Source organism: Erigeron canadensis, chromosome 6, assembly GCF_010389155.1.
Source record: "Erigeron canadensis isolate Cc75 chromosome 6, C_canadensis_v1, whole genome shotgun sequence".
Lineage (NCBI taxonomy): Eukaryota > Viridiplantae > Streptophyta > Magnoliopsida > Asterales > Asteraceae > Erigeron > Erigeron canadensis.
In genome coordinates, this window is record NC_057766.1 from 31,663,771 (window position 1) to 31,807,949 (window position 144,179).

General features: G+C 33.7%; 11 protein-coding genes and 2 long non-coding RNA genes across 13 annotated transcripts in view; 9 read left to right on the top strand and 4 right to left on the bottom strand.

The window, feature by feature from the left end:
* Positions 1–1,056: 1,056 nt before the first annotated feature.
* LOC122603318 lies at positions 1,057–5,491 on the bottom strand. Its single transcript, XM_043775994.1, has 6 exons — positions 5,266–5,491; positions 3,796–4,438; positions 3,150–3,459; positions 2,681–2,762; positions 2,181–2,409; positions 1,057–1,358 (listed from the first exon to the last, which is right to left on the bottom strand). Exons 2-5 carry the CDS (start codon positions 4,382–4,384, stop codon positions 2,206–2,208), a joined length of 1,185 nt encoding a protein of 394 aa, XP_043631929.1. The 5' UTR covers positions 4,385–4,438; positions 5,266–5,491; the 3' UTR covers positions 1,057–1,358; positions 2,181–2,205.
* A 7,112-nt stretch (positions 5,492–12,603) lies between these two features.
* On the top strand, positions 12,604–13,388 carry LOC122602601. Its single transcript, XR_006324336.1, has 2 exons — positions 12,604–12,796; positions 13,089–13,388. It is a non-coding gene; the product is annotated as an uncharacterized LOC122602601 (long non-coding RNA).
* A 2,599-nt stretch (positions 13,389–15,987) lies between these two features.
* LOC122603183 (CLK4-associating serine/arginine rich protein) lies at positions 15,988–20,042 on the bottom strand. Its single transcript, XM_043775821.1, has 13 exons — positions 19,755–20,042; positions 18,950–18,988; positions 18,715–18,863; positions 18,463–18,538; positions 18,056–18,344; positions 17,861–17,970; positions 17,697–17,744; positions 17,414–17,614; positions 17,134–17,235; positions 16,912–17,042; positions 16,613–16,751; positions 16,399–16,527; positions 15,988–16,299 (listed from the first exon to the last, which is right to left on the bottom strand). The coding sequence occupies exons 1-13, from the start codon at positions 19,949–19,951 to the stop codon at positions 16,275–16,277; spliced, it is 1,635 nt and encodes a 544-aa protein (XP_043631756.1). The 5' UTR covers positions 19,952–20,042; the 3' UTR covers positions 15,988–16,274.
* A 4,972-nt stretch (positions 20,043–25,014) lies between these two features.
* Positions 25,015–26,452, top strand: LOC122605367. Its single transcript, XM_043778300.1, has 2 exons — positions 25,015–25,537; positions 25,989–26,452. Exons 1-2 carry the CDS (start codon positions 25,114–25,116, stop codon positions 26,090–26,092), a joined length of 528 nt encoding a protein of 175 aa, XP_043634235.1. The 5' UTR covers positions 25,015–25,113; the 3' UTR covers positions 26,093–26,452.
* Positions 26,453–36,833: 10,381 nt separating this feature from the next.
* On the top strand, positions 36,834–38,249 carry LOC122603307 (red chlorophyll catabolite reductase, chloroplastic). The gene is made up of 2 exons (XM_043775981.1): positions 36,834–37,185; positions 37,495–38,249. Exons 1-2 carry the CDS (start codon positions 36,859–36,861, stop codon positions 38,083–38,085), a joined length of 918 nt encoding a protein of 305 aa, XP_043631916.1. The 5' UTR covers positions 36,834–36,858; the 3' UTR covers positions 38,086–38,249.
* Positions 38,250–45,236: 6,987 nt separating this feature from the next.
* Positions 45,237–53,972, bottom strand: LOC122603718. The gene is made up of 8 exons (XM_043776503.1): positions 53,810–53,972; positions 48,732–53,609; positions 48,410–48,627; positions 48,164–48,308; positions 47,791–47,995; positions 47,402–47,701; positions 46,345–47,039; positions 45,237–46,263 (listed from the first exon to the last, which is right to left on the bottom strand). The coding sequence occupies exons 2-8, from the start codon at positions 53,463–53,465 to the stop codon at positions 45,565–45,567; spliced, it is 6,996 nt and encodes a 2,331-aa protein (XP_043632438.1). The 5' UTR covers positions 53,466–53,609; positions 53,810–53,972; the 3' UTR covers positions 45,237–45,564.
* A 6,657-nt stretch (positions 53,973–60,629) lies between these two features.
* On the top strand, positions 60,630–61,424 carry LOC122605511 (calmodulin-like protein 30). Its single transcript, XM_043778465.1, has one exon. The coding sequence runs from the start codon at positions 60,638–60,640 to the stop codon at positions 61,229–61,231; it is 594 nt and encodes a 197-aa protein (XP_043634400.1). The 5' UTR covers positions 60,630–60,637; the 3' UTR covers positions 61,232–61,424.
* Positions 61,425–69,762: 8,338 nt separating this feature from the next.
* LOC122606037 (cyclin-dependent kinase inhibitor 7-like) lies at positions 69,763–71,443 on the top strand. The gene is made up of 4 exons (XM_043779004.1): positions 69,763–70,228; positions 70,437–70,495; positions 70,851–71,057; positions 71,158–71,443. The coding sequence occupies exons 1-4, from the start codon at positions 69,857–69,859 to the stop codon at positions 71,234–71,236; spliced, it is 717 nt and encodes a 238-aa protein (XP_043634939.1). The 5' UTR covers positions 69,763–69,856; the 3' UTR covers positions 71,237–71,443.
* Positions 71,444–80,903: 9,460 nt separating this feature from the next.
* LOC122604701 lies at positions 80,904–82,397 on the top strand. Its single transcript, XM_043777571.1, has 6 exons — positions 80,904–81,084; positions 81,206–81,441; positions 81,540–81,764; positions 81,893–81,985; positions 82,074–82,178; positions 82,281–82,397. The coding sequence occupies exons 1-6, from the start codon at positions 80,904–80,906 to the stop codon at positions 82,395–82,397; spliced, it is 957 nt and encodes a 318-aa protein (XP_043633506.1).
* A 28,258-nt stretch (positions 82,398–110,655) lies between these two features.
* LOC122604702 lies at positions 110,656–112,679 on the top strand. The gene is made up of 6 exons (XM_043777572.1): positions 110,656–110,685; positions 110,867–111,102; positions 111,192–111,450; positions 111,969–112,148; positions 112,253–112,408; positions 112,496–112,679. Exons 1-6 carry the CDS (start codon positions 110,656–110,658, stop codon positions 112,661–112,663), a joined length of 1,029 nt encoding a protein of 342 aa, XP_043633507.1. The 3' UTR covers positions 112,664–112,679.
* An 8,738-nt stretch (positions 112,680–121,417) lies between these two features.
* LOC122606194 (uncharacterized oxidoreductase SA2266) lies at positions 121,418–126,490 on the top strand. The gene is made up of 4 exons (XM_043779154.1): positions 121,418–122,093; positions 122,424–122,517; positions 122,877–122,988; positions 126,162–126,490. Exons 1-4 carry the CDS (start codon positions 121,683–121,685, stop codon positions 126,331–126,333), a joined length of 789 nt encoding a protein of 262 aa, XP_043635089.1. The 5' UTR covers positions 121,418–121,682; the 3' UTR covers positions 126,334–126,490.
* Positions 126,491–139,741: 13,251 nt separating this feature from the next.
* LOC122603408 (CDPK-related protein kinase-like) lies at positions 139,742–143,557 on the top strand. The gene is made up of 11 exons (XM_043776099.1): positions 139,742–140,211; positions 140,668–140,798; positions 141,158–141,199; positions 141,272–141,380; positions 141,467–141,545; positions 141,685–141,981; positions 142,234–142,346; positions 142,448–142,555; positions 142,645–142,707; positions 142,794–142,961; positions 143,190–143,557. The coding sequence occupies exons 1-11, from the start codon at positions 139,768–139,770 to the stop codon at positions 143,328–143,330; spliced, it is 1,695 nt and encodes a 564-aa protein (XP_043632034.1). The 5' UTR covers positions 139,742–139,767; the 3' UTR covers positions 143,331–143,557.
* A 310-nt stretch (positions 143,558–143,867) lies between these two features.
* Positions 143,868–144,179, bottom strand: part of LOC122603409 — a 579-nt gene continuing 267 nt past the window's right edge. The window contains exon 2 of the long non-coding RNA XR_006324452.1: positions 143,868–144,052. This is a non-coding gene — a long non-coding RNA (uncharacterized LOC122603409). The remainder of the gene's footprint in view (positions 144,053–144,179) is intronic.

A 144,179-nucleotide genomic window follows, 5' to 3' on the forward strand; every position in this document is an offset into this window, starting at 1 on the left:
CCGCCCTCGAATTTAAAATTTCGTCGAAAGTATATCGAATAACATCTCTAATGAAAGAGCATGAAATTTTATAAACACTCATATAATTTTTATAATCTATCGATGTACGGTTTGTGAGATAAAAAATTTTGAACGAATTGGAAGAATAAATGATCTATGGATGAGAGAGAAAAAAAATGACTGGTTGAGATTTGATGAGAGAGAAATGGTGTTTGGTAATATATAATTGATAGAAGGGGCATTTTGGAAAAATAAATGTTGAATTGAAAGTTGAAACTCTATTTGCTTTATAATATAGTATATATAAATGTTGAATTAAAAGTTGAAAGTTGAAACCATATTTGTTTTATAATATAGTATAGATCATGTACATATTGTTGAAATTAAAAGTTGAAAGTTGAAACCATATTTGATTTATAATATAGGATAGATAAGATCATAATCAACTTGTGAGTTGTAACACATAAGTACATAACTCTGTAAATATAATTTTGATCCATAATTGGCCCACAATTGCATATTAGTTATTAAAAGTTTAAAACCATCCTGCCACATAGGTTTGGGTTCATGAGACAGATTACTGATCTTCTAAAAGCAACATATCAAAATATCATCCATTTCTTTGACACCAAGCCTCAAAAACAAACTTCTCCTTAGTTCTAGAAATCTTTGTGGGCTCGAGTAATTGGGTTGCTTTTCTAGATTGTCTATTGTATAAGTTCTTAATAATGGGCTTGGGTTTTTGATGTGGTGTGTATATGGATCGGTGAGCAACATTACCAGGAAACAACGGTGAAACGGTGAGTCGGTGAGCAACATTTACCTGGTCTATGATGCATCATTGAAATTTTGTTTTTCTTTGAAAAGGCTAGAAATATTGTACTTCACATTATATTATAAATTTATAATAGTTGAAATGTGGATCTAGATTATAATATGGGAATTATGTTCCAGATTCATGAGTATGTGTATTGTGTTACTTGCACAATGCTACAGGCACCTCAATTCATCTGTTTATAGCTTTTGAGGTGACATTTAAAACTTTTTGTGCAACGATTTACTGTAAAATCACTGAATTATAGCTGAGGATCATGTATCTACATTAGCACATCATGTACCTTTAACCTTGATTTACACATGTACTTACACGATAGTGCAATCCAGAGGTATCTGCACTTGACATACACGACTGTGCCTTGCAACCATATTCATAATTGGATCCAAAAATTGCATTAAGATGCTAGAAACATGCTTATAGTCCACCATTTTCATAATGAAACACAAGCATTACCAGTTTACAGCCATAGTTATCTACCTTTGTCACTTCTTGTCTCTGCAATTTTCCATTTGCAACATAACTACATAAACCAAAACAAAGCAAATACACATTTATACTTTCTGTAGGAACCAGCCTTTCCAAATAACCCAAATTTTTTTTGCTTATTCTTTTAGCAAAAGTTATCTAGAATTGAACGATAGATGAGAATATGAGATATCAGTGCTCTTACTTTGCCATAAGGGGCAAGGGTGTAGTCGGCAAGTTTTATTGGCAAAAAGGATCGGCTAGCATCGGCTCTTTGGCAAGCCTATATCACATGCATCTGCAAGTTTTGGCCGATGCTAGTGAACGTTGGGCAAGTGCCACGTGGCCATTTTGGCAGGAAAAGTGAACATTGGAGCACTTGTTAGTTTTTTTTTTTTTTTTTTTAACTTTTTTTTTTGCCAAGAATTGGCAAGTTTTGGCTTCATTTTGCAAAAACATGTGTCAACACCTCATTGGTTTAAAATTAGCCAAAAACTTGCCAAAGAGCCAATTTGTGGCACTACACCCTCAAGGATGGAACTTTTAAGGGACCAAAGGGAGTTCCAGTCCCTCCAAAAGTTTTGATTTTTGATACTAATTTTCTTATATATTCTTCAAAAATAATTTTCATAATATATTGTAGCCCCTGTAACAAAGCTAAATTTTATGTCCAATTGTGTTCCGCCCCTCCATAATAAGTGTTCAAGTTCGGTCATTGTAACACCCTTGTCCCTAATAACCTTTATCTTCAAGGTCAATACCAGTAAATTTCACCCCCAACTGTTTTCATCTATAAATATATATAGGTACACTTTCCAAAAAGTGTGCCAAAAATCAAGTCAAACAACATATAAAAGAGACAAACATCGAAGTTCACCTGATCGAAGGAAGATGATAGAGAATTAGGAGTGATGGGAAGAAAAGCAGTAGGTCAGGTTAATCTTTGGGTATCTGCGCAAGGACATGAACTTGTGGGTAGTTCTGGGCGCCTGACTTGCAGCATTTTCTGATATCGATTTTCTCATTTCTTGGGCTTTTATCTGTGCAATTCTGAGCTTCTTCATGATTTTGTCCATAGATGCTGATTTCTTCTTTTCCAGTTTCATCTATAAAAGAGATAACACATTTTTAAAGCAACCCGATTAAATAGTTCTCAGTTACAGATTTTACTTAACAATATCAACAAAAACGAAGGGAGAAATCAGAAACTGAAAGAATAAACACCCTTTCACCGGTGCAAGTCTTTTCTAGTTATTCAAGTCTCATGATACCAAAACTATATATACAATAGAAATAAGATGCCAGACCACCACCCACCCCCCCAAAAAAAAAAAAAAAAAAGGATTCAAGTGCCATTAGTTATCCTAGTGAACACACCTCAAGTTTTCGGATTGATGCCTCTGCTTTTGCATTTTGCAGGTTCTCCCAAGCAGCAATCCTTGCTTCCTCTTTCTGGAGCCTGCGACCCCACCACAAGGAAAATCAATCAGTCATGTCCTTGAAGATATATGAACATGTATAGATTCAAAAGTGAGTCAAACGCATTCCCTTTAAACTATACCAAAAAGGAATGTCACCAAATGAGCCAACTCACTATGACTTTCCAATATGGCTGCAGTTAAATACAGCTCCAGCTTCACTAATTAAATGTCACATTTGACTTAGGTAACTAGTTGCTTATTGACTTGCTAAACTTTTATAATTTAAGAGGACCGGCATGATATAAATTATCTTTTAGGAAGTCGATAAATGGTATAGATAAAGCATACATTCTGGAATATTGCAATGATGACCAGTTGTACATACAAAGTAGCAGAAAGTGTAAAGCTTAAACATGGAGACATACTTTGACGATTCCATGACCCCTTCAGTAGAATTCCATGTCAAAGCCAGGTCCTTGATCTCTGTTGACCGGTTCTTGTCCATTTTTTTCGCATTTCTTTTTGGTATCTTGATCATTGTTACTCTTTTGTCTACCTGAACATCCCTGACTTCCAATCTAGATGAATGAAGGCTGTTAGGCACCACTGGTGAAGGTATTGGCGGAGGAGAGGTAGACAGAAGTGGCCTTCCCTTTGGAGAAGTCACCGGACTGTCCACCGGGCTCATCTGGGTAGCCATATCACGTCGTGAGACAACACGACTAATGTTCTCATCTGTACAATAGTTTATAAATTAACCAACAAACATCTAATAAGTAACACCATACATTAAATAGGTATTACAAACCAGAAAAAGAAAAAGTGTGTTAAGACAAGAACATATGCAGTATAGAGAATAGTCTATCGAGTACCAAAGTTTACAAGGAACTAAACGATGTCTAAAAGATGGGAACATATTCAACTCTAAAACAAATACATCAACATCCCTATCAAATAGCATAAAAACCACCAAAATCAAGTAAATCCGCTAACCCAAATGCCATTTTGTAACAAGAAATGTGATATAATATTAGATTCTAAAAGAACGACCAAAGGGGGGAGAGATTATACCTTGTGAATCAGGATACGAAGATTCGATAAACAATTCTGAAGGAGCCAATCTATAATCATTGTTAGCACAAGCAGAATGTTCATCAATTCCACAACCATCTGGAAAAGAATATCCAGTAGGTACCAAAACACCCATTGTCAGTGGTGAACCTGCAGAAATAGTCTTTGTGCTCCCACCTTCAAGCAACGGGAAACCAGGCGAATAGCCTGAAAAGTACGAGTCCCCAGGACTCGGCCCCAATGGTCCACTTTTTGACTTGGGACGTCGCTGAGGAGGTGGCCCTAACATCTTATTAACTCCAGAACCAGACACAGGACTAGTAATCCACCTCTCTGCATCATCCCATTTCGAAGGCATTGTTCTCCCATTATTAAAAGGCATCAAAACATTAACACTAGTACGCCTATGCTTAATGTTACTTGACAACGGTACCCTTTCCGAGTACCAACCCTTTTGGAATCCTCTCCCTTGGTTGTTAAAGTTATCACCATAATCAGGAGTACCTGGGCTCGTGTATGCACCCGAATTACGAAAAGAATTTGAATCCTTATTCATCAATCTCGATTTTGGCGAATAGCATTCACTCATTGCATCAATACCTACTAAACCTTATGCCTATTTCAGAGAACACTAAAGAGAAATCTGCATTTTGAAACTGGCCAGGTTTAATTAAAACTATAAAAGTCCTCTATACTAATTTGTTCTCAAAGCCAATAGAATGCATATGGTATGAAATATCACACATAACTAGGTAGAAAGATACAAAGCATGCCAACTTGTTAAATGAATTCCTTGTGGTCACTACTTCTTAAGATACAGATACTTACAAGTACAAATCCAGACAAAAAGCCGAGGACCACGAAAAGTTAGACAACTGCTAAAATATGTGCTATTTAAAGGTAGAGTATCGTATCAGAACTAAATAAAGTTGAAAACCATCAAAATATCCTTTTAATGCCACATTTTACTTGTGACACATACGACGATAATGATTAAAATCATATGTAACGATTTAAAGGTAATTTTGTGGTTTTCGGCTTTATTTAGTTCTGTTACGAAACTCTACCACTAGTAACATGTGAACGAAGTTGATCACATACGAATTAACACGTAAATTTATAAAATCCACCACTATTTTACATTTTTTTTTTTACATGTGAACGGACTTGATCACCTGAATTAACACGTAATTCTATAGATTTTGCGTCACACAACAACATTTAGCCATACACACTATATTTTACACATATACTGAGTCACTTCACTGCATTATTAAATGTTACATATAATTATACGTATAATAATAATAATAATATATAATATAATGAAGTAGAATGTAAAAAACTAGATTCATTCACATCCAATAATTAACTTTAATCAAATAGGATGCAAAATATTTAAGATAAAAACACACACATAAATAGTAGAATGTGAGTAAAACAAAGATGATGAATAACTTTAATAATTACCTGAGAAGTGTTTTTACTGTTGCTTAGGGTAAGGAGTGGAGTGGTGGTTGGATTGGAAATTTGGAATAGAATGCAGAGAAAGTGTTTGACGAAATGCGTGACTGAATTGGAAAATGGTCAGGTATTGTAGTCGGATGATGCTAAAATCAGGGACCTGCTATGATAGATATAGGTAGATTATTATATATATAGGGAGTGGTATAGTAGTAGAATACTATTGTTGGTGTGTGTGTGTGAAAGAGATACGTACAGTATATAGAGATATAGGGGATATATATTGGAGCCAAAATCTGTCTTCTCATATTATGACATCATCCATGTGCCTCTTTCCCGTCCTTTTCTTTCATGCCAGTCTTCTTTTTCATCAATGTGTTCATATCATGTATTGATTACCAAATGAATAAAAAGAATGTATCTCACTAGTTTGTCAATTTTATCACATTAGTGTTACGTTTAGTCGTTTATGAGCATATTGCCCGCGCGCTGCGGCGGCTAAAAAGTGATGACAATATAAAAAGGAGGCGTTGGTGGAGAGCGAGGGAGACGGTGGAGAAGGAGGGCGGCGGCAGCGGGTGATAGAAAATCGATGAGAGTGTGTAATGATTAGAGAGAATGGGAAAGAAGGGTATATAAGGGTATTATGTTTGAGTAGGGGTATTTTAAGAAGAAAAAAAGTGTTGAATTTTAAGAAACCTAATATTCTTTATAATGGAGTATAGATATAGATATATATATACTAGATATTTTACCCCGCACGATGCGCGGCTAGTTAAAAAGGTTATTTTATGCATTAATAAATAGTTATTCTATAGGCTTATTATGCTGAAATTGATTATGTTATAGTTAATGGTTAATTCCTGGATTACTCTGGTCATCTTTTGTCTTTTCTGACATGTCGACATCACAATCACTAAACCTACTATAGTGATTATACACCAACATTTAACCTAAGATATTTTGATATCATCAACAAATCAAACGTAAATCGATAATGTAGCATAATATCTATATATTCATCAAACGAAATAATATGTACAAAGTAAAAAAACTAAGCATGTCAAAAATTTAGTCATATAAAATACACATAAATACAATACGAATAAGTAAAAAACTAATAAGATAAATAAGAGAAAATCACTATAGATTTTGCTTTCAGTTATGCTGAAAAGATGGAGAAAAAACCTTATGTAGTGACGGGAAAAAATAATCCTAAACACAATTAGGAAATCAAGTATTTTATCTCCTACAATCAAGAAATTCATTCGTAAAACTCAAAATAACTACTATTATCATTATAAAATAGACATTTTTTGTGGCTAGAATAACCAATTTTGGTTAAGGTTTCGGCCAAGAGAACGAAGGAGAAACAACAAAATTGTTTGGTCATGTATAACCTAATAATATTAGAAAAGGTAATAAAATATCATGGATTATGAGTCATTAATTATGAAGTGTTTATAATTAAAATAAAAAGGTTAAAAAATGTCATGCAAGGTTAGTCGTGATTTTTTATATATGTTTGATTTATATAAATATAAATTATATATATATATGTATTTTCTATATGCCATATTTAAAATATATGTATAATTATATTATATTATTTAATGAAAATCTATTAGTATGAAAAAAAATATGGAGGTGCCACGTAGGATAAATTTTATGTGGCATGTTTAGAGATAATTTTAATTTGAGGTGGATGACTTTAAAAAATCAGGATAACTATTGTTTTATTATGTGTATATATATATATATATATATCAAATTTCTAATTTACACATTATTTACGACAATACCTCGTAACTTTCTTTTTTTCTTATTATTATAATTTAATTTTGTTTATTAAATTAGAAAACTAACTAGATTTTAGACTCGTGTGAAATACACGGGTTTTATAACATCATTAATATAAAAATTAAGATATTTAAATGTAAATATTGAATGCTAAATCATATAAAGACTGGATGGTGTAGCAGAATTGCTTTTATACAAACTCTTCCAAAGAAGCAATATCTTAACCTTCATTACACAATTGACCGAGTTCTCATTGATGTTTTGCAAAAAATTTATTATCGTTAGCCATGGTTCTTACGAAAAATAAAAGTAGTAGTTGGTTTGTAGGTTTTCAATGATTTTACATATAGGGTTTGGTTTATATAAGAAAAAATCTGTATCATAAATATAATTTGATTACAATTCCTGATAACAATAATGATTAGCCTAATTATAGTCCGCTTACAATTACTAATAAAAACGATATTACAATTAATTTGATTATAATTAGATAAGACTAAAAAGTCTAATTTTATATAGACATTATTTTGTTATTATATAGACATTATACAACAAATTATTAATTATTTAAATTGGATAAAAATATAAATTAGTGTTGGAAAACTAAAAAGTCTAATTTTAATAATTTTGAAATTGGGTTAAATTGTTAATTGATGATAGAAAACCAAAAAGTGTAAGTTAATAAATTTTAAATTGGGTTAAAGTGTAAATTGGTGTTGGAAAATCAAAAAGTGTAAATTAATAATTTTTAAATTGGGTTAAAGTGTAAATTGGTGATGGAAAACCAAAAAGTGCAGATTAATTTAAACATGTGTTGATTTAATTATTTTTATGAAATTGAGGACTATGATTGGTTAATTGAGGTTAGATCAGTTGTTTTTAGTATATATTAAAAATAAAAATATCTTAATATAATTACATTAAATTTTATTTATTATTAATTAATTAGTTTTATATTTATATGATAAAACATATTATTGGATATATATTGGTTATTATTATATTGAATAAACATTAACTATTAGGATATATATTAACTATTATTATTTATTTATTATATTAAAATTATTGGATAAAAAGTGTAAATTTGTAATGAAAAACAAAAAAGTGTAAATTAAAGTCAAAATTGAAAATAAAAGTCAACATTAAGAAATCATAAGTTATTAGAGCAATAATTTTTAAATTGGGTTAAAGTGTAAATTGGTGATGAAAAACCAAAAAGTGTAGATTAATTTAGACATGTGTTGATTTAATTAATTTTGTGAAATTAAGGGCTATGATTGGTTAATTGAGGTTAGATTAGTTGTTTTTAGTATATATTAAGAATAAGAATCTTAATATAATTACATTAAATTTTATTTATTATAATTAATTAGTTAAATATTTACATGATAAAACATATTTTTTGATATATATTAGTTATTATTATATTGGATAAACATTAACTATTAGGATATATATTAACTATTATTATTTATTTATTATATTAAAAATATTGGGTAAAAAGTGTAAATTTGTTATGAAAAACAAAAAAGTGTAAATTAAAGTCAAAATTGAAAATAAAAATCAACATTAAGAAATCGAGAGTTGTGATTGGTCGATAAGTTATTAGAACAAATGTGTTTTAGTATAATAAAAGATGGTGAATATGTGAAAGGGACCCACTTATGCGTTGGTTAAGCAACGAAAGAACTAATTTTGTAAAGTGGCGAGCAACGAAAGAACTAATTTTGTAAAGTGGCGAGACGATGCTTAATTGCTTATGAAGTAAGTTTTTTACTAAAGTACCAAGCCTGTGTTGGGAGCACTCCAATGTAACTCTATATATAACTAAGAGAGGATAAATTTTTGTTAAGTGTCTCTTTTAATTGTTTGGCACATTGGATTTTTGATTAATTGTCATTTTTTCATTAAATTGTTATATTTTAGTTGCCATGTATTTAGCCATATCATCTAAATTAATCTAATCATCAATCCTAATAATTAATACAAATAAAAATACAATTAATATATTCTCCCATAAATATATTTCACTTCCGTTCAAGTTTAGTATACGATGATATCTATTTGATCCTTTTTTAATAATATTTTATATGAAATTTAGATAATGTGGATTGTGTATCTTTTATAAAATAGTTAAACATGATTTAAGATTTACCCATCACATGACTCAAAATTTACCATTTAATAAAAATAAAAGTACTATTAATTTACTTATTCATATATAAAATATATTAATATTAATCTACGATGTAACTGTTTTTAATAAGTAAATTTACATTAGAACACATTGTTGTTACAATTTTATAGTTAATACTTTAAGTTTGAAAGATACATTTATTTATTTTTTAGAGATTTTTATGACAATTTTTCACCATGCAACGCATGAGTTTAATCTAGTTTATGTATATATATATTAAAAAAAAAAAACTAGAAATGCTATAAAATCAAGTTTTTTTCGAAAATTAAATTTAACTCAAACTTGGAAGACAAGAATTAAGATTTTTGTTAATTGATTAATGGTCTTTGTTGGCTATAATGAGTGCGCTACAAGTATTGCTTCATATAACAAAAGGGAGTGATATTCGTATCACATGTTTTGATTAATTTACTACTCATGTGTCTTAGTAATTTGTACGGTGTGTTCAGAAAGATAGACGTATAGTAAATTTATCAAAATTTATGGTACGAATATCATTTCTCTATAACAAAACGTTGTGAGCAACTATACAATCTTTATAAGAAAATATTTTCGATAGAGTAGATGATGTGGGACTTGGATCTTATAAAATCATTTAATTAAAACTTGAATTTTAATTACTTAAAAAGATTTGATAACCAACAATTAAATAAAATGGTTATAGCCCTACTAGTATTTGAATATTTGTTGAGTAACATTTTGAAATATAATTTACATTATCAAAAATTGGTATATCAAGTTACTTTTTCTGTTTTCAAATTTTCCATATACTACTTTATTCAATATACAATCTTCGACAAAAACATGATCATCATTATATATGTCACTTGAAATGCTATACCACATTCTTTTTCCATGTTCATGATCAAAGCCGGCCTAATATATATGTTGGACCAAGCAGTGTCTTCAGGCCACCAAAAAGTAAAAGGCCTCAATATTTTTGAACTTTTATGATTAGATATAACTAGATTATAACCCCGCGTAATACGCGGGAAATATATACAAAACTAATAACATGTTAAATTGCGTAAAAATTGAACCACTTAAAAATCGTGAAGTTAAATTGATGGTCATTGAGATTCCAGTTAAGGGTGACTGGCTGATTATAAAATGGATACATCATCTATTAGACGTCTCGCTAAGTAATATTTATGTTTGATTGGATGTCTTTCATGCATCTGAATATGTTTGTATTGTCATTGTACTTGTGATTTAACGCTTTGCTCGAATTATTTACAAAATTTACTAACCAATTTAATTATCAATCTATACATCACATGTTGTGCTAATCTAATTTAAAGTTATGCATAATATCTTTACGAGTTTCATACAACTATTTTTTTGATACATAGTTGTGATAGCTTATTATAGATTTGGTATTTGTTTTATGTTTTTTTTTTTTCAGTTACTCATTAACTCAAAAATCGTTGAGTATTATTGAAAAGTTATATCACTCTAATTAAAATGAAAATTTTATTAAAAAAAAAATCAAAAATTGATTTTAAATATGAAAAATGATAAAAAAAAAAAAAATTAAAATATTAATTTCCATAATTATATCGTTAATAAACATTAATTATTAATTTCTACAAATTTATAACAATAATTATTTAATTTATTAAATTAAAATTAAACTAAAGAAGTTAAAAAAAGGTATATGACATCATCGTTTTAATCTAATGAATATAATTAAAAGTTGAATTTTATCCAAGGGTCAAAACTTCTCTATTTTGGAATTAAAGTTTCTCTTTTATATATATTTAGAGTTTAGTTTTGGGCTTATATTTGGATAAATCATTGCTTTTAATATTAATAAACACTCTTTCATCATACATCTAATTTTTGTTCTAGGCTTATAAATTATCTAATAAATTATAATTAAGCTTTTAGAGTATCATTCGTTTTTATTCCCAAGAAATCGAAAAGGTCTCTCGGCATGAAATTTAAAAGGTAACTTGCAGATATTCTATCTTTTTGATAATTTATTGTACCTACTAGTGATATCAAGTATCTTTGCCCATTTATAGACTTTTTCGTTTATTTTTGCCGGTTTCAAACTTTGCTAAAGAATGAGAGTTTTTGTTAAAGACATTCAAATAAAGGCCTTCAAAATTGATTTCGCTTAAGGTTACCGAAAAGATTAAGCCGGCCTTGTTCATGATTTTATGAAAAGAAACATATATGGATTGATTACCATTGCTAACTATCTAAAAGACTAAAATCATTATAAATCATAAAAAAACGAACTTTGTATATTATGTTAGTTTAAGCAAACACGTATATGAGACGAGGGTGTATGTTGTGCGCCAACATCAGCACATGGCGTGGGTAGGTGACCCATACTACACTTGTTATTATGTTATATGTTGACCACCGAAGGAATAATACAGTATACGTACGTTATTTAGATATATATTCTTTACCCATGCGTTGACTATGTAATCTATAGTAGTTTAATATATCAACCACATGTCCACATTACTACTACGGAGTTTAAACGAGCTAACCCGAGTTTGAGCTCACTTAAGTTAAGCTTGAGTTCGGTTTGTTTAATTTAGAAATTAAGCTCTATCTGTTTCAATTCTTATCAGTGGCCCGAGCTTGGTTTGTGTGGAGTCTTACAAGCTCGAGCTCAACTAGAGATCAACTCGTTTAGGAATTTGATTTAGCTAGCAGCGTACTGTAACGCCCCGATTTTTAAACGGTAATATTTTAACTATGATATTATATTTTATAGTTAGTAAGGATAAATGAGTCATTTCCTTATTAAAATGTTAGTGTGAAAATGAAATATTAGATAAAAAATAGGGTATAAAATATAACTAATAATACTAAATACCCTTAATTTAATTAAAATACAATTACATTAGAAACCTCCTGGAAGTTTATATGTGTGTGGGTCGTCGAGAGTTTTGCACCGCCAAAAAGAAAAAAAAAAAAAAAAAAAAACCAGGAGCAAGTGAAGATTTGATCTTTACTAGTTACTAATATATTTTTTCTTCCCATCATAAATAAATCTCTAATTCTTCAACAACAATAATAATAATATATCTTTGATTGATTTTGGGGGAAGTATGGAAGAATTTATTTAGGGTTCATCATAAAATAATTGGGGATTTCAAGTGTAGCTAGTATCTATAGTTAATTCAAGTGAAGGTAATGTTATTGATAATTGTTAATATTTATATGTTTATTATATGATGATAATAAAATTATTATCATCATTCTTTTAAGAAATTTTATGGAAACCCATATTATTATAATTGTTATTGTTGTTGTTTGGCTAACTAGAATTGAAATTGAGATTTGAGATGATAAAGAAATATTGTTAAATGATAGTATAGCAAAGTTGTCTTATGTCCTTGAGAATTTTATAAGAAAAGTGTATTATGTAGTTAGCCAAACACAACAATATATGTATGTTATGGGTTAGTTGGAAAGTTAAGTAAGCTATATAAGTAATCATGTATTTTGCAATTGTAATAGGTTTTGAGTTCGAGTTATCTTAAGGATTATTTGCAAGTTCTCGTTAATAAGGTGAGTACAAAGTATCTTTATGTAGGTAGTTAGACTACAAGAGTTGACGTTGTCCATTCTTGTAGGTAGTTAGACTACAAGAGTTGACTTTTGGTTTAAATTTTGTAGGTAGAGTTAATAGTAGCTATGGATCCATATGCTTGTTAATTGGCTAGTACAAGTAGTTCAAATAATATGATAAAGTGTTATGATTGTGCTAGTCTAAGATAATTGATATGATGATAACTTGCATAATTGTATTTTGTACTCACTAAGCAAAATTGCTTATCTTTTAGTTGTTTATATTTTATAGGTTCAAGTGGATCAAAGGATAAATCCAAGTTGGAGTAATTAGCTAGAGATTTTGAGGTGAAGGTAGTGTAATTTTGGTGATAGTTAATCCCTTTTGTGAACCAAGCTCTTGAACAAATGTTTGAAAGTGTTATTTTTTGTGTTGTGAAATGGTCAAATATAGTTTGTAAAGATGTAGTATGTAATATGTTTTAGTTATGATCATTTGACTAGTTTATATGATTAGTCAAATGATAGTTGGCATGTAAAATTATGTTTTAGTTATGTTTGGTAAGTTGGAGGTAAATTTTAGTTTGAAAAAGCTTGAGTTGGTCTTGTACAAGGATTTTTGAAAATTTTTTACAGGTTGGGTTGTTGAATTTACGATAAGGTCATGGCGAAATTTTTTTAAAATATAATAGAGTTTGTCGTTTTGTGTTTGAGTCGTTAAGGTCATGGCGGAATTTTTTACAGGTTGGGTTGTTGAATTTACGATAAGGTCATGGCGGATCCAGTTTTGAGTTAATTGTTACAAACATGGTTTGATTGTTAAAAGAATACTTAAGGTATTGACATGACACTGATATAGCTTACCAACTTGGTGTGGTAATATGACCATTAAAAATGCATTTAAAAAGGTGTATTCTCCCAGCACACCCCCGTTCTTTAAAAATAGGGTGGTCCATAATATTCTTTTTCCTGTACACACTGCCAAGTTTGTTTCCTTCTTTTTTTTTCCTATTAACTTCCCATTCATCTTTTATTTCCTCACTCCCCCCTTTATCTTTCAGTTCCCCACCCTATTTTCTCTTTTATGAAGATTCCAACATATTTAACCCAACACCGGCGAAGATTCCGATAGGCTTTTTTTGGAACAGATCAACGGCAACAATCATCACTTCTTATCCGATCTATGCCTTTTCTGACTAGATCGACTTTAGGGGGTGTTTGGTATGATGGAATGGAAAGGGGATAATGGGAATGTGATAAACTTCCCTTGTTTGTTTACAATGAATAAAGGGAATGAGAATGGAGAAAGAAGAATCAATTTCATTCTTTCCATTCTCTACAAATTGTAGAGAATGAGTGAGAATGGAAAAAATATATATATATATTTTTTGTTTTCAAGATGTTATATGTATTAAATTTTATTTTTTTATATATATCTATTCTCTATGGTTACCAAACAGCGGAATTCATTTCCTTTTTAAATCTTTCTTACAATTTTCATTCCCTATTACATTTTCATTCTCTATGATTCCTTCCTACCAAACACCCCATTAGATTTACGCCTTTTCCGATTAGATCGACGACAACAATCATCTCTGCCGAATCCACCATGGTTGTTGGCTGGACTTGAAGCTGGTGAATGACAGTAAGTAAGATAGTGGTACTCCGATGGATACGACGGCAGTGGTGATGGCCTCCAAACATGGAGTTTTTTTTTTCTTATTTTTTTGTTAGTCCCTTTTGTCCATTTTTCCTTTTAATAATCAACCACAGATGACATTAATACACCAATTGTGAATATGAAAAAAGTGATCCATGATAGAATAGCTTTATATGGGTTTGATTGATCAACGAAGATCTATAAAGTATTGTTGATTCTAGTGTGTCGATTATCCAATAGTTTGACTATGACTTTGGATTGTATTGTTTATTGTTGTTATTATTGATTTATTGTCGTTGGTGATTGTAATTAAGGTGTGGTGTGGTGAAAGGTTTGTTGAGAATGGATAGGGTGGAGGTGTGGTGAAAGGTCAAGTGTGTGATGTTTGAGATTTTGGTGGGGAAAAAAAAGTAATAATAAAAAAAGGTAAAATTCGATGAGTAAAATCTGTGGTGAAAGGTCATATGTATTGTGGTCTCCAACTCCAACCTATATGTTTATTTGAAGGGGGTACCCACTCAAATAAGCCCCTATTTAAAAATCGTACTAAGATTTGTGAAAGGCCAAAACATTTGCATGTCATTCACACGCGACCAAAACACCTGAAACTAAGTACTGTGAAAGGCCTACTTTCAATACAAATATCGAAATAAGATTTTTATTCTGCCAGTAGGACACCTTAATAAGTTGTACTAAACATTTTAAAGAAGTATTTTTCACATTACAAAAAATCGAATAATTAATAGCTATTTACATTTGAGAAATGGGAATATAAGGCCACCTAACACCTAAGCTTAGGTGTGAAACCACTCACATAGTAAATTTTTAATATTCGTTAAATGTTAAAATAAATCATATGGCCCCATGAATTTTATGGATTAAAATATAATATCATAGTGTTCTACATTTAAACTTAAAACCTGACAGTTATATCATGTATTTTTCTTTTTGGTTTAAACTGGCAGTTATATTTTTTGAAAACATATATATTTCTAATTAAAAAGAAGCGGACAAGTAAATAGCTGATCAGTGATGCCACAAAATTACTCCATAAACGAAATACAACATACTACCAGCAACAGATGTGGCATATGCAAAACAAGATTTCATACGATAAAGGGCCTGATCAAGCTATCCCATCATCCCATGAGGTCATGATACGAGCAGTTGGCATCTATATAAAAAAAAAAAAAAAAAGTCGATACCACCATCCCGTCAAGGCAGGTTTTATACAATTCATATGTCAAGGGGTAGGAAGGTTTTGCGCATTATGTTGGAGTTAAATTATATGCTCCCTTCGATTCCTATTCCTGGACTTATGGTATAAGTATCACTTCCCTCTATTTGTATGCCCCCAAGAAATCAAATAACTGAAATTAGTACTAAACCAAAAGCATATATTTCTCTAACTTCCTTTGGATTCTGATATTTTATATCTAAAATGTAGCAGGGTTCACATGGTAAGAATTTACCTCTAATTTTGAATGTTTGATTAGTCAATGAGAATCCCTAGTCTCACAAAGAGGTTCAATGAGCAAAACAGAATATGACAACATTATGTCGTGATTGTACATTCAACATTTTGCTTCCCAGCATAGCCTATATATTCTCGCCCGGCAATGAATCTATCTCGGATAAAACCACAGATTCTACTTTATATATAGAAATAGTGGCAACAATTCCAAATAAAATACATCCAGCGTAACAACATTAAGTCTGCTTGGGCAATAGACATGAAATACAATAGGCAAAAAGGAAAGGATCAACACCTGTCATCACTTATACAACATCCAAACCTGCTGCGACTTCTTTACCTTATTAGTACTTCGAGCGGCTTCTCACCCTGCAAAATCGGCTATAATTAGTTTTCCATTGACTTCAATTATATAATGCCTAAATGGTTATTTTCATTAATCACACAGAAGCAAAAAATAGTTTTTACCTTGGGGAGCGAGAGCGAGATATGGAACGAGAATGAGACCGGAGAGGAGTTACAGAACGGGACCGGGAGCGTGAACGATATCTTCTAGAACTTTTGCCCCTGCTTGGACTTCTACTGTGCCTATATCGTCTGAAAATACATAAACATCTTAGAACCACAAGCATGCATGAAAGACTCATTTACAGTCCATCGGCATCAAATAAAAATAGACCACCTTGGAGGTGAGCGGCTGAAACTCCTGCTTCGGCTTCGGTGCCTGCGTCTACTTAGTCTGCTGGTTTCTGCAAGTTTCTCAAGCCTCTGTCGCTCTTGTTCTCGTTTCTTAGCCATTTCAGCAGCAGTATCTTTTTTGACTGTGAAGACAAGATAATAACGGCAAATTTTAGCCTAGAACTGACAATAGCAGTATCTCCAAGTCCATAAATTTGCAGCACCATTTTGCTAGCAACACATGGTGTTAATTCAACTCTTGTGATAACGAAATCGACAAAAAAAATAAAATATGAAGTTTACTCTGCTTATTTAGTTGTTTGCTCATAATCCGCTTAAGTCGCTCCTGGGGTGTTTCTTTTTTCTCTCCCTGCTGTTTAGCAAGAATTCCGCTACCAGAAGGCTTACTTAACTTGGCTAATCCTGATGAAGATCTGTCAAGAGAACAAAGAACATAAGAATATTAGGTACTGTATGGTGCTTTTACAGCGACCAGAATAGAGCATAAACCGCAAACAGAAGTACCCCACGGGTGGTTTTGACAATTTGGCATTTCTTTCACTATCAACAGATACACCAGATGCGGGATCGATATGCAAGGCTTCAAGAATGTGACCAGATGACGGCCTGCAGCAAAAAACAGGCATTTGAGAGAAGCTATATCATTACCAAACCCGATGAGAAACTATGAGACTATGAAATTAAGTCCATCCAAGGAAAGTATGAGCTTATGAAAGCAAGCTTCCTCCTAAAACACAAAAATTCCCCTCAGGTAGCTATGCAATAATGAGAAGAGTGCTCCGACCGGTTCAATGCACCAACATGGGATGGAGGAGATGATGGAGGAGTATATCCGGCAAGCTTGGGTCCATCCGCATCTGTTGAGCCTCCAAATTCCGTTATGTATTCTATTTTGGGAGCCCTTGGATTACTCCGGGGATTATCATCAGAATGATCACGTCCATGGCGCCTTGATTGTGATGGAGAGTATGAGCGTGATCTGGATCTGTGGAGTCAAGGTGTAAGCAACTAAGCATTTGTTGTAAGCCTCTATAATTTGCTTTTACCCCTAATATTACAAATCTTACCTCCTAGAACGTGAATAAGCTTCGTACGTAGGACTTCGTCTGGACTCTCTGCACATATAAACTTATGGGTTACAATCAACAACCAATAAAATATGTATGGTTAACAACATTCTCTTGCATTAGAATCCCTCTTCTGGAATAAATTTACTGCTGAAAGTGTGTACCGGTATGGATCATGATGAAGCACTTGTCTTCCAGAAACACGTGCTGATTCTCTCTCCCTCTCTCTTTCAATTTGAGAAACCTTTCTTCTTTCTTTGCGACTCAGCTTCCTCTGCAGTTTCAGAATGAACAAGTTTAATAATGAAACTTGAGTGCTTCAAAAATGGATAACGTTCAGATGTAGCAAATGAACGTACAATTGCAGGATCTCCCTTCACCACTTCTTTTTGTCTCCTTTCCTCCTCTTTGGCCTTTTTATCCATGTATACAAGCCACCCATACCTCTTCACACCAAATTCCTTAGCAATTATATCCATTCCTTCATCATTGCTATCATCACTGTTAAAATCCTCTTCATCCTCGTCATCTTCATCATCGTCGTCGTCATCATCCGAATTTTGATTTTCATCTTTCACATTCCCATCGTATGAAAATCCAACTTGTGAGTACGGACCCTTAACTACTGGAGCTTGGACACTTTGAGACCTATCAAATTTACAGTTTGAATAAGAAAAATCTACCACTTACCGCTTTCTAGACATGTTGATAAAGGAAAAGCCCTAGTTAAAGATTTTCTAAATGTGCTTAAGGATGAAAGGCAAACCTGTCTAATCCAAGTAAAGCAGCACTTTTAGCCTCCATCTCTTGGTTAACATGCTGCAGACCTTCCTCGTCGCTAACTGTTAATAGACACAGTATCTTGTAAAATATGGATTGAAATAATACCACCTTACGGCAGCGACTCTAAAAAGATTGCCTGGTCATTCTTGCAGATTGCCATGTCACTAAGAGTACGACAACAATTTTTAAACTCAATAATTTAAAACATGATCATCAAACCAAAAGAAGTACCGACATCCTCTGCGTCGATGCTTAATTAAATCCCGGTAACGCTCAAAACTAACAAACTCTTCTAATTCTTCTTCTTCCTCTGTTTTCTCGACGACACGGAAGCGTCTAGAATCAGGATCTCTAATAAAATCAAGAAGAGCTCGGCCATCAAATCTACAAATAAGCATATTTAAAACCATCCTATAAGATAGATGCAAAATGTCAAAAATCCAATAAACATAAAATCATAAATACAGTACCTGTCAATCATGACGTCCTGCTTCCCGTTCCATGGGATCCTAGCACATAGCATAGTAACAACAATAGGTCAAGATATCAAGGTAAAGAGAAAGGTCATTTGGCAATGTAAAAAAGAGCATAATCAGTTCGATAAAAGACACTTTACATCCATATAAATTTCACAACAGTTTCAAGCCAAGATTGAATTTTTCCAATAAAAGCTAGTACAAATACCCATAACAATTAACCACCAAGGGTTATCAAACATTGTGTCAAGGATTGAGGAGGTCCAAGGTTCTACCCAGTTCAAGTTTATGTAGCAGTGGACTCCGACCTCATGTATTAGACTATTAGTCCGCCACAGTCCAGACACCACTACTACCAAAAAAAATACCCGTGAACAAAATTGAATCCGCCAGCGTTAACTATTACAGTAGTATTTAACCATAAGTTTAAGCATGCAAGTGCAATAATTCAGTGCTCACATATTTGCAAGCTAAAATAACAATACAGACTTATATAGTAACTTATAAGCATTTAGTTTACGTGGTTACGTTTATCGACTCTTAAATCCACTAAATCAATGACCATCGGATACACAACTAATTTAGAGCTGGAAACAAAATTAGGCCATCATAACACTCTAATTCCTCTATTTCCCCCTTTTTTTTAAATAAACTTCCTAAGGCTTTCTTTCAAGTTACAATATTCAATTCAATACATATAGATACAATAATAACTAACATCAACATTTATCAGTAAAGTCGCAAATAATAATAATAATAAATAATAAATTAAGAAAAATTAAAACTTGAAGGAACATACAAGCCTTGCTGATCTTCGGTCGCTTGATAAAGGCCATCGTCACGATAAACGCGGCACCGAGAGCCAGAAACTTGTATAGATTGCTGTGGATCACCACGCCGTTTTGCTAGATAAACAGCCCGCCGTTGTGCTCGTTTCCGAGCAGCGTCCATCATGTCATGGACCTTCCGTTCTGACCGACGTGCTTCGTGCCACATCGTTGCTGTGTCTATCTATCTATCGATCGGTTTGGTTGATTTGATGTATAAGTGTGTATCTATATCTATATCTGTATCTATTGAATGAAAACCTAATTTGCCTGAAAGATATTACGTAAGATGGATTTGCTAACGAGTCCTTATGGAACCGACAAGTGTACAAAGTTAGTCTATATTTTTATGAGAATGACTGAATGAGAATGGTTATTTTTTCGGTGAAAATGAAATTTTTTTTTTTTTTTAAGTAGTTAGCATTTGAAACACCATAATGATATCAAATTGGGCAGTATGTTACGCTCAAACCAGAATGACTCTCGAAAATCCCCTTAATAGTTCACTCCTACAAATGTAGAAAATAAGATTCGAATAATGGTTGATTTCCTCAAAGTCAATGATATTACCAATAACCCGAATGATTCATGTTTAGATTAAATTATTTTTTCATGTTAAGGAGTCTTATGCAAGTCTTGTGCTTAGTATAACCAATTAGTAATCAAAGTTAGGGGATAATATATATGTAGCAACGGCATAAAAAGTTTTTGCAATTGAAACAAATTCTTAATAACTAATATTCAAATTAACCTCTTAAAGTGTATATAACCGTCTCTTTCGTATTTATACGTCTAAAGTATAATAATTTAGATTAATAATCGTTATATCATTGGCCCTCACGGCCCCACAAAGTTGTCAAAGTACGCAACTTAGGCGACCTTTTGCGACTAATTTCTAATTGACAAGTGACAATAAATACGAGTATAATTTAACTTATGTATGCACTAGTCATGTCAGTCGCGTTTGAACATCAGGCATTCGTTCTAGATCTTTTTGATATGAATAAATATTTCATATTAAACGTCTATATATCTAAGACAAATATACAATGCTCTTCCAAGTTCCAACATTACATGTGACAATGGTTATTGAATAAAATATTTGTCTTACAGAACAGCTTCTACGATTCGACCTTCCTAGTTGTATACTCGTCATATCCTTATGACCTTGCAGATTACAAAAGATACACATTGTTTGATATTATACGTGGTAAGATATTGAATTTCATTAAGATAGGAGTAATTGTTTGTAAGCTGCTACTCTACTAGTTAATTTCCTTAAATAATTCTCGTAAGATTATTGTGCCACAATACATTCACCTTATGTGGATTTAAGGTCTCCTTCAACGGGAGTTTTTTTGGTTTCTCTCTAAATATATTATGATAAAAACGTTGGCATCAAAACTTAATAGGTTATTTTCTCCTAAAAATAGTTGTCCATTATTTTATGGTGAGAAAAAGTTGGAAATAAAAGATACGCTAAAGTGTGCTTCTCATTCTAGCTCAGTGGTTGAGCGCCAATTTTACATTTTGGGGGTCTCGAGTTCGAGACATGAGAAAGACATTTAAAGGATTTTCACAAATAAAGTTCTCCAGTGAAACAGATTTGAGTCCCGCAGAGGGGGCAGAGTTTTATCTCAATTAAATGTTGTGCCTTCGGACGGTTTAGTTGGGGGTTTCTCCTCCTACTATGTATTGAGGGTGAGGGACTCTCTAGCGCGGACGTGAATAAGACAACGTAAGCTAGATCCCATGTTGCGAGCAATTAATGAACCCTTACAAAAAAAAACAATGAAATAAAGTAATTGGTAAGTAACGACTCGTGAAACTAAATAGAATTTGTTAAATGTCAAATAAACCGAGTCATTCTAACATAAAAGGAAAAACTTATATGTGAAAAACATTATAATATCAAAAAAGTAGATGTTAGTTTCGTATATATACGAGGTGTATGGTATTGCGTTTACAAAAAAAAATTTGCATTTTCAAAATAGATTATTCTTTTTCAAAGCGCATGAAAAAACATGTATGTACATGTTTCTCCAAAACTGCGTTTTTCTAGCAGATAATCACTTTTTAATACAAACATTTTTTTAAATTATTTATGTTTTACAAACGTAATAACCAAATAATTATTTTAAATCTAATCCCAAACACCCTAAAAGTTAAAGCACAGTGTAGTAATATTGACAACATATATACTTTCAAAAACTAAATTGTATTTATTTCGATAGGAAAACTTGTTTTGATAAAAAATATATATATATACTAAAATTGATAGTAAATTTGAAGATCGATTAAATGCAAAATTGATAACTTATTTCTTAAAATCTTATTTAGTAACCATTAAAAGATAATGATCACTGTCATTAATGAAAATTAATGGAAAAAAAAATTAGTGACAAAAAATGACCACTCAAAATTTGGTATCTAACTACGATAATAATCAAATTTAAATTATTAATGACGAAATTTTGATCGTTGCAAAAAATTAATAACTAAATGTACCTCGTCCGTACTCAATATATTTCTTACATTCATAAACATTGCTATATTACTTTACATACAAGTCATTCTACATGTTATTTTATAAATATTGTACATCATATACATTCAATATATATATTTATAAAAGGGAAGTGATATTCGTATTACATGTTGTGATAAATTTACCAACCATGTGTTTTAGTAGCTTGTGCAATGTGTTCAAAAGCTTGTACTATGTTGTAAATTTATTAAAATACGTGGTACGAAAATTATTACCCTTTATAGAAACTCATCTATACTACCTATTAAAAAAGACATCTCCTTTGTTGAAAGTTAAATGAGGGAATGTTTAAAATGTCCTCTCGTATCTATACTATGTAATATTTCCTAACTCCCCTTAAAATAATTTCATTTATATTATCTCCTTAACTTTAAGGATTAAATTACATTATCAATCATTTATCTTTTTAAATATCTCCATCAACCCTTTAAATCAATTACTTTTATATCAATATCTACACCATTTGACGTCGTCTTCACCATCAACATTCGCTCCCACCACCATACCGTCAACATCACGATTGCCGCCGCATTGCACGGGTATAATGCTAGTTTAGTCATTACTTTTTGAATGCATAACATCAACATGTGTATAGGAGATCTTATCTCATATATACTAAAAGACAACTGACGTAACCTTTAATTGATCAATCACAATCCTCAATTTTTAAAAATTAATTAAATTAGCACATGGCTAAATTTGATCCTCATCCCATGCAAAGGTTGGAGGGCATTTTCTACCATTTAGGTAGAAACTGGAAGCAGCCTCTCTACTTAGGTAGAGGTAAGGTCTACCTACATCTTAACCTTCCTATACACCGTCGAGGTATTGGGGCTCAGAACCCGCGGAAGGCAGCACCGAGCAATTACTTACTTTTTCTAAATTAATTTATATTTTTTTATTTTTCATCACCAATTTATACTTTAACCCCAATTTAAAATAACTAAATTACATTTTTTGATTTTTCATCAACAATTTACACTTTCACCCAATTTAAAAATAACTAATTTACACTTATTGTTTTTCCATCACCAATTTACACTTAAAAATAATTATTTTACACTTTTTTAGTTTTTCATCACCAATTTATACTTTCACCCAATTTAAAAATAATTAATCTACACTTTCTGGTTTTTTTAGCATCAATTTACACTTAAGAATAATTAGTTTACACTTTTTGATTTTTTATCACCAATATATTTACACTTTAACCAAATTTTAAAAATAATTAATTTATATTTTTCGGTTTTATTGGTAATATAAAAGTATAATAAAATAGTGGACCAAGATATATGCAAAAACATACAAACACTCTAAAAAAATCCTACACAAACACTCTAACAAAATAATCATTAAAACTAATCTCCTTTCGTATATGCGGTAACGATTGTCTACATAAACCCAAGAAGGTACAAACTTATCTCAGTATCTTATCTAACTGTAATCAAACTAATTGTAATGTTTTTGTTGTTAGTAATTGTAATTGGACTATAATTAGGATAATAATTATTCCTATTAGTGATTGGAATCAAACTATATAGGATATACAAATTCTTATTATATAAACGAAACCTTACATATAAAATCACAACACACGAAATCATTGATAACCCACGAACCAACTACTACTTTTATTATTCTTAAGAACCATAATTTGGAAAACAAAATTACTTTTTTGCAAGATATCAATGATAACTCGGTTAATTAGGTAATCAATGTTAAGATATTGTTTTCTTCTAAGAGTTTGTATAAAAGAAAGCATACTACACCATCCAGACTTGATATGATTTACCATTTAGTATTTACATTTAAATATCTCAATTATTTAATTATATTTTTACATGTGGACATATGAGTATTTTTTTTTGTTTCATATATACTAATTCTTATATTGATAATATCATAAAATCTGTATATGTGATACGGGTCTAAAATTTAGTTAGGAGGTATAGGACATTTACAAGAAAAAAAAAAACAGTTTCATTTTCTACGTTTAATTATGAACGTTAATGAGTCAAACATTATAAATTTTCACACAATTCAATTACGTTTAAATTATTTTTGTTTTGCTTATGCTTATTACCAATCCCAAATTCACCACGCTTTCTAGAAATATCACTACTATATGTTTTACATCGAATCAAAGTTGGTCAATAAAATAAAACTTTGCTATTTACAATGCGTATGTATTAACTTATTCTTATTACGAGCATTACTTTTCAACGGTGAATTAGTTGGTAGATATTTCGATAATTTACGAAAGGAAAATGATAAATTTTCCTAACCAAATAGCCTAATAATCCTCCTAATACATTAAGAATGTGACATGTGGTATTCACCAATTTTCTTTCCTCATTTTGCCCCTTGATTTTTCCATGTGTTATCATCTCATGATTAGGATGATTATTAGGCTATTTGGTTAGAAAGATTAATAAAACGAATAAGTAGTATATATCGTCAAACCTACATAACTATTTCACTAATTTTTTTATTTTTTATTTTTTATTTTGAAAATTAACTATTCCACTAATTAGTCATCATTATAATTGTTTAGTGTTATGGACCCCTTAAAACTTCATATGGACCCAAATACATTTCATAATGACATCACCAACTTATTATTATAACATTACTTGGGACCATTTCAAACCTTGTCTTCCACTCCTTTTAATAGTCTCCCACTAACGCAAATTTTGCATTACATTAACCCGAAATTCCTCTCTTATATAATTATTCAAACCCAGCCCAAAAAACCGCCCACCCTATAACGGGCTTGGGCGGCCATGCCTCCACCTTACGCCACCACCACTCAACCACCATCTAACCGGCCTCTATCGTCGACAATCTACACACAAAAATCTTGGTCACCCGACTTGCATAGAGACGAAGAATGGGTAAAAAGAAAGGGAAGACACAATCATAGGAGGAGGACCAAAAGTGTTACTGACGAAGATATTGATGAACTTAAAGCTTGTATTGAACTTGGATTTGGTTTTGAACATTCTCCTAAATTAGATGATCGTTTGTCTGATACTTTGCCTGCCTTAGGATTTTACCATGCGGTTAATAAGCAATATTTTGACACGGTTTCTAAGTCGTCTTCAATGCCGTCTTCTTCTTCATCTTCAGTTTCTTCTTACTCGTATGCGGTATCTGAACCGGATTTATCTTCTCCAACTAGTAGTCCACATGCCATATTTAGCCACGGTAAATTCTTTTTATCTAATTCTATGTTACTTAATAGTTTGACACAACGATTTATATTGAGGAGTACTAGTATGGGCCTGTTTTTTTAGTTATCAAGTGTTGTACTTTAATTCATAAATAATGTTTGTATATATTAATTAAAAAAATAGTTAATTGACGGTTATTTTTATTTATTAAGTTAAAAAATTATTATAAGAAAAAAACTCTTATTTGTTAACGCTGGATGCCCAAAAAAAGTATAAGTTTGTATTATCAAATTTTAGTTACACCCTCAAAACGGCCCTGTTATAAATTTCGTCTAAATGACTTTGCTATAATTTTGTATAAAACATAATTTCTTAGTTTAGAGATAACTTCTTGTATTTGACGCCCACAAATTTTATAAGATATTATAAGCGGCCGTGTTTATATCTTTGTATGTGACTTTTTAATTTCATGATGATTTATTTAGGTGACAACCCACAAACTGTGAAAACAAGGTTAAGACAGTGGGCACAAATAGTCGCATGTTCAGTGCGACAATCATCGTCGTCATCATCATCATCGGCAAGTTGAAGACGAGAGCAAAAATATCTTGAAACACAATATATGATCGATAAATCAAACCCAGACATGGTTAGATACACATCATGTTAACTAAGCCAAACAAGACATGCCTATAGTTAGACTGATTGAGGTTGAGATTGATTGATCTAAAAATGATGATATGCCATGTTTCTATTTGGGTTTTTGGATGTGCCTAAACCACATGCCTTGTTATAACTTAATTTGATGTTTGGTAATAGACATTAATTTACATTTGCTAGCTTTCGGTTGTTTTGATTTTGTTTTTAACTCCTCCTTCTTCTTTTTTTTCTGTGTTGTAACTTGTAAGTGGCATCTGTACGACTTTATTTTAAGGGAATTTTGGTGATTTCTTGTCTCCCACAACTTTATGTAAACGCGTTAACTTTTATTGATGAGTATGATTATATGTTTTGCTTTGACACATGCATTTGGTGTCATTTGCTTTACTATGTTTTGATTTGGGTTCGAATATATCATGTAATTTATGACTGTACTCTATATACCAAGGCTGGTTTTATGCGAGGTTCAAATTAATGGAAACTAAAAAATCATCAAGAATTACATAGTTCATGACTTCATGTTATATTGCATGTAATGTTTTCATTCACATGTGAATATTATACGGATTCAAAAAAGAAGCATATATTATTTGATTTTTTCATTAATGTATTTCAAACCTTTTCTTATATGGTTCCTTTTAGTGCATATTCACGTGTGAATGAACATGTACATATGAATTCCTTTACGAATTTCGTGGAGTTATTGACGGACCTATAACAAAAAACCATCATGCTTACAAAAGAAAAATAGACCGTGTGTGTATTATTTTTTCTCTTTCACCTAATATATCTTTACAAGTATTTTTTACAAAAATTACAGTAAATTACGGGTGGTTTAATTTGAAGAGTTAATTATTTAAATGGTACATCATGTTTGCGCGATATTGCTGCTTTGATACATTTCCTTTCGATATTACACAGATCACACCCAACGTTTTCAAAACTTCACTCGGACCATACTGGAACCAAACATCGTTTGATGGCCGTTAAAACCTCCCACGTGACTTTGCAAGTGAGGGGTAAAAATGTATTTCCGCGTTTCTTAATTACATAGATGGTACCTGACGTTTGCACCATATTGCTGGTTTCATACCTAATGTTTAGTTATTAGGGTTTTTTTTTTCATTTTGAAAGGTGAATTTCGCTTTAAGCTTCGTGTCGCGATAAGTCTATCATATGTGTAACACCCCAAGATTTTTAAGGTAAATAAATTAACCCCTTTTTGTAGTTTTGACATTTATATAATTTTCTACTATTTTATTTTTGGTTACAGGGTTACTTTAGTTAGATTTTTAGCGGATAGCGGGTATTTTACCACCTAATTTCCTTTGATGCATGACGACAAGATGAGATGCCAGCCATCCCTCCCATTGTGACTCACTCTTTTTTTTTCTTCTTCATTTTATAATCTCCTCCTCAATTTCCATTCCAACTAATTCTCATCTTTTATTCAATCCAAATATCCTTCAATAATCTAAGAATAAACCATATTATAGTGAAGAGTTTTAACTTCAAGAAATTGAGAGTGTGTGGGTTGAATTTCAAGAAGAAAAAGATGGAAGGAAATGTTATTTTAATCTCAATTTAAGTTACTTTCTTCAAGGTAAAATTCCTTTAACCTAGCTAGTTTTAATTGTATTGAGAATTAGGGTTCTTGAAATATCTAACTTGGGGGGATTTTTGATGAGATTGAGGTTATGTATAGTTTTTCCCCAAATTTTTATAAGTTAGTGTTTTGTTATTGAGTTGCATGATAAAAATTATTAGAGATTGTGAATGAAGTCAATAAAAGCCAAACTTTGTAAAAGTGATGACATTGTTAGTTAAGTGAAATGATGATGATGATGATGATGATGATGATGAGCTAAATTCACCAGACGAAGGTTTGAAAATAAGCAGTTCAATGACAAAATGGGATGATTATGGGTTATGAATGCTAGTGAAATGTTAGTATGGCTAATGAGTTAGCCAAGATTGTGAATATAGTCTTATATGCATTGTGGGATGATTGGCTTGGTTGAAAGCTTGGTCAATTGTGTTGTGGCTATCTTTATCGTTGTTTGTCGCGAAGGAGGTGAGTAAATTTGCATACTCTAATATGTGCGTTGGGTCGATTACCATATGATGGTGGATTCCATGTGTGGTAATCGATTCGGCGTTAGGGCCTAATTTTGAGGTCGGGGCCTAAAAACCCCATAGTTGTTTTGAGATGAGGCCTAAGAACCTCTTGTTGTATTGAGATGAGACCTAAAAACCTCTTTGATTATTGTTTAGCGTAAATGGATCTATGTATGTGTTGTTACCGCAAAAGTGAGTATGCAACTGATTATAACGCCCCGAACTCTTTTAACCATCATGTAATAAAATATTGCACAAGTTGGAAAATTTTAGTACTTAGAAAAATAATGCAATTTTTCGTCGAAAATCAAAATGTTGTAATTCAAGAAATGACAAATTAAATGTTCTTATAATGGTATAATAAGACTAATATACGAGTTTTCGAACTCGAGAAGTTCAAACGAAGGCTCGGTAAAAACTGAGATCGAGGACAGCGGATGGAGGATGATATGGCGGATGATCCACCTTCACCTCCGGATGCTCTAGAGGATGATACCGTCCACAGTTTCCTGCAGTCCCACCAATATTGACAACCTTTCTTGACAACATTTTTATGACCAAAAAGACATATCTCATACTTAGACATCCAAACAAGTTATAAATACACAATCCAACATTCCAACAATGACCATTTCTCAAAAACACAAATCTTCACCATGACGTGTTGTCTTACCCATTTTACCAACATAAAGTTTAACACTTTGACACTAAACTTACAATACCAAAGTTAAGTTGAAATTTAACAAAATACATAACAAAACCATATCATATACTTCATCATTTCATTTACAAAAATATGAGTTTTTAGGGTACTTGGGAGCCCATGGACCAAAAGGATATCTAATCATCAAATACTTCCAATCAACACAACATTGCTCTTACCCAAACGCTTCTTTACCTCGGCTACTACCTTCTCCTATAGGAAAATTTAAACAACTAAACAATAAGCAAAACGCTTAGTGAATGCATATACATATGATGATAATCTAGCTATATAATTTTGAGTGCATACAAGCAACTTTGAGCTATTCTTTCAATAGTCAAAATAACAAAACAAATCATGATCATGCTAATTCTACTTGGCCAAAAATATTTGCTAGTAGGTATCTCATCATCTATTAGTCTTACTTATAATATATGCTAGTAGGTATCTCATCATCTACTAGTCTTACACACACCATATATGCTAGTAGGTATCTCATCATCTACTAGTCTTACCCACAAGGCCACAATATATGCTAGTATGTAGGTATCTCATCATCTACTAGTCTTACATACACAATTTATGTTAGTAGGTATCTACACATCTACTAGTCTTACACAAAATCAACATACAATTGGGTCATAGGAATTTACCCACCTATGACCTCTATATAACATAACTATGATCATATACATATACACTCCCATTGGTTCTTGACAAAAATGCACACTTGACTATTTGGCTCACTAGAACAATCTTCTTTACCTATACGTTAAGTAAGTCACTATGAGTTTTTCTTAACTCATTTTATTCACAAAACTAACCAAACTCAAAATTCAACCATCATACATGGTGTTTGGCTTTCAAGATCATTTTCCATAAAAAATTTTTCATAATTCTTACAATATAAAAATTTGGCCAAACATTCTAAAACAATACTTTCACCTATATGGGTTCACCATCAAAACACCATTTTCATCTTCCCAATTTTCTCATAACAATCTCATTAGGGTTCTAACAAATTCCCAAACTTATAAAAATCCCAATTTATTTAAATTCCCAATTTCAAATGGGAAGAACCCTAATTTCAATATTCAAAAACCCTAATTTTAATTGAATCAAAATAACACTTCTTTAATATAATCCCCAATTTCATATAGTTCAAGAACCCTAAATTCACATAGTAAAATCTCTAGGTTAAATTCTTACCTTCAAGAAAGGAAAGGATTAAAAACAAATTGAAACTCCAATTTCTTCATGTGAAAATCGATCCACTCTCAATTTGCCACCAAAACCCTTGATTTAATTATTATCATTATGAGGAATTTCTTTATTTGAATTGTTAATTGGATTTGATTGGGTTTTCAATCTTGGAAACCAAATTTTGGAGAAAAGAAATTAAGGATTGGAAGTTTTGATAAGAAAAATGAAGAAGATGTTATTAGAAACATCAAGAAGAAAGTGGTGACTTCCTCCCCTGAAGTCACGTTTTTATTAAATAAAACAGGGTATTATATCCGCTAGCCACTAAAGTTCCAACTAAATTAACCCCTTATCTCAAAACTAAATACTTGGAAAGTATTTTAGGGCTAAAATACATAAAATATTGATTTATTTATCTTTTATATTTTTTGGGTGTTACAGTGATGATATGACGATACCATTGGCTACATATGCTGTGTTTTGAGTTTTTGCCCTCCTTCGTATATATATTTGTATGCAACTTTATTCACTAAATATAGGTGGTTCCGGAAAAAGGAACTAAGCCCTTGTTGATTTAAAGTGTTGATAAGAAGTTGATCTAGGTGTTCTGGACGGTAATTGTCCATTCGCGGAAGAATGAAACTTTTGGTATAGATACTTAGTCATCCTACCTCATTATGGCTCATGATACTCTTGTTGTTTTGATAAACTTGGCTCTTGATACATTTATGATGTTTTTTTTTTTCTTTCCATATTTGGTAATCTATATTTCTGCAAAAACTTAGTTTGGAGTCATGGTATTTTGTAACTCAAAGTATGGAATAGTCTTGGTTAATGACAACGTGGGTAATGCGACCCGTTTGGTCGTTTTAATGTAAATTTCAATGCTTAAGGTTTCGGATGTATCATTTATGTTGTAGTATGTGATTTTACTCTTTTTGGTGTTGGTTTAAGCATTTGAGCTTTGAAAAAAGTTTGAATAAAATTTGAGTCAAAATGGTTTTATGCACACTTGACTGTAAATTTACAGCCCATGACCATAAATTTACGGCCCCTGTATTTACGACATACTTTTGATCGGGGAAGAAAAAAAATCCATGAGCAAATTACGGCTCATTTTTTACGGCTAGTTATAATTTAAGCCATAAATTTACGGCTATGTTTTTACGGTCAATTATAATTAAGCCGTAAATTTACGCCTCTCAGTCATAAATTTACGGCCACTTTATGACCAGAACAAAAAAAAAATCAATCTTTTGGTCGAGTCGAGTCGGGTCATTTCATATGTTGTCTTTTTAATTTCCAACAACATAAAAAATCAATTAAACAAATAAAATGCTTGTGGGAAACTAGCTCATACAAAAGATTACACAGTCCGATCCAAATTAAACTGAGGGGGAGATATTCGCTCCACTTATGTAACTGAGTGAGTGAGAACGACACATGACTTTTCCCAGTGGGATCTCTAGTACCAAATAATTTCAGCATTCAAATCCTCGTTTGCTAATGGAATAACATAAAATACCTTGTTTTAACCGGGTCCGCGCTAGAGAGCTCATTCGAAACAGAATTGCCTCCTCCAAGATTCGATACCGATAGTCCAAGATTAGTAGGGGTTTTTTCCCCATCGGGTTTAATTTAAATCGGCCTGTGTACTCCTTTGTATCATCTAATTTTTACTAGCATTTTATTTGTTTAATTATTAATTAATGTTGTTCAAAAAAAAAAAAACATGCTAGACCTCCTTCTTTCGAATTGCGACACAAAGCTTAAAGCGAAATTCACTTTTCAAAATTAAAAAAACACAAAATACTATAAATAAATTAATAACTAAACATTAATTATGAACCAACAATATCGTGCAAACGTTAGGTACCATTAAAGTAATTGAGAAACGCGAAAATACATTTTTACCCTCACGTAGGAGGATTTAACGGCCATCAAACGGAGTTTGGTTCCAGTATGGTTCGAGTGGAGTTTTGAAAACGTTGGGTATGATCCACGTAATATCGAAAGAAAAACTATCAAATCAGCAATATCGCGCAAAAGTTTACCATTTGAGTAATTAACTCTAATTTGAATCAACTCCACATTGTTAGCATGTTGTTACTTAAGGAAATACGAGTACTATAGAACAAAAAGTTCAAAGTTCAAACCATGTCGATTAGATAGATTCCAAACAACTTGCAACGAAAAGTAAAAGGAATAATAAAATTTAAAGTTTGAACCGGTTTTTAATATTTTTCGCTATAAAACTCAAGTTGCAACCACGAAATTCGAAAATATTGGCCCTCTAGCTTTTGCAAATAGTAAAATATTGTCCATAACGTACAAAAGTTGCACTAAAATGGCATTAACAGCAACTCAACAAGTGGAAATTTTGTTGTAATGCACGTATCTGACAATTGGCTACATGTTAAGAAGTCAATACTTATCATTTCAAATTTTAGACATGACACTGTTAAACTTTTTTTTGTTCCTATCATTCACACATTTATGAGTTGCTATTTTCTTTCTTCCTCTTTTACAATAAAACCATAACAAAGTGAATACAAATAATATATATAACATTTTCCCCTTTACAATGTTTAAACATCAACAAAAATATTGATTTAATAAAAAAAGTTAAAGAACTAAATAAAGTATAAACTTGGTAACACATAGTAGGTGATTAGGGAATTCCAAGAAGATGTTAGGCTAGAAGTGTGTGAAATTTGACCAAAGTCTTTCGCAGCTGGTAGACTTTCATTTTCAAACGTTCTTTCACATCATGGGGAAAAGCATGGCAACGTGGCTTCGACAATCATGAAATAATAGTATATTACTACTCGAACTACATTTGTATTTGTATGCCGTCTATTTAAATTAATATAATTTTAATAGTAATGGTTATGGAATAATGTTTTATTATTATTCTATCTTAAGGTGGTTATTGTACAAAGTATTCGTTTGTTTGTAGTTTTGATTTGTTTTAATGATTATCATCCGAGAATAATCATTATTTAAAATTAATTGGAAGCTCAAAATAAAATATTTTTAGTAAGTCATGAGATTAATTACGAGTTTATCGAGCTCGCGGTTCGTCTATGGCTCAACGCTCTAATCTAACGTAATCTAGTTGTTACAAAAAAAAAAACGTTTTAGTGAATGGTATAATATTTTCTTGACTACTTAGCCACTTAGGTAAAGTTAGTATTATTGCTTAATTTTATTTTTTTTAATTTTTTTAATTTGTGAATTTACGGTTTTATTTTTTTGATGAGCTTACAGATCGATATTGATTTCAAGAACTTTAATAGATACTTATATATTTGAAATACTTGTAGCACTATTTTTTTTAAGGTGATTGAACTCAGCGGTATGCCTCTTTATCATCCGATGAGATCAACCACGTCACCAGCACAGTCAATCCGAGGGCATGACTAGCGGTGGAAGTCCCACTACGAGAAAACCAGCTGAATGCTAGAGAAAACCGTCATGCCCCACCTTATTGGTAAGGACTTCTCAATATGTCTTTCAAAGGTTTTGAATCTGTAACCAACATTTAGCTGAAAGACATTAGGGGCATTAAATATCCAGTTGAGCTAAATCTCAATGACACTTGTAATCTCAATGACACTTGTAACACTATTAGTACCTTAATATTGAATTTAGGTTGTCTTTTTTTATAAAAATTATTATTGTACTAATATATAGAATTGACCAAGGTGTATAAACTGTATCTCTTTGATAAACTTCAGATGATAAATCCTTCAATGACAGTATGACACAAATAAAATATGCATGATTAGTACAAAAGTGTTCACATTATATATTGATGTAGATTGTAGACTGTAGAGTGACGGAGGTGATTAATTATTGAACACTTATGATTCAGGAGAAATCAAGCTTGATTATTGCCGACTCGTGAAAATGTAACATAAATGTTGACTAAAATCTAATTTAAGAACCTTCAATTCACAAAGAATACAACAGTCAACAAAGTTGATACAATTTTGAAGGAAAAAAAGAAAGAAAGTGAAAACTGGAGAAACTTTTATAATCATGAATACAGGCCGAATGTCTTCAATGTTTACAATATTTTACTTTTCTTTATCAATTGTCGTTCAAGAAAAAAACCATCAATTGTAATTTTATATTTATATATGTAATATATGTTGTCGTTCCTCGTGTTTGTTTATTTATTCATTCTAAGTGTAATTCAAATAAATAAATACCTTCTGGAAAGTCATATAGGCAAAGTTTATAGCCTTATAGGTGTTAGTATTTTATTAATTTAACAACTTCGATCATATTGAAAGCAATTGATCACATTTGTTATTTTGTAACTAGCCTTGTATCCGCGTGATGCGGTGGGACATTGGAAAAAAACAATGGTTAAGTAGCGGTACCGTGTTATTATATGAATGTATGATTCAACTCTAGTGTTTCTTAGTCCGGTTGAAAGTGCAAACCACCGTTGTTGTTTTAGAGTGGGTGTTTTTTATGTTAACTGATTATTAAATTCAGTAACGCGTGTGTGCTATTTTGGTATACTATGTGAACAACTTTAAGGAAGGGAAGGGACACGCATAAAGTTTTTTTTAAGGATATTTTTGGAATTTCAGAAATAAAGTGTTTGATGGTTGTATAAATTAGAAGGGTAAATTAAAGATTTTAAAAGTAAAGTGTTAAATTTTTAGGAATAGTTTGCTTATATAGATAGTATAGATATAGATATAGATAACTTCTTAACTTAAAGATAACTCAGAGCAACTTAATATGGTATAATATATAAACAAAGCTGTTTGAGAATAATCTGATAAGCAGCAAGATTGACAAAGGTTATGAAGATATATTAGTTGGGCTTACACTGGACTAAAAGAATATTAGGACTAACTCAAAAAGTAATGGGCTAGTCTTGTTAAACAAACCTAATCAATGGGCCAAGCTATAAAAATAAACCCAGCCTCTAATTGGCGAAGTAGTTCACGAGGAACGTAATCTATCTTTCTTTTATATAAATAAAACAAAATTTTGATTACATAATTATTTTTCAAAAATATCTTACATGGCAATTTCACAATTTTTTTTAATAATTATCTTTTTTTTATTTAATTATTTTATGACATCATCTTCTAACTTTTTATTTATAATCCTTTTATTATGAAGTTTTTCTAAAACTTAATCAAGCCTAATGTAAAACATTTTTTTTTATCCAACCATATGTCATAATTTATCAATGACGTCTCATTAATTCTATTATCATTTATTATTTTTCAAAAATATCTTACATGGCAACTTCACAATTTTTTTTAATAATTATCTTTTTTTATTTAATTATTTTATGACATCATCTTCTAACTTTTTATTTATAATCCTTTTACTATGAAGTTTTTCTAAAACCTAACCAAGCCTAATGTAAAACATTTTTTTTATCCAACCATATGTCATAATTTATCAATGGCGTCTCATTAATTCTATTATCATTTTTTTTAACTTACTCATTACCAGTTGTTACAATTTAAGTATGATTTTAAAAAACCATTGGTACATTATTGATTATATCAAATATACTTTTGTTCTCATAATTGTTTTCGTTATTATCATTTATTAGTATGAGTTCAGTAGTAACAGTTAGACATGTGTATAGTAAACGAAAAAATATGTAGAATCACTATCAATCTGGTCAATATTTTTACGTTTTTGTATTACGTAAATACATTTTCGCCCTAGTGTTGGTCACTTTTTCTATAAAAATTCAAATCATAGCATGTCTACAATCGTTTGATTCATTATTTTTATCATCACTTTTTATAAAGATGTAAGTAGTGTTGTTTTTTATGTTTATCTTTTTCTATCTCATATCTTTAATATCTTTATTATGCCCGGGTATCACCCGAATTTATAAGCTAGTTTAGTTCTACATTTCACAATTTTCTTATTAGATCAACTACTTAAACTAAGTTGCGTTAAAGCGCAACTGACATGTAATTTATCCAATTACACAACAACGTATAAACAAGTAAAATAATCTATGAGCAGAGAAATATTATATTTATAAACATTTGATAAATAAAAATTCGTAAATATTATATATGGAATATGATAGAGTAATAAATTTGTAAGTCATTCAAACAAGAATTAATAACAAAAGTTAGTTTAGGAAATAAAGATTGAAGATTCGACTCTCGTTTAACTTAATTAATGTGCTTAAAGATATGCCTAATAATAAAATAATAATTTGAAAGATTCAAGGGGTGAGATATAAAAAAGAATTAGTACACATATCAAAATTTTGAAATTTTAGAAGTCTATTTATTATTTTCCATATAATGTTTGGTGGTTTTAAAAGCATGTTAGACAATTTTTTTTCTTTAGTTTAAGAAAAAAAGATATATATTATTTCTAAAATTCTTCTAATACCATAAATAAATATATTTATTTATTTTTTTGATTTCAGCTTTTGATTCTACTAAATGTCACTAATACATGAGTATTAAAAAGACTTTTAAAAAGTTTTTTAAGAAAAAAAATATCATTTCTCATTACTTAAATTTTGTGTGGGTGAATTTGACATGTGTCCATTGACTACAAAATTCACACGTGACCCCTCGTTGGTTGTTGACCTGTTGCTATATTATCCACACACACACACAAAAAATTTAATTAATTAATGCATCGGCAAAATCATGTCCTGCGCCATTGCCGCGTTTCACTCAACTTTCCCAACCCTCGTACGAAATCCTAACATTTGTGCTTCAAGACCTCCGAGGAGGAGGAGGATCCAGTGTTCGGCATCGCAATTAAGTTCAGGAGGCCAGATGTCTTTTAGTGACTTCCCATATGTGTCGGCCCCACAAAAAGAACTAATGGTTGACTTATTCTCTAGTGTTGAAACTCGGCTGGGGTCTTTCCTTCATCCTTGCAATCTGCCGGCAGATGTTCAATCTTATCAGAACCAGACTGATACAGCTCATGCTGCTCTTCTTCTCAGATCTGGTATCCACTCTTCTCAGGTAGACTACTTTTATTGTTAGTTTGTTACGAGTATTTTTTACTCAAATGTAGGAGGTCTAACCGGTTATTTTTACTCAAAACCCGTGGAAGACGGCATTTGGTGTTACTTAGTTACTTAAAATCTTGTATCTATAAATGTTTAGGAATGTAAGTTACAGTTCAAAATCTATTGTGTGTATCTAACTTTAAATGGGTCGATGGTATATTCTCGGGACTGAAATTAATCTTGTATATATGTAAAATATGTGTGGTCGTTGTTTGGATTGATGAAGTGATTCAAGTTTGTAAATTGTTGTTGTTTGTAACAGGTTGATTTGATACTGGGAAGTTGGCTACATTGTGAGTTACCATCAGGGGGAGCCCTGAACATCACCAGTTTGTCAGCCTATCTAAACTCTTCAACCGATGCACCCAACCTCGTGGTAGAGTTGATACAAAGTAGTCCAACATCTATGGTTCTAGTTCTTGATTTGCCTCCTAGAAAGGACATTGTACTCGACCCTGATTATCTCAAGACGTTTTATGAAGACACGAAATTGGAGCAACACAGGCAACATCTAGAGAAGCTCCCAGAGGTAACACCGTACTTCTCATCATCGCTTTATTTCCGTTCAGTAATCTCTCCCACTGCCATTCTGGTGAGGATTGAAACAGAGTCACTCGAGGAAATGATCAAAACTCATGTTAGCCCAATTGCCAAGGAAGTGTTGAATATTTGGTTGGATGTTTGTGCTTTTGGGAATAGGGTAGTGAGTGAAAGTGAAATCGATTATTTGAAAAAGAGGGATAAAATGAGTAAAAGTAAGACCATTGAAATCGATTTGGAGTCAAACCTGCCAAGGTTGTTTGGGAGAGAAACTGCTGACCGTGTGCTACAAGCCATACGGCAGGTTTTTTAACAGCTCTGGGTTTGACGGGGACTTGTTTATTTACCATGGAAGCTTGTACCATATATTGATGCTCATGTGTTATCATCCATATAGAATTGGAGATATCCTTGTATTCATGGGCTCATGGCCGTAGTTGTAAACTCTTAATATAATGATTGAACTTTCTTGAAGTACTTCGTCAGTGTTGACTTAATATACCCCGTGCTTGGTTGTAACATACTAGTTGATATCAAAAATGATATCTGACTAAAACGTGAGTGTTAACTCTTTAGCAAAGTAAGGTGTTTGAGTTTGTAGTTATACAGCCATCAATTTCATAAAATTTTGCATAGAGAGTAAATTATCAGAACATACCTGCAATGAAAAGGATTCAATACAATTTTTATCTTTATCTTGTTGAAGATATTACTATTTCACCAGATGTGCTACACTGGTGGAATCTATCAGTCAAGTAAGCTAAGAATCTGCAGTACCTATGACCTCAGATATCAGTGATTGCTCTTATATCATTCTTTGGAGGATCTAGAACTGCTTTTAAGATGTTCTGTAGATTCCACAAACCCCTTCCCAATGAGTTGTCACAGATCATTTAGTAAACTGGTTGTTAGCATTTTGCCGACCTTAATACAAGTGATGGTACGGGGGTGGCTTGGACCGTAATTTGGTCTACCTTAATTGAGTTGGTTGTTGCTTTATAAGCTTGGCTTGGGTAGTTTGGACCTTACAGAAATCGATACCATGTTAGGCTAGCATCAGGAACCCGTCTCTAGTGGAAGGATTAAAGGTTTGCCATTCTCATCATCTTAACTTATTTAACAGAGTTTTTATATTCAATTGGACAGCCATTTTTTTCTTGTCCTTTTCAATGTAAATAACTTGGAGCCATATGCATAATAAAGTTGTCATACTTTCACTGCTGCGCTCAATATAGTATGTTAGAGTTTTACTTGTTATAAATTTCTACTTTCTGTTTTTTTGTCAAACGCAATTGCGAATTCTGGTAAATCTGAAGGGCTGCCTGTCTATATTTGGTGTTCTATTGGCATGTCACAGGTCACCTAAACTGCCACACACAATGAAGCTTGCAAATATTTTACATAACATCTTCCTTATATTGTTTGTTATGTTGTTTATCTGCGTGTAAAAACAAACCAGCCACCTGTTTCTGCAGGCCTAAGCAAACTACATGCACGACCATAGCCCCTTAGTCACCAGCTCCGTGCACGCACAACCACGACTAACAGTTTACCAACCAAATTAGTTAAACTCTAACTGTTAGTCTCATGTATAAACATGAGAAACTCAACGTAATGGATTCTCAATTACCAAACTCAGTTGATTTCATTATTCAAATTCCAGATGATGATCTTGTGATGATACAGTCTCTTTTGAATATCGAGAATACATAGTTAGGTGATATGTTTCGCCAGAAACTTTGGGAAAAAGGTGATAACTTTTGCAAACACTAAGATAGCCATAAGACATCAAGAGGAGTCTATGGTATCAATGAAGGTTAGAAATAATGATATACTAGTACATGCTTAGGAAAGGAAAATCAATATTTAATAAGGTAGCATTTTTTTTTTTTGGGTAACGGGTAGTATATACCCCGGTTAGCTTGAATAAGGTAGCATGTTGATGTCATGATGAATCACATTCTACTCGGAAAGGTTTGGTGATGTGAACACATTGATAAATGGCTGACGGAGTTGAATGGGACTGATGGATTATATTCTATTCCATGCGCTCCACTTGTAACAATCCAGTTAGTTCTCTGGGTAATACAACATTAGACCTTTCATCTTCTGAAAACAATACCTTTATTGTTATTGAAGACAGTAAACAATTGTCTTAGGAACTTGAGTGGGAAAAGGTGACAATGACTGGTCCATGTTTTCCGGTGATACGATTCGGGTTGGTGATATCTGCTTCCTGGCTGATATGTGCTGTGTGGTTTGTGAATTCTTCCGATGGGGAGTGTTTGTGAGCTTTGACTGGGTTCGGGATGGTTTGCACTACATAAACTGTCTCATTTGATGAATGTTGTGTCTAAATTTTGTGAGGTTTGGTAGGTCATTGGGGTTCTGGTTTTGGATGGTGTTAAAAGGGGGAGTTGGGTAGTGATCATCACTACTTTTTTAATTTGATCGTAGGATGGTAGTTTCTAGTTTGATCTTGCTTGTTTATGGTAGGTGAGGGTTGGCAAGTATAATCTTTACCCTCTTTTGGTTTTCCTCTTTGTTTCCTTGGAGAACTTACTGCTGTATTGTATAGGCTGCATGGGTTCAAAACCTTCAAGTCTCACAAAGCTTTTTATGCTTCAAAGGTATTTCTGGTGTTCCTGTCATTTTAAAAGACTTTCTTAGATGGTTCTTGTTAATGGCAGAAGGGTTGTTTTAACTGTTCTATGAATGCACGTTGCAAGGGGAAGCATTTTGTTTGTTTGTTTGAAGTTATGCTTATGCAGAATTATTTAAAGAAGGCTTGGGTTGCAATATATGATGTTTTTTTAGTTGCTGTCTGGTGGTATTTAAAAGTCGCAACTGAGTTAGGGATAGGTCTTGTACAGAGTGGCAGAAGGGCGTTTCTGTTGCTCCTTCTGGCTGTAGGTATTTGGCATGATTCGGAGTAGAGCTAGGAATCTTAGTTGTTGATTTGCCCATCAATGGCTGTGATGATGACGTGATTAAGAGCTTGCTGACTTTGAAGATAGAGTTATAAAATGGCAGCTGTACTCCAATGGGTTGGGTGTTTGGCATTGAAAACTTGTTGCTGTTCTGATGAAATGCGGATGAAGATTTTGCAGATGTGCTCATCAAGTTTTGTGTGTGGTGCCCGCAACTATTTATAAACTGATTTATGCATTGTTGTCGTTACTTGGTTTGGAAAGAATTGTTGTGCTTTGCTGGCTTGAAGATGAGGATTATGAATTTATGTTGATCCAAATCGAAGACGAGGAACGTGTTAGAAACAAAATGTTGAGCCTAATAGTCAAGAAGACCGAGAATGTGCTAAACATGGCTACTAAATGAAAATTGAGTTGGATAAATAATTCACTAATTGCCGTTTGATTTCTATTTGCATTGAGGAGTTTTGTGCTAGCTGTTTGGTCGTATCTGAGTATTGGTATATAGGATAGTGAATTTTGAATAGAATTCTGTGTGGTATTATCTGTTTTCAGCAATGGGGCTGCCCATCTTCTGAGTTCTATATTCTGTACATAGCATTTTTGATCAATATATACCTATTCGTGTTTTTTTTTTTTTTTTTCTTTTTACAAAAAAGAAGGCAGCTTAATTATGTGTATTTAAGTTATGGGCTCACTTAAGTTTTGTGTCAAAGTCTTTGCACATGCCTATAGACTGCAGCAGGTATAAAGATATAAGAAAGAAATGGGATAGAGAAAGTCATGGTGGAAAGCTTTAGTATGAGCCTGACTGTTTTTTGTTCAAGAGGATGGAAGGACTTCATGCTATACATATGTAACTTGAATAATTGACAAATCAATAATATGTATAGTTGATAAAATGGCTTAGCTAGGTTGCACCTTATTTTTTGATTTGACTAACAATATTAGCATCTCACAACCCAAGATCATGCTAATATAGATTGTTTCTGTTTCTTGGGTACTAATTTAAGGATTTGCTTAACATTTCAAACTCAAAGGGGCATTGTCAATGATGTGCTCTAATTTAAGGATTCTTTGAAACTTATAATTGTGTCGTACGTTGCACGTCCCAGCATCCTGTCCTTTATGCCACTATTGTGATGGCAAAGTACATACATATATAAGCGATTCAGTTAAGAGAAGAATTATGACTCGAGTTGAGAGAGATTAAGCTCAACAATTGGTTTGAGTAATAAATGAATTCGACTGATTAAAACAAACACGTCATGAATGATGGAGCATAAAAGACGCTTTAACTTTTAAATTTATGTAATACTACCAAGCCAAAGCACCTTCATGGCTTCATATACAATGCCTAAACCCATCATCCTTGCATTTATCTTTAAAATATTGAAAATCCACATTATGATTTCTAAGTTTAGTTGTTTACAGATTGATCTTATCCTTGCAAACAACACAAGGAAATAGGTAAATACTTGTGACTTTGTCTAAAAGAAAAAGGTGTGCGGAAGAGTAAAAGCAAGACCATTGAAACAAATCCCGCTTCAAACTTTATGAAGTTGTTTGTGAAAGAAACTGCTAACCGTGCACTAGAATTCGTAAACAGATTTTAGTTAATTGGCTTGATGGGAACTTGACGGGGAAGCTTGCATCATGTATATGTCCCAAATTATTTGAGACATAACTTTTGTGGATCGGTACTACAACTTTCTAGCACACTTGCGTTACGAACTATGAAATGAAATGAACATCATTTAGAAATATTGTTTTGCATAATAATAACTAGTTTAAACATTATCAGAATGCATGACTGAAAACTAAATGATCCACCAATTATCAAAACCAGGGGTTACTAGTATTAGTATTTGTTCCCACATCGCTCTATGAAGTATTTTGAGAGTGGTTTATAAGGACCACTTAAGCACTACTGAGCACCGGGCTTGGTAACGCGAGCCTATAACCCAAGTGGGGGTATTAAAGTGGGTTGGACATTGATCCGGTCCAGCTTGGTTGGGTCCGAAATTGCATCAACTGGCCTGCCCATTTCAAGTTGAGAGTTGGTTCATGTAACCTGGGCGAAGGCTCGAGTTTCTTGGACCCTAGAGTAGGGGGCAATGCGTTAGGCTGGTTTCACAGAGCTGCGATAACCCCTCGTTCTCAACAGTGAAAGGATAACAGGCTTGGCTCTATTAGGCTCCATCAAAACCGGCTCGTCTGAATCAAATGAACACCCACTTTTTATTTTCCTTATAAATCTATTTTATTTTAACATAAAAAAAAAAGAATGCAGTAAACATATAATTTATGGTCCAAATGAGTCAATTGAGCGATAATAACATCACATCTCATAAAATCATATTTCAAAGATCATATTTCTTTCTTTATTTTGTTTAATTTTAGTTAAGCAAAAGTGATAGATGTCAAAACTCATACTTTAATTAACAAATGGTAGGATGATATAATAATATCTAGTTATCCACCAATTAGTTTTATAACCAAATAAATTCACAAATACAAACTAAGAAATGCTTATAAGTAGATCTAAGGATTTTCTTCTCGACATAAGAAAAAAAACTAAATTTAAATCACAAACAATTTCACAAGAATACGGATTATATCGCTACCATGGAACCCAAATATAATGTTCATTAATAGACCTTGAACTTCGTCACAATATTTTAGTTACTTGTAAATTTGTAATTTCATTGTAAAGAATTTTAAGAAGTTCACGTACGATCAGCAACGTGGTCCAAATAATAGCTTGTCATAACAAAGTCTTTATTAGAAGAAAAAAAAAAGAATATACTTCATTGGGGCCTAAATTTTTTATTCTTTTAACGGCAAATTTGAATTATTAACAGATTAATAGAAGAAGTTCCCGTACGACCATCAATGTGGTCCAAATAATAGCTTGTCACAATAAAGTCTTTATTAGAAGAAAATATATATATATATATATACACTTCATTGGGGTCTTCATTTTTTATTCTTTTAACCAATGATATTTCAACATCTAAGTCATTAATTTTTAGGAGGAAACCAATATTTCTGGACAAAAGCCCCTTGTGATATGCGAACTCAAAATCCTATCGTACCTTGAGCCTTTATATCATCCCCTTTTTGTAAGAAAATGGCAATAATTGATCATTTCACTAGACACATCACATTATAAATTGTAAAGCAACACCACTAATATGATAAAGCAAATTAGCAAACTACAAATGAACACGAAGGCTTTTTTGTGACTCCAATTGTGGGGTATTTTAACTATCTATACATATCTAAGTATGTTGGACTAATGGACTGTACGTAATCCGGGATACATAAGAATTTTAGGAAGTCTAAATCATGGTTGTTCAAACGAATAAGAAACTGATGAAACAAGCTATATTAGTTTTCTGCCTGCTTGCAGACATGAAACTGATCGATGAAACAAGCTAAGCATGTTGGGTTAGCTCATCAAGGCTTGACGTTTTGAAACTAACGCCAACAGATGATGAGATTTGTCATGGTCGGAACACTCATGTATGGTGAACTTGTTCGGTAGAACTGAACATCGTGAAGAGGCGTATGACTTTTTCAAAAGTTTGACATTCGAGCCTTCTGTAAGCATCCTCAAGTCGTCGTTGGGTTTTGTTTGCATTGACCAAGTACGAAGGCAAATTCTGGATAAATTTCCACTGATATCTGGAGAAGAGATAATGATGTTGCATAATATTGGTATGTGAGGGGTTTTTCACCCAAGATGGGTGCATAACAGCCCCATACTCACTTCTTTTTTTTCTCTCTCTCTCTCTCTCTCTATATATATATATACCTCAGCTGGAAGGGGGAGTTAGTCGGATAATGTCAGGTCTTGTACGGAAGCAATGAGCTTGAGGAACTTAACAGAGTATTTTTATTGGACCAAGATCCACTTGAAGTTTGAGTATATTGATCGATATACATAGGAAAATCAAACTCCGAAATATAGTTAATCAGAAAGGCTTTTTGAAAATTATGGCCTTGCAAACAAGAAATATAAACACCATCTTGCTCAAAAACCAATAACATGTTGGTAGTGTTCAGAAAATGAAAAATCTTCCAACCTTGAACCCACACATACATTTAGGTGCTCTTTTAAATTCTTGATCATTACAATCTTACATACCTGAGCTGGAACTGGAAGTTACAAATCTTGAGATAGCGGCCGCTCCAGGCAAACACTTGGTATTTGAACTAGTGAAGCCAATATAAAGGTAGAAAGATTGCAAATCAAACAACCATTGTCTTTACAAAGCAACACCAAAGTTAAACTATTCAACACAACAAATAAACCAAAAACCAGAAGACACGTCCTTCAAAACATGATTGCAAAAACAAATGAAGCTAAACCGCCAAATGGTTAAAGCCTCTCTTAGGCAACAATCAATGAACATAAAAATGTGAAGACACGAACCATCTAAATCAAAATTTGACCATCTAAGGACCTCAAGAACGAGCATGCTTTTTGAAAGGTCGATTAATAAAGAAGGCAAACATATGCAAGTGATACTTGCAAAACTGCAACATTTATATTACTTTTTACGATGTCAAAATTACATACACATTGAAACATGACAAGGGTATGAAGAGGAGTATTATTCTCAGGGTCTTGAACATAAATTGAATACATCAAACACCCACAAACAATAATCATGGTCCTGGTGATTTTACATTATAATATAACCCTAAACCCCTTTCCTTTCTAGTTTGCAACTTCAGACTTGCACTACCAACTTCTAACATAAACTCTATCAATCAAACCTCAAACAAAAAACCTCCAATCAACATCCCACATCATTCATACCCGGATTAATATCATGTTTCAGCACCAGATATTACTCACTGACGGTTGAAGATGATCCACCTGGAGCAGGCTGTTTTGCTACATAAATCTGCTTTACTTTTGATGACGGTGGGAAGCTTTTCTCTGCTCCCATAGATTGGTATCTTCCATGGAACCCTGTCCTACGATGAGACCATTGGCCCATAGATTTGTTCTTTGGAGACACCCCTCCACCTCTTTGATTGTAACCATAACCACCGGGATGATTATTGTATTGTTGAGAAGACATATTCTTACCCTGATGGTGGTGCTGATTTTTGAACTCAGCACTGCCACTACCACCGTTATTGTTGATGCCGATGCTGCCACCACCACCTCTTTGAACACCATCTACAGTCTTTGTGGTTCCTGAAGTGATATGGTTAACTGTAATCGAAGCAGATGTTGTAGAAATGGATGATCCAGATGAGTCTACCAACCCAAGTTCGTCAGGAAAATGGGTGATAGTTGAATCTCTTACAACAGGGAACACCAGCCCATTGCTGTTGGACGGAGTTGAAGCTTGTGGTTCAGGAAACCTATTGGGAGGATATGTTGACTGGTCAACAGTATGTCCGCCATGGTTGCTGAACTGAGAAGGTCCATTCATCGATTCTGCTTGTTGCTGTAATGGCAATGACATAGGAATCACATGTAGAGGTGACGTGGGCACATGAGACCACCGTGTTTGGACTGATACGTCTGGTGCAGTCTGGTTACATATTGGAACGAGTTTTCAGTATCACCAGTATTTACAATACAAAAATACCATGTTAAGAGGTTGAACTTTTACCTGGAATGGAGGTACGTCAAACATGGTTAACGGGGATCCCATGGGCAAAAGGGGAGAGCCTGGGGCAAGATGCTGGATTGGAGGCTGCATGTTGGGAGGATTGCGAGGTCCAGAAACCATATTAATCGGATTCATGTCTTCTTCACCTCTACTAGTTGACGTCGGATCGTGCTTCCAGTCGGGTTGTTTTCCAGACGGGATATAAGTGGTACCCATAAAGCTCAAGCCAACCTGCCCAAACTGGCCTACCGGAGCATAATGGTTATAAACCACCATATGTGGTGGGGCTTGCACACCCGGAATACCTCCAGGAGAACCAATGAATGGACCTGTGAATCCAGCAGCAGGACCATAAAACGAGTCCATGCCAGAGTGGTTTTGCCAGGGACCAGAATGCCTTGAACCCAACCCAGTGGTTTTTTGGGGTTGAGACTGGGTACCACCAGCTTCATCATGTGGACCAAAAGCAAAGACTGGACTGCTCATCATGGGAGGATTCATCTCATAAAAGGGAAAGTGAGAAGGTGCCGCACCATGGAAATGAGAATGCATCTGGGTTGACGAGCCTTGCGGACTTGTTAGTGGTGGCCACAAAGATATCGGTGGAGTTTCAACAGATAGATCGGCAGGAAGTGATACACTAAGAGATTCTTCGGTCTTAGATTGACTTCCAGATTGTTGCTCCCCAGCCAATCCTGAAAAACATTACAAAATATAACATATATTTAACTAAATAAATAACACTAGAAGATAAAATCGCACTTCGCGAATGTGCACTTCGCGAATGTGTACAGATTCATTTTACGTATATAGCCAAGCATAATAGAAAAAATAGATAAGGAGAATTTGAACCCAAGCCTTTCAATTAATGAAGCAACAGTCCACCCGCTAGGCTAATAGCTATCTTTTATTGACTAGTAAGAAAGTAACTATAATAATGTAGTTTCAGTTGTTGTCAACTTACCATAGTAGCCTTGATGAATTGTTAAATCGAAATTAAACAATCAAAATGACATTTTAAAAGCCGTGACTGTATACGAAAAATTTAGTAATTTACCTCCTTGGATACCCTCAACTGCACCTCCAAGCGTTGGTGTGCCTGAAACTTTAGCCGGTCCCGTCCCATTGCCAACGATTTTATTTGTATCAATAGCAGCCACCGCAACGGCTGATGCAGCAGCTTCTACTTCAGCCTCACAATCTTCTGTGGGGTGCTCGTCCTTTTTAAAGAACAAGTTACATTCCTTTTCAGTTTTTGAGTTATTTTGAGTGACATCGGAACGGAAGGACCCTGGAGCAATCACATGTGAAACAACACGGCTACTGGGAGGAAGTACCGTCGTCGAGGTAACGGCCCCTGTTAATGGAAAGATAATATTATATCATCAGTATTAGAACACAAGAAATAAAAAATAAAATCTTAACATTTTGGGAGTATACGCTTACCAAACTGAATTTTTTCACCGGCAAGCAGAGAGTTAATTGGGCTTGTAGAAGACGGAATCGATTTTGGCTTTGTCATGACTAATGAAGACGGCAAAATGGGTTCACTGACCAAGTTGGTAGGATCACCAATAGACGTTATCAGTGTCGTATTGAACCTTTCAGGCTTCATAGCCTCATCAAGTTGCGTCTGAGTTAAAGGAATGACCTGTATGTTTTTCTTATATTAGTTTAGTTCAAGATTCACAACCTTCAATTAAAAGATACCAATATGAAAGCCAACATATACTAGTTAGCATGAAATAAACTATCAGAACATACTAGCTGCATATATGAAAACATACTGACACAGAACGTTGCGAAGGTAAGGTTTCACCTGTTGATCCATCCGTGCATTTCCCCAATCTCCCAAAGATGTCTGAACATTATCAACAACCTTATTCTCAGTCTCAAACATGAGATTTGAACTATGATCTTCCACAGTACCAGAAGTTGCAGATGCGGATTCTCTTTGGAGGGTCCTGTAGTGCAATGCATATGGTTAACTACTGAAATACGTACAGATTTATAATGCTCTTTTCCATTTCCATAATAATTTCAGTTCCTTTGAGAGGATATATACTTGTTAGTGTGTGATTTTAACTCAGTCTGAACACCAGCGTCCACAGTTGGCGTGCCAATTGGAGCCAAAGGTTCCTTGTTTACCACACCACGGCCATCAGAACCAACAAAATCAGATCGGATGTTGTTTGATACTTCGGAAACAACCGATGTAGAGATTTGATTTGAGCCTCCAAAGACTGCATTGCCTCGAACAAAAGAGCGAGCCTTTCGTGGTTGCTGATGAATTAAGAAAGGAAAATTAGAAAGATATCCAAGCAACAGCAAAAATAAATATAAACACCAGCAATTAGATTGAGCCATTTAAGTGTAGAAGCTGAAACCTTTGTAACACGTGATTTCGCCTTGTTTTCTTTTTCTCTTTGTTCACGACGATCATTCAACATCTGTCGTTTTGACCTCACTTCTATGAAGTCATCTTCATCACTTGGACATTCAATGCCTGGTTGCTTGAAAACACGTACAACACCACTTTGCAAGGGTGCATCAACATCTTCTTCTGGAATGTTTCTCTTTAGGTTACCTTCAACAGAGGATGATGAGGTAGCCTGAGTTTTTGTTGCTGTTGGTCTTCCAGTTTCTTTTCCTGGCCTGTTTTCATGAACCATCTCCTGGGAGCCCGAGGACTCAGGTACAACACGCTTCAACGAAGTAGTGGGACCCATATGACGTCTATACCCATTTCTTGTAGAGCTTCCAATACCTTTATTGTTTAATTTGTCATCCCCTGCAATATTAAAATGCATGCCCAATCTCCTATCAGCATTCTCCCGGACTCTAAACTCAGTTCGTTGAATTGGACGTCGATGTTTCCTCTGAAATTCGTTAGATCCCGATGGCTCATAAGCTTGAAATGATCTTGGACCAGAATTCCGAGCTTGGTAGGCATATCTCTTTCCCCTATTAGCAGACGATGGGCCTGGGGCCCTTGACATGGATATGTTTTTTTCCCCAGACAGACCCTGAGATGATGGCAATGTGTCATGGCCCTTTTCTTCAATTTGTGAAACTGTCTTTGATGCAATACTGTTATCCACAGCACGGGAATAATCACTTCGACTATTACTTACCATACCATTGTATTCTGTGTTTCCTCTTGCAGTCCAATTATCAGGACTCAGGTTTGGCCTTGTTGAAACATTGCCAGAATGATTATTTAACGAATCACCCGAACCACTGTCCTTCTTCATGTTGGTAGCAGGAATCTCTTGAACAAACTGATTAGGAAGAAAATTTGCTGAATTCTGGTGCAAATTAAAATGGGCATGCTGAATGTTTGGCTGAACAAGAGCCACGGGTTGTGTATTCAATGGAAGAATCCCCTGAGAAACAGGAGATGTATACCTCAGCTGACCAAACTGGAAAAGAGGAGGTGGTTGTGATGGGTGCATATGGCCCATGGACGTGCCAACAGGTGGGTGAAGATGGAGTGGCATCTGGATAGAACCAATTTGTATGGCTGGAACTGGAGATGGTATCAGCGACGGGCCAGAGAACAACCCAAACTGAAGTTGAACAGGCAAATCAGTGTGGTTTGGAAGAGAAGATGAAGCAGGTGCGGTAGACTGACCCAAAGAAGAATTTGATGTCATCTCAATGGTAGATGGGACCGTCTGTTGAACAGAAGGATCGCCCAAGAGACTAGACGATGTTGGTACATGAGTAATCTGGGGCTGTTCAAGGATCACTGCATCAACTGCCGCCGGCTTCTCCACAACGACAGTAGGGACTTCTAGCTTATCAACTGCATTATCATCTGTTTTCATATCTCTGTCAAACTCATCACCTGGAATTCTAACTTCAACACCTTCATTAAATCCCAAGACAACATTTTCCATCACAGTAGTTGTGTTTTTCTCCTTAAGATGCATACGCTCGAAGTCCTGGGTCAGATTGATGTTACCATCAGGTCCTTCATGCACTTCATCTTCTTCACCATAACCATCATCTTCATCATACTCTTCTTGCTCCTGCATCTCATCATGGTTCTCAAGACTCCATTCTTCATCCTCATCAGCTGAGACAGACTTCGATGCTACCATCACAGGTTCATCATTCCCGATGTCATGTTCAAGTGTTTCCCCATCAGCTGCACCTGGTATTACCGAACAGCCAGCAGAATCATCAAGCTCATCATGAGAGAGATGTGTTGGTGAACTAGGTGGACTCGAGACCGAGAGAGATGACTGTGAGTCACACCTAAGTGTCTCATTCTTATCCAGCCTCTGTGCCATAATTTCTTGTTGAATATCAGCAAGATCAGATTGTTCAAGCTTGTCCTGGGGACCCCCATAATTCCCGGTTCTTGCAGTCGATTCTAGAGAGCTTGAAGGAGCAGAGAGTTCATTCTCCCCTCTCACTGAAGATTTGGGAATGGAACTTAGTGATGGAGGGGGGAGAACACGTGGCTGCTTCATGGAATATCGCGACCTTCCATAGGAATTCATATACAGCTGATCCGAGTAAGGAGAACGAGTATTGCCACGAGAATGCCCATGTCCCCAACCAACTTCACCATATTTCTCGCCAGCATTGTCATAAAATTCAGACTCAATATCCCTGTTTCTGCCGTAAGCTTCTCCATCCCCAAAAGAGTTCCACCTATGATCATGCTCTCCTAGATGAGGAAATACGTCAGTATCGGGATCTTGTATCCCTCCCTTATAAGGAGACCTTGAAGACGCATACCCATCTCCATAAAAATCTTTTCTTTGAAAAGACCTCCCGCTAGTTGATGCTTCTCGCCGGGGACTATGATGACCATTGTCTTGGTCATGGACTAAGAAAGATGAGTTGCTTCCCACTTCAAATGCATCCCTTTTCCATGGATTGACAGGTTTTGCTCTGTCCACAAAGCTAGATGAAGCTTCTCTGGAAAAATGAGGCCGGTCGAAGGGCCTGTCCATTGCAGATGAATCAGAACTTGCTGAAGTTGTTATTCTTTCCACCATTCTCTGACTAACTTCCCAGTTATCAAGATCCGAATCCACAGATGCATCACTATCTTTTCCACCAACCAGGACTTCATCGTCTGCACCATTATGAGCACTATTACCAGTCTTTACAACTTCAGCCTCCCGCTTTGCCATTTTAGCTTCCAACTCAAGAAGCTTTTGTTTAGCAGCTTGTTTCCTCCTCTCTTCCTCGAGAAACATCCTCTTTTTCTCTTCTTCCCGGGCAATCTTTAACTCTTCAGCTTTCTGAATGGCCTCCAATCTTTCTTGCTCTGCTCTCCAGGAAGCTTCTCGAGTTTCTTCTTCCATCCTTCTTCGTCTTTCTTCTTCCTCCATAATTTTCCTCTGTCTCTCTTCACCCTCTCTTCGTGCTTGCTCCAGAGCTTTCTCTTGTTCCTCAACAATCCTCTGTCGTTCCATCTCTTGCATCTTCTGGACTCGCTCAAGTTCAGCTTCAAAGGACTCTCTAACAGGATCATGAAAATCTGTTTGATTTATTACATCCTTCTTCCTTTTGACCACTCCGACTAGATTTCCTGTAAATGGATCTCTTTCATCGTAACCACTGGAACCGAAGTCTTTCTGATAAGAATCATCCAAGTAAATTCGTTCACTTTTTGCAGATTTCTCCCTTCCGAAATTTAACACTGGATCATTAATAGAAAGACCCTTTCCACTCAAGTTAAAAACAGATTTTGACACTGCAGAATTCGGGTAGCCTTCATTCCTGTATCTAGGAGATTCTACCGAGTGATTCCAGTGTCGCTGCCCCCCTTGTTTCCCTTGCCCTGTATCCCTTCTCATATATGAAGGGTCCCTGTTGCCTGTAACCAGGCCATGATGAGCATTGTCTCCTGAATATGGCATGTACTTGCTATTGTTAAAACTGTCTGGTACGGTGACATTGTTTCCATTGTTCATAACATGCGATGCAGTAGATCTATCTTTGTAGATAGAAGAACTCCTCCAAGAGTTGCTGTCTCTGTCTTCCTTACCATGCAAAATTGTCTCTCTCCGGAAAGGCTCGGCTTTAAGAACATCAGAGGTAGGCCCCTTCCCAATGCTACTAACTTGCTGACCACGCCTTTCGAAAAGATTATTAGGTGGCTTGTTTGGCAAAATGCTTGTTCTAGGTACATCATAATCTCTATCCCAATATGTTTCACTTTTGGGCAACTCCTGATCTCTGTCATTCCTGCCTGCAAAACCATGACCTGTATCGCGCTCATCATCAGCCCAATCAGACCTCGGATTCAACCATACAAGTGGCAGAGGGTCTTCCTGCTTCTGAGCATGATCCACACGTGCACTGCTTGATCTTGGAGTCTGCACACTACTTTCATTCACAGCATTGGTAACACGATGGGATGGTTGGATTCGAGCAGGTGTATCGAAATGAGAACTGTTTCTTAGATCATTGGATGACTCCTCACTAACTAACTGCTTCGGCTTTTGAAAAGATCCTTCCTTTTGCTTTTGTGCAGGCCCAGTTGGAACAGGCAAAGCAGCCCGTAAAGACGGAAAATCTTCCCCCCTCAACACCATAGCCTTCTCAAAAGTAGACACATTTGAATAAAGAGCCGAACCCATATCTCCATTTCCAACTCCCCCAGTAAACCTAGCCGAGGGAGGCATATAAGCACCACTTCCCTTCCTAACTGTACCTTCACTATAGCTCCCACTGTCCAAAACCAAAGTATCACTACCAACTTCCTTCTCCTGCAAGGCAACATTTCCCGGTTTAGTCCATCCCACACCCGAAGAACTAGGCCTCGACCCACTCCCAGTACCAGCACCACCAGCCACACCTCCCCCTCCACTAGACGAATCAATTTTCTCATATTCCTTTCTCAACGAAGGCAAGTTCAAGGGGGGCGGAACAGATAATTTCGGCATAGCCTTCTGCAAAGGTCGATTTCTCGACAACACAACCATCCCACCTCCACTTCCACCACCACCAGCAGCATTCCCTCCCACTCTAACCCGGCCTGGCCCATAATTATTACTATTATGATGATGATTAGAATTTGACTGCTGCCCATATAATTTATTCAAATTTACAGACACAAACTTGGATCCAGAACCACCATGGTTATTGGCCATACTCGAACAATCCAACCCGAAAAACTTATATTCGATTCGCAACAACGCATCAAAACCCTAACACTATATATTACTCTATTATCCTATCAAAACACACATACACACAATAGCTTCTGTTCAGCAGATCTCTCTGAGTCTATATATCTGACAAATCAAAAATAATAATAATAATATAATCACACCATATACATATGATCGATACAATAATCACATATAATAATTATTAATAATACATACATATATATATATATAGATGAATCAGTGTGGGGTGCATAAAGATTAGGGCTTTTTCTAATATAAAATTAAAAGATTGAAACTTTAATAAATTGAAGTGAGGAATTTACCTAAATAGGGCGGTGAAGATAGATACAGAAAGACGTCAGAGAAAGAAGCCCTAAAACCAACCGGTAAGGGCCGAGAGTTGGACTTTTATTGTATTGATTTTGGGGGAAAAATGGAGGTGGAGAGAAGACTAATACAATTACAATAGAATCACGTTGATGCAAAACCTATATTTGGTCGGTGTGTTTTTTTCTCTAAAAAAATATATAGAACTATACAATATTACAATATTAATTTTTAAACTTTAAGTTTGTATTTTATGAAAAAATTAGCATGTTTTAGAAAAAATAGTTTCAGTTTTTGTCTCGGGTTCAAGTCTCATCTCATACAAAAAGTTAGAAGTCTTTTTCTATTATTTAAATAGAACTTATAAACAATCTCTCTCATACAAATCTCAACCTTTACATACACCGACGAGATGTTACGACCAAAATCAATAAAAAAAGACATTGGGTGTTAGTTATCGTATGTGAAAATTAAAATTTTAGAAAAGAAATTAAAATTTTAGAAAAAATCAATACTTCAAATTGCATGAGTGTAAAAATTGAGTATCTCGAAGTTATGATATAAAGCTTATCGAATGTTAAGACTATAAACGAGTCGAGTTTAACGTAAATTAAGTTTGTATAATTTTACGTCGTATTTTAAAAGTATAATTACTCTTACTTGAACTCGGCTTATGTATAATCTTAGAAGTTTAAGCAGAATTTGAGTTCAACTCGTTTATAAAATAATTAAGTTTTTAATTATATTTATTCCATTAACGATTTTTTGTGGACAAATTCAATTATGATTATATCTAAAAATGACTTATTTTTAAATTATATATTTAAATATATACATACTAATAGTTATTAAATTATTTATTTATTAAAAAAAAAGTTATTAAATAATTTATATTAGATTATTTTATATTTATATGTATTAAGTTAAATGTTTGGTTAAGCTCGTTTTGGTTCACGATTTTCATTTCATATAGTGTTCAAAGCTCGAGTTTAATTATTAAACGATCTCATTTGCTTGAACTTGACTCGAGCTTATTCAAGTTGATTATGATTAGAGCTTTAAGCAAGTCAAATTTGAGTAATTGACTAGTAAGTAGTTCATTTATAGCTTTACTTAAGAGCAATGTTAGGTTGACAAAATTTTACAAACATATTTTTACAAACACATGTGTCATGTGAAATGGTCCAACTAACCAAGTAAAAGAAAGAGAAAGGGAATACATAAACATGATATAATTAGTGAAATTTATATTTATAAATTTCTTTTGTAAAATATTTGTAAATATAGATTACTCTTTAGTCTTTACTAAATAGGTACCATGTTTTAAAATAATGTTCATCTTACTATTTTAGGTTGTGAATTAGTATATGGAAGTGTCATAAACTTTGTTTATGTTGCTAACTTGTTAATCGAACTCTAAAAACCTCTGCTATGTATATTAAAATATTTTTTACTTTTTGTGTATTCAACAATTTTTTTTACTTTTTGTGTATTCAAATAATTTTTTTTTCTGGCTACTTACTTTTTGTCTTGATCATGTACATCAAGTGTTCAAATTGTAATAAACCACTATTATCTTTACTTTTAAATATTGCTATGTATGATATCATTAGTAGGGGTAAAGTTCATATATATTACAATTACCGAAGACAAATCCACCATTTCTCTAAAAACAAGCATGATGCCGGTTATGTGAGCTCGGAAACTGCTCTAAGACTGCTTCCTGGCTTCCTGCAGAGTATTGAGAGCCTATGCTCGGCCAAAGTCGAGTGCATGGATTAACTTTGGGTCATTTTATGCTATTGGGCTATTTATGGCTTGGTTGATGCCTTGATGGGGCATTAGGGGTTTATAAAAAAACGAAATTATTGGGCTTCAAGTGGGGACTTTTGATGGCCCAATTAACTTGTTTCTTTTATATGTTGGTTTCTTGTGGAAAACTGATTGGGAATTTGGGACAGAGCGGCAATTAAGTACAAAAGCTTATTAAACAGAAAAAATAGCCTTGGAAAAATGTTTAATTTGATAGAGATGAAACTTGAAAGCACGAAAGCTTTGTGGAACAGTATATTTATAAAGGCATTTATGTCTCTAAAACTTGGATTAGGGGTTTGCTATATACACCCCTTAAAGTTGTGTTTAAGATACATAAATTGTTTGTACATTTACCATAAAAATCAGGGGACGGACTTTTAATATGAAAGGTACAAGTTTTTTTATGCATGTTAAATACAGCCCTTAGGCTGTATTTAGCATTTCCCTTATATAAAAACAAAGTTTTTATAACTAGTTTAAGCTTGTTGAGTATTTATTATTTGCTTTAATTCAGTTACAAAACTAAAAATTCAAAACATTAGTTTGTCTCCATACTTGATTACATAAATCTATATCACATGAAAAAACTACTATTTATGGATGGTCTTTACAACCGTACCCGAAAACCCCGGATTTTGCCCAAACCGAACCCAAACGGTTACTGGTCAACGTGACCAAAACCAATTTGACCATACACGAACCAGTTTCTAATTGGTTTTTGATCGACATGATCCGGTTCTTTGAACGACATTTTTAAAAAATCTGATTTTTACCTAGTTTGAAAATAAGGTTTTCAATCCAGTTGCAAACAACTGGGTTAATCCAAACCGGTGTTTGAAAAACCGGTTTTAAATTGGGTTTGGTTTTAGGTTTTTAAACTGGCTTTGTTCAACACGGTTTGTTTTTTTTTTCCACCTCAGTGTCTCTACATTTTGATAAATATAATTATACTAATTGAAAGGACAAAAAGTTAAACATCTTTTATGCGAAAGGAATATGTTACATAAATTCACTTAAAAGATGCCATAGAGCATTATATATATAACAATCCAAAAGTCGGGTGCTACAGTAGCGGGTCGGGTCACCGGTACTGTATCAACTCGCTACTGTTTCAACTCAAAGCTGGCTTTCTAGCAACTCGACCCGGTACTGTATCAACTCAACCCGGTACTCTAGCAAGTCGACTCGGTACAGTAGCAACTCGACCTGGTACAGTGTGAGTCGCTACTGTTTCAACTCAAAGTTGGCACTGTAGCAAGTCGAATTTGTAGCAACAAACAAATATGCAGGATGAACAACAAGATATGTACTTACAAAAACAATACTTCCGTAACCACCACCGGTAAAACTCACCGCTATGAGCAACGGCGGCGGCGGATCTGGCAACATCATTATAATGAACATTCCTAGATCTAAACTATAAAAAAGGGAAAAAAAATACCAAAAAGAAAGTACTATACAGAAAGCGAGATTTAACCACTTCGGAACAACCATCGGCACAAAGAGATCTTCATTATCAACAATTAATAGATGATATCTCCAACATTCCAGCCGCCTGGATCCGCGGATTCCGATGAGGGCGGCAGCGGCGGCTCGGAATAACCAATTACTCTGCCTCTAGACGTCATCATCGTCTATATCATCATGGTCACATATATGGCGACGCCCACCCGAAATAACCACTTACTCCACCGCTAAATCTCATCAATCTTTGAAATCATCATGATCACATGTTCGAGTGATCGGAAACTCACTTTTTCACTATCAAAAAATGTCGTTAAAGTTTTTCAAACTTCAGATTTGAAAGAAAAAATACTTTGTATTTATGTGTTTGAGAGACACATACATATATGTGTGATAATATTAAGAAAACAAAAAAAAACAAAAAACATACTTGTATAGTTGGTGAGGAGTTAGGAGGTGGGTGGGTATTACGTGGAGCCTTTCCTTCTAATGCGTGTTAGTTTTGATTTTTTTTTTCTTTTCAATTTTGGTTTTTAATTTAATTCTAAAATTTGTTGTTGGGCTTTTCTGTGTCAGTTTTTTAGATATCAGATGCGTTATACTATGAGCCAAAAGATTTCATTTTATATTGTAAACAATTTGTTCATTATATTTATAGTACTAAAATTAGTATGTAAACATCAAAGTATCAAAATCAATTGTGTCATAAAAAATATATTTCACGTAAATAAAATGGTTTATAAGAACTATAAATTAATAAGTAAACAATGTTTTATAATTTGATAAATTTAATAGTTATTATACGACTAACATATGTTGGTTACTAGCAAACTTTCAAAATCCAACTTTATATTATAAAAAAGGTAGGATGGACAAACCACTTAAAAATATTTCGTTGGCTCATCCTAAGTACTCCATTGTTGATCAATTTGTGTAATTCGTCATAAGTTAACTATAAACTAACTTTGTTTACGTCAAAGATATAGACAACAAAAGTACTAAAACACATAAAATTGGGATCCCGGGCAACGCCGGGGTATCCCACTAGTTAGAAAGTAAATGATAAGAACATATGTGTATATTAGTCATTTCTATTTATAGATTCATAAGTTTTGGTGCATGTCTATTTATTAATTGTCAATGTCCCTAACATTCGGTAAAAGATTCTTTTAAGATAACCTGTGGGTTGGGTTTGTGATGCCTAACTCAAACCATAACTTTCCGCCAGGTAAATTTGGCCCACGTATACGAGAGAAGAAAATTGATTCTTGAGTAGGAGTGTAGGACCATATCTTTTTTCTTATGCGTTGTGCGACTGTGCGTGTTAAGAGAATTCCCATAATAAAAATATATAAATAATTAAACAAAAGCCATACCATCATTAGAATGATAGAATTCATAATTAAACAGAAAAAATATATTTTCAGAATTTAGATAAATATTATGGAATGTAACAAACTTTAGACGAATATTTATAATGTGAAATAACTAAAGTTGTGTTCATTGTATGTAATTATCTTTAAATTATGTATATTGTATGTAAAAAAAATATTCGACCAATAAAAAACTAACAAATGACAGCTATATATGGTTGACACGTATGTCTTTTTACATACAATGGACATAATTTAAAGATGATTACCTACAATGAACACAACTTACTTATTTCATACTATAGACATTCGTCCAAAGTTTGTTACATTCCAGGATATTAAACCCTTTCAGAATAAGATCTTTTATCTCTTATATCTCTTATACATAAATAAAAGAAAATTGTGATAGATTCTTATTAAACAAAAACATACTTGAATTATTAAAATTTCTTATTAATTATGAGATCACATTTAATTAAATATTGATCTTTTACTCTTCCATTAGGATCTATCTTCACTTTTGAATATTTTGAATTTTAATAATTGTTCATATATTTCTTTATCGATTTACATATATAACATATGCAAATATTTTTCAGTACACGAGTTACTAAGCTTGTTAAGATATATGACAAAATTGTAGATGAAGATGAAACGAAAAAAATAGAATGGAATATAATCCATGTATCATATATTAGTTGAATCTCATGCAAAGGTTGAAGGGTCTTTTCTATCATTTAGGTAAAAACTGGAAGCAGCCTCTCTATTTAGGTAGAGATAAGGTCTGCCTATATCTTAACCTCCCTCATACACCGTCGAGGTATTAGGGCTCAAAACCCGCAGAAGGCGGCACTGAGCAGTTATTTACTTACTTTTTATATATTAGTTTAATAAACATTTTTAGACTTATAAATGTTCATAAAATTTTTAAGCCTACTATGTGTCATATGCGATCAATTCGTTTACATTTTTTCAAGTACCTATACTAAATGAGCCGAGTCGCATCGTTATGTATTGGCTTCTTAGTAAAAGTGATTAGCATTAATAAAATCTCAAAACAGACTGTCCAAGACGATATTTATTTGCTCAAATATGTTTGAACGGTTGAACCTTTAGGTATTAAAGAAAGTGAATTATTAGAAGAGTTTGAGACACTTAACTTCACATGGGTGTAGATAAAGTTGACACTTTACCAGCCTAGCCAGTCCAGTTCAAGATATGATTATTTATGTAATTCTCTATTGTACTTATATCAAAAAGTGAATCAAGATTCTACTTTAAAATTACACTTCTTTTTCTTTCTAATACGAGTATATATATAAATATCCGAACAATTATCAATAATTAAAAAAGGTGATGTAACATCTTCTATAACGTCTCTTCGGAACAATTATCAAAAACATACACTAATGAATTAATAATGCACCTGATAAATGAGGATGTCTCGGAAAGAATTTCGTCTCTCTCTCTCTTTTTTTTTTTATATGATGATTGCGGGATAGATATAGATATTTATTCGTATCTCTAAGAATATATAGTTACATTAAATTAATATTTTCAAAGCGCATCAGAAGGCTAGACCTGACTAAATGTTCAACATATAAGGTTCAATGTATGTGAATCGTGCACAAAGAATAATACAAGTGTTAAACCTTTACGAGTTATTTTTATAGAAAGATAGATATCAATATTGTTATCAGCTCTAATTGATGAATTTACAACTTATAGGTTGATGTGTTACCTTAATAACGGTTACTAGACCAAGGCTCTTTGGTCGTAATATATATTTTTTTTTATTGTACTAGTCCTATATACTATGACAAGAAAACCAACCATAAGATTTTCTTTAAAAAACTATAGACTTTTTTCTTAAGAGATAAAAGTCTTTACCAAGTGGGACGTCCGCGAATTTGTGTTTCAACGGCTTAAGAAGACACTTACGAGGCGGCGGGCCGTTCTTTTTTCCTAGTGTTTTCTACATGTTAAAAAGCAGAGTTGGGAGGACTATAAGGGGCAAGTTGTTAATTTAGTTCTAAAGTATAGAATGTTTGTTAAGATGCTTGTATGGCCACAAAACAAAAACAGAATACCACCACATAAGTTGATACTGGTGTCATGTCATGATTGTATGGTCATATATAAAAAGAGAAAAAAACCATATATATACACTTCATGTTGTCAAACAAAAACTCATATATCACAAAAATGTCAAGCAAGAGTAGTTTCTTTAGTTTCAAATATGGTCTTTCAAAGAAATCATCAACCCCTAAATCACCACCACCACCAAATCAATCACTCCGGCCGTCGAAATTCACTTCACCGGCTGCTGCTTTCGAGCCAAACATAGACGAAATGAGACGTGTGTTCAACAAATTTGACAAGAACAAAGACGGCAAGATTTCCAAAGAAGAGTACACTTTGGCCGTGGGGTTACTTGGTAACAAAAACGCTAAAAAAGAAGTGACCAAGGCTTTTCAAACCATAGATACCGATGGTGATGGGTTCGTGGACTTTGATGAGTTCATGGAGGCCCAAAAGTCAGATGGTGGAGTCAAGACAAGCGATATAAAAAGCGCCTTCAAGGTATTTGATTTAGATGGAAACGGGAAAATAACTGCCGAGGAGCTTGTGCAAGTGTTGAGGCAGCTAGGAGAGAAATGTAGCTTAGAGTCTTGCCGGAAAATGGTTAAAGGTGCGGATGCCGACGGTGATGGGATGATTGATATTGATGAGTTCATGGGTTTAATGACCCGTACCATGAAATAAATTAATTTGCTAGTCATGGATCATATATATATTCATGTTATTTTACATCATGTAATATTAGTTTTAATTACTTGTGATCGATTATTTGCAACTTTTACAAACTTTTTGTTGTAGGACTCGAATAGTTTCATGTTATGATCAAATATCAATAAGATGTTGAAAATGTTAAAAAAAATTAAGTTATTTTTGATTATTTTTTGTTATATTTGGTTAAACTATTCTTCATATATATTCATCGAGTAGCAAACTTTATCATTTGAATAGTGATTTTACTCTTTTATATGTTTCAAGTCGATTAATAATGAACTCTTAATGAGTTTCAAGTTAATGTTAATAAATGACAAGTTGTATATACTTGTAAAAATTAACGTTACCAATTGCTAGTTCAGTAGTTTAATTTGATAATAATCAATTTGTGATCTATTTATAAAAATGATGCATGAAGTTTCAGCTAATAATACAAGTATATAAAATTGATTCACATAACACATGTATATATAAAAAAATATATAAACCTGATGCTTTAATCATGATGGCTCCCAATCTCCCGTGATTCATGGAAATTATTAATCCTCTTAACAAAATAGCCTAAAAATACTCTTAATTATTAAATGATGACATGTGAAAAAATCAGAGGGCAAGATTAGGAAAGAGAATTAATGGATATTACATGTCACTTTCTTTAGGAGTATTTTTAAGCTATTTTCACTACAAGAAAAATGTTGATTAGTGACGACTTTACTTAGTAACGACTAAAATTTGGTCACTAATATCTTCATTTAGTTACCATTAAGAAAAAGTGGTCACTAAACAAATTTAGTGGCCAAAAAATAACATTTTTTCGTCTCTAAACAAAATTAGTCACAGACCTTTAGTGACGAAAAGTGACGACTTAAAATTTGGTAACTAATTTATCATAATGACCAAAATTTGGTCACTAAACAAAATTAGTGGCGAAAATTTGCTCATTATGATAAATTAGTGACCAAATTTTAAGTGGTCACTTTTTGTCACTCTTCGTCACTAAAGGTCTGTGACTAATTTTGTTTAGAGACGAAAAAATGTTATTTTTTGGCCACTAAGTTTGTTTAGTGGCCAAATTTAATGACCACTTTTTCTTAATGGTAACTAATTGAGGTTATTAGTGACTAAATTTTAATCGTCACTAAGCAAAGTCATCACTAATTAATATTTTTCTTGTAGTGTTTGTTAGGAGGATTAGTCATTTTCTTTTTTGTTACCTTTTTTTTTGGGCTTAAGCGGTTATGCTTACGGAGTATTTCGTTTCAAAGTCGTAAGCCCGCTAAGTTTGATGGCCCAATAAACGCATTGATTTTTGTAAAGTTGCAACTTGCTAACTCAGATTGTATCGGAGCCAGTGAGCTCTAGTTAAAGGGGAGCTTTAGTTAAAGAGGTCTCGGGTTAGTTTAAATCTGAACATGAAAATTAGACTATTAATGAAAAATTAATACTAACTTTTAACATACAATATTTCATATTAAAATGCAATAAGTAATAAGTAATGAGTATTATAAATTAGTAGATTAAATTATACGAGTAAACGGTTGCTGATTTGCATACTCACAAAAAATAAGCAGTTTTAAAGCACCATTTTCAATATTAATTTGGAAAGATACTTTTAACATTAATAAGAAAAACATGAGGCATTTTGGGAATATGAAATCGAATACACCCCTAATTAAATTCTTCTACATACACTTCATAGCTAGCTAAACACATAACCTTCAAGCGAGTATACAATACGATATATTAAGTTAAGTAGTTAACCATTTGTATACATTTTATTTTGCGTAATTTTAAGAAGTGAAATATTGTGTTCAAACGTTTTGACTTGTAGATTTATACAAATATTCTAATATTACTTTTTTTTGTTAAAATGTTTAATAGATATTTTAACAAGTTTTAAAGATTCACATTTAAAAGTGTAGATAAAAATGTTCACATTATTTAATTAGTGTATGCTAATTTTTTACATGTATGCACTGTTTTAACTTTTAAGTATGAAAATTATACTTTCAAATATGAACTTTTATCAACAAATGTTATTGATTTTTTTTTTAATCTATTATAGTGTTAAGATTGACATTCATATTGACATATAAAACAAGAGAGAGGAGGTTGGAGTGGGGTGGTACGTAGTACGTACACGGTACACCCATGGCATGTTGTTTGGGATTGTTGATGGAACGCTTGTCATGACAACGAAAAGAGAGTGTGAAAAAGGTGTGGACACGACATTCCTAAATCGGCTTTTCTATCATCTGCCGTGAGTATTTTCCTCATGTTATGATATGTTGTGGTGTGTTGTTTCCAATATTTTAATAAGTGGTACTTAATCTAATCGGCCGGGTTTTGAAAAAAGTTTACTGGTTAAATCGGGTAACAAATGCTTATCAACGTAGAGGGTATTTGGTATTACTTTTTTAAAATAAATTATGTGTTTTAAATAATCAGAATCAGATAATTAACTGTAACAAAACGTATTATTGGCCGTTAATGTTTGGATTTGATTATGTTGTTTGAAATCATAATAATCAGATAATTAACTTTTAAGTGTTTGGCAAATTAGTATACTTGAAAAAGTCAAAGAGTAAAATGACAAAAAGGGTATAAATAAGTGGTCATTACGGTGAAACTCAATTAGCCCCTAACAACAAGTTCTGTAGGTGAATCGGAAAAGCAACAAGCATGGTGCAAATATGCAGGTAATTAACTATGAATCTTTTCAATTATGTGCACTCCAACTGAGGTGATTCATAATTTCATATGCCACACGAAAAAGCCATAGCCAGAAACATAAAATTTCATGATTTGGATACTCTAAAGAAGCAATAGCATCGGCATGATTTGAGATTTTGTATCACTTGAGTTTACCATTAAACAAACAGGCAACACCACTAATAATTACTAGGGGTGAGTATGGATCGGTTTGGTTCGGTTTTTGGTTAAAACCGAAACCATAACCAATCCATTCGGTTTTTAGAAAACCCAATCCATTGGATTCGGTTTTTGTTCGGTTCGGTTTGTCATTTTTTTGGTTCGGTTTGGATCGGTTTCGGTTTTTGTTCTGTTTTTATTATAATTTTTTTTTAACTTTTTTGTTTATTATGTTATAAATTTAATTTTCAATTGTTAACAAAAAAAATTATGATATAGAAATTAAAATATAAAGATGTTTTTTATCGACTAATTATATTTTTTAGGTGTTAAAATTGATATAACTTTTATAAAACGAATTGATTTTCTTGTACGTTTTCATCTAAAACATATAATTTATATACATTTGTATACTAAAAAGACAAAAAGTTTAAATATATTAACATATTTACAAATTATAAGAAATAAATATAAATGTAATATGATATAAATATTAAATAATTAATATATAATTGATTCGGTTCGGTTTTTGATCGGTTTTTTGGCATATGAAACCGAAACCCAAACCGATCCGTTCGGTTTTTAGAAAACAAAAACCAAACCAATGGATTTCGTTTGGTTTTCGGTTTTTTTGGTTCGGTTTTGTCGGGTTTTTTCGGATTTTGGTTTTCCGGTTCAGTTTTTACTCACCCCTAATAATTACTGTAATAAAGAAAAAAAAATTATGGAGTATACAAAGATTGTACAACCAATAAATCACAATCTATATGTATCTATATCTATATCTATACTATATTAATAAACAAACTACTCTCCCCTATTTTCAACTTTCTACCTTTAAAATACCCAAAATAACCTTAATTTTCAACATATTCCTAACTCGCACACCAAATCTACCAAATATATCCCTAAAATATTTTGCACCTATATTTATCCAGACTATCTATCTCCTCTATTAATTAATTTTCAATATTTATACCTAATATCTCTATAAAATCTATACTACATATTAAAAATTATAGCCCCTGTTGAAAGTTACATGGGGAAAATGTCCATTATGCCCTCGCTTATTAACATATCACGTAACAAATATATGCGCCAGCTCATTTACGGTAATTTTATTAATTCACGTCCAAATTTAGCCCCCACTTATTAATAAATCACGTAACAAATATAGCCCTCCCTTTTCATCTATCACTTCTTATGGTATTTTATTAATTTATTCTTATTGATTATAAGTTTTCAGTTATGATGACAACTCATCTATATGTATTATGCACACAAACTAATTATGATAATTATATTATTATATTGATTGATGATCATACTTGATTTAAAATCATCAATTAAATGGCAAACTTTTTGAACAAGCTTTACAAACTTTTTGAACAAAAATTCCGAATGCTTTACAAACTTTCACAAAAGTTCCACGGCATATATAATTTCTAACTTTACAAACTTTTTGAACAAACTTGATAATAATTTCCATAATTAAAATGCCATGATTTATTTGAGTTGTATATAAATACCTTTCATTTTACACAAAATTTTCATACTACCATTTTGTTAACAAACCTTTCAGACCCCAAATGGCAAAAATCGATACGTCTACCAATGCTTTTTCATCGCGCAAAAGGAAAAATCGTTGAGGCTTGCACATAGCCCCAAACGCATGCTAATTTCAAATCGTTGAGGCTCACACATACAGCCCCAAATGACAAGGCTTTACCATGGTATCCCGCAACAACGTGCGGGTACCATGCTAGTTCTTAATAAAGTTATTTACAAAAGATACATCTCTTAACCATAAAATAACTATACTACCATTTACGTCAATTACTTTTAGATTAATATCCACATCGTTACCACCACTGCCACTAGTACCACCCGTTGCTGCCACCGCCGTCGCATTGCGCGGGTACCCATCTGGTAACAATAATACGATAATCCCCGACTTTTGTTTTTGTAAGCTTTGAATAAATTAATTAAAGATAATATAAAAAAGTTTAATTCATTACCTTAGAGCTATATAAAACTTGAAGCTGTTAAATGAACTAGGTCATGTGAAATTATGAATAAGGCTGCGAGAAATGGTTGTTATTAAAGGGTATCATGGTAAATTAAATGGTGAGAGAACAAATATTCGAAGCTGTGTTTTGGTGCAGTAGAAGAGGACTTACTTATAGATTATTACGTTTTGATCCCTCCACAACGTAGAAAATCAATTTTTGATAACTTTTTACCAAACATTTCAAACAGATCTTTAGGGATTTCTAAACGCAATAATCAAAAAATCAAGTTAAAAAAGTAATCCCAAACACCCCCTTATTCATGTTGAAAGTGCTAACAGATTTTTATAAATTAACAAAAATATACTTAGAATCTACTTAAAAATAGTACTCGTAACAAATAGTCATGGTCGAAACATATACAAATTTACAATTCCAAAGCCAATCAAAAGTATCATAGATATTCACGTCATCGGAAAGACAGTATAAACTTTTTTCAAAATATCGCTCTTTATAAAAATTAAGGCTCATAAGTCCATCGATCCATATACAGTTATCCATTACTAGTATGTATAAGATTCGACAACGGTTGTGGCCCCTACTTCTTCAGTCAGAACACCACGTTGAAGAGTTACTCAAAATGCTACCAAGCTATCAGTAGTATTGGGCTCTTATACTAAAGAAAAGAAACTCATTAGTTCAACCATCAATAAGTTTAAGCATAAGAAAACGGTCAATTAATCAGTTTAAATTGGTTTTAAAAAATTAAAACAAAGGTTGTTCTAGTCCATTTATCTTAATGGAATGATATATATCAGGGGATTATTAAGTGGTTGAGATTCACCTGGACACTAACCTAGTTGGGGGATTAGTGGGTACCAAATGGTACATGGGATCAGGGGGTTCCCATCCAATTACCCTTATATATATATATATATATATATATATATATATATATATATATATATATGGAAAGATAAATTGAGGATGGGGTAAAAAAAAGTAGGGGATCTATCCCAATCGTCTAATCAAGCATCTTCCTCCTCCTTCCTTCTTCACCGTCGAGACAACAACCGCCGCCGCCATCTCCTTCTCCGGTGATGGTCACCACCTCCTCTTTCTTCCTTCTTCTCTGGCAAGACAACCACAGCCACCACCATCATCTCCGACCACCGGTGTCGGCAACAAGGGCTACGCTCGTACCGTATCAAACCGCCACCATCTCTTGGATCGTCGCCCATCAAATCCATACGATCTCCATATGCGTTCGGTGACAATCATTTTAGAACGGATGAGGGCAACGCTCGTACCGTATCCACCGAAAAATGAAACTGATGGTTGCTGGAGATGTCGCCGGAGATGATCTGTGGTGATTAGATCCGATAAAGATGGCTGGAGATGTCGCCGGAGATCATCTTCTCATTCCATCCGATCTCCCGATCCAACGGTGGAGATTGATCCCCTTGTACTTTTTTGATTGCTTGTTCCTTATTTAACCCACCTAATATATATATATATATATAAGAACGATAAAGATTAATATTGCTTGCACTTCTCGTTCGGCTAATCGATAAAGATTAGTAGACCGTACATCGTTGTAGTTATCTTTAATACTTTATAAAGCAAATTACCTCTCACATTTCCAGCCTTTTTAAATACGTTTATTACCTTCAACTTTTAACTTTTTCTCGACTTAAAAACTAGAATGCATGTAGACAACTAGACTACTAATAAGCAACCACCAGCTAGGGCGTATCAATAATTTCTAGTAAACACGCAAAAAATGTTATTGTATTTATGAATTAATAGTAGAGAGCTTAATAGCACGAAACAGAACGCAAGAAGCAATAAATTAAGGAAATAAAAACAGATTGTTTAGTCATGATTCATGAACCAGCTATTGGTTCATTATTGATGAGGAACTATTCGGATACCAGTTTCTTTATGTTTGACTCTTCAGATTATTAATGTATTTCATTTAGACCTAAACTTTATGATTTCTTTCTCATAATTCCCTCTATAAATGGGAGGTAAGTTTTGTTAGAGAAACAGTTTTTGATGATATGAAAAGTTCTTTTCTTTCCTCCCTATACACAAGTGTGTGTGAAATTGCCTAATTATCGGTATTCTTTTGAATCAATGATTATTAGAAGAATTGTTCCTGGGTATTTTTAGAATCAACAGGTTTCAATTGCTCATCCCTTTTTTCCCCCTATGTCAGTTGGTATTAGAGCCGAAAATTGTGTTCAAGATGCCTTCTCGTGATGATATAATCTATGATTATCCACCCGTTTATGATGAATACAAGGATGGGGATTGGTGTCTTTGGTTCGGGTTTGATGGTTGTCTATATGGTGAGAAGATCAATGAAGATCTCATGCCAACTCGAAAAATACCCAAAAATCCGTTTAATTTTGTCCAGGCTTGCGCAGTTGCGGGAAAAAAGGCTGTACATATTCATTCACCATTGGATCTCTCTGATTATTGGATATGTGATCTAAGGCTCATCGACGCACGATTTTACCGTTGGAATTTTCGATTGGTGTTTTCTCCAAGGAGTTATGAATTTCTGAAATTACTGCAGTTTGTTGAGGATTGGTATTGTTGGATGACTGGTACGTATGATCTAACCAGGACTAGCCTAGCCAAGTTCAATGTTCCATGTGAACAATACATGGAATATGAATATGTGATCAATACTAGCCTAGTCTAGCCTAGCCTAGCCAAGGTTAATACATGCTTTTGGTAAGGCCGCGATGGGTAATAGTGGAATTTTGATAAATTTTCATATTCCAAAAATTGTAAAAGATGCTAGAGTATATTTGTTTGTATCTCAAGCAAGTAAAACCGAGACATCCTCATGCATTGTTAGTCCACAAGTTAACTTTTTGGTGAATGGGAATCACGCTGAGTTCGATCCAGGTGGTTAAGGAGGTAAAAACTCGAGGTCGAGTTCTTTTCAAAGCGTGGGAGAATGATGAGGAACTTTTCGGATACCACTTCCTTTATGTTTGACTCTTCGGATTGTTAATGTGTTTAATTTAGTCCTAAACTTTATGATTTCCTTCTCATAATTCCCTCTATAAATGTGAGGTAAGTTTTGTTAGAGAAATAGTTTTTATGATATGAAAAGTTCTTTTCTTTTCTCCCTATACATAAGTGTGTTATTGTCTGTGAAATTGCTTAATTATTGATATTTTTTTTAATCAATGGTTATTAGAAGAATTATTCCTGTGTATTTTTATAATCTAACAATTTCAATTGTTTATTTTCTCTTTCCTACGTCGTCAATTATTTACTTCACTATTCAAAAAAATAAAAAATATATGGAGTAGTAACCCCAAAGGTTTACTAGGAATATAATATTGGCAAAGAAAATCCAAACTACTTTATATATATTAACCAAGTGAGACGTTTGTCGGGAGTGTAATTGCGACTTTGTCCTTGTCACCGATACGATATGCGCCTGCTGTAGATAATGTCATACTCCTAACACCAAGGCAGAGAGAGAAATTAAAAAGAGAGCGTGAAAGTGAGGACCACACGAGTGATGAATCGATAAAGTAGCTAGCTAGCTGTCCAAGAGCAAGCAATCAATTTTATAGCCCCCCCTCCCCCAAAAAAATTCGGAGTACATCATCATATCCAGCATCATTAAGAGGATCTTACTCACAACTAACTAAAAGCCCAAACTAGAGCTGCTCGGGGTTACATATACATGGAGTTTACATATATAGGAGCCCGAACTAGAGCTCGGGCTAAAGCAATGAGCAGGAGGGAGGAAACAAGTGACGATGATCGAGAAAATAATTCGGTATCAGTAGTAGTGAAGAGAAGGAAGCTAAGTAGTAATTATGAGAACCAGCTGAAGTCACCTTTGTTAACATTAGTGCAAACTAATAATGCTTGTGATCGTATTTACATTACTGCTACTTCAGCACTCGAGGAAGAGCAAAACGATTTTTCGACTAATGCTGCTAGCACGAGCACTACTAGATCTAGCGGTGTTGAAGCATCTTGTTGCTCTAGTACTACTACTACTAGATCATCAGTTCATGAAGAACTACTGAATGTTTCAGATGTAGATAAGGTAATTAATACTCGTATATATATGCATGTTTTGTAGCTACTAGGTACTAGCTAGCTAGTTTATTTTTTTTTTATTATTATTTTTTTTGTATGTAACATGTGTATGATTTATATAATAATCTTAATTATAAAATGCTTATTACTGGTGTGACTACTATTGTGTGATCATGAATTATAGTAATTTTTTTTGCTTTTTTGCTAATTTGCAGGAGGAACGTGTTGAAGCTGAAACATCTACTAGAAATAATTTAGACAGAAGAATTGAAAGGTTTAATTTTAGCTAGATTAATTTACTTAATTTACCTATTTCATGTCGTTTCCTCTATATGCATTACTTAAATTACAATCATGACATAGAAAATAATACGTGAGTATTATTTGTGATCCAAAACTATGTCCGTAATAGTAACTTCTTGACACAATTTAATTAAAACTAAAACTCTACTAGCTAGCTCTTGCTGCAGCTGGCGTCTTTTATTTATTTATGTTTTATTTATACATAAAACAAATATACATTCACGGATATATAACGATATAAGTACGTGATACTTGAACGACTCACACCTTTTTGATAGTTTAATTAAGGCGCTAACTTTAATTTTATTCTTAACTATTTAATCCAGTGATGACTCGTTTTTCATAACATCAAAGATTCAGTTCAAGACAGGATCAGACAAACCGGAATCAGAGACAACAAAGAAGCCGTCGTCATTGGTGAAGATAAATAGTAATGCTAGTCAGTTGCAGGCGGAGAAGATGCCACCCGAAGCTGAACTCGAAGAATACTTTGCTACAGTACAACAACCCTTAACCAAACGGTTTAAAGACAAGTCAGTGACTATATTAAGCTAATTATATATAATCACTGGCGGATTAATTATTTTCCAAATTTTTTTACTGAATAATTTGAAATGATGTTATCAATTGCAGATATAATTACGACATCATCAATGATATTCCTTTGGAAGGCCGTTTCGAGTGGATTCAAGTGATTAAGCAAGGAAAATGATACTGTCAAAGTTGAAAGAAAAATATTTTAAAAGTAAAACTAGGACGGGTAATGAAGATGATGATTATTAATGAATAGTTAAATAAACACAATTGATTGTGATTCAATTATCACAAGAAGAACTGTTTCTAATATATAAACAAAGGTGTAGCTAGAATAATACTCGTATTACGTTACTATTATATATTATAGTTTTAATTTATTAAATTCGTTAGGTCTTCAATATATGCTAATTATTAATTTTATGTTTTTCACTGCTGCAATTTATATTTCAAGATTACATTGTCTATTTTACGTACATTCTTTATACAATTATATATTAGTAAGGGAAGTACGTACTGTGTATAAAAATATATACATATATATATATATATAGGCTGGTAGATGATGCTGGAGTTGGACGAAGTACGTGGTGGCGGAGGAGCTAGGTACAGTTATTAGAGGAATACGTAATGGTACTGACGACTTGCCGTGTAAGCTACGAACACGTGTTTGAATGCCGGAAAGCATATATACTGACTCCCATGTGGTCTTTGTAGTATATATACGATTGTTAAGGTCAATTAATTTGATACATGAGAGATATCGATAGACACGTAGGTACTGTGCACACGTATAGTACCTTTATTAAAATAGAAAAAGTTAATTTCAATTCAGCGTTATATATATATATTAAATTAAATAAGTTGTATTATACTATCTGATTCTTGTGTTTTGTAAAAATGCAAACGCGCGTATAGTATTATTGTTCACGTATAAACTTTAATAACTTTACCAGTCCAAATCATTATGGTATGTATACGACTAACATATGTATAGTATATATATATATATATATATATATGAATTAACTAATCATAAGATTAATGTATTTTCCGGGAAGTCAATGATCTATGGTCCGCGTAATGAAGCATTTGTTGAAAGAAATCACGGGGATCAGTATTAATATCATGTCCCGAAATAAAAGATTGCAACATTAAAGTCGTGATTATCACCAGCCAAGACGACAGTTAATAGTTAGTCAAGACTGATTCATTCTTTCCATAAACAAAGCTACAAGTATATGTATAAATAGGGGCATATTACCCATGGTAATGATCAAGCTTTTCATAATACAAATCATTAAATCTCATTTATCTTTATTGACATGGTATCAGAGACAGTTATGGTCTCATCATTTACCGATTAATCGGCCTTAGTTTTCCGACATCATCAACAGCCAAGTCACCATGGCAAGCAATTCCGGCAACTTTGGGTCTGATATAGCAATCAAAATAGAAAAACTACGCAAAACCAATAACAATCACCAAACAAAACACCCAAAACTATCCACCGGACTCACCGCCGGTGAGGCAGAAAGTTACCGTTGGTGTGACGGAAAAATAAACATGACCAAAAACAATAAATCTCACCTCGAATGTGAGGAGTCTGGCATGACTAAGCACACAAAAGAACAATGTTTCCAGATCATCGGGTACCCAGAATGGTGGGCAACAACAGCAAGAAAGTAATCAAATCAGGCAAATCCGAGAAACAAACCAATAATAATTCCGGCAACAAAACAACCACCGCTGATAGCCGACAATCGGACGGTAGGTTTGGTGGAATAGCGGCGACCAGAAAGGGGGAGATTATGGTGAGTCTTCAATGATGGCAGGTATAAAGGAAAAAGGGGATAAAAAACCCGATCTATTTTTCTCGGCTCCATTTTCGTCTTTCTCAAAAAGTGGTGATGTGTTTCCATATATAAATAATCATAATGATAGTAAGTCTTATAATATGTACAATATCAATCATGTGTCATCCAAGTCTCTGTCAGCCAACTTCGGCCCACCACCAGAAGCCAAGTTGGGCTCTTCAACAAGTCTATTAAATGGAGCAGCACAAATGGCCCAAAGTGATCCCAAGGAAAATAATGGTCCGTGGATATTTGACTGTGGCGCAACCGATACGATGACATATGATTTTTCTGATTTTATTGAAACCTCAAAACCAAAGAAAACTCACATTGAAGCTGCAAATAAAGGAAAAATGGATGTAAAAACAGGAGGAACTGTGACAATTTCTCCGAACATTAAACTGTCTAACTGTCTTTATGTTCCTTCGTTGTCACACAAACTTTTGTCAATAAGTCATGTGATAAAAGAACTCAATTGTATAGTTACCATGTATCCTACCTTTTGTCTTTTACAGGATATCAGGACGGGTCAGATTATTGGACGTAGCACTGAAAAGCATGGATTGTACTATGTTGATGAAGTGACTCAGAGTGGTACTGCAATGTTAGCTCATGGAACAACAAAAAGAGAGGCATGGTTATGGCATAGACGACTGGGACATCCCTCTGCTGGGTATTTAAATATCTTATTCCCTAAACTGTTTCCTTCAAATAAATCAATCACTTGTGAGACCTGCATGTTAGCCAAAAGCCACAGACAACCCTTTAAACCTAAGAATACCATAGTTCAAACACCTTTTTCATTAATCCATTCGGATGTGTGGGGTCCTGCACCGGTAATTGGGGGGCAAAATTTCCGTTTTTACGTAATATTTGTTGATGATTGTACACGGATGACGTGGATCTATTTTAAAAAAAATAAAGCTGAAGTATTTAATGTTTTTACCACATTTTATACTATGATTCAAACTCAGTTCAAACAGAGTATTCAAATTGTCCGGTCAGATAACGGTGGAGAATATGTTAATTCCCAAATGAAAATATTCTTTCAATCAAAAGGAATAATCCACCAAACCACCTGTTCACATACCCCAGAACAAAACGGTGTTGCAGAACGAAAGAATCGTATTCTATTAGAAATGACTAGAGCACTCATAATTGAATCCCATGTTCCTAAAATGTATTAGCCAGAAGCTCTAGCCACTGCCACCTACCTTCTTAACCGTCTACCGACCAAAATCCTTAAATTAAAAACTCCTTTGGAAACCCTCGAAGAATACACCAAAATTCCTCCCATCCTCACCCTTCAACCCAAAGTGTTTGTATGTACTGTGTTTGTCCACATACCCAAATCTCACCGAGATAAACTTGATCCATGTTCTGAAAAATGTGTATTGTGGGATATGGGGTTAATCAGAATGGATACAGGTGTTATAACCCAAAAACACGTCGCATGTTCACCACAATGAACTGTGATTTCCTAGAAACCGAATATTACTACTCACCCCTACAAAGTGGTTAGGGGGAGGATCAATGTGACACACTGAGTTGGTTAAGAGGTGTCACAACCACAGGAGAAGAAAATAGTTCAGTTCAAAGTACCACCCCGTCCTCAGAAAATTTCAGTGCCACCGAAGATATATCTCCCAATTTGATATCTGAGGTATGTAATTCTCAAACTAGCGAGTCGCATGATGAGTCTGTTGAAACTTTAGCCAATACCACAGAATCAGAAACGGCCCATGAAGATGTTCAGGAAGAATATATTGTAGAACCTGTTAACGAAGAAGCACAAAAAGAAAGTATAACAGAACCAACCAAGTATGTCCTTCCAGCAAGAGCAAATAGAGGAGTCCCTGCAAAACGGTTTTCTCCAGAGAGGATTTCTAAAGGCTCAAAATATCCTATGGCTAATATAGTTGTAGGAAACCTATTTAAGGAAGCAAAGGCATTCACTGCAAGTCTCTACTCAGAAGAGATTCCATCAAATACCGAACAAGCATTGAAATCAGAAAAATGGAAGGATGCTATGGATGTTGAGATGGATGCTTTGATTAAAAATGAAACATGGGAAAAATGTGTCTTACCAGAAGGTAAAGAACCTGTGGGATGTAGATCGCTCTTCACAGTGAAATATAAACCTGATGGTGCAATAGAAAGATACAAAGCCCGACTAGTTGCCAAAGGTTACACCCAAACATATGGAATTGACTACTCTGAAACTTTTTCTCCAGTTGCAAAGATTGATACAATAAGGGTTCTATTTTCAGTCGCTGCAAATCAAAACTGGCCTCTCTACCAGTTTGATGTAAAGAATGCCTTTCTGCATGGAGAGTTAAAAGAAGAAGTGTACATGGAAGCACCTCCTGGTTTCACACATAATTTTAACCCTGGAGAAGTATGTCGGTTGAAAAAGTCTCTATATGGATTAAAACAGTCTCCTAGAGCATGGTTCGGTAGGTTTACTCTGGCAATGAAAAAATATGGATTCAAGCAAAGTAATTCGGATCATACTTTGTTCCTCAAACATAGAGGAAATTTTGTGACTTGTCTAATAATATATGTTGATGATATGATTATCACCGGGAATGATGAAGAGGAGATAAAAAGGCTAAAAAGTGGACTATTTACAGAGTTTGAAATGAAGGATTTGGGGAGATTAAAATACTTTCTTGGAATTGAAGTTCTTAGGTCACCAGCTGGGATCTTTATTTGCCAGAAGAAATACATTCTAGACCTACTTGCAGAAACAGGAATGATTGACTGCAAACCAGCTGAAACACCTATGATGGTTAATCAGAAGCTATACATGGAGACTAAAGCAGAACGTGCTGATAGAGACAAGTACCAAAGATTGGTAGGAAAGCTAATATACCTCTCTCACACTCGTCCAGACATAGCTTATGCGGTTGGAGTTGTAAGTCAATTTATGCACCAACCATAGACACTACAAACTAAATGCCTTTTAGTGGCACAAGGTCTTTAATGACATATTGTCTATATGCCACTAAAACATATTATTTAATGGCATTTTATGTGTGCCACTAATAGTTTGATAGTTATAGTGGCACTTTTATATTATATGTCACTAAAAATCAGATGCTATAATGGCACTTTCAAGTTTCTGCCCTTATATTCCATTATTTACTTAATGTATTTTAAGTTAAATAAGTGTGCATCACAACTTTTCTAGCAGATTGAGATTGGCGGGTGATGTTCCCTCCATCCCCAATTTACTCCTGCTCTAGATTTGCCTAAAAATTTCAATCCGCAAATTTCAATCCCGCCTCGTCCCTAAAAACCTTTGAAATCCACCAAAATACCCCACTTCAAATTCCATAAAAAAGTTCAAATACCTCACTTCACTTATAGTTCTTTTTATTTTCCTTACTTATTCACCCAGATCAATTTTTAAGGTTTTGAAGATTTTGCAATCCACTTCTATTATATCTCAAATCAGGTAGTTTTCTTTCTAAATTTTAGATCCAACTGATTCAATTTTGTCATTTAAGGGTGGAACTTTTGGGTTGGATACCTAGGTTAACCAAAAAAAAAAAAAATTAAATAAATAAACTGAAAACTTATTCAAATATTACAAAGGAGGAAAAGTTTATAAATATCTGAATCACCATGTTTAGTTTATGAGACTTTGTAGCTGTATTATGTTTGATTTGATGGTACACATGAGTATACTATTTTTATTTCAATTTATATATGGTTCTTGTGTTAGACGGTGTTTATCTAAACTCAATAATGCGATAATCTAGCTCCAAGTAACTTTTTGATGAATTTTGACATGATAATTATTGATATTAGTTTTTGAAAATCTTATATAACTTCATGTGGAAGTCGACATAATTTTTATATGTGGAAGTCTTAATTGCTAGATTTTTGTATGCTGGTATATTGTAATATTATTATAAAATTTGATTTTAGCTTTACTACAATACATGGGAAGATAGACGTTTTTTTTTGTTACATTTATTGTTTGTTTTTTTTGTCACTTTAGCTTGTTACTTTATAAGGCAAGATTCATGGATAGATCTTGGATGTATCTTGCACCAAGATCAAGTCATAGTTTTAGAAATGGTGTGAGTTCTTTTCTAACTTTTGCATTTGAGAGATCAAGTGTTGATGGAAAAATACTGTGCCCTTGTGCTCGTTGCTTAAACATGTTTTATATTAGAAGAGAGGATGTATATGATCACTTGCTATGTTGGGGATTCCGATCAGAGTACCCAAGATGGGTATATCATGGGGAAGAGGTAAACTACATCCTCAAGTACAATGCATAGTGAAGAATCAGGAATGTTTCACCATGATATGCAGAGAATGTTAAATGATCTTGTTCAACCCGAAATAGGTCAGAGTAGCGTAGATAGAGATGGTCACAGTTTGGATAATCGCCAAGATGCAGAAAATGGGGGGCGTAGAGTAGAAAGAGATGGTAATAATTTATATAATGGTCAAGATGCACAAAATGGGGGATTTAGAGAAGAGAGAGATGGTAGTAATTCTGATAATGGTCAAGAGGCACAAAATGGTGGAAGCAGATTTGATGATCTAGTTAAAGATGCTGAGGAGCAGGTTTATCCAAATTCAAAATACAACAAGTTATCATGTTTGGTGCATTTGTTCCATATAAAATGTCTAAATGAATGGAATAACAAATCTTTCTCTATGCTATTAGAGTTTTTAGAAAATTTGTTACCAGAAAAAAATTTATTGCCTAAAACGACACAAAAAATAAAAAAAATGTTGGCAAACTTAGGATTAGGATACATAAAAATCAACTCATGTCCTAATGGATGCATGTTGTTTTGGGATGAGAATGCGAAAGATGAAAGTTGCTCTAAATGTGGGGCGTCTAGATGGAAGGTTTCTCTAGATAATTCTGAGTATGAACCGACTCCACCAAAGAAGAAGGTAGCAAATATATTAAGATAGTTTCCTTTAAAGCCTCGACTTCAAAGATTGTTTATGTCATCAAAGACAGCCAACCTTATGAAGTGGCATCACGTCGATCGCGTGAAAGATGGGAAACTAAGACATCCCGCTGATGCGTTAGTTTGGAAAGATTTTGATCAAAAGTATCCAGAATTTGCAAGAGATCCCCGTAATGTTCGGTTAACTCTAGCAAGTGATGGCTTCAACCCCTTCCGAACAATGAATGTGGTGCACAGTATTTGGCCCGTTTTTCTTATTCCATACAACCTGCCTCCTTGGTTGGTTATGAAACAACCTAACATCATTCTTTCATTGATTGTTCCTGGTCCTAAAGGTCCTGGAAACAAGATAGATGTGTACATGCAACCACTAATAAGAGAACTTAAAGAGTTGTGGCTGGATGGCGTTGAGACTTTTGATGCTTCTACAAAACAGAAATTTCAGTTAAAGGCAGCTCTTCTTTCAAGAATTTCTGACTTCCCGGGTTATGCTAACCTATCTGGGTGGAGCACTAAAGGAGAACTTGCATGTCCTTTATGTGGTTTTAATACCAGCTCCGAGTGGCTTACTTATGGGAAAAAGTGGTGCTATATGTGTCATAGGAGATGGCTTCCAATGGACCATAATTGGTGAAGCGACACTAGATCCTTTATTGAAAAAGAGGAATCAAGGGAGGCTCCTTTTCCTCCTTCCGGGGAAGAGGTTCTACATGAATTAGGCGATGTTGACTTTTTGGTTGACAATTCTCATGGCGGCCCATGGAAAAAGAAAAGTATATTTTTTATGTTGCCATATTGGGAACATGTATTGTTGCGTCACATTCTTGATGTAATGCATATAGAGAAAAATGTCTGTGACAACATCGTAGGTACTTTATTAGGACAAGAAGGGAAGTCAAAAGACAATTATAAAGCAAGACTTGATCTGCAATGTTTGGGTATCAAGAAAGAATTACATCCAAAGAAGCAACCTGGAAGTGGAACTGTTTTTTTACCAAAAGCATGTTACCAGATGACCCGTATGGAGAAAACTGCATTTTTAAAAACTTTGAAGTTACTTAAACCTCCTGATGAATTTTCATCAAATATTTTGCGGTGTGTGCAACTACAAGATCGTAAGCTGATTGGTTTGAAAAGCTATGATTGCCATATGCTAATGCAAGAGTATTTGCCAATTGCATTACGTGGAACCTTGCCGATCCATGTAAGCTCAGTAATAACTGAGTTATGTGATTTTTTTAAGATAATATGCTACAAAGATTTATGTGAAGCTGATCTCCAGTTTCTCGAGTCTAAAATTTCACTCACATTATGCAAAATGGAGAAAATCTTTCCTCCTTCATTCTTTACTGTAATGGTTCATTTGGTTATCCACTTAGTTAGAGAAGTTAGACTTGGCGGCCCAGTTGCTTTTCGTTGGATGTACCCTATTGAAAGGTAAGAAATGTTTGTTTCAATATTCTGTTTATGTCATGCTTTTTATAACTTTTTAATTTAAAACTTATTATTTAACTGTAACACAGGTACCTTCTAACACTGAAGTCATACGTGCATAATAGAGCTCATCCCGAAGGTTCAATTGCTGAAGGATATTTAGGAAAAGAAAGTCTGACATTTTGTTCTAGATATCTTAAGGGGGTAGAAACGGTTTTCACTAGGGAAATAAGGAATGATGATGAAGGTGAACAAAATGTGATTGAAGAATCAAACAATCTTTGCCCTGGTCGGCCACTAGGTCGAAAATCAGATGATGGCTTACCAACTCGAAAAAGAAGAAGATCCTCAAATTCAGTCATTGATGAGAAATCACTAGCTCAAGCACATCGTTATGTTCTTTTTAATGTTGAGTCAATTACGCCTTTTCGAGAGTAAGAAAGACTATCTTACTATTATTTTATATGTTTTGTCTTTTTTTTTTAATCTTAAAAAAAGTTAAAGAATGTGATGTATTTTTGTAGGGAACATAAAAGGCTAGTGAAGGGACAAAACTCATCTCGTCGAACACCTGAGTATGAAATTGACAAGATTCATTGCCAAACTTTTAGTGAATGGTTTCAAATAAGGGTAATAATGAACTTTTATTTGTATTATTGTTGGAATTTTAGGCTCCTACTCGAAAACTTATACTAGCTATGTGTAGGTTGCACGCAAGGAAGAGCAAGAAGATGAAACACTCACTCAGGAAATTAAGTGGCTAGCTCGTGGTCCAGTTAAGACCGTGCAACGCTACTCGGGTTACATTGTCAAGGGTTATCGGTTTCACGCCCAAAAACGAGAGGAATTTTTAAAAACTCAGAATAGTGGTGTTGTTGTTACTGTTCAAGGTGCAAGTTATGCTAGTAGTCGAGATAGAAGGCCTGTTGATGGCGTGATTAACTACTATGGTAAATTGACCGATATTATAGAGTTGAACTACTCTGGTCTAATACGAGTAGTTTTATTCAAATGTGATTGGGTTGACATAAATAGGGGCTGCAAGAAAGATGGAGGGTTAACGTTGGTAAACTTCTCATACAAGGCACACACGGGTGCTAATTTGATAGATGATCCTTTTGTTTTGGCATCACAAGTCGATAAGGTGTTCTATGTTAGAGATTCTAAACATAAAGATTGGGAGATAGTGAGACATGTAAAACTTAGAGATGTATTCAATATGGGAGGTGGTGATGATGCAACACTTGATGTTCCTAACTTACATAGAATTGGAGATGATGGTGATGATGGGATTGATATTACTCCAGAAATGGAACTTGAAGGCATAAATGATGATGAAAATGATAACGACAACGACGAAGAAGATAATAACTTTCTTTAATATTAGATTTCATAATAGGGGTAGAATTTTTTTCCCGACAATGTTAATGTCTTGCCTGTTAGGGATGTATGGACACTAAAGTCTTTTTCTAGTTATGGATTAAATTGAGTTGCTCTAGTTAGAAAACGAGTTGCTGGTTAATTAAATAGATATAAACTTTGTGATTTATCGTATTGTTCATATATACTTAACTCAAGTTGTATTGCGTTTTTAGTTGTCAATTCCAGGATGGGTAAGCGTAAGAGACTATGTATCATTAGTGAAAGTGATGATGAAGGTGGTCCTGCTGAAAGTCAAGGGGAACAACACATGGTAGAAGATGTTGACAACCTAAATCAAGCAGAATGTCAATCTTCTGATATGCAATCTCTCGAGATTGACTGTTCTAACGAAGAACATTCTGATCAAGGTAATATTGAATGGTCAACCGATATAGTCAAGTTTTTTAGTTATAGTAGTTAGTTATTTTCTCTTTGCACTTACTAGCTGAAACTCCAAGCTAAATTTTGATATCTAAAAATACATTATAGGTCCTCTAAAGAAGCCCAGGGGTCCTACTCAAAAGCCTGAAATTTGGAGTATGAAAAAGTCTACAAAAATAGGAGTAACATTTAATTCATTTGGAAAACCAGTAGGGGACGAAGGTAATGAGCTTGTGCAATACCTTGGAACCCTTGTAAGGATGTCTCAACATGTTGAAATTCACTATCCCGACTGGCGAAAGGTTCCATTGAGAAAAAAGGAGGATATGTACTTGATGGTTAAGGTACTTGTTATTAACAAGTCTAAAGTTTATAATAATGTCTAAATTTTATTTTACTTGATTAATGCATACAAGTTTACTTATTAAGGGTTTATTTGTAGGAAAAATTTGTTTTTTATCCCGCTGAAACAAATCTTATCAAGAAATGGATTATCCATAGCATGGGGAAAAAGTGGAGGACCTGGAAGGGTTCATTGAAAGCACGTGCATATGACTCAAGCTGCACCATTGATGAAATCGTAAAGAATGAAACTATGAAAGATAGCAGAGTGAATCCTGTACATTTCAAAGATCTAGTAACTCGTTGGTTCACCCCTGAATTTCAGGTAATAAGGAATTGTAACTTTGACGACTTGTTCAATCTTAATAAGTTATCATATTCATACGATGAGTACCAGAAAGGCATCCTCTCATGTATTGAGTTTATTTGTACTTTCTATTTAACTTTATACAGACGACATGTGAGAAAAAAAGAGGTAGTAGATCAAAGATGGAAGAGCCTCATATAACCGGAACAAAATCATTTGCCCGTCTTGCTCATGAAGTGGTATTATTATCTCTAATTTGACTTTTATCGTTTTATTGTCTTACAACAGCTTTGTATTGGCGTTAAACTACAAATATTACTATTATAGGAGATATTAAATAATGGAGTAAGCTTAACACGAGGAGAGCTATACATAAAAAGTCGCACCCGTAAAAATGGAAATACTACGGATGATAAGGCTGCTGAAGTTGTGGTAGCGTACTTTTTTAATATTTGCTTATAGTTTATAAATTTGTTGAGCTAGCTACTTGTCATTTATATATTCTTAAGATGAGAACGCTTTATTGTTATGCAGGCTTCACTAAAAGCTCTTCCAAAAGACTCTACAAATACACTAAGTGAGAAAGATGATTTTTCAAATGATGACTACTCTAAAGTCAAAGGACCAGAAAAGGGGGATTCATTCGGTTAATAGGAAGAATGCCATCGGTTAAGGAGAGTGGCGCTTCATGTTCTACAAGGCCACAAACACAAACTGTTGAACAACTTCAGAGTGATTTGGCTACTACAAAAAATGAGTTGTCTACTACAAAACTTGCTGTGAGCACTTTGTTGAATCTATTTCAAGAACATATCCCAAACGCAAACTTGTCGGCAGTCCTTAACAGTCTGAATATACAGGTACATACATTACATATAACTGAATTCTTATTTTACAATTTATTACCCATGTAGTACCTAAATGTTTCTAAAAATGTGTTAGATCTCTGATTCGTCTTCTGGGTTCCCAAACAACACCCCTTTAGCCAACCAAAGATCACCTGGAAATCATTCTAATAGTGGTAATTGTTTACATGCCTTTTTGTTTTCTGCAATTATAAGTTTAGAAACTCATTATCAGTGCTATTTAGTATTTTCGTTCTAAATTTTTGTCTTTGTTTTAACAGGAGGAAGTAGCTAGTGTTGCTCTTTTAGAGAATTAAACAAGGTTTATCTTGCATGTGGCCTAGGGTAGATGCTCATCCAGAATGAATTGTGGTATTTTTGATGACTTGTTTGTTAGAATCTTTAAGGTTTTTTTGTAAGATGATCCATTATATTTTTGAAACTTATATTCCATGCAAGTTTGAGACTTTATTGCTGGAATGAATTAACCTGAGCTTAATCATGTAATGTTATTACTTATCTATATATCAAGAAGTTTCTATGTATTAATTGTAGCTTGTTTGTTGATAGTGTTTATTATCAAAAAGAACATGATAAAAATGTTTTACAATGGCAGAAATTATGTGCCACTATTAGCTTCAAATGGCCCAAAATTGACAAGTAATTAGTGGCACAAATTATTTGCCACAAAAGTAATATCTGTTATTATGGCACAAAAAAAGTGCCACTATATCCATACAAACTTGCAGTGGCACTTATAAAAAGTGCCACTAAAGGTCTTTAGTGGCATTGCTTCTAGTGGCACTTTTTTTGTGTGCCACTGCATCCTTTTCCAGCTTTTAGTGGCATTTTTTTGACTTTTAATGGCATTTTTTGTATGCCATTAAATGACACTTTGTTTGTAGTGAGATAGCCCACATGACTGCAGTACTAAGAATCATCAGATACCTCAAAGGAACTATTGGACATGGGGTACTCTTCAAACCAAGTGATCATCTAAATATCCAGGTGTATACAGATGCCGATTGGGCCGGTGATAAAGGTAACAGAAGATCAACATCAGGGTACTTCTCGTTGGTAGGAGGTAATCTTGTTACCTGGAAAAGTAAAAAGCAAAAAGTAGTGTCATTGTCAAGTGCAGAAGCTGAATTTAGAGGGATATCTAGGGGGATAGCAAAAGTGTTATGGATATGAAAACTGATGACCGAAGTAGGGTTCCCTCCAAAAGAAGCAACACATGTCATGTGTGATAATGAAGCTGCCATCCAAATTTCAGTAAACCCAGTACAACATGACAGGACAAAACATGTGGATATCGATCGACACTTCATCAAAGAAAAACTTGAAGCTGGAATCATCAAAATACCATTTGTCAAATCTGAAAATCAACTAGCTGATATCTTAACAAAAGCAGTGGGTACCACAATGTTCAATAAATGTTTGGACAAGTTGAATTTCGGCAATCCCACCATTCAACTTGAGGGGGAGTGTTGAAAGAAATCATGGGGATCAGTATTAATATCATGTCCCGAAATAGAAGATTGCAACATTAAAGTCGTGATTATCACCAGCCAAGATGACAGCTAATAGTTGTTCAAGACTGATTCATTCTTTCCATAAACAAAGCTACAAGTATATGTATAAAAAGGGGTATATTACCCATGGTAATAATCAAGCTTTTCATAATACAAATCATTATATCTCATTTATCTTTATTGACAACATTCAGATTTTATTCATAAGAGCTTAATTTAAAATTTTAAATCTTGATTTGACCTCTGTAAAGTAATTATATATAAAAATTAACGTACTCAACAACTGCATCATTGGGAGATTATTATCCATGCAGATGTCAAGGAGATGTATTTGTGAAGTCTTTCCATTAAAGATGCATGGGACATAAAAGTTTTGCTTGGAACTTACTTTTAAAGGTAGAATTGTAAGTGCGTGGTACATAAGTCCTTAATTGGTGTCGGTATATTGAGTCATTGTTTGATTAAGAATGACAACAAATGTGTACCTTTTGGACTTCTGAATTCTAGTTTTCTCTAGAGGTAGAAGTAGGTTTGCAAGTTTTCTCTAGAGGTAAAAGGTGTTGGATGATTGCTTGTAGTTGTATGTAAAAGTTAATTATAACAAAGCAGGGTACTTTTTAAGGAAGGGTTACATATTTGGCAATAATTGACAAATATGACAATTATTATCACTCCCCCTAGCTTTTTCATGCATTTCCTGTATTTGATGGGATGATGCAACGCGCAAAATTTAGTATGAATTTGTAAATGATTGATCATCCTAAAAGTTAGCTTAAAAATCCATCTAAAAGCTTAAAAATATAACAAGTGGAATCCATTTAATCTCTTTTCTAATCTCCCCTTGATTTTCCATATGTCGTCATCCAATGAATTAAGAGGATTTTTAAGCTAATAAATTAGGAGGATTAATCATCTCCCTTTGTCAAATACTTAACAATTATGTTACACGATAAACGAAATATAAAACAAATTAAGTAGTGAATAGTGATTATATTGTATATGTCACTATACATAAACTAACTCACCTATTTTCTTTTACAGCGGGTATTATATTAATTAATCACTAGCAAGAAGAGTTAGGAATAAAAGAGTTCACAACATAATTTCAAGACCAATGAAATGGAAGATCGAAGAAATTAAGGGTCACATGCAGCAGTAGTTCACACAACCACTCGATAGATATATCTATCCACGTACATTAATTAACTTCCGAATTTCTACTCGTAATCCAAAGATCAGATCAAAAAAAGTTTGATGTCATCCTCGATCAGAGAGTCGTGGCTGGGCCGCGAAGAGTTGCAGGTGGCCTCGTTTCTAAACTTCCAAATGACCCAAAGATTAGTACGGATTGTTGCAAAATAAACATTCCTAATTAAGTTGATTTGGTATATGTTGAGCTAGCGTACGTCCAGTAGGGATTAATGAAGCTTAATGGAATTCAAACTGAAGGGGCTAGCTTCCGACAGTGACGGCTCAATCAAATCGGAAGTCTAAAGAAAATTCTAATTAACGAAGCCTTTTCAAGTAACTAAACTATTGATATTATAGATAAATTTTATTTTTTTCAATTTAATCAATTGCAAAAATTTTAACAAAATTAAAACACTAATTTGAAATGATAAACCACTCCGCCTAATCGATAGAACTGTTATTTCATTTAATCTTTTATATGATATTTAATTATATACTCAGTAATTTTTTTCACACAAGTTAAGCTAGCCTTGAAAAACTTGCTGTAACCGGTGAAGCAACTATCATCTAGTTGATAAAACTAAGTTCTCTAATTCTCGTTTTTACATTAATCGAGTCATAACTAAAAAAATATGAGGCTTTCGAATACTTGGGGCCTAAACTCCTTGCTTACTATAGCTTGCAAGTATCAAGAACACTGCTTCCAAATACGTGATGTGATTTTTCACGAATAACTTTTATATTTTGTCCGAAAAGCACATTATTTTACGAGTTGTACTATTATTAATTTAATTTAATGCTATTTTTGTATAATCTTATTACTTGATGGTAGAATATATGTTTAATAATGGCGAAGTTAAAAAGGAGAGCCGTGAGGTATATGCTATGCATCCTTTTTAAGAGAATTGAAAAGGCATTTAGGACCACATGTATTGGCATGTGAGACCTCGATTGTACCCACCCACCCTCTTCGTGCGAATACGTTTATTGGTACAATGGTAACTATTAAAATCAGCGAGATGACTTATTGATATTAATTTTTTTTGACAGTTTTCAATAATTAATATCTATATTTTAATAGTTTGATCTAACTAGCTATGTTTCTATGTGATTTGTATAAATTACGTCCGAAAACTAAAAAGTAGATCTTTAAACTTAATAACCTTGGTCCCTTTGGACCCTTGATACTTGTGTAAGTTTTGTCTAAAATTATGAGTAGAAAAAGTGAATATTAGGTTTGAGTTGATTTGTGAAAAGCGGAAATCACCACCACCTGTAATGATTAGGGTAAAAAGTGCGAAAGTAGCACGTGGTGTGAAGATTCTCATAAGATGATAATGGCAGTCGATTCCTCCGATCCCACTCATTTGTGCACATTTTCGCATGTGATCGCGATTCCCTTTCTTGTTTTCATTTGGTTCCATATGAACCACCTACATTCTTGTGTTAGGTATCGTTGCATTTAAAGAAATGATTGATAAGTCTATTACTAAGGCATATGTGTAGTCAAATATACTCGTATATAGGGATGTACTCGACCCGAATTGGGTTAATTCATGACCCGCGAGTGCATGAAAAAAGGAATCGTGACTCGGCTAGTAAAGGTTCGTTTTTATTCGATTCAGGTCAGGTTCGGGCATGTCACGAGTTTCCTTACTATTTTTTCAGTTTTTGGCATCATACGACCCGGCCCGGCTCGACCAACCCGTGACCCAGGAATGCAACAAAAACTTGTCTCGTGACCCGACCCGTTAGAGCTTTGGGCAGGTCAGTTCCGGGTCGAGTTCGGGTTTACGAGTCTTTCGCTCATCCCTAGTCTCATATATCTTCATCTTATATTAAGTGACTTAATTTGAAGGTTTTTTTTTTGAACTTTAACCTAAATATTTTTATTTGTGTTATATAACACTTGATATATAATATACGTAATGTTTGAGTTTTAATAGTTTTCAATTATATAATTTTCATCAACTAATATATAATACAAACAAAGATAGTTACGACCAAAGTTGAAAAAAAACTTGACAAAACAAAATAGGATAACTAATATGAGACGGAGAGATCAACATCCATGACTTTTGATCTCTTGACTTTACGCATACTTTAACTAACAAGATCAACCAATTACGTAATTGAGTTCAATTAGGGACATAATAATGTACGATACGCTTAACGAGTCGGTTGACTACTTATTAGACGATATGATACTAGACGAAATGAGGCGATGCTTAATTTAACTAGTAATATGTGTAGGCGGGTCAACCCATGGATTATACCCATGACCCATAACCCACAAGAATTACCCAACCCTATCCCCCCTCCAACTATTTTATCTATGCACCCATTTATTCTTCACTCTATCTCTCTCTCTAAATAAAAACACACACACACATTTATATATATATATATATATATATATATATCTAAATTCTTGCACAATGAGTGTTGTTTGAAGCAAGATTTAAGCTAGATTAATCATCATCATCATTTTGTAACAACATATCAAAAATTCGGGTTTCAAAGTGCAAGGATTCTTCCATTCGGATCAATTTTAGGGTTTGAATATTCTGGTGATTTTTGGTAAGTAAAACTTCACTCAAGTTAACCATTTTACACTTATTATCATGTTTCTAATTGTATCAAAGTGCTTTCGGGTCACGAATCGAGCCAAATGTCAAATTAGGGTTTGTTAGGGTTTGTAATGGGTCAAAATCGGATTTGAAACTTGTGTTGTTGTTTGGAATAAAATCATGGTGTGGGTTATGTTTGCTTATGTCCAACTATGTGTTTTCATGACCAAAAACGAGTTGGAAAGGTCCCATGGTCAATTTTTAGAGTCAAAATGGTGTTTGGGAGTGTCTTGGATCGTGTTTGGCTTATTTGGTTGCAGATCTGAAGCCTCTCACGTCGCGACCTCGGTTCCTCACATCGCAAGGTTCGAATTCAGGCCTCCATTGTGTCACAGAGGTTTGACTCGCGCCGTGAGTCACTTGCACTACTCACGCCACAAGTTTCGTCAGTTTTCACGTCAGTTTTCAAACGTTAATAACTTTTGATCCGTAAGTCCGTTTTAGACGTATGACCTATCGTTGGAATTATATGAGAGTCTACTTTATTTTGTTATAATATATTTGGGGTGAATCTTCCTCCATTTCTAAAATTTTTGGGTTAAATTATCTTTGTTTTTACTCGGGAAAGTTGTTGAAGCGTTTGTGGCTCGACTTAAACCAAGTTGACCTAACTTACTAGGGTATTAGAGTTGACTTTGATTGTATTGTGATGTAAATTGATAGGTCGTGAACACATGGCGATTGTTGAACGTTTATAACTCGTTGTTAACTCGTTGTCATTGCGTGGAAATCAAGGTGAGTTCCGTAGCTCCCTACTCGTTTGAGATTCGGGCTGGAAAGTGTTCAACTACTTGATTGATTGGCTTGATTGTCAGATGTACCCATTGTCTGGTTGTTATGCATTCGTTTGAAATCATTATATATTGCTTAGGATAGTAGTGCATACATGGAACACGACAACGCTATCAAAGGGTTATAAATGTGGTAGGAAAGTTGCAGGTGATCCTATATATAAGCATCTATGATCACATGAGTGTAGAGTCGTACGAAGTATATGTACTTGTGATATGGTGGATTGGTTATGCTTGTACTTGATGGTTAATTCGACGTACTCCCAAGTAATTTTTACTTGATGATTTGTACTACGTACTCCTAAGTGTTATACTCCTGATGATGTGCTTACGTACGACGTACTCCCAAGTGATTTATACTTGAGTCTATTGTGTGTGTGGTTTGTTTGGTTGTTGTCGTGGTTTACTTATGATACTTATTTGATAACCTATTACTTGGGCATACTTATTACTCTTCCTCTAACTATTGTTATTAAACACTTGTACGAGTACTAATACGTGGCTAGGTTACGCCATGAGTAACCCTCTTTACATTCATGTGTGATACGACGGTTTACCGTAAGTTATGACACACTTATACTTTACACATATTGTGACTTATTGACGGTTCCTTGTGAACCATTACTACAAACTCACTAACCTAGTATTGACCTTTTTTAGTAGACTTTTTAGGTATTCAGGTGAATCAAGGTGAGAATTATGATTGATGATTGCATTAGGCACCGGGCTTGGACTGACATGGATCACAGATTCATTTGCCCTATTTTGCTTTATGCTTAGGATCGATCGCCATCTTTTGATATTATTTTGTAAACGTTTGATGGTTATTTGCTCCTAGTGCATTTTGTACTTATTATAACTTGTTTGGATTCACCGGATCCCTTTTATTCATTTAGTGTTACTCTACGATAATCTCATGCATACGCTATATTTTTTCAATGATATTCTGTGCCTAGATCGGGGTGTTACAAAAGTAATTAGACTCATTTATCAGACTTATATATATATATATATTTAGATTTAAACTAGTCATTATCTCTGCGTGTTTATGCGGAACACCTTTTTTACACAATAATGCTTTGGATACAAAAAGATATATAGTAATTATATTAGTTTAAAATTTATGTCAAATCCTGGAATCTAAATTTGAAAAACCAAAAAAAAAAAAATATCAATAATAAAAATAACGTATAAAAATAATAAGATGTATAAATAAAAGACTAAAACAACAACTATATTAATGCAAATGATGACATTCAACAACAGTGATGCAATATAGTATCTTGCTTTAAATGTTACATAGACATAAAACTTAACGATAATGAAAATTGTTATATATTAAAAGCGTTAAATATAATGAAACAATAAACAATAATTAAAAACAAATGTTTAAATGTAAATATCAAAGTAGTTCGATCGAAAGATGAAAGCCCAATAGTTTGGTATTAAAAGACTGAAAATAAAAACTTTAATGAGAAGTAAAAGTTAAAAAATAGTCACGGGTAAAAAAAAAAAAGACAAAAGTCAAAATATGTTACACATCATGCATATAAAATTATACGATAATGGGGTGAAAGTTAAAAGATAAAAAATTTTAAGGGGTAAAATAAAAATCGACATAAGTAAAAAAATGTTGTATTTTATAAAAAAAACTTGTAAATTTATTTTGGTTTTTTAGAATGGGATAAAAATTTAAAGATAAAATTGAATGGGATAAATAATTATATTTTTTTTGTCAAATAATTTAGGTTAATTTTTGTTATAAAAGGTACAATTTTTTATCACACATTTCGATTCCTTTTCATTTTTTAGTTTGTTCACTTATATTCTATTTCATGTTTATAACGATTGAGAGATCTACGATTAAGCTTTGATCATGGCTTTGGAGATTTTATAAAAGTTTTGAAAGTGTCTACTGAAAGCAATATTTTCATCTCAAATTTTTTTTTTTTTTTGGTACAATACAACTCTGTAAAACTTATTTAGTTGTGTATCGTTAAAAACTGGTGATGCACATATCACTCTCTTTTTATATAATACCCTTCCAAAACTTACAAATTATGTTTATATCATTTCAACTTTCAATATCATCTATATGTACTTATAAAACATTATATCGCTCATATTTGTCAAATTAATAATTGGTTAGTGCAATTGCTAAAAGTTCTTAAAGAACCCAAATAAAAACAACAAAAGTTATTATTAATTTCGAGCGCATTTTCGAGTGCATTTGTTTGGTAATGAATCTGATAGAAAAATAGGTAGTGAAAGTTCAACAACATTTACTATATAATTTAGTTTGAATGAGTTAGTAGATGATCATATAGTTAACAAAAAATTAGAAAGAAGTTGGATGACAAATAGGTATTCAAACTTTGAAAGTTCAACATCATATGCATATAATTTGAAGGGGAAACATTAGCAATGTCATCACCAACTGGTTCTTCTGCTACAACTTACCTTTCGACTTATATTTGTGGGATATGCATCTTAGCTTCGGACGGTTGTTCAAATAATCCATACAACTGAAAGTTCCGATGAGCCAAAAGAATGCAGGCGCAAAGGAAGAGCTCTTGTATCCAAAGCATCATACACAAGAATTTAGAGTAATGCTATATTCTAACTATACTAATCGTACAGTTTGTTTTTTACTTGAATTTTTTCTTTTCAATTGTTGGCTTGTAGCTAAATTTTGTATTTATTACGCATTTTATAAGGATCCAGTAAATAGAATTTCTAGGCGGTAAGAGCACTCACAGCTAGAGGTGTATAAAAAAACCGGGTTGGAATCCAAACCGGAAACTGGTCAACAAGCGGGTTTAACCCAAACCGGTTCGGGTTTGACCCAACCCGGCGGTTCAAACCGGTTTGGGTTTTCGGGTTTTATTTTCGGTTAGAAACCGGGTTGAGTTCGGGTCGGGTTCGGTTTTTGGTAAAAAAAACCGAGTAATCCCTATCAGCTAGGGCTGTAAACGGTTCAGTTCGGTTAGCTAGAAATTTCGAACCGTTTTTCGGGTTTTGGTTCGATTAGTTAGAAATTTTGAACCGTTAAGTTCGATTACCCAAAAAAGTCGGTTAATTTTGGTTTTATTTTCGGTTAACCATTTATTAAAGTTATGCTAATATAAAGTTTAAGTTTTAATTACAATAGTCAATTTACATTGCATTAATTATTTTTTTTATATATATAATAGTTATTTAACTACATTAATATTTTGTTTTATAAATAAATATACATTTTATCTAATTGTGAATTACTTTTTTCTAACGTTTTATTTATACAATGCAAGTTTCTATCTAAAAGTATCATGATTTACTACTTAAAATGTCTTTTATATGATATTACTAATGTTTTTGATAAATATTTTAAACAAAGTTAACAACTTTTCTTAAAAGAGTATATATATAAGAAAATTACTTATAATATTCAAAATTAATTATAGATTGTGAAAGAAAGTTAGTAAAATTGTTAATATCTTAAACAACAAATACAAAAATTTAGCTAAAGAGATATGTAAATGATGTATTTATGGAATACATATATGTGTAAATATACATATATATGATTATATGTAGGTATATATCAAAATTCGGTTCGGTTCGGTTAACCGCGGGTAATGAATATTGAAAACCGTAACCGAACCGTTACACTTCGGTTTTTATGTTTTCGGTTTTTTTGGGTTTCAGTTTTTTCGGTTTCGGATCACGCGGTTCGGACCGGTTTTTCGGTTTTCCGGTTCATTTCTTACACCCCTACTATCAGCTCCACATAAGCACAAAGACTAACCAATGACTAATCTCCCAAAACACCTACAATGTCAGAACTAGTATAAGACTCACTATTTATTTAATTGTACATTTTTAACCCAATAATAATAATAATAATAATAATAACAATAATAATAATATAGAAAATAAATGACAATAATAATAATAATAATAATATAGAAAATATTTTTATTCTAGGGTGGTCTTTAGAATTACATATAACTATAAGGGTGAAAATTAAAAATTAATAATAATAATAATAATAATAATAATAATAATAATAATAATAATAATAATAATAATAAATAAAGTATATAAATATAGTAAATACACCAACCGCATCTTCTTCACTTCTTCATTTTTTTCTCCTTCGCAGCCGCCCACCACACAAGTACAACTCGCCGGAAAAAATGGTTGTGCTTTTTTTTTTCACAGCCACCACTACACACCGATATATATACATATATACATACAATATACACATATCTAAAACACCTAAAAAATAAAAAATATATAAAACGGAGACGAGCTTCGTCTTTGTGGGTACGAATGAGCGGAAAATGAATGACGGACGAGTCACACCTAGCGATGTGCACTCGTCCTCCATCAAAGAATGGGTGGAGAACGAATGTTGAATGAGGGCGTTGTGAACCCTTGTCCTTCAAATCAACTTTTTAGTTCTCTATTTCATATTGTTTTGATTTTTGGAAGTTTTTCTTTTTTTATAATTTTATATATTTTTATTTATATTATACAATAGTATTGGGCTAATAAAATCTATATACATGGATTAGATTTTACATGCATTTTTATTGGTATACATTTTCGTCGAATAGTATATTGCAAACAAAAACAAAGGTTTAAGGTAAAGCTAAACATAAAACTTCAAAAAGTCAAAACAGAATCTTAAACCAGTTTCGAAACAAATTTGTACCGCAAATTTTGTCTTACAATGCTTTGTATCTAAATTCTAAAATAACAAAGAAAACGCCAAAACGGCAGAATAAAATGATGGGCCGTGTTGTTAGTGTATATGGCCCATTAAGTAGTTGGGCAATGATCCGCTACAACCACCCATCCATTATATATAGATGTATTATCTTCTATTATATACTAAAACAAAGTTACTCTAATAACTTATCGATCAATCATGGCTCTCGATTTTTTAATGTTGACTATTGTTTTTAATTTTGACTTTAATTTACACTTTTTACCCCATCACAATTTTACACTTTTTACCCGATAACTTTAATATAATAAATAAATAAAAATAGCTAATATATATCCAATAATATGTTATATCTCTCACACACACACACACATATATATATTTAATTAATTAAAAATAAATTAAACTTAATGTAAAAATATTAAGATTTTAATAGTAAAAACAATTAAACTAATGACTTATTGACCAATTATATCGCTCGATTTCATCAAATTGACTCTCGCTGAAGTCATCGTTTAGTTGTTTACATCATTTTATGTAATTAATACAAAACAATTAACTAAAATAGTTATTTTTACAATATTATTAAAATTGGTTTTTATCTACAAAGTCCAGTTTCACACACGAATAATTGTACATTGCAGTATCTCGAGTTAAGTCGAGAAGGGGCTTTAAGTTGTTAATATGTGACAAAGATGAGAAGACAAAAAACACTACAACATATTTTGTTCATGATAGAAGTCTTTCAAATGATTAAGGAGGGTATATGTTTCCAATTTTATTTTATTACACTAGTTTTCTTTCTATTAGCTTAATATTCTTGACATTTGAATTGAATACTTAGTATCGACTTATATCTTCAACTTTGAACTTATAAGCTTTTATACGTTACATGTAGTAATATCTAATATTAATAATGTCAGAAGTCTAGTGTCCAGTGTTGGACACGGGTCTAAAATCTAGTTATGGACTATGGAGAATTAATAAATAATTATGGTGTATAATTTAAAAGCCTAAGAGGTGATATTTTGATTACTATGTAAAGCTACCATTTCTAATTAATAGTTACAAACTAGTTCATCATCCCCATGATTTCACGGGAAATATGAATTATATAAGTTAATATTTATAGTTAAACTAAACACATTGTTAGACTTCTTAAATAATATAAAACTAAATACGAGCTTCGATTATAATCAGGCCCTAAAATCCTAAATACATATTTTGGTGCAGTTAAGGTAAAATGGAGGGAAATTAAAGATATTACACATATTAAAAACATGAAAGGGCAAAATATAAATTGTACACAAATCAGTGATTTTTGAAAGATGTGGATCGTTTGCTTGCAATAGAGGGTCCTAGCTTAGGTTCTTTTAACTGAGTCCACGCTAGAGAGTCTCCTCACCCTTAATACCTAGTAGGAGGAGAAGCCCCTAAGTAAACCCCTTGAATGCACAACATTTAATTGGGGGTAAAACTCTGCCTCCTCTGCGGGACTCAAATTTGCTTCACTAGAGGACTTTATTTGTGAAAATCCTTTATATGTTTTTCTCATGTCTCGAACTCGAGACCTACCGCATGTAAAGCTGGTGCTCAACCACTGAGCTATAATGGGAAGTACAGTTAACTACATATTAGATTACCTTGATAAAAAAAATATATTATAGAAGCGTTTAAAATTACATTTTGAAAATATATGTCCTAAACTTTTTTTCTTTTTCGATTTAATATATACGCACTTTTCTGATTATCCGAGAAGTAATTGTAAACTATGCTAAAATGTGTAGTGAACCTTTAGGTAGATGGTAATGTAGGTATTGAGAGAGAATGTAGGTATTAGAACATGCAATAATTAAATGGTCAAAAGGTTAAGTTTCATTACATGTTGGGGGTTTATATAGACATATAAATTGCACTTAAACCTCCTTCATAATTACAAACAAGTACATGGTTAATTACATGATAAACCCTTCACCATATCATAATAAACACAAAGGACAATACAAATGCTAATATACAAAACACGCACTACAAAATATAAAGCTAACAATCTCCCCTTTAGTGCTGTTTTGTAAATGATCATTGGTGAGCTCTCTTCTTCTTCCTTTGACGTCTATTTCGCTTCTTTGTTGATGATTCGGGTTTGTCATGAGTGGCAGTTTGAGATTTGAAAACTCTTTTTTCGTACTTGTGTTTTGACTCCTTCCAGAACTTCTTTGGCACAAAATGGTATTTTGGATCTTCAGGGCGGTCTGGTGGTTCTATGATGTTGTCGGCAAAGTTAACTGGAGGCATATTATGAATTCCTTGTTCGTTATTCGGTGAATATCTAACCCATGTGCCTTCTGGAACATGAATGACCCCTTTCAGTTCTTTTGGAAGTCTGGCAGCAATGATTCGTCTTGATCTTTCTCTATGTTCCAGCCTAGACTTGATCTTTCCTATCACTTTCATCAATCTCTTCTTTTCCTTTTCTGACTCTTCGAACTCATAAAGGCTTTCAAAAACATTTAAGCATTGTAACAGAGTGCCATCTAAGTACTTTGCAAGTTCGTTGAGTCGTACAAAAATCTTATGCCCTTGATCACTTTCAAACACAAATCCTCTTGGGTTGTCAAACACTGCACCGTTGTTGAAGTTTTCTAAATTGATGCCCTGGATCCTTTGATTTGGTACGGTGAGGTTGACTTTCTATCTTCTCTTTTCAATGGCCAGTTGGAAGTCTTTTTGAGTTTGGCTAAGAATGAGACTATCCATGTATCTTTTAACTGCATTATGGGCCTCTTGATTTTCAGGATCAGGCTGAATAAGCTTTCTAGCAAAATGATGAAGGAGGAAGATAAGATCATCGGCAGAAAGATAGTTGACGATCATCCTCACGTCGAACCACTAACCAGATCAAGCCAGGAGGTCTTGCAAATCCAGGATCACGCCATTCTTTGAAGTGAATACCCACAACATCAACAATCTTGAGTTCAAATTGTTTCTTCCATTCTTTATTAGCTTTGATGTTTTTGGCAGTGACGAGATCTTTCAAATACTTTGCCCTATCAAGCTCTAAATCATATGCTCTACGAGCCCTTAATTCGTCAATGTCGATCTTTTTCAGCTCTTCTTTTTCAGAGAAAATCTGCAAAGCTTTTTCTTCAAAAAACTTAGTCAATCTGAACAAATGAGGATGGAGGGCAAGATAATTGACTCTACTTCTTTGATTTGATTGAAAACCTCCTTCATTGATTTGTATTGGTGGAATTCTAGTGTGATCTTGAAATTGAGGATGATTGAGGTGGTGAATAAGTTGACGAAGATTTAATTGGTTAAGGGATGGATTGGGTTGAGGAACAGTTGGATAGTTATCAAAGCCAGGGGAAGGAAGATCATCATTGTCAGAAGAATCATTTTCATCATTTGGATCAACATCATTGCCTCCAACTTCAAATGTTTCATCATCTTGGATTTCATCGTTAACATCTTCAACAATCACAGAGGGGTCAATATTGAGTTCTCGAGATATAGCATCATCCCTACCAGCTGAGCCAAGTATAACCTCTGTATTAGCACTTGCTCCGATCACAGATTCAACAACATTGATTTCCTCAGTGTGCTCTATATTCTCATTCATTTGTTCATCAACATTTCCAGCATCATGAGGGGCATCTCTAGATTGAGCTTCATCTCCAACAACTTCGTTGCTTCCAATAATATCTGTATCAGCACTAGCCCTTACTTCAGTCGTCGCATCTTCTCTGTTCTCCCCCTCGTGTTGATCCTGATCATCAGGGTCATCACGTCTACGATGGACGACTGCTGCTGCTTTGCAAGATTCTTTTAATTCAGCAATTCTTTTCAGTGCTGCCTCAAGTTGAGCGCCAGCAAGAAATTTTTCTTGTTCGGCATGTTGTTTGTGACGCAAGAGTTGATGTTGATGGACAAAACAAGCTTGAAGAGTTGCAAGAATGGCTTTGTCAAATGAATCGGCTTGATTATCTAGAGATATAAGGGCGGCATATAAATCACCATAAATGGCGTTGACATTGGAGCGAAGAGATTGTGTATGTTGAGGAGAGGAGTTTTGAGGATGACGACTGTGATGGGAGGAGGATGCGAGAGGTGACGAGTGTGGTGGTGATGTTTGAGGATTGGTATGAGGAAGAAGTCCAGCAGCTTCAAGATCCATAAAGAGTTGTCGTTCTTCTAGATTAGCTTTAAGTCTAATGCCATCTGGATTGGGAGGAGGGCTAGAAGTTGATGATGATGATGGAGATGTGACAGGGGCTTTTCCTTTATCAATAAGAGGGCGGAGCACTGCGGTTGGTGGCGGTTGAGTTGAAAGAACAGGAACGGCCGACATAGACGTCGTTTGCACACTTGTAGGCTCCGTTGGGTTTACAGTGTGGCCTGAATGGTGTTGGCCACCAGGACTTCCCAATGATTTATGAAGCAAATGCTCTACATTGGTTGTTTCAAAACTAATTGGCTCAACACAAGTGTCGGGCTCAATGTTCTGGATGGTGGGACTGCCGGGTTCTCCAAGATTGCCCGTTGTGTTGGGAATTGTATCCTCAGCGCCTGTCATATTAACATGAGCAGGACTTCCAGACACTCCTTCAGAAGGTGGAATCACCGACTCTCGGTCTGTTGATGCAACATCCAAAGGATGTACGTGCTCAGACACATGTGACCTAAGAGATCTAGACTCAATTGTGTGAAATGAAAGTGGGAGAGAGGCAAGAGTCTCCGCTGCTTCAATATCGACATCCTCCGAGCGAGGAATTGATAGTGGACGTGGTTGGTGCCTGTGCAAAAATGAAACTGGATCCTGTAAAGAGAATCCAGAGTGGCGAGTAGGTGAATCATGCGAGGGTGGGGAATCCTCGGCTTCTATCCTACTGGTGTCATCCCGGCTAATTGTTTCAACTATCGGAGGGCCATCGTTTTCTTTTTGCCCTATTCTTAGCCCTGACCTCTCATCCTCTCCATTATGTTTTTCAACCCATCCCTCAGGACCACCTTGTACCTCTGGAATATCAAACACATCATCACAAAAAGGAATATCATCTTGAATATCGTCGTGATGAGAGGAAGATCGTTCATCATGTGATTCCTCAGGAATTGGTTGAAGTGAAGATCTCACAACGGTAGTGGAAGAAGGAGAAGGTGATGAAATAGGATCGGAGGAAGAGGATGAAGGAGTAAGAGGAGAAGGAGCAAAGAATGTTGATGAAGTTGTTTTTGATATTGATTTTGATTTAGATTTTGAGTGATGACGAGTTTTGCGTTTCTTTTGTTGAGGTGCCGAAGATTCAGGAATTTCGGTAGGAGTAGAAGAAGGAACAGATAAGCCAGGTGCCGAATCATCAACTAACCCTCTTTTCTTTTTCGAGACCTAAAACCCTCACTTGGTGACCTATGCGAGCGTGGGGAAGGCACACCTCGGTGTTGAGTGGCCATACGCTCGGCTAAATACTCTCTGTAATCCTGAGATCAGGATTATCTATGGGCACCTGGCTGAGCAGAGATTCAGGAATTGGCATGAAGTTAATGTGAGCTATCCGGTTGTTCGTATATACATGACGGAAGCTTGAGATAACAACACGTCTTGAAGCAGGAAAACGTTTGATGTTGTTGTGATTGTTTACAAAATGCTGCATAATAACAGACAAGAAACGTATAAACGCGATATATTTTTTGTTGGCAGTATGTTTACCGTTAACTTGAAGCCGAAGATGATCAAAAACAATGGCAGTGAAATCAAGATGGACATTGAACGCGATTCCAAAGAGATATGTTAGAGTGGCCTTGGTGAAGTCATCTTGACCTTTTCTTGATGGTGACAAGCAGTTGTTGATGATGGAACAAAGAGTATGCCACATCGGATGAAAATCCTTCTTTTTAATGTCTCTTAGAGCAGAGACGTCACCATTGTAACCCAACTCGTGTACTCGATGAAGCCTTTCAAGAGTTGGCGGAGTTTCAACAAAGTTTGATTTTCCCAGTCTTGAATCAACAGATGGAAAGCGAAGAATTGTTCGGAAATCATCCAGATTGAATGTGAATTGCTGTGAAGCTCCATCTGTTGTTTGAAGGGAAAAACGAAAGAATGGACATGCTCTTCCTCTTGCAGGAACATACTCGATTGTCCGCCACATTTGATATAGAAGTTCTTCTTCAATGCCTTCGGCCGTGATAGTGAAGATATTTATCAACGGGTGATACGTGAACATGACCGGGATTATGCCGAATGGACAGGTAAACGGTATCATAAGACGAAGATTATTCGTCATTCGTTCTGTGGCACCATCTTTAAGAAACTCCATTCTGAAATTAACAAGTATACGAATGGGAAACATCGTTTCCAATGTTAGAAAAGATTAATCATACACTGTTTTTCACAAAAGATGTAAAGGTAGTACAACAAGGAGTTCAATACCTCACGTCTTAGGGAAAATCAATGTGCGATTATGAAAAACAAATTTTATTAAAAGAATTAATCATACACCTTGTTTCACAGAGGATGCAAAGACAGTACATCAAGGCGTTCAATGTCTTGCTTCTAAAGGAAACCCGATGTATGAAAAGTATAACAAGGTTTGATTTAAAAAAAATGTTAATTATACATCTGTTGTTCACAAAAGATGTAAAGGTAGTACATCAAGGCGTTCAATACCTTACTTCTTAAGGAAAACAGATGAATAATCAAGAGAATGAATGTACAAAAGGAGATTGGGCAACAAGAGTGTCTGTGGACCCAAGAGAATTTATGAGCATTAGATTGTTCATAAATAGAATGATTTGAGGTCACACATTTTTTGTGTAGCAAAATATTTGAATTATTATTATTCGAAAAATTTGTGACGTATATATGGAAAAATGGTTTTATTGTGACAATAAACTAGTATGTTTTGGTTGAAAATTGAAAGATCGGTATGATTAGAGAAAATTTGGGCAGAGTGACATTTCATAAAAAATGTGTTTTTAAGAACAAATACCGGTGTTTAAATTTCCGGTATTTTGCAAAGCATCAAGATAGCAAGTCGAAACTAGTTATCGATGCACTTGCGAAAACTGATACGACATAAAGTGAATGCAAAGCAAGATAAGCACATATAATCATGCAGATGAGATAAATAAGCATGCAGAGCAAAAACATCACATAAAAGACACATAAGGCAATTAATCATTGAGTAAAAGAAATGAAAATAAAAGAAATAAGATACCCGAATACGTAAATAAGATGATAGACAATAATGAATCACGTAAACGAGAAATAATCACCCCTGAAAGATAAAAACACAAATTCTAAGTATATGGAATAGAAAACCGGTATTAAAGCATTGAAAAATAGGAAAACCGGTATTAAAGCGTTGAATAATAGGAAACCGGTATTAAAGCATTGAAAAGGAGGAAAACCGGTAAAAGTAAATAGAAAAACCTGAATGCCGGTTTTGAAGAATGGATGAACTAATACCGGGATTTCAAAAACTTAAATGTTATAATACCGGGATTCGTTTCTGATGAAAGAGGTTTGGATTAAGAAGAACTAAAACCGGGATTTTGGTGAAGAAAGCCGGTTTTGACTGAGAGAATATCGGTATTTATGAAGGATAAAAATACTTAGAAATTTTTGCGAAAGGGTCAAATGACTTCAAAACCGGTTTATATAGTGGTTAAAACCAGTTTTTTTTTTTTGGTTAACATTGGGAAAAGTTGGGAAACACATTATCAAATAAGAGCACAGATATATACAAACTCCCCCTAGGAACATGCATACAGATAAACAGATACAAATCTACAGACTCCCCCTAGAATCATGCAATCTACCCTTGTTCTCCCCCTCAAACATTGCATGTAAAAGCACGTAAACCTACATCAATTGTTTGAAAAAGAAAATAAACATAGATAGCATGACAGGATGGCAATTAATCTTGAAGATTTAGCATACCCAACTTGGTTTGCAACAAATTAAACCTTTGTTCATCTAAGGGTTTAGTGAAAAGGTCCGCAAGTTGGTAGTCAGTATGGACAAAGTAGAGTTCGATGTTACCTTTTTCGACGTGACCTGTTATGAAATGGTACCTTACATCGATATGCTTTGTCTTTGTATGCTGAACGGGATTGCAAGAAATTGCAATTGCACTTTTGGAGTCACAATAGATCGAAATACGCTCATACTTAAAGCCATAGTCAGAGAGTTGAGTCTTCATCCACAGAACTTGAGAACAACAACTAGCAGCAGCGACAGTGCTTTTGAGGTCTAACTTACACCCTGCATGATCTGCATCTGAGAAAGCAGTTAATTCGAAACCGGTTTCTTTCGGGTACCATAAACCAAGGTTAATAGTACCCTTAAGATACCGAAAGATTCATTTAACAGCTTGAGCAAGGTTGTCCATAGGGTTAGCTTGAAATCTAGCACACATACATGTTGCAAACATAATATTCGGGCGACTAGCAGTTAGATATAGTAGGGATCCTATCATACTGCGATACAATTTCTGGTTAAACGGTTTTCCATGTAAATCAGCATGAATTTTGGTACGAACCTCCATGGGTGTCCCAATTGGTTGACAGTGAGACATATCAAACTTTTTCAGCATGTCAATAATATATTTATTTTGACAAATAAAAATACCGTTTGACAATTGTTTGACTTGAAGACCAAGGAAAAAGTTTAATTCACCCATCATACTCATTTCGAAATGTTTAACCATTAGAGCAACAAAGTTTTTGCAGTATGTAGGATTAGTAGACCCGAATATGATGTCGTCAACATAGATTTGGATTAACAGAATATCATTACCTTGCTTTTTAATAAACAAGGTGGTGTCAATGGTACCTTTGGAGAATCCAGATTTCAGAAGGTAAGTAGAGAGAGCATCATACCATGCACGAGGGGCTTGCTTTAGACCATAAAGAGCTTTATCTAACTTGTCGACATAAGTTGGATGTTTTGGATCAACGAAGCCCTCAGGTTGCTCAACATAAACTTCTTCTTTCAAGATTCCATTGAGAAAAGCAGACTTGACATCCATTTGATAGACGGTGAAGTTCTTGAAGGCAGCATAGGCAAGAAATATACGAATGGCCTCAATTCTAGCAACAGGAGCAAAAGTTTCATTGTAATCCACACCGTCTTGTTGAGAGAAACCTTTGGCTACAAATCGAGCCTTGTTACGAACAACAACACCACTTTCATCTTTCTTGTTTTTGAAGATCCACTTTGTCTTAATTGGTTCTTTGTGAGAATACGGATTTGGAACCAATTTCCACACTTCAAGACGCTCAAATTGTGATAATTCATCTTGCATAGCTTTCACCCAATCGGGATCTTGTAATGCTTCTTTGACGTTACTGGGTTCGACCATACTTAAGAAGTTGACAAATAAGCATTCGTTAGCGGAAGCAGCACGAGTGGTCCGACCAGCATTTGGATCTCCAATAATTTGACTAGGCGGATGAGGAAGCATGGAGCGAGACCACTTTCGGGAGTGAGGAAGTGGTGCAGCCGGTGCATTGTCCTCATCAGAATTGGTAAAGCCTTGAGAGTGTTGTTCAGTAACTTGCTCAAATGTAGGTTCATCAGGTAGAATCATGGTTTCTTCTTCGTCAGATCCAGTGCTATTTGTTTGAGAGGATGCTAGAGGTGGAGAAGCCATTGTAGAGTCAGAAGAAGATGATGCGATTGTTGCAGGAGAATTTTCAATGGGTGGAGGAGTTAACACCGGTGAGTTAGATGAGGGAGATGAACTTTGTTGATCAGAAGATAAGCTCTCATTTTGATTGATATTGGTGCGAGAATTATCGGACATAGATGATGAAGGAAGTGTAGGAGAAGGATGATCATGATAGAATTTGTCAAAAACAGTATCTAACTCGGCGGGCGTTGGAGTTGAAAAGGAATTCATCAGAGGGGAGACAAAGTTAGGAGCGGAAGTTTGTGGATAAAGATGAACAGGGGGAGAAAGGTTTTGTTCAAGAAGCATTCCTGAAAGTTCGTCAAATTTAACATTCGTACTTTCCTGAATTCTCTTGGTGCGACGGTACGATAAGCAATTGATTCCCTAGAATAAACAATAAAGTACGCTTCATCCCCTTTTGGTTCAAACTTTCCAAGATTATCATGATCGTTCAGAACATAGCACACACAACCAAAGATATGGAAGAAATTCACATTTGGTTTTCTATTGTTGATGACTGCATATGGAGTTTTATCAAACCTCTTGTTGATGATTGATCTATTTTGGGTAAAGCATGCTGTAGCAATAGCTTCGGCCCATAAGTTAGGAGGAAGACAGGAATGGGCAAGCATAGTTCTTGCAGCTTCAACAAGAGTACGATTACGACGCTCAACGACTCCATTTTGTTGAGGTGTACGCACAGCGGAGAATGGATGAGTGATGCCCACTGAGGAGAAGAAAGTTTCAAGAGTGGCATTCTTGAATTCGGTACCGTTGTCAGAGCGAACAATACGAACAGTGGATTGTAGGTTAACTTCAGTTCGTTTTATGAAGCCGATGATGACTTGAGAAGCGTCACTCTTTTCATGAAGAAAGTAAACCCAAGTATAACGAGAGTAGTCATCAACAATAACCAGAATGTACCGTTTCCTATTGATGCTTTGAACACGCATGGGACCACATAAATCCATGTGGAGAAGGTGAAGAGGGGCTTCAGTGCTCAAGTGTTTCTTTGGACGGTGAGACGCTTTCTTAAGTTTACCAACAGCACATGCGGAACAAACATGATTGGTGTCATATTTGAAGTCAGGTAGACCATCAACAAGTTGTTTGTCTACAAGAGCATTGATAGTATGAAAGTTAAGATGAGAAAGACGTCTATGCCATAACCGAGATTGTTGTGCTGAGGCTTTTGATAGAAGACAAATCTCTGAAGTAGGAGAAGGAGTGTTATTCAGATCTATGGTAAATAAGTTGTCATCCCTGGACCCAGTGAGAATATCAATTCCGTCTTGAGTTTGTACTTTGCACTCATATCTCTTGAAAAGAACTTGAAGATCGTTGTCACATAATTGACCAACACTGAAGAGATTATGACCAAGACCTTCAACATATGAAACACGTTTGATAGTGATCCCATTCTGAATAATGTCACCATAACCAAGTATAGGAGCAATATGATCATTTCCAAAACGAACTGTGCCCATAAACTTTTCAACAAAGTTCCGAAGTAGAGATTTATTGTCAGTCATGTGTCTGGAACATCCGGAGTCGATGTACCAGACACAAATAAGAAATTCCTGTCAAAACGGGAGGTATGGGTTTAGGTCCCCACTTAAACTGGGTCCATAAGTGGTTAGAGGATTATGCGGAATAAAGTAAGATAACAAGAAGATATAGGATCATAGAAACAGAAACATGAACACAACATGACTGAAGATGCATATATAACATAACAAGCACACAACATATCCAACCATTTATTGAAAAATAAAGGCACACACAAACGAGTTCAAACAGAAAGTACAAATTACAGACATAGGAATATGAAAATGTATTTAGAAGGATGAAAATTAATCGGAGCTAGTCCTACAAGACTTGAAACTATCTAGAGAACTAGTCCTACGCCGAACCCAAACTTGTTTCTCAGAAGGTGACTTTTTATCAAACTTGACTTTCCTAGATGCATGTAAATGTCTATCTTTAGGAAGCCAAATACTTCGACAGTTTAAGCACAAGTCACCTAAAACATGAACAGGTTTAGAATTAGAAGAAGACTGTTTGTGATTGTACATATTTGGTTTTCTATTGGAAGTTTTATTGACAGATGACACTTGTTTCTTTGGAGTGGAAGAAAACCAAGCATATTGATCTTGGTATCTAGTTATTCCCATAGCTTCATCAATAAAAACTTTTAAAGTGCACCTAGGGGTGGTTAGAGATTGTTTTGGATAACCAGAAAACTTTCGATCCTTGTGTTGCTTTTGGAGTTTCATTTTAGTTTTGGGAGATGGGTTAGTGAGGACGGTAGGAGTTTGGGGTTTGTTTTTGTTCTTGCAGCTGTCAGGCAAAATCTTTGAACTGGTAATGATGATCTTTTGTTTTGGTGTCTTCCTTGGTAATGAAGCTGCTTTCGAGGGATGTGAGGGTTGAGTCTTCTTCAAAGAAGGTTTGTTCTTTTTGACAAATTTATTTTCAAAATCTGGATCATAAGTATTATTTTCTTCCAAAAATTTGTTTAGATCAGGGATTTTAGAAATATTTAGATCAAAACCGTTGTTCTTTGAATCGGAATCCACAGTCACATTAGGGACAGGAGTCTTCAGAGGACTGGAAGTCACTTTGTATGAGTTTGATGCATTGTCATTTTGAAAAACGGGTTGTTGGCTCATTAGTTCTTGAATGATTTTACAGTATCGCTTTTCCCTTCTTTCAAAAAGAGTCGACTTGATTTGAAATTCCTTTTTGACTTTTTCTAATGAGATGTTCAATGCATCAATTTCATCCAAATAGACTTGGACATTGATTTGAGAGGTGGTCGAGTTGATGGAAGAGCATGAAGTATCGGTAGATGACTTTGAGTCATGTGATAAATTTGGTGGAGTCAAATTGGACACAATTTTTGAAAATTGACCTGATGACAGTAGCTTTGTTGCTTTTTTAGTGTTGTTATCCACAAAAGCTTGAAGTATAATGTTCTTATACTCCATTTCCATCTTAAGTTTATTGAGTTCAGTGAGCAAATTCAGTCTTTGATTTCTTTCAAATTCATATTGTTTGGAAAGAGAGTTGAACTCGTTACAATAAGACTCAGTTTCCTCAGAAAACTTAAGTGGCTCAGTATCAAAGAGATTTGGAAAAATGTGTTCAATTTTATCCACCAACATTTGTTCATCATAATCTTCATCATACACACAATCAATGTTAGAAACACAATCATCTTCAGTTTGGATGGCAACAGAGTTGGTCTTAATAGAATCCCAGTTGGGTTGCACAGATACATCCTCAATGTCACACACTTCATCATTTAAGGAACAATTGGTGGGATTCACAATGACACACATTGGTTGGCTAAGATCAGTACAGTCATAAACAACACTTGATGAGCTATTGGGGACAGATTTGTTATGGTGATTTTGAGACAAAAGCGTATTTATCACATCTTGTTTTTCATTTATTGTTTGTTTCAAATCTTCTATTTGTTTTTCCAAAACACTTTGTGGAATATATGGTCGAACTGGAGCTGGTTTTGGAAGAACGATTTCTTTTTCAGGTTTGGACTCACTTGTATGAACAACAGATTGTTTTTCAGCTGAGTCTTCACTTGAGTTTTCATCCAGTTCGACTATAGTAACAGAGTGTTTTTTTAATTTTAGGACAAAGTGGAAGATTAAACAAATCATAAGAATCATTGATGTGATCATAGTTAATTTTGATTTCACATTTGGATAACTGTTCTTCTATATCAAAATCATCATAACTGGGTCGAACAAATTGATTGAGCAAACCATATCGCATCATGTTTTCATCATACAGGGGTGATACATTGAGTTGACCCGTGAGTAAGTTCTTGGGATCTTCAAATCCTAACCCTTTAGTGAAATCATCAAAATCTCTTGGTTTGTTTAAAAAGATTTGCTTGTTGGATTGATCAATTCTATAAACCTTAACTTTATAAAACTTGATTTTATCAGTGAGTTCATCAATTTTATTTTCAAGTTTTTGGTTCTGAGAATCTTTGATGCAACATGCATGATTTAAATCAGAAAATTGATTTTGTAATTCTTTCACAAAAGGGTTGGAATCGTTGAACTTAGACTGAAGAGCTTCAAGATCTTCGGCCAAAGCATTTGCTCTAAACATTTCATTTGATTGAGCAATTTTTAATTCTTTGATGGTTTTGTTTAGTTCAAATACTTTGAGCTCAAGTTCTTGATTAGCAAGATGTAATTCAGAAGAAGCAGTAAAAGAAACCGATGCATTACTGGTTGAAAGATCTTTAAAGTCCTTTTGAAGGATTTGAAATTTGTTATGAATATCAGTTAAAGAGTTTTCTTTTTCTTGTAAAGCATTGGTTAAGTTTGCTACTTCTCCTTTTAGAGAGGTATTTGTGAGAGCGGTTTGTTCACATTCATGCAATAATTGTTCTAAAGCAAGTTTCGGAAATTCACATACCTCATCATCATCAGTCTCAGATTTGTTGCTGTCATCATCCAGCTCATTGGAACGCTTAAGCACACATTAGCAGCAAGTTCTTCAGTTTCTTCATCAGAGAGATGTAGCCATTTATCATCTTCAGCAAGGAAAGCAACACCACTTTCTTGTTGCTTCACTAGCATGAGTTTGTTTTGATAGTAGGTTGAGTTCTTCTGACGAGGCTTGGTACAATTGATTGCCAGATGACCAGTTTTTCCACAGTTGTAGCATTTCCTTTCTTCAGGTTTCCTTTCAGCAACTTTCTTCTCAAGTGATCTTGGAGTTTCAAACTTCTTTTCACCAGTTGTGCTTCCCGGATAATAATCAAATTTGGGAGCTTGGTTGTTCCTGACATAAGATGAAATAGAAGATGTTCGAAGTTGATTATTGGCCGGCCTCCTTGTCATATACTTTTTCTTGAAGGATCGAGTAAAATATGCAAGGTCTCTGCACATCTCCTTTTCTTTATCATCCATGTCAGGTTCGATGAGGTCATTATCACCAAATTCAGAAAAGGTGTCTTCAACATTTGAGTTCATGGAGAGATGTGGCATTCGGTTGGCCACAAGAGCAAGAGGATCAGAGGAGGAACTTTCTTGAAGTTTTGCTTGTTGTTTCAAGACAGCTTTTTCATTCAATCTCAACTTCTCATAGAGATTGTGAATGTTAAGCTTATTGAAGTCTTGTTGAACATTTATCTGTGTGCCATAAGGTTCCCAGACTTCTTCTAAGCATCGGAGAAACTTCACATTGAGCTCAATCTCTGTTTTGTTCACCTTTTCTTTCCTTAAATCATTGATCACATTGCAGAATTGATCATATGTTTTCACTAATGGTTCCCCCTTCTCCTGTTTGAAAGTCTCATATTGATCAATTACAAAAGAGATTCGAATGGTTGTGGAGATTTCTGACCCTTGGAACTGCTTTTCAAGTTCGTCCCATACTTCTTTCCCAGTGGTATAGGAATCAACGTTTCGATAGATCTCATTTGGAAGAGCAAAGTACAGATAGGTAACAGCAAGATCATCTGCTTGGGATCAGTTTCTCTGTGTGGTATTCCAACTTTTAGGTGGTAGAAGTTCTTTAGTTACGGGATTCTTGTGAACAGCAAGTCCTTCTTTGAGAGATGTTTTTACATCAGCACCATTAGGTTGTTTAGCAACCCAGTTCAGAAAACGATTTCTCCATTGGGGATAGCAGTCACGATAGAGGACAGGTGGGCGAGATTCGGAACCGATGATTAAAGAGTCTTGAGTAGCCATTACACAGTGTGAGGAACTGGTATTCAAGCTGAAAATTAAGCAGCGTAACTTTTCCACAAAATTGATGAAAAGAGCACTAATACCGGTTTTGGTGTAAACCAGGTATTACAACACACAACCACACAGCAAAGCAAGACAGAAACCGGTTTTTCAAAAATGGAAGAACTAATACCGGTATTCGTATGTAAGAATACCGGTTTGTAGGAAACCAAATGAACAGAGTATTGGATAAGAAAAATGATTAATGGAGTAACTAATACCGGTTTTGGAGTAAACCAGGTATTAATACATTCAAAGCACAACTACAACCAACAATCCTTTACTAAAACCGGTATTCAGTAATAAGGTAACTAATATCGGTTTTCTTTGAGAAATTTCAAGATTATAACAGCTTGAGAATCAGATATTAGAAGAACAAATACCGGTTTTGGGGTAAACCAGGTATTATAACATATAAAGTAGTATTGAAGTACTAATATCAGTATTATGAAGAAAACAGAAAACCGGTTTTCTGAAAATAAAATTAAGATAATAACGAGAATTAATTAATTATGAATGAGAGAACAAATACCGGTTTTGGTGTAAACCAGGTATTTTTATTACAATTAAAAGTAATTGAGACAATGAAAACCGGTATGGAACCCGGTTTTAGTACAGGCAACACCCGACAGAAACCTGGTTTTAGAACTACCAAACAAAACCGGGATGAAATCCGGTATTTGGATCAGAAGCTTAAAAATTTGATTTCAAGACATTGTGATTTGAGTTAGGATTTGATACTTTATGGGTGATATCTTGGGATAATAATGAGAGGATTAGCACAAGAAATTCGATTACTTTAACATGGTAAAGGGGAAAAGATTGAGGATTTCGAAAAGGAAATAAAAACACAAATTAGCACAAGGATGAACAAAATCAAGCAATGGATCTCTCACACGTTGTAATTTTGCTCTGATACCAAGTGTAAACTATGCTAAAATGTGTAGTGAACCTTTAGGTAGATGGGAATGTAGGTATTGAGAGAGAATGTAGGTATTAGAACATGCAATAATTAAATGGTCAAAAGGTTAAGTTTCATTACATGTGAGGGGTTTATATAGGCATATAAATTGCACTTAAACCTCATTCATAATTACAAACAAGTACATGGTTAATTACATGATAAACCCTTCACCATATCATAATAAACACAATAGACAATACAAATGCTAATATACAAAACACGCACTACAAAATATAAAGCTAACAGTAATTCATCCGTACATGCACCCTTTTGAGTAGTTTAATACTAGTACTCCGTATAATTTAGTACTCGTAAGTCTTGCTTATACTATAGTACTCAAATAAATATTAAAAGTTATATCACATAAGCAAATTTCCAGTAACAATCAAATGTCTAATTTTCATTCATAGTTAGCATCAATATCACCAAGTATTTCGAACAACCAACATAAGTCAAAACCATGCATCCATTCAACTAACTAATCAACAAAATATATGCCATATTCGGCGAAATTTAGATTTAGTCAATATGGTCCGTGATTTAATATTAACTAAACTGAAATTTTAATTCCTAAATAATATTAATTGTAATTGTAATTAAAGAGTCTTGGAATACAGCAAATACCTATCTATATGCATAATCTGTTAACAAGGCTTCGATTTTTCCTATGAGAAGCTTAGTTAATTCATTTCTTCTCACTCTCATATGTCTACTTTTACAAATACAAGGTTTCATTGTACCAACACCATAATAATCTTGTTTTGAATCCTCAAAATCATTAAATGGCTGAACTCATTTATTTGTGTTACAAGGTAGGTCTTTTATGATAACTTTTGTGATTGAAAACTGAAATATATATAAACATTTCTTTTTATGGTGTATACACCTAATAAATGAATTCATACAAAATTTTGATCATTTCAAACTTTTGTGAAAGTATTTTAGCCCTTGATGTTTAAGATTACTAACTATTTTTCTTTGAATGATTAATAGGGTACTACTGTAATCAAATTCAGAAAGAAGTCTTTGAGGGTATTCAAGTTGTTGATATTAGCATGTGTAATGGTATGTGGTGTTTATGTATGTGTTACATATCCGAAACAAACACACATCGAAAACAAGAGGGAACTTTTTGAGTTTCAAGTAATTGAGAGGCCACGCCGTAACAATGTGATCTATCAGTCTCAAATCACTCACTTGCATCACCCGAAACCAGAAGCCTTAAACAGGTAAGCTTGTATGTATGTTGGGTTTTTTTTTTCAAGAGATCATGCGGTATGCGTGCACCCCTAATATGAACGAATGCTCGTTGTGCAAGGTTTGAATATGCTAGAAATCGTGTGCATTTGTTTGTCGTTATATCAATGCAAAGATCGGGAAGTGGATGGTTTGAAACTCTATTGAATAGTCACGCTAATATAAGCTCCAATGGTGAGATATTTGGTCCAAGAAGCAGGAGAGAAAATCTTACGTTAATTATTAACACCCTCGATCGAGTTTACAATTTGGACTTGCTTACGAGTTCTTCTAAGAACGAATGTTCTGCTGCAATTGGCTTCAAATGGATGCTTAATCAGGTAGCATTTTCAACAACTTCTTTCATTAGCATTCAAAGATTTAGACTGCGTTTAGTTGTAAAAAATTCTCCCTGTTTTTTCAGATAAATTTTTTTAAAAAAAATAAAAAAGAAACATGGAGATTAAACAGAAAACTCCATCAAATTAAATTCATGCTTCCAGAAAACATTTCTAAGGAAACAAAAAACACCGTTTAGCTTGGAAATAGAAAACAATCTTTATGATATTTTCGATATTTTTTAGAATTTTGGCTAATCACCTCTTAACCCTGATCTTCGATCACTAACCCATAATCCACCATCGGCTGATCCCCTGCCACCTAATCCATCACCGTTTTCTAATTTTTACTCTTTTTTTTTAAAAAAAAATTTTGAACGCATTTTTAAAATTTTCAATTATTTCCCTTTCCATTTTCTAGAAAATTAGAGATATAAATATAAGAAAAATTTTGCACAACTAAATGCGGCTTTAGCTTCTTTGTCAATTGGTAGAACTTGAATCCATCTATGATGATTTAGGGCTTGACGGAATTTCCAAAAGAGATTCTTGAGTACTTTGCTAAGAAGGGTGTTTCTGTCATCTTCTTCTTTAGAAGAAATATGTTACGTAGATTGGTTTCAATTCTTGCGAATTCATTTGATAAAGACGCCAAGCTTCTAAACGGAATTCATGTATCTCATGTACACTCACACGAAGAGGTAAATGGAACTTATTTTCTCATGTAAAGAGACTCAAAACTCATTATGTTTAATAAAGTATCAAATTAATCATATATATATGGTATGATTAATCTTGCATTTAGGCTTTGACACTATCAAAATACAAACCCAAGATCAATGTAACATCATTGGAGTCGGATTTGGGAGAAATGGAATCAACAGCTATAAAAGCGCTTGAGGACTTCAATAGCACGAGACACATTATAGTCTATTATGAGGATCTAATAAAGCACCCTTCTGTAAGTAAATATAGCTGTAGAGCTCCAAAGTTTTCGTCAATTTACTTTATACATACTCATTTAATATAATTCGTATGATATTTGTAGAAACTTATACAAGTTGAAGATTTTCTGAAGCTACCGCGAATGAAACTAAGAAGTAGGCAGGTGAAGATACACAAAGGACCGTTATCAGAACATATCAACAATTGGGACGACGTCAAAAGGACTCTTAGTGGTACACCATACGAGAAATACCTTCGATCTGACTACTGATCAATTGATGCCCAACCATGTGGTTACTGTTAGTAGCTCACTAACTACCGTGGTATTTCTTAAGATAGGTCTTTTGGTAGGTGGTATTTTACTGTTAGTAGCTCACTAACTACCGTGTGGTTACATGGCAAAATGTGTATTTATGGTTAGAAATGTAAATGACATTGCGTATTAAGGTTTCAAACGCTGCCTTTTCTAGCTGTTTCATCACTTTTAATCTAATAGCTCATTTTGAGATTAGCAAGTTTATAAATTTACATATGTGTATATCAATAACAAAAAGCATCTACATTGGCATGTCCTCATAATAATATAAGCACTTATCGCCTCACTCTCTGAGAACCGGCCACCATCCCATGATCCACTTAACATGATTAACAATCAAGTTTTCTTTATCAATCCACCATTATATTGAAACACTAACTCGATTTCCATTTTTATAAGCCTAGTGGGAGGAAGGCGGCTATGGAGTACGCTTCCAAACCTTCAGGAGCCAACCAAATGATGTCCTATGTGTAAAAAAAGGTTTGCATTATAAACTTCCATTAAGGATAATGGCAATAGTTACAGAGGAGGTTAACTCATGATTTCCCCTGAAGGTAGGGTCATTAGGGAGTTGGTGGATTTGTTAAACATTGATTTAATTAATTTCCTCTTTTTATCCTTGACTATGAAAGAAAACTAGGTTGACTTTGATAAGATTATGCGATTAACTTTTAATTAGACTAATCATATGTGGTCATTGGCAGCTCTTTCCAGTTAGTGGCAGCTATATCATTAGAATATCTGATCCTCAAAGTGCATAATGATACCATTAGATTAGATAATACTATCACCAATATTTCAGTACACAACAAAGGCAGGCCAAAAAAACAGACTAACCGTGGTAAGAAAGAAACTTTCATAATACACATACCCACAAGACTAGTTAATCAAAAAGAAAAAGCATAAAGGGACAGACATACCAGCAATTCCATATAAGTTTTCATGCTTGATACACCATAAACTAACAATGTAAACCATACTTTTTAAGATTATGATTATAATAGTTTGGAGATTCAATTAGTATTTTGTATTCCGGAAACCACATTACTGTCAACAAATGTGTGTCTTTCAACTTAATTTTTGACCGAAAAGAAAACAGATGTGTGTATTTCATCTTAATTCTTGACCGAAAGAGCTCAAATCTTCTAAATATTGAAACAATAAACATTAGTCAGTGGGAAATACAGGAGAATCTCCTGGTGGAGACAAAGATAATTGATGGATATTATAAGTTAACAATCTTACCCATTTCAGCTGATGTGCATATACATATTGAAATAATGTAATGATCAACATTTGTGCAACGATCAATTAACTAAATGAATATGAGCAACTTCAGAGGCTAGTAACCAGTCAAAGACCACTTTCGGCTTATAATATTCAATTTTCCAACAAAAGAAATAATAATCTGCACCAGAAGGCAGCACAGACCACCATTAGATTTATGAAATTATGATCTCCATTAGTTTACACTTTTCTGCATTTACAGTTACTATAAATACATCAGTTGGTTTCAAAGAACAGCATATCGATCAATTTCCAACTTTCCCTTGACTTCCTTTCATTATTTATTTCACATTTCCACGAGCGTTTTCTCAAACACTCTTTTGAAGTTAAATTTGATCTGGTCATGGCGCATTTCCCAAAATACTGTTTGTTCATTCTTATTACAATGCTTGCATGTCTTACGATCCTTATGACAGAGGGAAGGCCACTAAAGAAAATAGCATTCCCACCAAAGGCACCAACTGAAAGAGAAGAACTAGAAGTAACAAAATCAACATTAGTCACTGGCTTTCGACCTACAACACCAGGTAAAAGCCCAGGAGCAGGCCATTCTTCTACCGACCACAGCATTGATGCTCAATCTGAGAAACTTGATCTTTCTTCTCACATTGATCAGTCTCGTGTAGAACATGGCCTTAATCGTGTCACTGGTCATTCAGTACACGATTAAATAAGAAGGCGCTAGATGCTGTCGAGATTTATATACAGTAATTTGGTCTCTTTGTATTGTGAAATTTCGTCTTAGCAGACCGGGTCTAAGATTTATATACTTTAGTATGTTACATCTCTTCCAGAAATAAGTTGTTATTGTAATCGTCTTAGCCTAAATAAAGTGTAATTTTTGTGATCCAAAGTTGCTAATTAAGTTTACAAGTTACAAGTGTAGATAGATTGAAGGATCTGATTACCTCTGGCATTTGGCAACATCGACATGGCCCATGGGTTGTTTTTAATTTGGAGAAACCCAATGAACGTATCAGCCCAAAAAGATGAGACTATAAACACTTTAAAAGTGTCAGGGCCCGGCCCATTTAACTTCCACCAATTAATTAATGTGTAGGAGTAGGACTATAGCTAAGTTGGATGAGTTCCTTCATGACTTTCTTCCAAGTGAAATGACAATCAAGCTCAATGTGTTTCGTCTCTTGATGAAAAATCGGATTTTAGCAATATGCCAATATGTATAGAAGATTGATTAACAAATATACATCTACATAGTTTACTAGTCATTAATTAGTTTAATCATATTCTTAATTAGATGTCTAGTAAATTATACTACATGTCAAGTGAGATCAGGGGGAAAAATAGCTCACAATATAAAACATCTTTTTTTCTATTCTTGTTGAGGTTACGGCAGGAGGAACGAGTTTTTTGGACTTAATACGCAAATAACGCAACCTAGCTAATCACCTCAAAGATATTACCTAGTGAAATTAGAAGCTGAGATATTTTCTTGAATTTTAAGATGTTGACCACTATATCAAAATGTCACTCTTTAATCAAATGAATGGAAACTATTCTTGCATTATCTGGTTTCATTAGCATGTGGAAGAGGAAGAATGATTACAAAGTTTTAAAGAAAGAAGAAGAAGAAAAAAAAAGAAGGAATGAGAAAATTGGACGTGGATGGTCCCAACTTACCTGCCAATTGGGGTGTTAATATTCATGAAATAAAGCGATGGCTAATCATGACTGAGATCGATGCCCCTGTACCCCATCTATGGCTCCATTTCCCATGACAACCTTTACCCTTATGAGTTTTGACACATCCATACCATAGTACATGTCTTATCGTTTATAAGGCTTATATCATTATTAAACACGTTAAATATTAACCTATTTTCTATTGTTTGTATTTAGTTAACTTTCTATTATATAATAACTCAAAATTAATTACTAAAATTCCCTTAATATATACTCGTATATTTTTAGTCTAACTATTAATTCTATTCTTATTAAACAAAAATCGATTAAAAGCTGGATTCCATATTCCGTTTTGCTACCGTTTTTTCCCCCTTTCCCCCTTTCCCCCCCTTTTTTTTGTGATGTTGGGCTTGTGGCTTTTGTTTGATTGAGATGGGCGTTTGGAGATTATTAGAGTTTTGAGCTGTTGCCCCAATTTTTAGGTTTCTCTTGATTCGGTTACAACCTTTTTCCTTTTTGTTGATGCCATATATATCTCCTTCTCATATGCCTACATGATGCGATGGTGGTGGCAGTGACAGGTGGCGGCGGTGGCGGGCGGCAACGTTAAAAGTGTGGTTATTAATGTAACAATGATGACGTCGTTATTTAAGAGTTAAGAGTAGATATTTTTACATTTATTTCATTAAAGGTATTTTAATTATTTTAATTAAATATTACATATGTTTATCTTTAAAAATAATTAATAAAAATAAATATTTTATAATATAGTATAAAATAGATACAAATATAGATGTAGATAATAATAATAATACTCATTAAACGGGGAGCCCCTTTTTTTAACAAAAGATAGTTGAGTTTACCATCTTGTTTCTTAACAATCACTTTTATTTTTTCTATCTCCACCTAATATACATATAATACCTTTAATTAAATAATTTAAAACATAAATCTCTCAACTTATAAAATAATTACACTACTCATTTTTTAGAACAACTTTTACATTAACAATCACCCTACCAACGTCGCGAGCGTCGCCTACATCGTCTCCATTATCACCTGTCGCCGTCACTACCATCACACCGACGCCGCCACTATCAAAATATCGCCGCGTTTGTCATTGCGTATGTGCATCGTACGGACATACGCCACTTTCACTAGTGTATCCGATGTTGCTCTATGAATTTAAGGCCGTAGTCTTGTAGAAAAATACCATGTAGTTTCACTATGTAAGAAGGGCCCATGATCCGTTTGGAGTGTGGGGATAGCATTGGGGATTTGGGGGTCGGTGTGGAAGAAAGTATAGTCACGAAAACAAGATATTGGATTGTTAAAGTATATTTATAAACGTTTAACAAATTCCCAATCAATTGGCCCTTAGTTAAAAGTTATAATCGTAGACACTTGTGATTGACTTCATATGAAATTATAATGCCCTTAACCCCTATATTCTGTCTTTAAAAAAAAAAAAAAAATTAACATGCACCAACACACAAAAATACTATTTTTTTCCGTCTTATTATAAATGTCTTATTTTGAATATTCAAAGTCTCTATTTTAAAACTTACCTTAAATATATATTTTTTATTATATAAAACTTGATGAAAACTATAACAATAAAAACACTTTTAAAACACAATCAATTTATATAACTTTTATCAAGTATTATCAAACATAAAAAAAATTATTTAAGATCAATGTTAGAAAACTAGACTTTGAAATTTTAAAAAATGACATTTATAATGAAACAGAGAAGTAAATAAATACAAACACCAATATAAACTTTTTGTGTGCTGAATCACCTATTTTACTCTTTCTGTGTTCGAAATCAATATCAAACAATCCAACTTGATCTAGCTATATCAGCTAGCCCGTGCTCGGCTTATCAAGCTTAGTAGCCAGCTATTGATGGGGTCAGATGCATGTCTACATCCTTCTTGTATTGATGTAAGGAGAAGTTAATGCATATGATTGGAGTAGAGCTAGGTGATTGACGTACTATGCTACCATATAGTACGTCTATCAAAATTTTATTATCGTCTCTTTTTGACAACTGGACTGTTAATTTTATCAGTTTTTTAACCAACCAACTTTAAAAAAAAAACATAAGAAAAATGATAATGACAGCCCTAAAGGTTATCATTAGTACCTTATTGCAAACATAAAAAGTAGTATTTTATACATAAAAAGTCACCCTCTGAATTTTTGCATGACAAAGTACAATTTTAAAAACCAAATAACTTATACTGACAACCCTAAATGCTCTTATTAACAAAACCCCGAACATAAAGATCCGCATTAGATGCTAAACATCACGAGAGAGACATGTTGAAACGACGTCATCACTTTTATTGGTGGCTACGACGGCGGTCTTGGGGTGCGACGACGGTGATAATGGTGACGGTGTCAATTGATTTAGGTTAATGTAAATGTAACTGTTGTAAAGGTAGTGGTGAAAATATTTTATAAGATAGAAAAATACTCGCACAATGTAGTGATATGATGTGGTGACGATTGGTGATGATGGCGGCACGTACTAATGGCGTGAGTGATAAATGTAATTGATGTAAAGGTCATTTATTTAAAAAGATAGTTGAAATATCTATATCTATATTATCTTATAAAAGAGGAGTACCTTTTTTTTTAAGAAAAGATGATTTGAATCGGTGAAAATATCTCTTTTTTTTATTTACTAATTTAACATCTCTACCTAATATACCTATAATACCCTTAAATCTCAACCACTCATTTTTCTCTCTTTCCTCAAATCTCAGTCACTCATTTTTTTTTTCTCTCCTCCATAAATCAATTTATTCATCTATATTTCATTCAAAATATTTTTATTTCAAAAACTGTATATCGATAAATTATAAAAATTGTATAGGTGTTCTTAAAATTTCATGCTCTTTTACTAGAGATGTCATTCGATATACTTTTGAAGAATTTTTAAATCCAATGGAGGAACTCGTGCTAGAGATGTCATTCGATATACTTTTTACAATTATTTTTTATAACAAGAGTGCATAATATTTTATATAGTGATAAGATACATGAAATGTTAAAAAGTAGAATATTTAATTTGTCAATAATGACTAGTCCAACTGGTTAGAGGCATAGGTTTTACCCAATGTCTTGAGTTCGATCACAAGGGATGGCAAGTCTTAGGGTTTTTTCTCCGAATATTTGTAACGGCTCATGGTCAACATCTCGTTGTCTAGGGTACGTGCAAGGCTTCACCATTATACGGTGAGGTTTCCTGATGTCGCATACCGACTAGTTGTTCGAAAAAAAAATATTTAATTTAATTAACTTAAGATTTAGTATAGATACGAAAAAGTTTCGGCCCGCTCTAAAAACTACTAGCCTAATATTCATTTACAAAATGTGATTAACTTAGAATTCTAAAAGCTTACTATTATTAAAAAGCTTTTCTATTCTTTTAATTACACCATATCGATCGGTAATTAAATACATATAATTTTTGTTTTCGAATGATGGAGTATCTCTAATTAAAGATGGGTCGTGGGGCATGGCGGATCAACCCACCGCCCAACTATAAATATTGGTTGACAGCAATATATTAAAAAAGTCATGTTTTTCCAAAAATAGAATGGACATTGATTTTAGGAAAGTCTCTTGGCATTTTTCTAAGCCGCCTGATTTTATCCTTTTCCTTAAAATATTACAGATCCAACAATTTTCTTCGCATTTGCTTTCGGTGCGCTGTTTATTCTTTTAATAACTATACGAATATCGTGTAATGCGGCAGTACAAGCGGCGTGTTGGTGGTGGCGGTGACGACTTATAGTAGTAACGACGACGAATAAGATAGATAATTGATGTAAAATAATTCATGTGATTATGTTAATGATGATAATCTCTTATATTAATAAAACAAAATTGTTTTCAAGACCTATTTTTAAAAAAATAATGAAATGGCAAGCCCTCATCTTTTGCTAGCACAATATTTAAATAGATATGACATCATAGTTTTTGTATTTTTATTTTCTTATTGTTTTTTTTTTTTTACCTTAAACATGTTTACTTCCTTTAGCTATCTTAAACTTTCATCCCTTTTTCTATCCTCATATAAATACTTTTTAAAACATATATACAATGATAAATGAATAGTCATCAACATTAACATTAAACTTTTTAAAGATTCTTTTTTAAAATTTTTGAACTTTTCAACTTTTTTCTTCTAATATTGATCTGAACGAAAAATGTCTGGGTCAGAACCGATTTAACTTCAAAAACCCGAGTTGAACCCGGGTTTAATTAACTAGTTTAATAGAAAAAAAAAATTATGGTATAAATGTTTAAAAAATTAATAAATTTCAAAAATAGAAAATCTAATTTGTATAATAAAGGAGTATAGATTTATTCACCAATTTTTGTACAAGTGAATGATAACTAATAAGAGAGAAAAATTGAAAGGTTATATTTATATTGGTGACAAAAAACAAACTAGACAAAAAGCTAAAAAAAATGAGCCAAATCGATTAGTTTGGTTTTAGTTTTAAAAACTGAACGAATCGGTTTGCATTTTGATTTTGTATGCAATAAACCATCCAAAAAATGAATCACGATTTGGTTTTAGAATTGGTTTGCATTTCGATTAGTTTGGTTTTAGTTTTAATTAATTAATTTTATATTTATATCTATTCTATCACAATTTTTTTACTTTATCTATAAAACCCATAATATATAAACGCTAATATTAATCAAAATAATGTATACGGATACAAAGTTATATCTCTTATGTTTAATTCATATCATATATCTATGTAGACTCTAAGTTATGTCTTATCAAAGTTATGTATACAAATTTTTCACATATAAATGTCTGAAATGTCTAACGTAACAGTTATTTGTCCCCTCCATTCATTTAATTGATTGTTTAGTTTGATAAACTAAAAGAGTTATATATATATATAAAAAAAAAGCAAACGGAAAAAACCGAATCAAACCCGAGAGATTCAGTTTTTGGTTTTAACTGAATCAGACCGAACAATGTTCACCCCTGATTAATATGATACTAGAAAATTTATCCCGTGCTTTGTCGTGGATCCCGTTTATTGGCAATACTACAACCACAACATCATGTTTATGTTACTTTCAATAATCACGAAAAAAAAGAAATATTTAAACAAAACAATAGAAAAAAGTTTGAAAAAAGTATCTATAAAAAAATCAAAATAAAAGAGGCAACACCGAGGTTCAACCCAAACCGCTTATTTGAATGGCAAAACCAAAAATACTGAATCATAGATACGTTTTGTTATTAATTTAATGGTCAATACTACAATCACGTTTAAAAGTTTGTAGTATCAAATACATATAATAAGTTCTCTCATTAATCGGTTCGCTTTTGAAACAACTGTATTCTACTGATACTAAAATATTTATTTACAAATGTATTCTACTGATACCAAAATATTTATTTACAACTGTATTCTATTGATACCAAAATGTTTAGTTATAAATGTGTGTCAGAAAGCTTTTTTTATAAGAAGTCTCTAGTTCAATTCAAGATAATATTACCCTACGTATATTATAGGGTGCTCGGGGAAACGGTTGGAATCAGCTATAAAAAGCTTGTTTATACAATAGGTGAATATTGGCTCGTCATTTTGGATAACGTTTAATGAAAAAAAGTTTAGAAAAATAATAGTAAAATAAAAATAAAGTTTTAAAAAGAAGAAGAGGATATTGGAAGTCAGGCCACCCACCCCCTCTCTCAATTTGTTAATATAGTTCTGCGAGTTGCCAGTGAGTACCGAGTCAAGCCTAAGTTTGTTGGCTTGGCTTTTTCATAAGCCCAAGCTTTCTATGATCACCATATCACTCTGTAGTCCAATCCAATTAAACATATATTATTGTATTACTCCTTATTATTACTACTATTCTTCTATATATATATATGTATCCTTTGCATCCTTTGCAGGAGGCAATTAAATCAAATCCAATAACTTTCTACTATCCAACCATCATCTAAATTAGTCAAAACATTTTTATATCTCAATTTCAATATATATTCAAAATGATGCGTAACGTAAGTAGTAGCTCCAACTCCACAAAAGGTATCGCGGCCATTGTTGGCGTTGGGCCCAATTTAGGCCGATCGATAGCTAGAAAGTTTGCTCACGAAGGATACACTGTTGCTATCCTCGCTAGAGACTTGGGCAGATTATCAAGATTTGCCGATGAAATTGCGAGGGAAGAGAAAGCGCAAGTATATGCTATACGAATTGATTGTTCTGATACGCAAAGCGTAAGAGAAGCATTTGAAGGCGTTTTGTCGTTGGGTTTTGTAGAGGTTTTGGTCTACAATGCTTACCAACCTATTCCTTGGCAATACGGCGGTCCATCCAATTTCTCTGATATTCGTCTCGATTCTTTTCAAAAATCATTAGCTGTTTCTTCTGTTGGTGCTTTCCATTGTGCGCAACAGGTAATGATTTTAATTTATCGTTAGGGAGATGATGATTTGTACGCTTCTTTTTTCTTTTTTTTTTTAACGGCATCAGAAAGTTTTTAAAAAATATCTAGTGATAACAGTCAAGGACAGATATTTTGCTATCTAGCTAGCTTTCTAGTAACTATATTCTCTCTTTTATATATAGAAGGGGGTAAAACTGTTAACATAAGAATAGTTTTGTCGACATTTACACTAAATGTTCATTGCCATGTTTTCTTTCATTCTCATTCACACAAATTATGTGTGTGACTGTATGTGCTTTTGACATATTTTTAGCTATGTTGAATTTGGACACTTACATAGGTGTTGCCGGGAATGGTAGAAAGAGGAAAAGGGACCATTTTATTCACCGGATGTGCTGCTTCATTATCCGGCGGTGCTGGATTCTCTGAATTATGTGTGTCTCTTTTACATCTTTTTATTAATTGTGGATCGATTATTATAATATGTTTTCGTATATCATTTTTGATGTATAGTACAATATGCACTTTTTGTGGTATATGACTTAAAAAAATACGTCGTACACGGATCTTTTAACATTTCTTTATAATATTTCAACCAATTAAAGATCATTTTCTTTTGTTTAATATTTAACATTGATGTACCTAATAGGTTTACGCCATACATAATGCATATCTATAACAAATGCAACATCCTAGAACAATATGATTGAACTATTAAAACTTTTGTACATCTTATTTTTGGGTCAATTCCTAAAGTATTGATGACTTTCTCATTTGGTTTTTTTAATATTAGGTTGTGGTAAATTTGCGCTAAGAGGATTATCCCAATGTCTAGCTAAAGAATTTCATCCACTCGGAGTACACATAGCGCATGTCATCATCGACGGTGTAATTGGCACATCTCGGTGCGTTTATTTCCTTTATATATGCTATATACTCTACTAATAAAATCACTAAAAGAAAAGGCACATGGTAGCACCACTAGGTAAAAGTCAACCCGGTCAAGGCATTTGCGGCGACGTCGCTGCTAATACTCTGACACTGACAGGGGGCCGTTATTTTCTCTGTCAGATTTACCATTACGGACATGGGGGCCCGCAGTATTAACGGCGACGTCGCCGCTAATATTTCCTGGTCAGGGTTTGACTTTTTTTAGCCTGGTGGACTTTCGTTCCTAGAAAGAAAAACAATTGTCCAATCATAATTGCTGTCTTGATCTTCTTAAAGAATATAAATAATATTTTCATGTTTGATTGGAGACGATCCTCTTTCATAGTGATTCTTTCCTTTAAAAGTCAACTCTGCGGTTTCATTATTTCTTGTTGAATACGTGTTTCCTTTATCTCACATACAGTACTACTAACCAATATCAAGTTGGTTTAATCGTTACGTGTCCTAATGTTCTCGTAATAAAATATGAAATATACAAAATCTTCATTTATCGTACATAAAAAATTTATATCATTACATTAAAAGTCTACTTTTAAATTCAAATCTCGATCTCCCTACCCTGATAGCGAGAAACCTCCTCCATTGACACGTTCATAGATACACTTCTACTAACACTGGATACATGTATATATTTAGTTCAACTATGCATCTTAGGTCTAAATTAATTAAACTAGCGGACGACTTTCTATAAAACCCATAACCATTTTAGTTGTTGTCCATTTATTTATACATCTTTAAGTAGATCACTTCCTTTTTGGGAACTAAATACCATATTTTTCATACAATTATCACAATTATGTATTACACACTTATACAGTACGTTGTATAAGTTTATATTGTAATAAATTGTATCTAAAATATGGCAGGTTCGAGATAGCCGTGGCACTGATACCAGGCCCGTCTTATCTCCCATTACTGACCACTTTACGGTAATGCCCACCTGATCAATCCTGTGAACCAACAAAAGTGGGTACCGGTCTTGGTTTCATTTCGTATTCCGTACCGTTTCCTGGTACCGTTTCTTGAACTGAGATCGGGATGAGACCGGGACTTGGAAAATTTTGCTCTATCATATCCCTGTGGCATTTATACAATTCCCCTTTGAGAATTTACATTATGTTAATTGGTATTGTATTTCCGTTTATCCCTTTGGTAAACGGACAGTGATTCATGTTCAAACTTTCTGAAGAAACTAAGAAAGTCGAGGTTTGACTCTCATGTGGCGTAAATGGTATTCACATTACCATTTACTAGATTTTAGATATTTATCTTTGAGGTTCGAACCTATTATCTTTTGAGACTTAAAAAGATCTTAATTACTATTAGGCCAAAGTTTTGGGTTAGGAACTTAGAAGGATATTTAATTAAACGATAACAAAACTTGAAAGGTTACATTAATTTTCAAGAAAAATATTAGCCGCGTGCGTACGTCGGTAAACACAACTAACTAAACTAATACTATTCTTTAAACATAAAACAGCCCATGTTTGGCTCATTGATTTCATTCTCTAGAGGTTACTTTCATGAGAACGATATATACTTACATATGCATTAGACAGAGTATATAGGTGCCAAAATATAATCATGAGAATTAAGTTGTTTTTGGGGGAAGAGGGGCCTATAAACTTTAACCCCCAATATGGCCCCAAAATCTAATCACTAATTGGCCCGGCCCCAAGAAAAAGTCTAGAATGAATCTGTAACGTCATATACTTTTGATGATATATGCTCAACTTTACACAACTTAGACCCACATGCATCTTGTATGTTGGCTTGCTACGTGTTACTTTCTTTATCTTTCACTCCTCTTTGCATATAGTATCATCCTTAATTTGCTATCTCATATTTGTGGATGGCCAAATCGGTCTATTATTTGGTTGAACCAATCATAGAGAAAATGATATATACTACTTGAAACAGACGAACCATACCATTAGATGGTATATTGTGATCCTTCAAGTTTAAATGCATATATACTTCAATTCCGTCGAGGGTCGTCCTTCATGAGAGTTTTCCTTGTGTCATTTTCGGACGTAACTAGTGAGAAGCACTTTGGAATCACACTCGATCATGCTTGTGACCTCGCATATCATGCATCTGTGTGTCATCTTGGGATGTACGGAGTGAAAGACACTTATCGGAGTAACATTTAGACCTCATGTCAGTGTTTAGCATCCTTAGGTCGCGTTTGGTTCACAGAATTTGATGGATTCTGATGGAATTGGAATTGAATTCCATTCCTTAGTGTGTTTAGTTGGTTAAAGATGGAGGAATCACATTCCGTTGGAATGTTAACATTCCCTCATTTGATGGAATCTCCATTCCTTGGGGATGGGGGAAGGAATCTCATTCCGTCCCTCACTTAAATCTTCAAAAAATATAAAACATTCCGTCAAATTCCATTCCTTCAGATTCCAATTCCTTTGAAAGATTCCATTCCTTCCTAAAACATTCCGCGAACCAAGCGCGCCATTAGAGTTATGCGCTTAAGAAACCATGTTATGTAAGTGGGTTGTTATATGGGTTGTAATACTGTAACATCTTGCTAGTTGTTTTTTATTTTTTATTTTTTTTTTGGTAAAAGGTCTTCAACCCTAGTTATAATTTGCTAGTCCTTATTAATAGAAGCTTTTTTGTTCAAAGGAAAAAATTAAAAAAAGCTCATCCGTCAAAGTATTTTAGATTGTTTATATTGTTCTTTAGAAAGATTATAGGGGATCCCAACTTGAGGAGTCGAGTTAAAAGCATCTAGACTTTCGGATTAAAATCAAAAATGAAGATTTAAAAACAATATTTTAATTTTGACCCTTAATTATAATCCAATGGTATAAATTTCTCTAGGTTAAAGAACTTGCAAAATTTCTTCCCTCAATCTACACAAAATTCACATACTTATACGTTTTAATATTATAACTCACGATCTAGTGGTTGTTGGGTCACATCTAATACCACTTGGTCAATTACCACGAACCTTTCAATTAGGTTGCTAGTAGAAATGAATGTAACGATAGTATGATCAAATAACTTGAAACTGTGATCGATATAGAAAAATTAATGGGTGTGTTTACACAAGAATATTAGTTTTGTCAATGATAACACTTGGGGCATCCTTTACTGTTTTTTGCAGGGCAATAACAATGCCTCAAAGATTGTTGGTTGGGGAACAACAGAGTGTAGCAGGGGACGGATCGATGGACCCTGATTCGGTGGCTCAGACCTATTGGTATTTACACATTCAGCCTAGAGCCGCTTGGACCCAGGAAATAGATGTTCGCCCACCCAACCCCAGATTCTTCTAAAAAGTTGCAGCATCCGTATAATTTGTATATTTCTTTCCTCTTTTTTTTTTCTCTCTTTTAATAATTGGTTTTTCTGTTTGTTTATGTCTGAATGTATATGCTCAATTTATAGTGAAGAAGTTGTTCCAGATTCCATTAACTCCAAAACCTTTATATATATAGTGATTTCAACTTGTCACAACTTTAAATATATAGGTCTTTACATGAAAATTGTTTTTTTATTGTTTTCTGAATAACTTATGTGTAATTTTGAAATTTATAATTGTGTGGAGCATGGATTATCATCCGTTATACAATTATGTGAAGATTTGGATTCTTGATCACATGTGCACGAATATTGCTATGATCACATGTATGCAAGTCGATTACATGTAATCATAGCAATATTTGCACATGTGATCAAGAATCCAAATCTACACATAATTGTATAACGGATGATCATTTATGCCTCCACACAATTATAAACTTCAAAATCACACATAAGTTACTCAGAAAACAATCAAAAAACAATTTTCATGTAAAGAATAATCATCGGTTGAGCTTGATTTGAAAAGTTCTCAAAAGTTCTCGCAAAAAAAGGGTTCTCCAAATAACTTTTTCCTTTTCTCTAGCCACTTTCTTCTCCGGCGACCGCCACACCTCCTCCTTCCTTCTTCTCCGGCGAACAACCGACGACGACATCTCCAACGACTTTCCGGCGAGAATCATGTTCGTTTTCGGGTGGATACGGTACGGGCCAGTGACCCTTATCCGTTCTAAACTGGTTGTCAAGGGACACATATGAGAATCGTATAGATTTGATAGGCGGCGATCCAAGAGATGGTGACGGTTTGCTACGGCACGGGCGAAGCCCTTGCTGTCGGGGTAGGCGTCGTGGTTGGGATGGTCGGAAATGATGGTGGCTGGTGGTGGTTGTCTCGCCGGAGAAAGAGGTGGTAGATGGCGGCGGCAGTCTCGCCAGAGAAGAAGCAAGCTGTTGGCCGGAGAAAAAGAAGAAGGAGGAATAAGGCTTGATCTGATCCGTCCAAAGTTTTGATCCAACGGCTGTGGAGTGTACTTTTGTAAAAAAATTTTCCATTTGTACTCAAATTAACTTTCACACACACACACACACACATATATATATATGGGGAATGGAATATGAGGCTGTTAGGCATTTAAGTTGGGTGAAAAACCTCTCACATACCTTTTTTTTAAACCATAAAAATCATAGGGGCCAAACATTTATGCAAAATATTAAAATATTAGTATGTGAGTGGTTTTTCTCCCAAATTGGGTGCATAACAGTCTCATACTCACTTTTCTCATATAATATATATATATATATATATGGTCACTCTCCTATACGAACCACTTTAGAATGTGAACAGTGCGAACTAGGGACAAAGTAGTAACTTTCTATTATTTCTCTTTCTTTTATTACCGTTTCAATAGCAACTTTAACCCCCAGATCTTTCAATTAAACATATCCTAAAAATCTGTGAATGTTAACTCTAATAAAATATATATTTAAACTCAGATTTTGATCCTCTTTAATTTGATATCAATTTTGTTAACTTTTGATAAAGATTGGGATGGATGCACAAAAACACAAAGTTTCATTTATATAATCGTGCATCCATTAAAAAAGTTCTATACCTGAAAATATTAAGATAAATGCATCCATGGATGCAAAGAAATTACTAAAATAAAGAAAAGTGCATCCAATAGTGAAAGAAAGTTACTGTCATACCATAGATGGATGCACAAACTGTACGAACAAAGGGAAAAAGAGCATCCATTTGCTGGGATGCTAAAAAAAACGAATAATTTGTTTTGATATATAAACGGAATGGTCCTTGTTCGGCCAATAAAACGGATGATCAAAAAAATTGCATCCAAAATAAGGTTTGACCGTTTGAGCATCTATTTGCTGGGGTAGAGAGAGAGAGAGATTGTAAGGAAAGATATATTAGTCAATGGATGAGTAAAATAAATTACCGATGTTGTGTTTGAGATCTGGCTAAATTCACCGCAAAAGATAGAGATGTTGGTAATTTAGAATATTTGTTGAAGCCATAGTTGTTGACTAGTAGATAGAGGATGAAGAAACATAAGGGAAAAAGAAACGTATCAGGACTTAAAACATGAGAGAGAGAATGTCAACATAAATTTAATATTCCTATTTTATCCTTTTTCTCATTATTTAAAATAAAAAATCATTGAAAATTTAAAGGCCGTTGATTTTTAAATCTAAGGGCCCAAAACCGTTCTTACCAAGTTCGTATTTCTAAAATGGATGTATTTGAATGCTTTTATATATATATATATATATATATATATATATAAAAGTTGTCATTGGTATGGATTGTATCTATTTTTTATGCATATTTAATTTGCAAAAGTATTTAAGGTTAATGCCTTTATGGTGTTGTGTCGGGTTCGATTCTTCGGGATGTCCAGATCATGTGGGAATTAGGATGTAGGTATTGTACCGATCTCATATGGTTCATATGGGTGAGTCGATGGGTATCCAATTGTGGTACTGAGGCTAGAGTTCCTTCTATTACCCTTTTTTTAATGCCTTTATGGTGTTGCCATTGACGGATATTATTAAGGACCCATGGAGGCTCCAAGCCTTTCATTTATTCGGTACATATTGTTATTAATCTGTATTTCGTATAAAAAAAATATATATTTTTTAGTATTATTTTTTGTTCCTGTGACTTTTGACCTTTTTTCATGACTTCTATCGAGATACGCACTAGGCGTTGCTTGGTGATATGTTGATGATTGACGTTGCTTGATGATATGTTGGTGATTTACGATTAGATGTATTGACAATGAGCATGTGAGGTTGGCCGGTTGGGTGCTTGAATGCTTGATAGTAAACCATTTTTCATAAACCTAGTTCGAGCCCATGTGGTCATATTTTATTATTTAGGATGTTTTCGTCTTTGCTTTTTGATTCAAAAAATGTTGTATATAAACAATTTTTTACAAACAATATCTATTAAAAGATATACAGAAAGATTGTATTTTAATACTCAACACATATGTTTGTTTTTTTTTGAATATTTCTTTGGCCGTTTAAAAAAAAACATATTCCAATACTTGTTCAAATCTTTTTCTATGCCAAAACATCGAGAACGATTAACATGCAATACCTTGTTCGGCAATTTGATTAGTGCAAACAACATTTTGAACATGATAGTTAAAGATTAAAAGTCCATATGTTAACACCAACTTACGTCTTATCAATATCTATAATTCTTTATAAAAAAAATAACACTCTATTTTAAATGTTGAAAGTTACACTTAATAAAATTACAATTATACTCTCCTTATTCCACACAAAACATATAGTATTGTTTTTTCCAAAAAAAACAATACATAGTACTGTTGACAGTAACCATCATAACGTAATGTCAATTGTATTCGTCACAACGCATGGGTGCGGTGCTAGTTAAATTTTACCAAATTAGTCATTTGGAAAGAGGAGAGGGGAGTAACCTTAAAAATAAAAGTAAATAAGGATATGGTATAAAAGGGAAATTCGTGTCTTTATATGGCACACACGTCTTAAAATACGTCTTTGCTTAAACCACCTAATGAACCCCAGATTCACAAGACATGTCAGTCATATGAACAAGAACAACCGTCATGTGGTATTCCATCTAATTTTGTTTACTTTTACTGTGAGGGTCCACGGTATTTTGGTTCCACTCACTTGCATTTCGTTCTTGTACCTTTTGCAACCATGCACCTCATGATTGTACCTGAACAACAAAAGGGAATTGATAATAGTACCATAGGTATTTATAAATCTACCACTTTTGTGCATTGTTTACTTGTACTATTTGCAATAAAAGTTATGCAGTGTGGTACAATAATTGAAAAAAATGGTACCAATATGGGCACCCATAGCAAAAAAAGTATGTTTAAGTATGTCGTTTGTACGTATTTTTTTTACGCACTCCTTAAAAATGCGTAATATTTGGTTAAGTTGTTCGCATTTATAAATGTATACAAATAGTCTACAATAAAAAGTGTGAAAAAGTTACAAGTTTCACAATTAAAAGTGTGAAGAAAAATGTTTACACACTAATAAGTGTGTACAATATTAGATTTGTACGCGTTATTAAATGTATAAATCATTTTCTTTGCGGGTGATTTTTACGCATTGAAAAATCATTTTTTCACGGGTTATCTCTATGCATGTGCGTAGAAATCACTCGCGAAGAAATGATCTTTCACACTTATAAGTGTATAAAGTGTAAAATTTCTACACACTTATTAATGTGAACATTTATCTTCACACTTTTAAATGTGAAGTTTGTAGCTTTACTCACATTTATTAATGTAGATTATTTTGTACATGTTTTTAACTACGAAGTATTCAACAAAATTTTACACACTTTTAAAAAATGTGTAGAATAAAGTGTATAGAAATAATTAATTTGTTAGTAGTGTGTTTTAAAATCCGATATCTTGATTTAGCCAAATAGGTGGATTGCAAAATTTAGCTGAAATTGATTGATTAATCAACCTATATTTCAATGAAAAAATGCTACCATATTCGTTACTGTAATCTAAGGAAAAACGTTTACAATATCCTTAAAAAAATAATATAAACCAGTTACAATTCAACAATATTATATTTAAAACTTCACATGCGAACTAAAATAACAATAAAATATATAAATTATCATATTAGACAAATGAATCATAATAATCAATAATGGTACAATATTTCATACAAGTCTGTTAGTGATGCAAAATTTAGACTTAATGAGGGACAGTATTATCACAATTAAATGTTGTGCTTTTTATACAATTTAATTGAGGGATTTGTCATTTTCCTCCTACAAGGTATTACGGATAAGGTAGTTCTCTGGCGCAAACCTGGTTGACAATGTAAGCTAGATTCTCTGTTATGAGCAAATGATTCACCCCTTTAAAAAAATGATTTTAAAGGATAATATTAAAAACTCATAATCAAATATAGAGATGGTTTTACAATTGAATAAGTTTAAAAAAGAAGTTTATAAACATGTGAGTTAATCTATATAAAATGCCTAAAATACAGTCGGTTCAATCTTCACTTGGTTGAACTAAAAAACCGTCCCTCAATAAACTAAGTGACCAACTGATCGACACTGGTTCAACCGGCTAAAGTGACCGATTCTAGAAGGTTGTTAACATAATTGTTTAAAGATTACTTGAAAAGCCAATAAGTTTTTTGACTCATTGGTAAGGTCTTTGACCTTATGAGAGTCCACTTGAGATCGAATTTTACTTCTTACATGTATAAATGGATTAATAGGAAAATTTGCGAGAGTCGTGGGTTTAAAATTAACTTGAAAAGAAAACATACCACATTTAAAATGTTACTTTTTGAAGAAATTTGAAAAAGAAAAATACAAAGTCGACATAGAAAATTGAACGAAAGCAAGTTACGTGTATTGTGCCATGTTTCGATCAGATTATGTATGTTTTTATAAGAGAAGAGTGGATCATGTAATCTAATAATAAAAGTGTATATTATAAGAGCATCACAACCATAATATTTGTACAATACGATGGTGTTTAAAAGTTTTTCTTATTTATATGTCCAATAATAATGGTTGTTGCAATTTCATAAATGGTGTAAAATAATGTTTGATAGCAAATAGCTTTATAATAGCTTCATACAAAATAATGTTTAGATAAGTTTGATTTTAGTTTTCATAAGTAATACGAGTATAATAAAAAACTGTAGAGTAATAAGTTAATGATTAAACAAAGTGATTAAAAATTATAAATTTTAATGTATCAAATTAATTAATACTGACAGTCTTAACTGTTGTCATTAACAAAACTCTTTAATTAAAAACATAGTCTAATATCTACTCAAAATGTTAATTAATTTCTATTATAAAGATCATCACCAACTAATTTCGTTAAGCTTAATCTCATAAAATGATTGATGTAATAAATCAAACGAATTATATCGTTGGAATCTATTTTGTATTATAAGAGTACGGGTTAAAATAGATAAATGTGTTAGTAAATCTCTTAGGCTATCTTCAATGTTAAGGACGACCTTGAGCTGTCATATCATATCCTTACAAACTTTTATACATCCTTACAAATCATTCAAATCTTATAATTTTATCTTCAACCATACAAACATCCTTATATATCGTTACATATCATTTTATCTCCACTAAAAACAAAAATATATTAGGTAGGGACAAGTAAGGTCATGTCCTTACAAAAAAATTTTTAGTTGTGGACAAATTTCAACGGCAAAGGATATCTAAGGGCATGCAATAACACCAAATAGCCTTAGACAAAAAGGGGAGAAAAAATGTAAAGGAAACACCCATTGAGCGGTATTTATTTTCTTTTAAAAAATTGTTTTATAGCTTCTGATTAACAATGACTTTTAACATTATATTATATAGCTTTTGTTTTGATTTCTACCTTCGGTCCAATTAACGATAAACAAACTCAATCCTGAACGGCGACATGCCTTCCCCGAAACCCGAAACCAATCACACCACGTCTATGTTGACGCTTTGTCAATTCATAATGTAACGCTTTGTCTAAATGACAATACATCCCAAATAATGTAACGACAAACACATCTCGGTAACTACACATTTGTCGTATATCCACGTACAGGAAAGTTAAATTAAAACAAATCTTAAATTAGGACCATTAAGATCAAATCTTAACCATTCATTTTTTTTTTCTATGTTCAAATCTCAATCACTCATTTTTATTACCCTCTCTCCTCCTTCCTCGATCCTTTCTCTCTGGCCACCACCTCTTCCTCCTTCCTTCTTCTCGGCGAGACAACCACCGCCACCACCATCATCTCCGACCACCCTAGTCACGGTGTCGGTTCCGGCAGCAAGGGCTATGCCCGTACTGTATCAAACTGTCACCATCTCTTAGATCGCAACCCATCAAATCCAAACGATTCTCATATGCGTCCGGTGACAACCCCTTTAGAACGGATGAGGGCAACACCCGTACTGTATCCACCGAAAATCGAAACTGATTTCTCGTCGGAAATGTCATCGAAAATGTCGCCATCATCTCCGGAGATGTCCCTGGATTCTAGAAGCTGAATTTGATATTTGAGGAAAGAGATTAATAAATGATTGAGATTTTGTCTTAATGATCATAATTTAAGATTGGTCCTAAAATAACTCACCTCTATCCAGGTAATATCTTTTGTGCAAGATATCTCATATATATATATATATATATATATATATAGGGTAACACTCCAGTGAGAACACTCTTAAAAGAAGAACAATGAGAACACCTTAAAAACATCATTTTGATGCATTAAAAGTTCATAAAACTAACATAGTGCATAACTAATTATCATTATTTAAGTGTTTAACAACACATTCATCCGTCAAAATTGAAATAATCATGTTTTTTGTTTTGTGCATCCATCTTGAATGCATATTCATCAAAATGATGCATCCAACAAAAAACGTGATTTTTTCGATTTTGATGAATCAATGTGTTGTTAAACACTTAAATAATGATAATTAGTTATGCTATATATATATATATATATATATAGGGGACAATCAAATAAGAACAGTTTTAAAATAAGAACGGTGAGAACACTTAAAAAATATCATTTTGATGCATTAAAAGTCCATAAAGCTAACATAGTGCATAACTAATTATCATTATTTAAGTGTATAACAACACATTGGCCCGTCAAAATCAAGAAAATCATGTTTTTTGTTTTGTGCATCCATCTTGGATGCATATTCTTCAAAATGATGCATCCAACAAAAAACGTGATTTTTTTGATTTTGAAGGATCAATGTGTTGTTAAACACTTAAATAATGATAATTAGTTATACACTATATTAGTTTTATGGACTTTGAATGCATCAAAATGATGTTTTTTAAGTGTTCCCACCGTTCTTATTTTAAAACTATTATTATTTGATTGTCCCCCTATATATATATATATATATAACCAAACTTTAAATTTCAAAGGGAAATAATAATATTTTGAAATGACTATACAACAATAAATTTATACAAGTATGGTATCCGCGTAATGCGGTAACGATGACAGTAACAGTGATGTGGTGGCATCGACAAATGGTGACGGCGGCGACGACCGTTTGGTGGCAGAAAATGTGTTAAGTGTTGTTGGTATCTGATATAAAAGTATTTGATTTAAAAGAGTAGTGGATATCTTTTAGAAGATAATTAAATGATTGTGTAAGTTAGTTCATTAAGAGTAAAATGGTAATTTCACATGTCTCAAAAATCTTAACTTTCAATATGAGGATATAATTTTTATATAGCAGTATAGATATAATTCAAAAGTTATATTTATTATCATCTTTATTTCGTGATGAAGTATATAATCATCACATGTATAATTTTGTTTAGGTTATCTCCATTCACAACCTAACTCACTAACACTATTCATTTAAAAACTAATTTCTCTCTTTTATATCTACCCACCCCAACAAAAATCAATTTTTACACTCTCATTAACAACTCAACCAAACTAAATTATTTTTAATAAACTACAAGGATACCCGAGCAATTGTGGCAGCGGCGACTATTGATTGTGACGGCTGATGTGACCAATTTATACCCATCGCCTACATCATTATTGGTCATTTTATTATGTATTTTAAGTCGAATTTATGTGCATTTGGCGCGTTTATGTGTTTGTTAGTGTTTTCATGCTCTAAACAGGTTAAGCGTTCATTTGGTACATTTTCGGAAGATTTATTGGCCTAGAAGTTGTTTTGTATTTTCGAGAGTTGTTTCAATTGGAAGAGATGGCGAAGCTCGGCATGTACTCGAGATCGAAAGGAGATTGTTCGACATAAGCCTTGACTGCGCCGCAGTGGGATATACCTTGTCTACTGCGCCGCAGTCCATTCCCACGAAAAAATTGTGAACTAACCTCACTGCGCCGCAGTGGGGATTGCAAAAGAGAGACTGCGCCGCAGTCAATAGAACAAGAATTTAAGACGTAGATTCAGGCTGCGCCGCAATGAAGGCATTCATAAGCCATTGCGCCGCTGTCCCTTGAAAGTCAATGGAGTCTCTAGTCAAGGCTGATGACTGCGCCGCAGTGGGGTGTATCACTTACCCACTGCGCCGCAGTGGCTCCACGGGGCCTGAAGGTTTTGGACGATTTTTGCATCAGATTAGAGGAGTATAAATAGAAAACCATGACCTAATTTCCAATGGATCAAAAATCTTTCTAGAAACTGTTCTACAAGGGTTCTTCAATCTCCAAACAAGTTTTTCTTAGGCGGATTCATTGAAGATTCACGAGCACCCATCTAGATCGTATCTACTTTTATTGTCTTGCAATTTCAATTTCTCAAACGATTGGTACATCATGTTTCTCTTTAATTTTAATCATTATTTTGAATTGATCATGAGTTGCTAAACGTTTAATCATCCACCTTGATGAAACTAGACGAATGATGTGATTGCTATATTTTTAATTCAAAAGGTTTATTTAATTATCGTTGTTCCATGATCTTGATGATTTAATTCTTTTAATTAATTACTATGATATTGGTTGCATATAAATTCTTCGTTGGTGGTACCAGTTGAATGTATGTGTGAATTTAAAACGGTTACTTATCTATGAGTAATTATCACTAGTTCATGGTATGATAGTGAATATCATTTTAAGAAAAGAGTAATTTTGTCAACGTGATTCATAGCGGTTGGTGGTAACACGTTATTGTCACATAGGTGTAATTGATAATTCGATAGTCAATAAAACTAATTGTTGGAAAAGTTTTCTTAACTTTGGTGGTACCGGCTTGGGTAATTTAACTAGCAACTTAGGTGATTCGGTAATTTGTTCACGGTTGGTGGTACTACGTGAGCACCTTAATCTTGTCACGATTATCTTTAAACTCAAAACGAATTTGGTCTTAATCAAAGGCAATCACATTTGAAGTTAAGTGAATTCAAGGTGGATGACTTTTATCAATATTGTCTGAAGTTCTTCTTTAATTTTATGCAATTTGTCTTTCAAATTCAATGTTAATTTTATTGTCAAAAGGATTTTCGAAGCAACACCCGTTTTCCAAACCATTTCATCAAACAACTAGTCAATCCAATCCTTGAGAACGAACACGGTCTTACCTCTTAGCTATATCACAAACGGTCGGGTTCACTGCCCGATAGTGCGTAGTAGTGGGTTTTTAGGTAATTCTAGTTTTATAAATTTAAAGCTCGATTTTGCACATCAACGGCGACGTCAAGTGATGTAAGTAATTGATGTAAAAATATTTAATTAAAGTGGGGCAATGAAGATATTTGGAGGGAAAAAAAAAAGAATGCTCGTGTAATTTATTCAGTAAGGATAATTAGGATAACTTGCTTGTTTCGAAAGAGTAATATTCAACAATCAAGAACTATAGATAATAATATTTTACAATTAACTTTTTTTCAAATTAATTAAAAAGATTATAAAAAATATTTTTAATTCAAAAAATTAAATACTATAACATCATAAACATAATGATTTATCTTATAATTCTAACATAAAGATCCATATATCTTTTATAATACTAAAGCACAGTTGCTCTAATAACTTATCTACTAATCATATCTCTTGATTTCTTAATGTTGATTTTTTTTTCCAATTTTGACTTTAATTTATACTTTTTTCTTTTTCATCACAAATTTACATTTTTTACTCAATAATTTTAATATAATAAATAATAATAACTGATATATTATCTAATAGAATAATAACGGATATTTATCCAGTTGAATAATAATTAATATATCTCAAATTAAATATAGCTAATATATATCCAATCATATGTTTTATCATATAAATGTAAAATTAATTAATCTAGAATTAAATAAAGTTTAATGTAAATATATTAAGATTTTAAGCGTAATTGTACTTGTACTATTATCTTTTATTAAAGTGTTTTTAGTAATTGTCATGATGCATATACGAAAAATAAAGCATCCTAATCTTAATCTTAATATATACTATAAGACAGTTAAACTAATATTTTATTAACCAATCAAATCACTCAATTTTATCAAATTGACTCCCGCTTGCCTCATCATTTAATTTATTAAAAAGTCTAATAATTATTATCCTAATAATCATAAGACAATAACGAGTCTGTGATTATTGTACTACAACTTGCAAAGTATAACATTTGGAACCATATATCTTCAACATTGTAAGCTTTCAAGACTTAAATGTATAAAGATTTAATATTGTAAGCCTCGTGTCCAGGACACAAGCCAAAAATCTAATTTTATTTTATTTAATTGAATTCAATTGTATATAAACTAACTTAGTGTATAAATCGAAAAATATAATAAAGATAAGTTAAGAGCCACAAATCTTTCTGTGTGGTGAATTTTATAGTGTACGATTCTGTTGATGTGTTGTTTTCTAGCGCGGTGACGTCAAAAGTTTTAATCTACAAACCTTAGTTGATGGTACAAACGAGTTGGTCGGATGAAACATTAAATACGAGTAATATTATTTCTTCACCGTTTTACCCAACCGACCAAATCTTTTTGAACCAATGGGAATGGTCTATTGAATTTTCTAATTTTATTGTGGCCCATAAGTTGTGGGTTAAAGAGACTAGGGTGAGAAAAACCGAAAACTTAAAAAAACCAACAAAATCTACCCAAAAAACCAAAAAACGAACCTAACAGATTAATTTGGTTTTGACTTTTCAAAAACCGAACGAATCAGTTTGGATTTTGGTTTCTTATTCAAAAACCGACCGTGAAAACCGAACTGAATCGAACCTTTACTACATAAGTACATATGCACTTTTATACATGGTAACCTAACAAGTGCATGTAAAAATATTTGATTCGAATTGTATTTTATTTTTAATGTGTTTATTGGATATGGATTAAATAAAGAAAAAAAAGGAAAAAGCTAGTAAATGGATTAAAGGGATTAGTGTTAACAATAAAAGTATAAAACACAGTGTATCCAGAGGGCTGAATTTATGTTCTACTATCTTCTAAAACTATGTTATTCACAAATTAAGTTCTACAATTTATTTACGTATTTTGTACTATAAATTAGATGTCACACTTTCTCTTTTACGCCCTTTATGTATTTCCAATATAAAACTCATTGCATTTACATCTTTTATTTTATTATGGCATGAAAGTTATAATTATTATTGTTATTATTTTTTTTTTTTAAAAAAGCCGAAATCAAACCGAAAATAGACCCAAACCAAACCGAAAATCCGAACCGAAGAAAAACCGAATACAATGGTTTATGGTTTTCAAAACCGAAAGTTTCTGTTTCGGTTTCGGTTTCGGTTTTAGGCCAAAACCGACTCAATCTCACTCCTAAAGAGACTATGTTAAAGACTATATTAAAAAGCTTTTGTAAATATATATATAAATAGCTTACATGTCAAATAAACTCCTGTCACTCGAATGAAATACATAAGTCAGCACAAAAGAATTTTTTATTCTAAGATTGGAGTTCAAAGATACTTTAGTGATGACGAGAGATAGTGTCCGCGCGTTGCGGCTCAGGGATGGTATAGGTGATAGGTCAAGTCATAGAGTATGATAGCCAAATGTCTTAACCGTACGGGTTCCGTCTTCGGATTTAAAAATTCGTTGAAAGTATATCGAATGGCATCTCTATTGAAAGAGCATGAAATTTTAAGACCACACATTCAATTTTTATAATTTATCGATATACGAGTTTTGAGATAAAAGATTTTGAATGAATTAGAGGAATAAAAAATGAGTGGTTGAGATTTGAGGAGAGGGAGAAAAATGAAATGTTGAGATTTAAGGGTATTATAGGTATATTAGGTAGATATGTTTAAATTAGTGAATAATGAAGAGGGATAATTTAGGTAGTTCAATTGATTGAAAAAAAAAAAGCAAAATGTTTTATAAAATAATATTAGATATCAGATAATGAGTTTTTAACAAATTTAGCCCGTAATATATTTATGGGCCTGATGGGCATTTTTTCTGTTTTTAGTGGACAGTCAAGCCCATATAAAAATGTATTACAGATTATTCTTTCTCCTTTTGACTTTTCTAATGATTATTGATCAATGAGCCTAGCTGTCATCCACGTGGATATCAGTTGTACACCTCGGACAACCGGGTGGTTATTATTCAAAAGATCGTTAATTTCATCATATTACTTTGAAGATACAAAAATTTTTCAATGTTTTCGATTTTCCTCATTGATCTCCATTGACATATTTCTTCCCCCCATCCCTTTTTCAATCTCTCCATCCAGCACCAAAACACAAAATATATATCATATTCAAAATCTCCAACATTGAAATGCCCCATAACATCTAGACGGTTTGTCGATTTTGATCTGTGTGCTTCCTGTTTGGGGGGGAGGGGGAAGGTTTCGTGTAAAACGATATATTTACAGAAACCCCCCAAATGGGAATTTGCAGCTCGAAACACATAAACTTCGGTAAACATAATAATGACAAGGCAATAGAGAAATCTAAAAAGAAGAAAAACCAAAGTATGGAACGAAAGAAATCACCATTTTTCGGGTTTTATGCTCAAAGCCCGACACACTATTTGTTTTCTAGAAAGTCGTCTCCCGGGGCAACACCAGCACGGTTATTTAAAAAGGCGTTTGCGCCATTGTCTCCAGCTCAGCATATGAAGGCGGTTTTGGCACGTCGACATGGGGTTAAGGGTAATGGGGAGGAGAAGTTGAATAAACATTTTGGGTTTTCTAAACATATTGGGCATAAGTATGATATTAGGGAGGAGGTTGGCAAAGGGCATTTTGGGCATACTTATAGAGCTAGGTGCAAAAAAGGGGAACTTAAAGGTCAAATAGTTGCTGTCAAGATTATTTCTAAGTCTAAGGTTTGTTTTTCTTTTCTAATTATTTGTTCATATAGTTTTCTTTTTGTATCAGATATATGTACATTTTGGAAATTCAACTGTTTGCAGTTATGTTTTAGTGAACAAAAAAAGGGATCCTGTCTTTATTAACCTTGAACCTCTAAGAACATAATGAAGTTGAAATAACAACATATATTCTAGCTACCAGTATCTTATGAATGTAGCCCATATCTATAACCAAGTCGGGCCTAAGAATCCCAAAATCAGAAATGTCTATACTGCTTGGGGTAAGGTACTTTCAAGTGACGGGTCATGACAGATCGGCCTAAAACAATCTAGAGTCACAATTCACATTTTGAGGAACCTACGTATATGGTGTAAGGAGTGTTTATGGTTATATAAATGAAAGTGAGAAATAAGCATGATTATTGATATTATGTAGCTGGTATTCTAACTAAAGTCGAATCCCTTCATCAGATGACAACAGCCATTGCTATTGAGGATGTTCATCGGGAGGTAAAGATACTGAGAAATTTAACAGGACATGACCATCTAATACGATTTTATGATGCATACGAAGATCATGATTTTGTCTACGTTGTAATGGAGTAAGTGTTGGAGCTATATTTTCTATTTATCTTCTTTTATGTTTTTGCAAATATTTATGTTTAGTGATTGGCCTTCTTGCACAATAGATAATACATAAACATTGTAAATTTGTAAGAATTATGACATCATTGATAGACCATTTAGAACGTACATACTATGTACACAAAATTTCTTGCACGTATTAAGAAGTAATCTTTAGCGTTATGCGATAGTATTATTATAAAAATTCAAATAAAATGGTTCAAAAGGTTCTCAAGCCAACTTAGTTTAGAGTTTTCGATGGTTGAAGTAAGGCCAGTTTCATTGATCTTTCTATTTCTCTCCTTGTATGCCAGTTAATATAACGATTTGTTTTCAGGTTATGTGAAGGGGGAGTTCTTTTAGATAGAATACTTTCAAGGTCTGCATTTCTGATCTCTTCTCATTGATAAATAAAAAACCAGTGGAATTTATACAACTTCTTATATATTAGGGGTGGGAAATACACAGAAGATGATGCAAAGGGCTTATTGATACAAATGTTGACCGTCGTTTCATTTTGTCACCTTCAAGGTGTGGTTCATCGGGACTTAAAGCCCGAGGTGAGCATGTGAGATGTTTGCTAATTTAAACATACATTTCTGCCTTTATGTTACATTCATTTAACGGTTTCTAAACATTGAATCAGAACTTCCTGTTTGCTTCTAAAGACAAGGATGCAGAACTGAAAGCCATAGATTTTGGTTTGTCAGACTTTGTTTGCCCAGGTAATTATTACTAGAAAAATGTTATGTATACCACTAAAACTGACCTGTGTGTGTTATGAGTTCTGTGTGTCGTCTTAAGGTATACAAATCACCTCCCTTTTTTGTAGTCGATCACATTGAAATTTCGTCTAGTTTGCAGAGGAAAAGCTGGATGACATTGTTGGCAGTGCATACTATGTTGCTCCTGAGGTTCTTCAAAGGTCATACAGTACAGAGGCTGATGTATGGAGCATTGGGGTTATATTGTATGTTCTTTTGTGTGGAAGTCGTCCCTTTTGGGGTCGTACAGAGTCTGGGATCTTTAGATCGGTTCTAAAAAATGAACCGAATTTTGATGATGCATCTTGGTCTAAAGTCTCATTTGAGGCCAAAGATTTTGTCAAATCTTTATTGCATAAGGATCCTAGGAAACGATTAACGGCGCCACAAGCATTGTGTAAGCGTCTATGTTGTTTTCTGTAGTAAACTACTCGTAGTAGTCATTGCTATTATGAAGAACACATTCTGTTTTGATGAATGAGTGATTGAATTTTTCATAAATAATTGAGATACAGAAGGAAAAAATGTAATCTTTTGTCCAAAACTGCAAATTATATGTCTTTGAAGTATAATGTTCATTATTCTTTCACAAGAAAGAAGATTTGAAAAGGTCAATTACTTAACCTTAAGATGATTAAACACGCTGCAGGTCATCCATGGATTCGAAATGACAATGAAGTGAAAACGCCATTTGATATTTCGATACTAAAGTTTGTGAAACGTTACATTTGTGCATCAAATCTGCGTAAAGCTGCTTTAAGGGTGTGTTTTTATGCTATTTTATATGATTTTAGGCATAACTTCGTGTTCTTCTTAATCATATTTCACCAAGTGTACGTAGTTTAATTCCTTCAAATCTGCAGGCTCTATCAAAGACCTTGACCTTTGATGAGCTGTTCTACTTGAAGGAGCAGTTTTCTTTGTTAGAACCAAGCACAAACGGGTCCATAAGTGTTGAAAATTTCAAAACGGTCAGTAACTAGCATACTTTATGATGTTCTGGACACCCATAGTGTCAAAATGTCAAATATTGTTGTTTAACTATATGTCTATGGTCCAGGCGTTAATGAAATACAGTACAGATGCAATGAAGGAGTCTGGTGTCCATGTTTTCCTAGAGTCGGTATGCAGTGATTTATGTTTATATTGTATATAACTGGCTTTGAGTATTTACATGATTAGATGATTCTACATTTGGTTCTTTTGCAGCTTTGCAACCTTCAATATCGAAGGATGGACTTTGAGGAGTTCTGTGCAGCTGCGCTTCGTGTTCATCAACTAGAGGGTCATGACCGATGGGAACAACAAGCTCGCGACGCCTATGAAATATTTGAGAAAGACGGTAACAGATCCATTGTCGTCGAAGAACTAGCTTCTGTAAGCTGACTACGGAGTATTATTTTTCAAAACCATTGCACTTGTCTTTTCCCTTGCAACAAAAAAACATTTTTAATGCAAATACCAAAATATCATCATAGTTTTGGTATTCCTTTTTGGATTTTTTTTACATGCACTACATTTTTGCTGGTGATAATCCAGATTTGACGGTTCAAACACTTATTTATCAAGAATTTCTTATACAATATTTTTGGAATTTCTACTCAGGAACTTGGCCTCGGCCCAGCAATTCCTGTGCGTGACGTCTTGGACGACTTGGTTAGGCAAAGTGATGGAAAACTCACGTACCTCGGATTTGTCAAGGTGTTACATGGTATTTTGGGCCGGAACTTGGCCAAAGCTCAATGAAATGGTCGTTTCGAATCGTCTCGTACTTACTAAGTACCGGGTTTTGGTGTATAGAGCCGGTCAACTCCCATTCAATCATAGATCCGCCCACTTAACATTTCATAACACATGTTTATTTGAGATATAGTGCCAATGTATCATTAAACACTTAGATCATTTTGTGTATATATATATAGATTTATATATATACATTTGCACTTGATTGATAATTAAGCTTCCATTGTCAAGTTATCCTTATTTACCAACAATTTTGTCCTACTTACTAGTGGTGAAAGCCATCCATGAGTGCAGTGGGTGGAAGGTGCTTTTAAAGTTGGATTCCACAACATGCCAATCAAATGAAAACAAATGTCTACTTTGTATTTTTGTGAATTTTAACCATTGTTTTTTTTGAAAAATAAATTTATTATGACTTCATGAACATACAAATTAAGTATATTCCAACAATTGCTCTAATCTAGATTCATCTCATCTAAATTCAAGCAAACTAGCTAGTACCAATTAATAATTCTAACAAATTGTAGATTAGAAGAACACTTGAAGGAAAAATAAAAATGTTAATCTCTCCAACTTGTATTGATCGTAGCAAAACATCTTCTTTTTTTTTTTTAAAGGTAACAAAAGAAGATTGATGCCATATATGCCGATAGGAAATAATCTAACATAGACCGCAAAACAAGTAGTCCAAGAAAGTCGCGGTGCAATCGTATAAGCATGAACAACTGAACGTCGAACAATACAGAGAAAAAAAAAATTTTGTATAAGCAAATTTAGATAAACACAATATATAAGTATATTCTAAAGCAATCAATAGAACTTGAACTAATAATAATAGAGAGAATTAGTATA

Coding starts and splice junctions, on each gene's coding strand:
- LOC122603307 (XM_043775981.1), top strand. CDS start 36,859: ATGTCCTGCGCCATTGCCGCGTTTCACTCAACTTTCCCAACCCTCGTA. Junction 37,186..37,494: donor CTGGTATCCACTCTTCTCAG/GTAGACTACTTT, acceptor TGTTTGTAACAG/GTTGATTTGATACTGGGAAG.
- LOC122606194 (XM_043779154.1), top strand. CDS start 121,683: ATGATGCGTAACGTAAGTAGTAGCTCCAACTCCACAAAAGGTATCGCG. Junction 122,518..122,876: donor TGCTGGATTCTCTGAATTAT/GTGTGTCTCTTT, acceptor TTTTAATATTAG/GTTGTGGTAAATTTGCGCTA. Junction 122,989..126,161: donor GGTGTAATTGGCACATCTCG/GTGCGTTTATTT, acceptor TGTTTTTTGCAG/GGCAATAACAATGCCTCAAA.
- LOC122606037 (XM_043779004.1), top strand. CDS start 69,857: ATGGAGTTTACATATATAGGAGCCCGAACTAGAGCTCGGGCTAAAGCA. Junction 70,229..70,436: donor ATGTTTCAGATGTAGATAAG/GTAATTAATACT, acceptor GCTAATTTGCAG/GAGGAACGTGTTGAAGCTGA. Junction 70,496..70,850: donor TTAGACAGAAGAATTGAAAG/GTTTAATTTTAG, acceptor TATTTAATCCAG/TGATGACTCGTTTTTCATAA.
- LOC122603183 (XM_043775821.1), bottom strand. CDS start 19,951: ATGTGGCACGAAGCACGTCGGTCAGAACGGAAGGTCCATGACATGATG. Junction 18,345..18,462: donor GCTTTACTTGGATTAGACAG/GTTTGCCTTTCA, acceptor TAAATTTGATAG/GTCTCAAAGTGTCCAAGCTC. Junction 17,043..17,133: donor TTGTCAAAACCACCCGTGGG/GTACTTCTGTTT, acceptor TTCTCTTGACAG/ATCTTCATCAGGATTAGCCA.
- LOC122603408 (XM_043776099.1), top strand. CDS start 139,768: ATGGGAATTTGCAGCTCGAAACACATAAACTTCGGTAAACATAATAAT. Junction 141,381..141,466: donor ATCGGGACTTAAAGCCCGAG/GTGAGCATGTGA, acceptor ACATTGAATCAG/AACTTCCTGTTTGCTTCTAA. Junction 141,982..142,233: donor AACGGCGCCACAAGCATTGT/GTAAGCGTCTAT, acceptor AACACGCTGCAG/GTCATCCATGGATTCGAAAT.
- LOC122605511 (XM_043778465.1), top strand. CDS start 60,638: ATGTTGTCAAACAAAAACTCATATATCACAAAAATGTCAAGCAAGAGT.
- LOC122605367 (XM_043778300.1), top strand. CDS start 25,114: ATGCCTCCACCTTACGCCACCACCACTCAACCACCATCTAACCGGCCT. Junction 25,538..25,988: donor ACATGCCATATTTAGCCACG/GTAAATTCTTTT, acceptor TGATTTATTTAG/GTGACAACCCACAAACTGTG.
- LOC122604701 (XM_043777571.1), top strand. CDS start 80,904: ATGGGTAAGCGTAAGAGACTATGTATCATTAGTGAAAGTGATGATGAA. Junction 81,442..81,539: donor ATATGTACTTGATGGTTAAG/GTACTTGTTATT, acceptor GTTTATTTGTAG/GAAAAATTTGTTTTTTATCC. Junction 81,765..81,892: donor GGTTCACCCCTGAATTTCAG/GTAATAAGGAAT, acceptor AACTTTATACAG/ACGACATGTGAGAAAAAAAG.
- LOC122604702 (XM_043777572.1), top strand. CDS start 110,656: ATGGCTGAACTCATTTATTTGTGTTACAAG. Junction 111,451..111,968: donor TCAAATGGATGCTTAATCAG/GTAGCATTTTCA, acceptor ATGATGATTTAG/GGCTTGACGGAATTTCCAAA. Junction 112,149..112,252: donor ATGTACACTCACACGAAGAG/GTAAATGGAACT, acceptor TCTTGCATTTAG/GCTTTGACACTATCAAAATA.
- LOC122603318 (XM_043775994.1), bottom strand. CDS start 4,384: ATGAGTGAATGCTATTCGCCAAAATCGAGATTGATGAATAAGGATTCA. Junction 3,460..3,795: donor TTCGTATCCTGATTCACAAG/GTATAATCTCTC, acceptor ACTATTGTACAG/ATGAGAACATTAGTCGTGTT. Junction 2,763..3,149: donor GGGGTCATGGAATCGTCAAA/GTATGTCTCCAT, acceptor GTGGGGTCGCAG/GCTCCAGAAAGAGGAAGCAA.
- LOC122603718 (XM_043776503.1), bottom strand. CDS start 53,465: ATGGCCAATAACCATGGTGGTTCTGGATCCAAGTTTGTGTCTGTAAAT. Junction 48,628..48,731: donor CGAAATCACGTGTTACAAAG/GTTTCAGCTTCT, acceptor TTAATTCATCAG/CAACCACGAAAGGCTCGCTC. Junction 47,702..47,790: donor CGGTGAAAAAATTCAGTTTG/GTAAGCGTATAC, acceptor TTCCATTAACAG/GGGCCGTTACCTCGACGACG.